This window comes from Phoxinus phoxinus (genome assembly GCF_949152265.1).
Source record: "Phoxinus phoxinus genome assembly, chromosome: 6".
NCBI lineage: Eukaryota > Metazoa > Chordata > Actinopteri > Cypriniformes > Leuciscidae > Phoxinus > Phoxinus phoxinus.
The window spans coordinates 12,926,122-13,070,300 of record NC_136881.1 but is presented as its reverse complement, the minus strand read 5'-3'; the positions used below and the strand labels follow the sequence as shown (position 1 = coordinate 13,070,300).

The following is a 144,179-nucleotide window of genomic DNA, read 5'->3' as shown; positions in this document are numbered from 1 at the left end:
TGAAAAGTTTGGCATGAAGCTTCACACAGACAAACTGGCAGATAAGATCCCTTTGAAATCTGCTTCTGTTCAAAGCTCAGGCTCACAGGCTGCTCTCTCTCTCTCTCTCTCTCTCTCTCTCTCTCTCTCTCTCTCTCTCTCTCTCTCTCTCTCTCTCTCTCTCTCTCTCTCTCTCTCTCTCTCTCTCTCTCTCTCTCACTCACTCACTCACTCACTCACACACACACACACACACACACACACACACACACACACACACACACACACACACACACACACACACACACACTCCCTGACTGAAGTGATTCCTACTCTTACTCACTCATTGCCAAAATAGAAGAACTGCTCCAAATCCACATCCCTTGGTAAAAGAGGATGTAAAAACCGACTGCTAATAAACTAATTGCTATTCATATTATGCCCATTTTGTTTCAGTGCATTGATGAGCTACCACTAATTTAATGAGAAATGTACATAACACAGATATGAGATATACAGACACACATTCTCTGCCCAAGCATTTAAATTATTACGCGGTGTGCGAGCAGACCATCTACGGGACAAGCCGGATTCCACCCTATCTTTATGTACACGATATTAATCTTTTACATTGTAATCCTTTTATTTTTTAAATATTTGGCTAGTAGTTTAGAACACACCTCGTTTTCAGACCAGCACGTCCATGGGCGCACAAATGGGCGCAAGTGCATTTGCTATTTAAAATGTAACAAAAATAAACAGGTATGCTTTATAACAGCTTAATAAATCTAGATCTGATCTGATTTCAACCTCTTATTTTTAGTCTTTTGTCTCAATTTTACCATATTGTTACAGCCACCAGTTCACTTTGCACTGTGCATTGTGGCTGAATTATTATTTTTCACACATTTGCAAAAACTTTCTCTGTGTTGTGGTCATGCTAGTTCATAATACAGGTGCTGGTCATATAGCCTAATTAGAATATCATGAAAAAGTTGATTTAATTCAGTAATTCCATTCAAAAAGTGAAACTTGTTTATTATATATCATTCATTACACACAGACTGATATATTTAAAATGTTTATTTCTTTTAATTTTGATGATTATACTAATGAAAATCTCAGAATCAGTATCTCATAAAATTAGAATATTGCTTAAGACCAACACAAAAAAAAGGATTTTTAGAAATGCTGGCCAACTGAAAATTATGAACATGAAAATTATGAGCATGTACAGCACTCAATACTTAGTTAGGGCTCATTTTGCCTGAATTACTGCAGCAATGCGGCGTGGCATGGAGTCGGTCAGTCTGTGGCACTGCTCAGGTGTTATGAGAGCCCAGGTTGCTCTGATAGTTGCTCTTCTGCATTGTTGGGTCTGGAGTTTCACATCTTCCTCTTCACACCTTATAGATTTTCTATAGGGTTAAGGTCAGGCGAGTTTTCTGGCCAATTAAAAACAGGGATACCATGGTACTTAAACCAGGTACTGGTAGCTTTGCCACTGTGTGCAGGTGCCAAGTCCTGTTGGAAATTAAAATCTGCATCTCCATAAAGTTGGTCAGTAGCAGGAAGCATGAAGTGCTCTAAAACTTCCTGGTAGACGGCTGCGTTGACCTTGGACCTCAGAAAACACAGTGGACCAACACCAGAAGATGACATGGCACCCCAAACCATCACTGACTGTGGAAACTTTACACTGGACTTCAAGCAATGTGGATTCTGTGCCTCTCCTCTCTTCCTCCAGACTCTGGGACCTTGATTTCCAAATGAGATGCAAAATTGGCTCTCATCAGAAAAGAGGACTTTGGTCCACTGTGCTTTATTAATAAATCCAGAGTCAACGCAGCTGTCTACCAGGACATTTTCAGAGCACTTCATGCTTCCTTCATTTTCCAGCAGGATTTGCACCTGCCCACACTGCCAAAAGAACCAAAACCTGGTTAATTTCCATGTTGAAAGAATGTGACCCTCTGTTCTAAACTAAATGTTGGAGAGAGTCCTCACGCTCACTCGGCTCTAATGGTCATGTGAATTTGAGCAAAAATTAGACAAACACATATCTTTCAAAGAAAAAACTTACACTTACAACAGGTGTATCAGTAAAAGATATCAGCCAAAGAAGGAAAAAGGTCTAAATCAGAAGACAGATAGACAAAAGATAAGCATAAACATCAATATGGTATGCACAAGGTGGAAATATTTGATAACTGAGAAAATTCTGAGCAGTGATCCCCAAGGTACTTCTTTTTTATTGGACAGTTAAATGGATTAACCATTAAGCAGACCCCTCTAGTATCATTGTAATTTGAATTAAACTCATGCTGATCCACATCAATAGATGGCAGTGCAGCATATAACCATTGAGGTAATTGTACTTGAAGTGCACAAAGAAGAACAATGCTAATGTCACAGGTCGAGGTGGGCCAAGCCAGACTGCACCCACCCCTGGACCAGGATCACCCTGAGGAGCGCGTCAAAGGAGGAGGCAGGAGGCAGGAATAAAAAGAATGACAGGCTTTATTAAATATAAAAACAATTTGAAAATCCTAATCTAAAATTCCTCTTCCTTCCTCTTCCCAGGAATCCAAGGCAAGTGGGGGGTCAGGCTCACTTCCTTCTGGCGCTGGTGCCAACTCGCAGTGGTAGGTACTGAACAGGTGGGTGTCGCAGGTGAGTAATTGAGTCAAGCTTACTTCCTTCTGGCGCTGGTGCCAACTCACAGTGGTAGATACTGAACAGGTGGGTATCACAGGTGAGTGGGGGGTCAGGCTTACTTCCTTCTGGCACTGGTGCCAACTCCCAGTGGTAGGTACTAAACAGGTGGGTATCGCAGGTAAGTAAATGAGTCAGGCTTACTTCATTCTGGCTCTGGTGCCAACTCGCTGAACAGGTGAGTATCACAGGTGAGTATCGCAGGGGAGTAGGTGGATCAGGGCTCACAGGTGTTGTAAAGGGTGGGCACTTCGCACCATACAGGTGGGTTTCAGGGCTACAGCAGACTCAAGTCGCAAGCGGAGCGGGGCTTTGGCTGGCACAGACAGAATCAACACTTCAAATAGAGGTGAATAGCTCTCACATGGGTGGCAGGAGACAGAGTCAATAGCTGAACAGGGCTTTCACTGGGACAGACAGAATTCAAACTGCAAGCAGAGGTAAACAGTTCTCACGTGTGTTGCAGGGGACAAAGTCACAAGCTGAGCGGGCGTTCACTGGAACAGACGGAGTCAACGCTTCAAATAGAGGTGAACAGCTCTCACGTTGGTGGTAGGAGACAGAGTCATAAGCTGAGCAGGGCTTTCACTGGGGCAGACAGCACACAAACTTCAAGCAGAGGTAAACAGTTCTCACGTGTGTTGCAGGGGACAAAGTCACAAGCTGAGCGACGTTCGCTGGAACAGACGGAATCAACACTTCAAATAGAGGTGAACAGCTCTCACATTGGTGGTAGGAGACAGAGTCATAAGCTGAGCAGGGCTTTCACTGGGGCAGACAGCACACAAACTTCAAGCAGAGGTAAACAGTTCTCACGTGTGTTGCAGGGGACAAAGTCACAAGCTGAGCGACGTTCGCTGGAACAGACGGAATCAACACTTCAAATAGAGGTGAACAGCTCTCACATTGGTGGTAGGAGACAGAGTCATAAGCTGAGCAGGGCTTTCACTGGAGCAGACAGCACACAAACTTCAAGCAGAGGTAAACAGTTCTCACGTGTGTTGCAGGGGACAGAGTCACAAGCTGAGCCGGGCTTTCACTGGGACAGACAGCATACAAACTTCAAGCAGAGGTAACCAGTTCTCACGTGTAGTGTGCACACGGGGGCTTTTCCTTCTGACATCCAACAGGTGACTGCAATCGATCTTGCTAGACTCTTATGATGGACGGTAGACCAGCATAACACATGGGGAGTGCACGGCGATAAAAGGTAAATCTTCCACACACACACGACAGTCCAATTCCAAACATGCAACGTGATGGGAAACGTCAATTTCAGCACTACAAATCCACTCTTCAAGTGCAAAGTAAGGCCAACACTCACCCAGAGGTCTCGATCTGAAGAGCCGATGATAGTCAGAGTTGGGACAGATGCGGTGAATAATTTCCTCACCACTACAAGCGGCTTCACTTCGCTGGTTTCAATGGACGAGGGGGAGGCTAGAGATCGACAAGGAATCAGTCTATTTCACTCAGTGCGATGTATACAACGTGATCCAAGCACTTCAAACCAGTATCCAATTTAGTGTAGAAAACATGCGTTTATGAGATTCAATTTGTCAATCACTCATCTCACTCTTTCCCAGTCCAGACGACGAATTCCACTCTTCAAAACTGCCCTCGGATCCCACAAGCAACACTCCGCTTCTTTCACGATGGTCCTTCAGCTGCAACACTCCACAAACATTTCCCAACAGGAGAGAACCACACCAGATCGCCGGGGGAAGACAAAGAAACAACCACACAACGCGGAGGGAGAACACACAGCCTTCTCTTTCTCTTGTGTTTTATCCTCTCCAAACACTGGCGCCACCTCAATCAGGCACTCAAAGTGAAGTCCCCGCACCTGTTGCCAATCTGCCATTTAGTTGTCATGACGACAGACACACACACAAGCCCGGGGACAGTGTTACACTAAAAGTGTCCCGGCGGGAACACTTCTCTGATGGGATTAGTTCCGGGGATTATTTGTCACCCCGTGACATACCCCCCTGCCAAACCGTTCTAGTCCCGAGAACGGTCTCCAGTCACCCAGTCTCCGTACCTGGCTGGAGGCTGACCCCGATTCTCTCGCTGAGAACGTCGTGGTGGGGAGATGGGTGCTTCAGGTCGTGGTCCTAGGCCTAGGCCCCTCGGGATCACTGCCCATCCTACCAGCGGGGGCATCCAAGGCGTCTCGGCCGGTGGGTCCTCTACCACTGGCTTTGGGTAATTCGGGCAAGGGCGGATCAGGTTACGGTGTAACACCCGTTCGGGGCCCGTCTTCCCTTCGGGCCGTAGGGCATATACAGGTTGGTCCGGATGGGGTTATCGCTGAACGACATATGGCTGGGCCTCCCATCGGTTGCTCAATTTTCCCTTCCCTTGTCGACGATTATCCCGTAGCAGCACCCTCTCCCCGGGCAGTAGCGGGGCTTCTCGGGCCGTCCTATCATACAATCTCTTGTTCTTTACCGCCGCCTGATTAATCCGGCCAGCGACCTGTTCGTATGCGGACTGGAGGCGTCGGTGATGGTTCGCTACCCAGTCGGACAGACTACTTCCCTCTTCTCCCCCAGTGGTTCCCATAAGCATATCCATTGGGAGCCTCACATGTCGGCCGAACATCAGGTAGGTAGGGGCATAACCGGTGGTACTGTGTATGCTATTGTTGTACGCCTGCATCACGGCTGGGAGCCGATCAGCCCAGTGGCCCTGCTGCTCTTCCTCCAAGGTTCCCAACAAGCCCAGCAAGGTTTGATTGAATCGTTCACACCCCCCGTTCCCTTGAGGATGATAAGGGGTCGTATGGGTCTTCTTACATCCGTACAGTTGGCATAATTCATGAATCACCTTTGACTCGAAGTTGGCCCCTTGGTCCGAATGGAGGATTTCAGGGCATCCGAATGGCTGGATCACGTACTTCCAGAGGGCGTTAGCAGTGGTCAGGGCAGTTTGGTCCATAGTGGGGATGGCCCAAGCATGTTTGGTGAACAGATCGGTGACAACGAGAATATTCTGGATCTGGTCCACCGGCCGTCCCAGGGTGAGGAAGTCCATTGCCACCATATGCAGAGGTGCCCTGGCCTGAATCGGGACCAGCGGTGCCCATTTCTCCCTCCTGGACTTGAACAAGGTGCAACGTGGGCATCTCTGAAGGTAAGTCCTGGTGGTACCCTCCATCCCAGGCCAGTAGAAATGTCGTCTCAACAACGCCAATGTCCTCTCCTGCCCTTGATGTCCCATCCTAGCATGGTACGCCTCCAGTAACGCCTGCCAACGACCTGCAGGGACCACGATCTGACAAACCTCCTCTCCTTGGCCGGGGTCCTGGAGCGTCCTACAGAGCACCCCATCCCTCAAGTAAAGCCTTTCCCTCTGTCCCAGCAGGCCTCGCACACTTCGGGTCTGAGTTCGACGTTCCGCCCCCTCGGGCCAGGTCTTCTGTTCCAACCATGTCCGTACCCGCAACACATCTCCATCTTCGCCCTGCCACAGTCTCCATCGTTGTGGGTCCCACCCCCAACACGGAGGGGGGTCCTCAGGCGTCTGCCCTGGGGCCTCTACAACTCCCACCATTAATCCCTCGTCGGACCCCAGTCCTGAGGCCGGTGTATGGCCTGCCGATCCTTCACCCGGTAACCTGGATAGCACGTCAGCGTTGGTGTGCTCTCTCCCTGGCCGGTACTGGATCTGATAGTCAAAGTTGGCCAGTTGCGCCACCCAGCGTTGCTCCACTGCCCCTAGTTTGGCCGTTTGTAGATGCACCAGCGGGTTATTGTCCGTGACAACTCGTACCTTGGCTCCCCACAAGTAATCTTTAAATTTTTCACCCAGCGCCCACTTCATGGCCAGTAGCTCGAGTTTAAAGGAGCTGTAGTTCGAGTCATTCTTCTCTGCGGGGTGTAAGCTCCGGCTTGCATAGGCGATGACTTTCTCCTCTCCTTGTTGTTTCTGCGCCAACACGGCTCCCAACCCCAGTTGACTAGCATCGGTGTACAGGATGAATGGTTGGGTAAAGTCGGCATAGGCCAGTATCGGGGCCTGCAAGAGTTCCTGCTTGAGCTGCTGGAAAGCGGCTTCGCAGGCGGGGTCCCATTGAATGGAAGGGGACCCTCGACCCCGTGCTCGACCCGTGCCTCCCAACAGCTGGTTAATGGGTTTGGCAATTTTGGAGAAGCCCTTAATGAATCGCCTATAGTAGCCCACGAAGCCCAGGAATGACCGAACTTGGCGCACTGTCTGGGGAGCTGTCCACTCTTGCACCGCCCTCACTTTTTCTGGGTCGACGGAGATCCCCGCCGCACTGACCACGTGCCCCAGAAACTTAACCTCCTTTCGGAAGAGCTGACACTTGTCCGGCTGTAACTTCAGCCCATAGCGCTCTAGGGAGCTGAAGACTTTCCCAAGATGTTCCAGATGGGACTTGAAATCGGGAGAGTAAGTGATGATGTCATCCAGATAGACGAGGGTGGTATCCATCACTTGGCTGCCCAAACAACGCTGCATCAGCCGCTGGAATGTGGCTGGAGCGTTGCAGAGGCCGAACGGCATACGGTCCCACTCATAGAGACTGAAAGGGGTGGTAAAGGCCGTCTTCTCCCGGTCACGCTCGTCTATTTGTACCTGCCAATAACCGCTGGCCAAATCGAGGGTGGAGTACCAGGCAGCTTGAGTGAGGCTCGTAAGCGAGTCTTCAACCCGCGGCAACGGGAAAGCATCCTTCTTGGTTACCTGGTTCAACCGGCGGTAATCTACACAAAACCTCCAGGAACCCGTCTTCTTACGGACCAACACTATTGGTGCGGCCCAAGGGCTGCTGCTCTCACGGATAATCCCTCTGTCAAGCATTCCTCGCAACAGGGTACGGACCTCCGTGTACAAGGTCGGGGGTACAGGTCGGTAGCGCTCTCGGCTCGGTGCAGCGTCCCCAGTGGGAATCTGGTGTTTTACCACATCCGTGCGGCCATAGTCCTCTTCGTGAGTAGAGAACAGGTGTTGCCATCCCCTCAAGAATTCTTGCAGTTGTCCCACTTGTTCTTCCTCCAGCCCGTCACCCCGTAAAGACTCTCCCTTCAAGTGAGCAGGCAATCCTCCTTCTATCTCCTCCACTCCTGGACCGGCCCGCGCTAAAGCCACTTCGACCACTGTAGGACTCACCCGCTTAAAGTTGACTTCGCCCTGCTCACGAACCTGCTGCGGTCTTACTGAGGTCACCCGGGCCAAACATTGGTGATGATACAGGTGGACAAGGAAGGGGTTCGTGTTCCTCACCCTTACTGAGACTCGGCCTCCCTGAACAGTTGCCAGTCCTCGAGCTATCTCCACCTTGGGACCCTCTTCGTGGGGCTCCACCATCACCCACTCTTGCGGATGGTAACGTCGAGGGGGCAGCCTGGCCCAGACTACAGCCTCACTTCGAGCTGGGATAGACAGGGCGTAGCGGCAGGCCACTCTTCCCGTGCTCTCCCGGTCATGCTGTTTTTCAGCCAGACATATCCGGCGGCAATCGGCCCTGATACGGTCCCACTCCTGTCCGGCCGGGGTTACAGCTGTTCGCGCCGGTCTACCTCGGAATAGCTCCTCCCAGCAATCCGAGATGACATTCATCCCAATCAGGGCACGATGGGACCCTAGACACGGGTCTCGGACAACTACCACCCCTTTCTGAGGCACTACAACTCCATGGATCTCCAAATCGGTCACAAGGTATCCTACGTATGGTATGTCCAGTCCATTTGCCCCACGCAGCGTCAACCAGGGAGCATCCACAGGCGATCTACCGTTGGTGCCAAACAGCTCATGGGCCAAACTCTCAGAGAATAAGGTCACTTGGGAGCCTGTATCCAAGAGACAATGTATCTCCTGACCATTAACTTGGGCCACCACCACTGGGCAGCGGCCTATCAAGCGACCCTGAGGGGATGTGGAAGAAGAGGGGTCTAATACGGGGGTCCCGACCACTTGACCCACAGTGGCCGGAGACTCTAAAAACCCCCTTGTGATGCCCATCGGGCAGAGCATTGGCGAAAGTAATGCCCCGACTCTCCACAGCCATTACAAATGGGCCGCCCATGTTCGTCCCACTGGAATCGGGAGCCCGCTGGCCGGGGAGGACGGCGTTCGGAAGGGCGATTCCCGTCGGAGTAAGCCCGTTCCCGAGAGTGAAAAGGTGGCTGCAGGCGCTCCCGACGAAGCTCTTCCATGACAGACTTGGACAACTCGGACATTTGTTCCTGAACATCTCGCCTCAGTTCTTCCCGGAGGGCCTGCTTCCAGTCGGGTGCCGCAATGGCCAAGGGGGATTCGACGACATTGGTAGCCAAACAGCTGGGGGTTTCCACATGCTCCGCCTGGTCGCGCTCAAGAGCCAGGGCTTCTTGCCTCAGCTCTTCGAAAGTCATGTCTGGCCCTCTCCGAAGATGCACCCGCAGGCTCTGTCGTACGGGACCCTCTCGCAGCCCCAACAGGAATTGATCTCGCAACAACACCTCTCCTTCCCCCAAGCCATGGTCCGGCCTTCCCGTGAGCCTGGAAAACTGCTCCCGCAGTTGCAAGGCGAATGCCCGAACGGATTGTCGGGGACCCTGGCGAGAATTGAAAAACTTCGTCCTCAGAGCAGCTACCGGAGTGGTATCTCCATACTGCCCCGTAAGAAACTCAAAGATAGCCTGGACCGTCGCACGGTTGGCTTCTGGTGCTGCCTGAACTTCTCTTCTCGCCTCCCCCTCCAGAGAGTTCAAAACGAACTGGACCTTCTGCAGAGCACTCAGACCTTGAAGCCCCGCCAGGTATTCCACCTGGGTCTTCCACAGGGACAGACTTACTTCGGACCCCGGGCCTCCGTACCTCGAGGCCCATGGGGCACCCATGAAAATCGGCATGACAGGTTGCCGATCCCCAGGCTCTTCCTCCTCCGCCATCTCAACCTCTGATCGCTCAACTCAAGGTGAATCCTGCCGACTACGCCAAAATATGTCACAGGTCGAGGTGGGCCAAGCCAGACTGCACCCACCCCTGGACCAGGATCACCCTGAGGAGCGCGTCAAAGGAGGAGGCAGGAGGCAGGAATAAAAAGAATGACAGGCTTTATTAAATATAAAAACAATTTGAAAATCCTAATCTAAAATTCCTCTTCCTTCCTCTTCCCAGGAATCCAAGGCAAGTGGGGGGTCAGGCTCACTTCCTTCTGGCGCTGGTGCCAACTCGCAGTGGTAGGTACTGAACAGGTGGGTGTCGCAGGTGAGTAATTGAGTCAAGCTTACTTCCTTCTGGCGCTGGTGCCAACTCACAGTGGTAGATACTGAACAGGTGGGTATCACAGGTGAGTGGGGGGTCAGGCTTACTTCCTTCTGGCACTGGTGCCAACTCCCAGTGGTAGGTACTAAACAGGTGGGTATCGCAGGTAAGTAAATGAGTCAGGCTTACTTCATTCTGGCTCTGGTGCCAACTCGCTGAACAGGTGAGTATCACAGGTGAGTATCGCAGGGGAGTAGGTGGATCAGGGCTCACAGGAGTTGTAAAGGGTGGGCACTTCGCACCATACAGGTGGGTTTCAGGGCTACAGCAGACTCAAGTCGCAAGCGGAGCGGGGCTTTGGCTGGCACAGACAGAATCAACACTTCAAATAGAGGTGAATAGCTCTCACATGGGTGGCAGGAGACAGAGTCAATAGCTGAACAGGGCTTTCACTGGGACAGACAGAATTCAAACTGCAAGCAGAGGTAAACAGTTCTCACGTGTGTTGCAGGGGACAAAGTCACAAGCTGAGCGGGCGTTCACTGGAACAGACGGAGTCAACGCTTCAAATAGAGGTGAACAGCTCTCACGTTGGTGGTAGGAGACAGAGTCATAAGCTGAGCAGGGCTTTCACTGGGGCAGACAGCACACAAACTTCAAGCAGAGGTAAACAGTTCTCACGTGTGTTGCAGGGGACAAAGTCACAAGCTGAGCGACGTTCGCTGGAACAGACGGAATCAACACTTCAAATAGAGGTGAACAGCTCTCACATTGGTGGTAGGAGACAGAGTCATAAGCTGAGCAGGGCTTTCACTGGGGCAGACAGCACACAAACTTCAAGCAGAGGTAAACAGTTCTCACGTGTGTTGCAGGGGACAAAGTCACAAGCTGAGCGACGTTCGCTGGAACAGACGGAATCAACACTTCAAATAGAGGTGAACAGCTCTCACATTGGTGGTAGGAGACAGAGTCATAAGCTGAGCAGGGCTTTCACTGGAGCAGACAGCACACAAACTTCAAGCAGAGGTAAACAGTTCTCACGTGTGTTGCAGGGGACAGAGTCACAAGCTGAGCCGGGCTTTCACTGGGACAGACAGCATACAAACTTCAAGCAGAGGTAACCAGTTCTCACGTGTAGTGTGCACACGGGGGCTTTTCCTTCTGACATCCAACAGGTGACTGCAATCGATCTTGCTAGACTCTTATGATGGACGGTAGACCAGCATAACACATGGGGAGTGCACGGCGATAAAAGGTAAATCTTCCACACACACACGACAGTCCAATTCCAAACATGCAACGTGATGGGAAACGTCAATTTCAGCACTACAAATCCACTCTTCAAGTGCAAAGTAAGGCCAACACTCACCCAGAGGTCTCGATCTGAAGAGCCGATGATAGTCAGAGTTGGGACAGATGCGGTGAATAATTTCCTCACCACTACAAGCGGCTTCACTTCGCTGGTTTCAATGGACGAGGGGGAGGCTAGAGATCGACAAGGAATCAGTCTATTTCACTCAGTGCGATGTATACAACGTGATCCAAGCACTTCAAACCAGTATCCAATTTAGTGTAGAAAACATGCGTTTATGAGATTCAATTTGTCAATCACTCATCTCACTCTTTCCCAGTCCAGACGACGAATTCCACTCTTCAAAACTGCCCTCGGATCCCACAAGCAACACTCCGCTTCTTTCACGATGGTCCTTCAGCTGCAACACTCCACAAACATTTCCCAACAGGAGAGAACCACACCAGATCGCCGGGGGAAGACAAAGAAACAACCACACAACGCGGAGGGAGAACACACAGCCTTCTCTTTCTCTTGTGTTTTATCCTCTCCAAACACTGGCGCCACCTCAATCAGGCACTCAAAGTGAAGTCCCCGCACCTGTTGCCAATCTGCCATTTAGTTGTCATGACGACAGACACACACACAAGCCCGGGGACAGTGTTACACTAAAAGTGTCCCGGCGGGAACACTTCTCTGATGGGATTAGTTCCGGGGATTATTTGTCACCCCGTGACACTAACGCTTGATAAACAACTATTAAATGCACCTTTCATAACATGATTTATGTGCATTCTGCGAGAAAACAGCACAAACATCAACAACCCAGCAAACATTTTAACGTTTAATGACCGTTGAAAAGACCCTTCGAGGTTGAAAAATAGTTATAAATGAAAGGTAAGCAATCGATTAAGCAATCGATTTTATGAATTCTGTGATGTTTTGTGGTATCAGTTATTTTAACTTTATCTCTTTATTTCTATCCTGAACTGTATGGTACAGTTTATGTTCTTGTTATCGTGAAAATACTAATAGTAAGTTATAATAAATATCGTTTAAGTGTCTGAGCTTAGCCATAGCACTTTTCCGAAAGTCTGCTATACTCTTTTATAAAAACATTGCTTTACTACACACACATTCCTTTTGTACAAGTTATGTTCTAAGCAAACTGCCTAATACAAATGGCTCCTATATTTCTCAACATGTGTTAAACGTAAATGTACATGTAAAGTGGTACTACAGCAAGCCTGAATATGCTAAACCTTGACAGAAAAAGACAGTTCTCTTTTTTTCTCTTTGCCTCTTGGGATGACTTAAATTCCATATGCCCCCTCCTGCATGTCAAAGTCAGGGGTAAATATGTCAGCACCCCGGGTCAGTTAGCAGTTTAATAGCCCGTATTGAAGAGATGGGGAAAGGAGTGTAAATGTCCTTGGCCAGACTGAAGGCTGAGTGTGCGTGTGTACTGGCCTGAGGGGTTAGACTCAGAGGATCAGCCTCAGGGCTTCGCTGTGGGGTACCATCACTATACAGCATTAAGTGCTCAAATATTATCCACAGACACACACAGAACCACCCAAAGTCACAAATGTAGGGGAACATTCTTAGAGTGCCTGTGGCCATTCAGACATTACCACAGAGGTGAAGGACCTGCTTAAATCCAAAGTTAAGGTATGCCTTTGAACAAGACAAGACGTTTACAGATAGTTGACTAGGATCTGGTTCTAAGTATAGGCTTAGAGAAACTAATCTTTTTTTATACTCTGGAAGAAAAGATAAATATTTAAATATTAAACAATTTACAACAGTCAACTGTATTAGTTAACATGACCTAAAAAAGAATAATACTTGTGCAGCGTTTATTAATAATAAGCCCTTTTCTGACAGGACTATTCTAATGACGTTTGAGTTACGGATGTTTTCAATTTCCACTGTAAATGGAATGTAAAATCAAATGCATCAGTTGTTGCCTTGGTAACAACAGTTTACAGATGATATGAGGTGTAAATAGTGACCGCGTTGTGAAGGATGATCAGATATTTATTTAAATTTTATTATGAACTTTATTTTGAACTGATGTGTTAACTTCACTCAAATAGCACGCCTGGCCAGGCAGCTACAGAGAAACTGGCAGCCAGGCAACAGACAAGTGATCAATCCTGAGTGGCAATGTCACTACACACATTCTACCAGCATGGGTCTGGGCCGAGGGCGGTTTGCCTTGTCAAACCAAACTCAAGTGGAAATATAACTGGAACCGTTCCTTAACATTCTAAGAACCATTCAGCCTGACAGTGGAAAAAGTGGCTATACAGTAGATGTCATTACAGATATTATTTACAGATGTTTTTTTTTTTAAATATAAGCACAATGTAAAACATAAATGTACACAAAAAAGTGCATTGTATCAAATGATTAATTTAAATGTTAGTACATAGTTAAAGACTCCTGATATAAAGTGGGACTGAGAACATTAAAAGGGATCTGGCTGCAAGGAAACCTATTTAATAGAACTAGAATAAAAAAAATGATTTAATGTTTTAAAAATTTTGATGAATGCATTTTTTATATTTTACTTTAAAATCCTCAAATGACTTAAGCTGATTCTTTTTGTACCAATATAAAATATGACTTTTCAGTCACAATTGATTAGTGTATCTATATTCTACACTATCGCCTTTTCCTGGTCCTACGTTCTGAATGTGATATCACATGATTTATTGATTTTGATCAATTCACTACTTTTACTTCAGTTAAGACTGTTGACTAAAACACTTGTATTTATTTGTATTTATTTTTTATGTAATTGAAAAAAAAAAATCCAGTATTCAGCATATTCCATGTCATTATTAATTATGTCATGTGGCACAACTGATATTCATCAGGTGCAACCATGTAAATTCTTGATTTAATAGGTCAATAATTAAACTGGACGGACACACACTAAAACCATATCTGCATTTGTGTTCGTAGAAACGACAAGCAAGCGCTACTCTCAAACTCAATTTGTGCACAGCCGGCCTTACTCTCTCAAGTTCTGGAAACAGTCCTCTGAAAAATGCACAGCACACAGTCGAAAAATTTAGTTGTATACTGTTCTGGAACAGTGTTGTAAATAAAACTTAAGCGCTGTTTTCTAATTGCGTCCTCTTTTGGAAGGCCAAACTACTTTGGCTTTCGCAACAAAAAACTCAGCGTCACCATGACATGGCGGCGCCAGCGGCAACAATAACACAGCAAGAATAAAAGTTACGCCTTCTTTCTTTGTGTATACATTTGGGCGGTGTTCTGAAACTCTGCCCCCACAGACTGACATAGATTTGTGGGGGCATGTTTGAACGAATCGCTTTTGGAAGGCGTTGCTTAGCCTTAACTTTTATAAAGAATATCTCTTTAGGTTTCACACTTTGAGCTTTGTAATTCTGCAGATCTTATACATGCACAAACTAACACACTAAAGAAAAAAGAAAACAAGAAATCGCATCATTTGACCCCTTTAATTAAGCCCATTATTTGTTTTGTACATGAATGTCATGGTGCATTAAGCCAGATTTAAAAACAAGTTTTAATATTCTCTTCGTATCTTTCCTCACCACATGGAAAATTATCTATCTGGGTTTGTCCTTGAGTCCTCAGTACGCCGGAACTGGTGAGGTAATGTGTAGATGGAGCTCACGCTGGTTATGGAAATCCCTAATTAAATGTATTTAGCTACGGGCTATGAATGCGAGAGCACATATATTTAATATCTGTCATCACAACCATGATGAGATTTCTTTAGAGATCTCCGCAAGACGAGATGACTGCTCACATTCAGAACACGCTAGGGCAAAGCTGCGCACTGAAACTGTGCTGTTTTAACATATTTACCAGTTTTGCTCAAATCTAACTTACAAAAGGCTATTTGAGGCTTTAAAACTTTTTTTATTTCTCTTCTGGGTTAAGGAGACCAGTAAAGTTCCTTTCTTGAAAAGTGCTGATTTTCCACCCTTGCACAAAACCATGCCAAGAAACGCTGGAGATAAACAACGATAAAGACCATTGTTATTGATCTTTAGCTATAAATACCAAGTGACTTGGCACAATAGTCTTTCTGCTTACTAAAGGCCTCATTAAAACCAGTAGCTCCATGGCTAAGATGAGACAAGCACACTTGCACACACGCCAGGATAAAAAAGAAACTCAAAAGAGATACATGCACAAAAGAAAGACAGGTCATTGCACAGAACAAGTTCGGTTTTCTGGAACTGAACTATAAGTGTGCTGCTACCAAATACGTTTTTAATCTGAAAGTACCCTTCTTAGATGAGTTTCAGTACAAAATTATCTAAGTTAGTCTTAACGTAATCACCAGATAGCACATAAACAGTCCTATATGCTGCCCTTCAATTACCCATGTGCATTATCGATAATCATCAGTCTATAAGCAGAGAAAATGGAATATGTCCACTATTATAATACTGGTCTTGTGTCTTTTTGTGCTACTGCATGACACATTATAATCTTGTAAAATTGGTTAAAAATGAGAGCTATTTCCTTTTCATTATCTCTATTATATATTAATTATTGCCATAATAGAATAACACATCTTTGGAGGGTTTATTGCTTCACTTTTTTAAATCGCAAGGAATTGGACCCTTTACATCAGCTGTTTTGAGAAGGTGCTGTTGCTGTCTATTATAAATAGTATAAGGGCACCACAATGACAGATGATTCTTGGTTAGAGAAGTGGTAAAATAGGACTAAAATTGACCACAATTATGATGTTAGTTCTGTTTTGAAAATAACTTGGTGTTCTGCAGAGGAGGAGGCTTTTTTATTTATTTATTCTTGATCTATATCATGGAAAACAGCTCACGGTGTAATTTAGTCCAAACCATTGTGTATTTGTATTTTTTTTTTTTTTTTTACCATTTTACCATTTCTTGGACGACATTGGAAGACCATATTTTGTAGTGAATAAAGTTTTTTTTTTTTTTTGCAACTGGGGGTTATTACTCTTGCCTCCCTGCAGACCATAAGGGCTTCTGTTCTCCCCTCATATCAGTGTTCAGTTATGCTATAGATTTCATTCCTACAATAAATAAGGAAACACAGCAAGAGCAAAAAATAAATAAAACATCCAAAAACAGTTCTATCATATATGTTCACACTATAGTCAAGAATGTCATTCACTTGTTAGTGATGACATGCTTCAGCAATCACTGTGTAAGGCTGTGAAATATTAGATGACAAAGTACATTTACATGTCTTATTACAGAAATCAATTTGATTTTGTATCACTGGTGATTCATAAACAATGGTCAAAGGGTAAACATTTTTGAGTAACTATCTGTAACAGACATGGTGTCTTTTGTCTATTCAAATATTCCTGTAATATGGATGCTAAATAGTGGACACTATTGTGCTGCAATTTTTTTTTTTTAACTGACCACCAACTGCAACTTTCAGACGCCTTTTTTTTAAAGCCTTTTTTAGCATTTTGTGCCTGCTGTTTAATAATCATTTAAAACTAAACTCTGTCATGGAAATTATGTATAAACCTTAATTAAACAATTTTAAAAAGGAATGTACGCCTGTATGATATTACGCTGTAGACACATTGGACCAGCGGTTTGGGAAATGGATGAATGATTCATGTCCTTTGCCAGTAGCACTGCAATTTAAGCACGCAGTACAGGAGTATCCTTTTCTGACACTGAGGTGAACACTTCCAACACTTTCAACACTCCGAATGAGCCAGCATGACGGACTGGGAAGCGCTAGCCAGGCTCCCAGACTTCGAGCAAACGGAACCAGTGGGACCACAGATGTATCCATGGTGGGACAGCAAGGTGGAGGTCAGGGAACCGACCTAGAAGGCATAGCATCCCGGAGTGAGATCTGAAGTGTGCGGTGCAACACAGAAAAAGTGGGAGGAGCAGTTTGAACTATTAAACGGGAGTGTATACAGCATGTTAAAAATGTTGGGGTCTGTATGATATATTTTTAAAAGAAATTAATTCCGTAAAGACTTCTGTTTCAACTAAATGCTGTTCTCTTGAACTTTCTATTCGAAGAATGCTGAAAACAATTATTACAGTGTCCACAAAAAAAGGAAGCAAAAGCATTTCCAACACTGATAACAAGAAATGTTTCTTGAGCACCAAATCAGCAAATGATAATGACTTCTGTAGGATTATGTGACACTTAAGTTTGGAGAAATGGCTGCTGAATATTCAGCTTTTCTACCAAAGGAATAAATTACCTTTGAATATTTATACAAATATAAAAATATTAGAAACGTCTAAGGTTGTAACCATGTAACCATAGTTCCCTGAGAGAGGAATGAGACGTTACATCAGATGACGAAATGGGTACGTGTTCCGCAGGGCCTGGTGTCTGAGGCACGTGTACCAACTAGCCAATCATGGCGGACGCAGTGATGATGTTGCTGGGTGCTCCCCAGCATATAAAAAGGGCATCTGAAAGCACGTCATTAGCTTCAAATGTCTAGAAGGAAGATGCGCAATGCAGGCACGCTCGAAAAATGTCAAAACAGCATATCGTTCCTCTCTCAGGGAACCAAGTAATTAGAACCTTAAGCCGTGTGTCCACCAAAGCGTTTTTTCACGCGGCTGGCTTTATTTTTCTATTGTTGTCAATGGGAACGCCGCGTTTTTAGAACGCCAGGAGCGTAACGAGGCGCTGAGCGAGTATTTAACGCTCAAGTGCTGAGCGCTCGGCGTTTTTTACAGGTCGCCGAGAGTTGAAGAATGTTCAACTTTAGGTAAAACGCAGCGCTCATCAACTGTCACTTTTTAGCCAACCGTCCAATCACAGTGGAGGAGGGGCGGGACTAATACCACACGGACCAACGGATATTCTGTATCATAGCAACGATGCGTCTCAACTGAAAAAAAAACTGCGCTGCCAAAACGCTCTCAAGCGCCCGCAGCTCGGCGTTTTCAGCAGAGCGCCTAGCGTTTTCAGGTGGCTAAAAACGCTTTGGTGGACACACGGCCTTAGGCACTGAAGCTTAAAAAGTCAGCCAGTGAGAGGAAACACCCTGCACAATGTTGCAGTGGGAAGGAGCGTATAACCTCACTTAATACCCAGATACCTGGGGAAGGTGACAGAAAAGAGAATTATCATCTTAAACATCTGTCTGCTCTACTTCCGAATATATTATCAGGGAGCCAAACACGTTGTGCCAGCTCAACCTGATGCCAGCCATTCCCCCTTTTTAAATTTTATTATTACCGTATTGTTCTGAATATGCTACGAACCTGAATATAAGACGACCCCCATTTTCAAGATGCACCTTTTGGAAAAAGGCCATTTGAAGAATTAATATTTTCTTTTGAAGAAAAGTTCTAACTTAGTATGTTTCACTATGACTGATTTCTCACCTTTTTATGTACCTGTAGCCTACATGTATGTACCTGTACCTTATGTATCTGATCCAGGGGGGTTATGAATGTGTTTTCACATAGCGCTGAAAAAACAGTGTCTCCCTGAAGTCGGAGGGCAAGCACTACATTACGCTGCGTCATTCTTACTCCACATCAAAGCAGCCGCTTCGAGGATATTGACAGGCAAGTACGTCAGTACATAGCCAAAATAAGAAATGATGGGCCTCACTGGTGGGTAAGTTCAGCTCTTTGTCAAATATCCAGTGCCTTTAGCTGGATGACGGCTCTGGTTATGGGCAGCCCCTCATTTCTTTTTTGGCTATACTGACACACTTGCGTGTCAGTTTCTTCGAAGCGGCTACTTTTGGTCTGCGGGAAGCTTTTCTTTGACTGTTACCATTTTTAAGACTCGCCATCTTCTAACGTTACACTCTGACACCGTATTTCTTGGCTGCTTAATGAGAGTTGTTTGATGACTCGTATTGATGTTTGATGACTCGTATTTACACGTTTTTGGTGCTCCCTATTGTTGCGGGTGTATTATTGACATTGACATTATTGACCCGAATATAAGACAAGCCCATTTTTCAGATGCAGAGCTAGGAGGAGAAGTGAGGGGAACTTGCTCACGCTCCTCAAGCAGCTTCGGCTGAGATCCCCCCGGCTGAAAGCTGCGTGCGGCCTCGGCAAGCACAGCTCCAGCCGCGAGGCTGAGCGGCTTGACACTCTTTACTCATGAAGAGCGCCAGACGAGAGCGGAGCTTTCTCAAAGAGAAATCACAATGCATGCATCCATCCCCCTCGAGGGCAGAATGTGTGTGCTTCACTCCTAGACAGATAACACACGTATCGTGACCATCAGCAGGCGTCATGAAACGCGGCCATGTTTCCTTCTCTTTTACAAACTGAAATCTTCACACAGCACTCAGACAAGCGGCTTCCTGAAGACATTGAAACTGATGACGTGTTTTCAGGTGCCTTTTGTATATGCTGGGAAGCACCCTGCGATGTCATCAATGCGTCTGCCATGATTGGCTATCCACCATGATATGGCGTATCCCCATTGCGTTATTTGACTCAGCGTTGAGTTATTTTAAATTGTAATGATATAATAATTTCACATTTACCATTTATTTATCAAATAAATGCAGCCTTGGTGGGCACAAGGTGGCATTTACACTACATCTTGATGCTCAATTCTGATTTGTTGACTATATTTACTTTTTTTTTTTTTTATAACCAGCTTACATCTTCTTTTAAAAGTGTCCCTTATCCAGTATCTGCATTTACACTATATACTTGGCGAAACAACCCAAAGGAGACATACTGACTACAGACCCGGAAAAGCTTAGGCTGAAAAGGAAGCAAAAAAGCAGTGATTTGCAACGGATGGAGACAAATTGATGATACAAGCTTTTGCTTCCCCTTCGCATCAAAGGCTCAACAAGATTTTTTAATGATGTATAACTTGTATTGACAGGGGAATATCCGATCTGTCCACCTACATGGCAGACGCAAATGCACGTATCCGATTTATATCAGATTTATTTCCACATATGAATGAGGCCTAAAACCAATCTAAAAGAGTATCATAATCCATGTGCTTTTTTTCCTGCTTGCACGTTCGTGGGACATATCCAATCTCTGCCACATGGGAGGGACATTTTTTAAAATTGGGTCACTTGAACCATGTAATGTAAATTTGGCCGAGACATACCGACCTCTAGACTTAAAGTTCTCTCCAGCTCTCAGATTCCCATCACTGGTGGGACTGAGAACACTTTACAGTTGTTTACCTTTCATAACCAAAATACTAAAAATATATCTTCCAGACATTTTTAGTCTGTTTTAATAAACATTCCATAGTGAAACATTCCATAGTGAAACGTTTTCTCTTCAAGTGGAAAAAAAAAAAAGATTGTTAAACCAGCTGTTTTATTACTGTCAAATGTATTCTTTTATAAGGTAGAGACTGTGTGTATTTGCACAATACACACTGTATTTCACGTCCCTGCACCCAAGTGTATTTCACTTCCCTGCATCCAGTTCATTACTTAATTAATCATATAATCATGATTCTGTCATTCAAGCAACATAGCGGACCAAGCAACACTCACAAAAATATATATATTTTAATGGTCTCTATAGCTGCATGCTGAAATGTACTCAAGTCAGAAGAAGAAGATCTGAAGGGAAAAACATTAAAGTTGGCTTGAATTTTAGTTACCATTTTACAGAATCATAGTGGTGGTATAATGAACCCAGCAATGTCTTCCTGTGTAACCCCATCAGATGGTGACTGTACCAAGAGAGAAGAAACTGATTAAATAATACAGAAAAAAAATTGCCCCTGTTCTCATAGGACACAAGTTCCATCCAGCTGTTCATGTTAATACTCAACCTCATTATTCAAAAGTGACAGAAAATATGATTTGGATGATATGCATATGATTTAGAGAGATAGCTATCAAAATGGAGGTTGGGGGTAGGAAGCACCTTTGAATACAAATATCAAAGACATGTGCACAGACAGCAACGGAGCAGATGGATCTCGGGTCACCTGAGATCTCTTTGTCTAACGGTGTTAGAAAGAAGCGAGGAGGACTGACACTACGAGGTGAGCTCCATCAGCTGAGGATCACTCTTCAGATAAAGCAAAGCTGCGGCAGATGCAGAATAAAGCTAAGGATTCAGAACAGGTGCTTTCACTTACTCACAGCCTGATTGTCTTAACCCTTTGTCTGGGGCATCATTGATGTCCACTAACAGGTTTGCAGGGCTGACGCAGGCGAGGGCTGCCATGTCACTGAGATGTTCTCAGAAAGAGGGAAGAATAAAATAAATTTACTCACATTCTCAAAATCAAACCATAAAATAGTATAACAGCAAAACTGTCCTATGAGCTAAACTCTGGATGACAGCGGCCCAGGACCGAATGTTGTTTATCCCTGATCTATAAGACATATCTTTAGTGTTTCTAATATATACTCATACTGTTCATATTTTTTTAAAACAATATCTCATATCATAATCTAATATCCATGTGTAAAAAGTCAGTTTCAAGTACAATATTTGCCTCTGAGATAAAGTGAAGTTGAATAACAATCTAAAGTACTTCAAATGTATACTTAAATTCAGAGTTAAATGTATTTCATTACATATTCCACCACTGGTTATTTGGAAAATGAAACTAATAAAATGTATTGTCACATTAACAAATTGTTGCTAGCTGTGTCCCGGGAGTTGTTCAATGGAACGGTCTGGTTTTGTCATCTGGCAACTGGTGACAGCCAACGAGCGGTAGTAACATTTGTACTTTATGTATAAAACTTTATATAAGTTATATATAGTTATAACTGCCTAAAAATGTTCACCATGGTCAATGTATGTACATAATAAATTCTAAAGAGTATAAACCTATGTAAAATTACATACTGGTAACATATAAGGCAACATTTGAACTTTTTTTTTTATTATTTTTTTTTATTATTATTTTTATTATTGTTTTCATTAGATACATTAGATTACTCGATTAAATTGAAACCCAATACTTAAATTTAAAAGTGTAATCTCAATTTCGTCTCCAGCACAATTAATTAATTGTGCCGGAGTGAAGGATCCTTCTGATGTATCCTGCATTCCCGGGAAAAGAAGGACGCATTTGCAGGCCGCATTTTGGCTGGACCCCAAATGGCACACTTCATGTGGACTCATTCGGCATTTCAGCACTCAGAAGTGTGCTCGTGAGCGCCGCCTTTGTGCCCTCGATGCAGGCTTCTTTCGCGAGTTCGGAAACTTTGCAAATACTCTGAATAATTAAGACATGAGTATTTGCATGTTCGAGATGAGATGGGTAAAAATTGTACCCATTCAATATTCTTTGTGTAGACTTATAGGTAAAGTATGAAATGAATACAGCACAAAAACTCTCAGTAGACATCAACAAATCTATAACACAATAGCAGCTTAAGATAATGACTATCTAGAATATACAGCAGGACACACAATAGGCTATTCTTAATCTCTCATCATTCTCTTCTTCATTTCTATTTCCCTTCTCTCTAATTTTCCTCTACCCTGCCTCATCCTCTCTGCTAGCTCGCTGTGGATAGCTGTGTGATGTTGGGCTTCGCTCATCATTGCAGCTCTCATAAAAACTTAGGATCAGCTGCTTTCCAGACAGACTTGGCATACTCTAAATTGTGTTCTTAGATTAGCTAGTATGTTGTTGTAAATATTTGCACATTAATTTCCTGTCTTTCAAAGTCACAGATCTGTTTGCTTGGACTCATGCAAAGCAATGTTACCCAAAGTATGTTTTTCATCAATAAACAGGGCTTGTTAATGGGGTGAAAGTTCAGAATGGTTTTAGGGCTGAGTTGACTATAACAATTTCCCAATTTGGTAACACTTTATAATAACTGCACCCTATTAATCATTAGTTAAAGGGCACCTATTATGACATTTAAAATGTTCCTAATGTTGTTTAGGGAGTCCCCAACAACAGTTTTACATGCATGCAATGACAAAAAACACTTTTGTTGTCGTATAATATGCATTTATTTTTACCTGATTTGCTCACCGACTCCCAAATGATTCGTTCAACGACTCGTTTTTCAAACCCCTCCTTTGCGCGACGCTAATCTGCGTTGATTGGTCAGATGACCCAGCAGTGTTTACAGAGATAATACTTACTGTTTAACACGGAGTTCAATGATGCTTTTATCAATTAAATTGTGTTATAATAATTATTATAGTCCACTGCTTTATAGTTTGTAGTAAAAAACTAAAAATAAGATAAAGAATGTAATGTTATGTTAGCGAGCATAGCCCAGAGTTCATATTGTAAAAGCACAATCAGTCTTTGTTTGCGTTAGCCCGATGCATAAACATAACGTTTTTACAAAAATAAAATAAATAAAATGTAGTTACGTTACTACGAGGTATTACTCTATTCTTTAAGACAACTCCGAAAACAACGACAAACACTTCACATCTCAATACAATTGTCATTGAAGACCTAGAAGCTAAACGGTGCTTACACAACAAACAAAATAATTATTAAGCATGCTACATAAAACATAAAAGCAACAATTATTAATAACACTTACAGGTTGTGATACGGAGGAGGAAGCTGATGCAAATACACTTGGAACTGAACCTTCCTTCAATATCAGCCGACTCGCGAATCCAAGTTTGTGTGCATTTAAGTTGGTAAAGCAATCATCTTCAAAATGGCGCGAGCAAAGCACAAGGCTCGGACTATACTTCTGTGGTATAGTTGTATATATGAATTGTAGCCACTTAGTCTTCAAATGCTCCTCCTTGGGCAGATGAAAAAAGTTTGCTTTTGAGTCGCACTTCAGAACACAGCGTCTCGTCGCCATGATATTTTCCCTGGCCTTGGAGCGCAATAAGTGGGCGTATCGTATTCAAATAACTTGACAAGTTGACGTCATCTAGTCAGAGAAAAAGCTTCTAACGATTCATAAAAATGACTCAGAGTCGACTCTTACTTTTGAAAGACAATAACTTTATATACGGTGCACTTTCATATTTCAAACTTTGCAGGATGTTTTTGTTCACTTAGATCTATGTTACACACTACATGAAAGGTAAATTTCAAAATTCCATAATAGGTGCCCTTTAAGCATTAGTAAACAGTTAGTTCATCATTTATAAAACATTAATATACATTATACATATTTCTTGATTTATAATCATATCTATAATGTGTTCTAATAATAAATTAATAATTTCTAAATGAAGTCCTATATCATTATTTACAAACCAGTTATTTAAGAGTTGTTGATTCATAAGATCACTTAGAAAGTGTAAGTAAATGGAGTAAATTCAGGTATTTATAAAGCATTTAGTAGTGGTCAGTTAACTATTTTTGTGAGCTCATCTAAAGTGAGGACTATTCATGCCTTTTAAAGCATTTACAGAGGAGATTTAAAGGCTCATTTGTCTTTTAAACAGAAAAAGGAAACAAACACATCACAGTGATACTGAACATAGAAATATTAACAGCCTTTAAATCTCCTTTGTAAATGCTTTACAAGGCATAAATAGTCCTCACTTTAGATGAACTCACAAAAATAGTTAACTGACCACTACAAAATGCTTTATAACTGAATTAACCCTGAATTTAATACATAATTTATTACACACTAAGTAACTATTACTATATGAATAATAAGATCTATGAATGTACATCTAAATAGTTTATTAATCATTTACTTGCACTTTCGTGATCTTATGAACCACTGACAACTCTTAAATAACTGGTGTGTAAACAGTGTGATACTTCATTTAGATATATATATGCTTTTAAATCAAGAATAAAGCATTTATGGCTGTATTTATAAACTGCGTAAACAGTTAATTCATCATCTAGCATTAATGTCTATTAATGCTTTATAGATGATGAATTAACTGTTTACTAATGCTTAACTAATGATTAGCGTGCAGTTATTATAAAGTGTTACCCTCAATATTTATCAATCTTCATTTTGAATGTTCAGTTGAAACATAATTTGTAGCACACCTGCCATCCAATAGTTACTTTTGATAAGAAACAAGAACACAGCTATCAAATTCAGGCCATTTTAATCACAAAATTCAAACAATAAATGTTGACGCTCTTTAATGTGGCGTGACAGATCACTGTAGTATAAGTTCAAGCATCAGCGCTGAGCACATCTGAACAAAATCAAACCGAATTTAAAAAAATGGAATCAAATTGATAATAATATAAATGTTAACTAAACTGAAAACAAAACTGAAAGTGAACTTGACCGTCATGATCAAAATCATAAAAGCAGCTTTGATATTTTGATAATGAGTTGTTTTGTGTTTCACAGGGGAAAAAATATTTAAAAAAATTCAAGTGACAGTGATAGTCTTTCAAATTCGGAAGAAAATTATCTGAAAATGTGTGACTCAGTTGAACTGACCAAACTTAGACAAAGGCTTTGAAAAAGAATGGCTTTACCACTTGGTGAAAATTTGATAATAAAAAAAAACACACACACGCTTATTCTTATCGTTCCATAAAATCTCGCATTTCGATTTAAAGGGTTGGTTGATTATGATTTCACTTTTATAACTTTAGTTAGTGTGTAATTTTGCTGTTTATAAATAACATCTGCAAAGTTACAACGCTCAAAGTTCAAAGCAAAGGAAGATATTTGCTATTAAAGAAATAGTTTTTAAAGGACTAACAAACGGCTAGTAGGGACTACACAACATTCCTCCCGGGTTAGTGACATCACCAACCGTATAATTTACATAAACCCTGCCACAAAGTGGCAGAAAGAAACAAAGTTTTGTTACATTACCAGGTTGCTACAATTAACACTTCTGAGGAGAAACTGGTCACAAACTTTTGCATTGAAAAGTTTACCATAGCATTGAATCTTTGAAGAAATTCAAGAGTTGTGTTTGAAGCAGATTACCAAAACAATTGTATCACTATTGAATTATAAACAACTCTGTGTAATGATTAATTAGTTTCATTGATTTTTGTAGCGCACTCTGTTCTGAGACCAAAGTGTATGCAGCCCTGGAGTGTGTGTGCAGGTACCCTCAAAAACTCACTGGGCAGTGGTTATGCTGAATCCAGCACTCCGACCATGTACTTTGTTCCGTACAAACCCATTATTCTTGCACCAACTTTGTGCTGCTGAGGTAACTGTTATCTTTTAAACTGACTTTTGAAACCATGAAAGCAGGAACAACCTTAAAAGAACTGAGAGAGTGTTTTAGATTTAGAGTGCATTTTGTATTAGAGTGAGTTTGGATTTTCTCTCCTTCTCTGTCTTGTTACATTATTTCATTTGGCTGACATTTTTAATCTGTGAAAATCCATTTTAGCTGGTGTTAGCAATTTTTTTTTTAGAAATGCACGGGAGTAAGAACAGTTTCATCCTTTCCCATGCATAATCAACTGGAAGGTGCATGAGGTCAGAAGTACAGCAAAAACTAAGACGGTCACATACACATCCTATCTATAACCATAGTGCCCTGGAGTAATACATGTACTAAAAGTTGACTGAAAAACAGAGATTATCCATGAAAACACAAGGAGAGAAGGGGAAAGCTTAAAAAAGATGCAAATTACAAGTTATGGAATTGTTATGGTGCTTTTGCTCCATTTTTGAAGCTTTAAAGCTTATAATCCAACCTAGGCTCATTGGAAAAACCTTCTCCTACCTACATTTTTGCAGAACTCCTAAAACATACTTATACCTTGCATATAATTGACTGCAAATTAACACTATAGAGGCAGTAAAAAAAATTAAAATAATAATATTCCTTTTTATACAAATTATTATGAGGGCTCCATTATTGATTATCGAATAATAAAATAGTATTTTCATGCGGCTCTGTGCACAACACTGTTATGACCTCAAAACACTTTCAGTGCATGATTTGTAAACTAATACCTTTTGACATTTGCATCACATAAGCTCCATAATGGCTTTTCTGATGTAGTAAACTTGCTCTGTAGCTCACCTGATACTGTACGCTCATGTCCCGTAATGTACATAATATTCAAACGCAATAGATAATTAACCTTTTAGTGAGACTCACCGGACATTTCATTTCTGAACTGCCACGATACGCCATAAAACAGCCAGTGTATAAAATGTTGCCATGATTCCAGTAAATTATGACAGAATTAAAAAAAATTGTAGTTTGCTAAATCATGACTCTAATTGACCATGTGAAATCAAGCGTCTCTACCTTTCTACCTTTTTTCTGCTGTCATGTTAAATATAACAGCTAATTATCTTATATGCACATGTGTCTTCCAGATATGAAATGTTTCTGTCAGACAAATACATGTTTCTGTGACTGTGTCGTGGCAAAATACACAGGGCACTAATAATAGGGTACCATTTCAAGAATGTTCCAGGAGTTTTAATTATGTTTCCAAAATGTTTCCAAATGTCTAAGTTCAAAATTTAAATTAGTAAAATCTAAGTTAAAATCTAGTCTTAAAACCTATTACTAGTCTGGCATTTGACGCTATGTGAGAGTTGTTTTATTGTTGTATTTCTGTGCTGCTGACTGTTTGTATCATTGATATATTAGGACATATGTGTACAGCACTTTGTTGAAAAAAAGTATTTAAAAAAAGTGCTTTATAAATAAACTTTGACTTTGACTTTGACTTTGAAAATGGTCTCTCAACAGTTTGAAGTCATCATAACAATCGGACCTTAAGCATGCACCATATTTAATTTGATTAAAATGAAAACAAGGATAATTCAGCGTTTTGTCAGTTGAACAGTCTATATACCAAGTTACACAACAGTCTTTCATTCACAGATAAATTAAATAAGGTGTCTATCCTGCCTAAGGTCCAATGCATTTTCATGGACTGACCTCTCACAGATTGTGGAATGATGTTTTATTTAAATAATAGATTTGACTCATTTGCTAAAATCCAGGACCAACATGTTCATTTTGGTGGTGCTGCTTGCTAAATCTCCCAATGTGGGCCCAAAATCATAACAGAATTACCTGACAAAGCTAGTTAGCGGTGGCTGGCCAAGCTTTCTTCATTCTGTTCTAATTAGATTTGAGATCAAAACCGTTTCAAATCGATACAAAACAAATCGATACACTGACTGAGCTAAACATGTTGTGAATTACATACTTGAACATAGGTATTGTTTGCTATTAATTGGTTGCTGTAAGAAGTACTTATTAGAACTAGGATTATTTGCCCCAAATTAACAAACTTGCTTAACTAGGATAATTAGGCTTGATCGGAAGCAGAAAACATTTGCACTGCATCGATTTCTTCAGCCATTATGTTGTGTAATGATTGAGCTTGGTTTGTTAATTGTAATGAGCTAGAAAATCTAATGGGAGCCTGTGGGAAAAGTTGCTTGCTTGGATACACATGGATATTGGATGTCTGATGTAGAAATAGTGAAGTTAACGTTGGAGCAAAAATGGTCAATGTCATTAAACTGTAGAAAAAAAGTAAATACTTAAAGCCAAAAAAAACATGCCAAAAATGACTACTGTGTTGACATGTAAACACCCAGATATTCATAAAAACTCATATGCTCACACATAACAGAGAGTAGATGAGTTGAAGTGAGCAAGTACAAAGCTGAAGTATAAATGCTAAAGGCTTGTGTGTCTGACAGTTTCTGGGTAATGCCTGAGCTTCTCAATGCTTGAATGGAATAACTTCATGCGTAGCCTTTAAATTATGTATTTTATTTTACAAACAAACTTGACATGTCGATTTGGAAAGTAAACATTACTGTGTGTAATTTGCAACAAGCCCAGACTTTTAAAAAAAAGTTAGTATTCTCCATTATTTTATGTTGCTTCATATTGTGCACTAAGGTTACTATGGGCAATGTGAAGGTTAAGCATAACTTCTTAATATGGACACCAAAATAAATATGCACAGTTCTGCATGTGCTGTAAAACAGGTCTTAGACTTGATCTCTTTCTTTGTAACAGTCTCTTTACTCTTTATTTCTGTTTTTCTATTTATTTGTTTGTAGATGGCTAAAATAATCAGCACCCCAGACGTGTATGAGGGTGAGTTCATGTTTGTGTGAGTCAGAAAGGATTTCATGGTGGTACACTCCTTGAAGAAGTTTTCAGGAGACCCTGATCTAAACTCATCCTTTTTAGACAGTCTCACATCTTCAATTTCAGACATGTCTAATAACAATAGTTCAGTCTTCCAATTAGTCTTCCCGCACTATAGCGATTCAGGCAGTGTTTTAGCCTTTAGTTAAATATGATGTAATAATTAGTCCACTGGAAGCAAGTTTCAAGAGAACCCAAGTGCAGTTTATTTACAAATCAAAACAAGATCCAACATAAAACAAAAGTATGGCGTGGCATGAAACTTGGACTTGGACTTGGTACAAAACAGGTACATGAAACGAAACCAAATCGTGACATATAATTGTTATTTTTATTTCTTATGCATGATTTTTTATTTCTTATGCATATGTTGTGATTTTATAATTATTTGAATTCATTTTCTATGTAAAGCACTTTGAATTACCATTGTGTATGAAATGTGCTAAATAAACTTGGCTTGTTTGCCTAGTGTAATTTTGTACATTTAGCTATGCACATTAAATAAAATAAAATAAAAATATATGAATGAAAAATTAATAAAATATTTGCAAGAATATGAAACAGCGTTCCAAGTTTCATTCAGAGTTGTAAATGCAGCCAAAATGAATCTCTCATTCAGTATGGACAAAATTATGTATAGTTATTAATAAACTTTCCCATACAAATTAAAGTATTTGTTCAATTGAGTCTACTATTTTGAGTCTATTCTTCTACAATAACTCGGTAACAGGGTTGAAGGGTTAAACTTGAATAATATTTGCACAAAATGGAAATAGGTTAAATGAGATCAAATGTTAAACATTTGTGTAATGTGGATTTTTTTGTGTGCAAAAACGCTTAAAATGTGGGACAAGCCAAAATATATGAAAAGAGTTTGTTTACTATTATATATTATATGAATTCAACAGAATACATATTTGATATATTTTTCATGTTAGGTTACTTTGATGTTGTAGTTTAAGATATCTAATAAACCTGGATATCTAAAAAGATAATTTGTTAATACTAAGAAAGCATGAGTGTGCCATATAGTTGGTAAGTGCCATATAAATATATTTAGATCTGTGTTTTGTGTATATGAGAAAGGGAGAGATGGAAAAACATGAGTGCTCTGACAAGCAGCTCTGTCAAAATGTTATTGAGTGTCCTTCTCAGTGCGTGTCAGCCTTTGACTCTTACATTTGACTCTCTCAGGGCTATTTAGAAATACTCTGATTATTTTTGTATTAATTTGGCAGAATTGTTTTGAAAATACTCTGCCTTGGAGGGTTTTGTAAGGAAATATGAAATGCTATGAGTGTGTTAACAAGGATAAAATTGGTGGCATGACCCATATTTCTGCCAATTTAGGTGTAAGATTACCACAGCGCAGACTTCAAAAGGAAGACCGTCACACCAGTATCTGGAGCCCTGAGCTAGTCAGTTGTTAATACACGTGCGTGTGCTTGACACAATGGACTGCACACACACATGTACCTGAACACACTGTCTACTGCACATCTATCTATCTATCTATCTATCTATCTATCTATCTATCTATCTATCTATCTATCTATCTATCTATCTATCTATCTATCTATCTATCTATCTATCTATCTATCTATTTTATATTGAATTTTCGAATCATTGTCATATTCAACATGCCTATATTGCTTTTTAGAGTTACATATTTTTTATTTATTTATTGAAGTGCTGTGATACTTATAAGGGATATTCAGAGATTGTATTAAGATAGCATAGCTATTTATTACAATGATAAAAGCTTGTTGTTTTAGAGTCTCAGTTAGAGTTACAATGTTTGTACCAGAGATATTGCATCTTGATAAAAATGTGAGTTATTGCTGTCTCAAGACTTTTGCCAGAGGGTCCAGTGCATATGCTTTGCATGTGCATTCATGTGTCTGATGCCTTTAATTGTGGAGATTGTGTCTCTCTCTCTGTTCATGAGCAAATACAGTTAAAGAGGAACAACACCACCACTCTGTGCTCAGAAGACATCACTGCATGCATCCCTTTTATATCAGCAGTTACAACTCTCACCAACATCATTCTTAACAACGTTATTACTCCGTTACCAGCTGTTGTGTCACAATTCACAACAATTCATTTGGATTGGAACAATTTCCCAGTTGCAATCTGCATTACAACTGTAAGTCACATTACGGGTGCTATAATAACAGCAAGTTTGTTGCCACGGGCAGGGATAACATGCTTGAATCTATTTTCCTCTACAGGAGGCTATTTTATTTTATCCTTGTTTTAATTTCTACTCTGGAAGACGTAAGTGGTCATATACAGCACATCAGTGTTGTGGGTAACAGCACAGTGACAATGGGTTTGCTGTCAAAATAAAGCAGAATTGAATGAGAAGATTATAGAGGAGAACACAAAAGCCAGAGGAGGGAGGAAAAGTTTTAATAAACTGTACCCCAGAGGGACACTATATTGTATCTGCTCACAACTACCAGACAAACACATTTGAGCACAAACAGAAAGCAAACAGCAGAAGCTAAATGAGGAGATGAATAGTAAGGAAGAAAGAGAAAAGAAATGGAGCCCTGTGCCTTTTAACAAATGCAGCTCGAGCTGACCACTATATGGCCCACAGCTGCTATAATGATAGCGTACCAAAACACATAGTGCCTAATTTCTTTTTTAAAGCCAAATCTGTCTTGTCACAAGTTAAGGGTTCTGCCATTAGAGGAAGTTGGTGCGCAATTGAATGGCTCCAAAAACATGTGCTCGCTGTTCAGGGGTCTTGTGGGACCCTGTTGGTTGGGTAAAAGGAGAAAGTACACAGATGAAAAGAAACAAGAAGAAAGAGGGCAGAAGAATGAGGACAGAGAGAGACTAGATTGGATGATGTCTGAAGAGAGGAGAAAGTCATTAGAGTTTGACTTGGGTTCTGTAACAATTAACTTTGCCGAAAATAGCGCAGAATGCACGTGCTGTGCATCGCAGTCCACGTTTTTTTGACAGCCCTCATGCCCAGTGGAGAGATAATAAGAGGACTGTTTTCTTTGTGATAACATACAGCAAAACATTTGACAATTATAATCAATTGATATGACCCAGCTTGGCAATTTAAAATATAATGATGGTAATTTGTTTTATATACTATATTGTATCAGGTTCTCAATCCCTGACAAAGCAGAACTGGCAGAAGAGATAATGAAGAGATAATTTGAGTGGGCAATTGATGAGAGCAGCGCTCTTCTTTCTGCCATTGTCAAAAATAAAATAGTACCCTAATCAGTTCATTTCAGTGATCTAAACAATGGTCTTTGCAAATTGAACTATTAATTCCAGGAATATGTTAGCACTTTGCCAATGCATTTACTTAAAGCGAAAATAAATGCTTAAAACTGAATTATTTCCATTTACACTTTAAGGCGTAGCTTCCTTACCTCAAGCAAGCAAGATTTATTTATATAGCACTTTTCCAAACAAATCAATGCAGTTCAAAGTGCTTTACTGGCACAAAAAAAAAAATTAAATAAAAAGAGAGAAGAGATACAAGTACAAGTAATATACTGTACAAGAATAAAAATACAAATGTATAAGGATTATTAAAATAATGAAAACATTAAATAAAAAAAAACATTGTAAAATATTACAGGAATACCAGAATAAAGAGATATGTTTTTAATTTAGCCTTTTACATTTTCAGCACTTCTTACTCCTGGAAGGTTATGGTGTGGAGCGTAGCGGCTTAAAGCAGCATCACCAAATCTGTTTGTTCTACCGTGTGGTACTATTAACAGAAAATAATCCGATGATCTGAGAGTCCTTACAGGTTCATATACTGTAAGCGTTTTTAAAAGATAGGTGTAATGTGTTCTCTCTTTGTCAATATACTCGAGTAGTAGAGTTTTGTGTTAATTGTAGTTGATTAATTGTAGTCTTTGGTAGGCCAGAAAGGAGGGCATTACAATAATCTAGTCTGCTAGTTATAACATAGAAAGAAAAGAAAGAAATTGTCTTATTTTAGCAATGTTCTTTAGATGATAAAATGCTATTTTAGTAATATTTCGTACATGTGCTTTAAAATTAAAATCAGAGTAAAGGACAACGCCTAATTTTTTTGCCACTTTGCTTGGGTTTAATCCCAGGATATTTTATTTAGGGGTACATTTTTCTCGCTTTTGATCCAATTATCAAAACTTCTGTTTTGTCTTTGTTGAGTTTTAAGACATTTTGCGACATCCAGTCTTTTATGTCTTGGATGCTATTTGCAAGTGAATCAATTTGCCCAGTGTCATCAAGGTGCAGGTGTTTTCAGTGCGGGTCTGCAATGGAAGGAGGTGGTAGGGGCCCATGGAAAATTGGAGATAAAAAATAAAAAATGAAGTTAAAAAAAAACAAAACAAATATGCATGTTTTGCAGAATCTTTTTTGAATGTCCATCTCTCCATTTTTTTTCTTCTACATAATGTTCAATATAGTTTGTATACTATTTGTGTAGCAAACTACAAAATACTTATCACCGTCATCTTTATCTTGCTCAGCAGTTATTTTCAATAAAGCTGCTAAGGAATTATTATGAAAAGTGATATAAATGTGAATGTAAATGTTGATCTTGAAAATGTTTCTATATACTTTAATATTACGTAGAAAAAAAAAACATAGTATATAGTTAACTTTTTCACAAAAAAATGTTGCAAGTATTAGCCTATGATAAAAAAAAACAGTAGGAGGCCTAAAGTTACTTATTGACTTTGACCAGTGTTGGCTCTTAAAATGGCACTTCGACAATGAATAAAATAAAAAAAGCTTTGTAGGAACAATATGAAATGAAACTTACCACAAAATAAAAATCATGTAATTTACTCTCCTTCATGTCGCTCCAAACTTGTTCTTGTCCCGGGATAAGAGCTTGACGATTCTGAATACCAACATCCCAAAAAACAAAATGCACATAAGCTTGCGCTTGATGTCATATAAGGAGAAGGCGGCAGGGTCAGAGCCTTATATAGAGATATGGCTCTGGGCATGGAAAACTAAACTGCCATTAAACATCATTGGTTGATTCGCACATATCATCGACTGACTGGGGTATATTTGAATGCGTGTAAGAGAACAAGATTTCAGAACTGATTAGGGAAGTAAAAATAATATTTCATCTGAACAGATTTTTTTGAATGCCATAAATTCTGGAAAGATATGCCGTTTGCAGCCAAATGTTAAAGAGATACAGTAGCTCAGGCAAAAAGGAAAAAATCTGTCATAATTTACTCTAATGTCATTCCAAACCCTTTTGTTGTTCTTCGGAACACAAATTAAGATATTTTTCATAAAATCTGAGCGATTTTTCTCCCTCTATTGACAGCTATGCAACCACTTTGACGCTTCAAAAAGTTCATAAAGAGATTGTAAACTAATCCATGAATTGAGTTAACACAATCACTTTATATGCTGAATAGATTTAAGTTTTTATTCACATAAACATTCATCAACGCACACATCAGTTGTGGTAAACGGAAGCTCAAGCATGCTTGCTTGACAATTGAGAACCAATACGGTTCATTCTCATGTTATGCAGCACATTTGAGCTTCCACAAGAACAAATGAGGTTTGTTCCCGCATGTCAAGCAGGTTCAGCTGAGCTTCTGATCAATGTTTATATGTGAATAAGACCTAAAATACCTGAAAAAGTGAATGAAAGTCGAATATTTTGGACTATACCACTCAATTCATATGGATTAGTTTTACAATCATTTTGAAGCGTCAAAGTGGTAGTTGCGTACAGCTGTCAATGGAGAGTACATCAGACTTGGTAAAACTTTACAATAAGATTTCATTAGTTAAAGCTGCAGTCCGGCACTTTTTTGGGTTTAAAAATATCAAAAAATACATTTTTGAAAAAAAACGTAACCAGACAGTGTTCAAAATGATCTGCTTGCCTTACCTCGATTCAAAACGGTAAGCTTGTAATAATGATTTTAATTCTAGTGGTACTAGTGGATTTCCGCGGGAATTTCGAGCATGTCTTTGCGTCATTACGTCACTTCTGTACACATAGAGAAGGAGTCTCGGCTAGTCGGCTATTATAGCGTGTGTGGATGATGGTGGAGATTTAGCTTAGCACTTGGTATGGTGGATCCCGAAAGTTTAAAGCGACAATCACCAGTGACAACTGGAGATTCACCAGTTGTAAAACCCAAAGACTTCGGACTTCAGAAAAAATATATTTTTCACGTTTTGACGTGATATAAGCAATCGTTAGATTTAATCAGCATGCTATAGCCTACTACAATGCTTCCCCCCACCCCCCGAATTTGGTCAGAACAAAAGTGAATGTTACTTACTTGTTCAGATGACATTTTTCGATGAAAATTCTAATGTTGACACTTTCAAAAAGTATACTCTGAGATTGCTGATGACAGTACAGTATCCACAGCGACGCGGCAGCGACAGGTTCTCCTCAATAGGGATGTTCGCCGGAGTCAAATGTGACGTCACGATATGGGCGTGGTCGCGAACTGGTTGGCAGAAAGAACCAAAACATGTCGCAGTCTCGCAGCAGTCTACCTGTGTTTTGTCAGCATATGCTAATTATTTGTCCGAAGAACCAAAAAATTGATATAAGGTTAAGCTTTTATATAACCAGGGTTCATGTTCTCTGCCTGATCAATATCACCTGAGTGAGAATTGGAGCAAAAGCCCGGACACATGGCCAGATTTGACATTCGGCGACATCTATCTGCATCTCATCGACACGCCATCTATGTTTACCAGAGAGTCGATGAAGGCGTACAAATCTTTAGATGCCTATAAATTAAGTAATAATTACGAATATTACTTGTTGTAAGATAACTGGTAAATATGTTACAACTAGAGTAAAAATACAGGTGTAATTTATCCATGGGCTATATTCAAAATTATCTTACCTCTGATATATAACATTGGTTAACATATACGTAAAATGTATGAATGAAAATACAATAATTTGCCATTAATTTATAAGGGTATGTCAGTGTTATTATACTTCCATTGCTCAGTCACAGCATGCACAAAAAGTTATGTAAACAAACACTTTGACACGTCTTCCGCGGTATTTTGTACAGTTATTCATTCATTAATTAACCCATCAATGCGATAGAACCTACTAGTAACATTTATTTACAAAATTAGTTTTAATTTTTAACGCAAAATGTAGGTAGCAGACGCGATCGTGGTCCGCTGGCTCCCATTGTTTTCCGCTGGGTATAGACGCCTAATTGCAGAAATTCAAAGCTTTCTTTCTTGATTCAGGCTGTTTAGGTACACGATAGAAGCTCTTGGGGTTATTACTCTTATCGAACCTGTTAACACAGCCGATCACAAAGCACTATACAACCATTTTCTTCTGTGTTTGCGCTGCGCTTTAAGCGGTCATTACTTTTCTTCTGCCAACCAGAGCGCGTCGTGACGTCACGGCGAACATCCCTATACATTGTGTTCATCCGCGCTGTTTCATGCCGATTTACTACCCACGCACAGTTAATAATTCCGCGAATAACTGCAATTGCAGATTTCGAACAGAGATGGCGACAAAGAGGAAAAACGACGGACTGCAGCTTTAACTACTTTAGTTAACATGAATATATGAATATATAAGAATGAACGATACTTCTACAGCATTTTAATTTTAAAGGGGTCATGACATGTTTTTTTTTATTTTATTATTATGTTCCCTTAGGTGCAAATATAGTATTACTATAGTTTTTTTTAGAAAAAACTTTTAAAATGTAGTGATTTATGACCTTTTCCCACCCTGTTTCTCATCCTCTGATTCAAACAGTCTGTTTTGGGGGTGTTTCCCCTTTAAGAGTTCAGTGTTAACGCCCACTGTTATGATTGGCTAACGTCAGTGCCTATGCATCAATTATTAACGCCCCCAGCCAGCCCAGAACATTTGCGGATTCGGCGTATTTAAAAAGTAGTTTAAAGTTTTAAACACATTACTTACAGTTTGCGTCGTCGTTGTTGAGCCCAGAATAGTCGGCACTGTTCTATACATCCTTCAAATGTATAGAACAAACGCTTAACTAACACTGCCGTGACTGAGACGTCCGCAAAAAATAAAGTGCATCCATTTTTTCCTGACGTCTGGATCTTTCGCAGCGTATTCAAAGATGTTGTTTGTCCACAGCCAGGAACAGCACATCTGCGGCATCGTAATTTCCCTGTACACAGACCCACTCGCTGTCCGTCGACTGAACACTTGTGAGGCGCGCAGCTCGCGGGCGCGTCTACGGTACGAAATGAGCGTAGTTGCCTTGCGCTTAAAGCGTAGCTGTCTTGTGCATGCATGGAGGCGGTCATATGCAAACGCTGGTACGTCACTTCGTACCGTGACGTCACTTCTTACCATGGATCCAGAACGAGCTGTATTTAGAGCTTGATTAAATAAATGATTCGTTTATAATGGGGAGGACGTCTTAAGCTATGAAACTTGCAGGACGTTTTAATGGTACAAAGACCTCTTATATACCAAAAGATCAAGGCAAATTTGGTTTCTCATGTCATGACCCCTTTAATCAATTTTTAGTGCATAATACATACATTTAATACAACATTTAATCAAAAATTTGAACATTAGTTAATTAACTGTGAACTACCATAAACAATGAAAGACTGTATTTTGATTAACTAAGATTAACAAAGATTAATAAATAGGCTACTGTAACTAATGTATTGCTCATTGTTAGTTCATGTTAATATATTAACTGACAAATGAGACCTTATTGTAAAGTGGAACCAAAATATCTTAATTTGTGTTCATGGATGAACAAAAGTCTTACGGGTTTGGAACTACAAGAAGGTGAGTAAATGATGACAGAATTTTTGGGCGAATCAAGGAATCAAACAGCAGAAGCATGCTAAACATCAATATAAAATCCACTCTATGTGGAATTTAACAGGCTTTTGTCGGTCACTAATATGAGTGGTGTTTTCTCTTTTTTAATTTTTTTTGGATAAAACTCATATGAGTGCATCTTTAATTGCTAAATTCACTCACATTTTGATATGTTGATGTGAGTTATTAACCACCATCTAGTGCTTTTTTTAGGCAGCATTCATTTTTGAACACTGAATAATTATTCATTAATTGAAGACAGCGCCAAGTGACATTAATTCCTAGACTCTTGTCTCTCCCTAATGACTTTTATAAAACCATTGATCTTTTTCAACACAAGTCATTACTGTCTCCATCATTTATTCTGAAGCTGTCCCATTATTGCTGACTTTTTCATGCTGACTTCACTGACCTATAAAATGAGGTATGAGCATTCATGTATATTCGTGCAATCTAACATCCTTTATCCATATGGTGCATGTGCCATATGGTGCAGGTTTGAGTAATTGTTTGTGTGTTGATGATCCTAACAGCTATAAGTGCAAAAGGCTAAACCAACCAAATTTTGCATGAAACCTCAAAGCTGAAAATGAAAATGAGACACTAAAGATGCTTTAATGGTATTAATAGTATTTTTCTCAAAATATTTCTACATCTTTAGTTATTACAAGAAGAAAGAGAAGACCCAATAAAGATCTGCTAACATTAATCCCATGTAAAGTATGGATTAAGTAGATTAAGTTAGAATTGTACTCATTGTCACTGTTGTTTTTGTAAAACTTTTTAAATTATACAGTATATTATAGTATATTTTCTAAATTCCTAAATCGTTTTGTAGTACTTTCAGTTACAGAACAGTTTCACTGCTGAAAATCAACATGTTGTAATTGTCTCTTCTGACAATAATTTGCACAAGATGGCAAAATCTTATACAAAAATGTATAGAACAATAGTAGGTAGGTCCAGGGGTTAGGTTTTATGGTTGCATTTAGGTTTGAATCATACGCTCTACATCTTTGCCATTTCATGTTAGCTGTTAGCTATGTGTGTTTTAGCGTTTTCTGCGCTCCAAAGTGATCCAGATGCCTTGCTCTGGTCGCAGCACCAGTTCACCCATTGGCCGGAGTTCCTCCCTCTTCTGACATGCCACTATGTTAAAGTAGCGCAGAATATAAGCCAGAATAACCTTCTCCTCCATTATAGCAAACCGCTGACCTGAATACACAGATACGAAAAAAAAAAGTTGGCTGCTAGAATAATAAATCAATGAAAAGTATGATGTTTGTGTGTAGGTCTCACCGATGCAGTTGCGAAGACCGGCAGAGAAAGGAAGGTAGGCATAAGGGTGTCGACCGACGCAATTTTCTGGCAGAAAGCGCTCAGGACGGAACTCTTCAGGGTCAGGGAAGACGCGTGGGTCACGGTGAAGGGCGTAAGTAATGACGATGGCATTTGCACCTTTAGGGACTTTATAGCCATCTACAGAAGGCATATGACACACACAAACAAATATCATGTCAGATGTCCATCCTTATAGTTTCTCATAATAGGAAGGAATAGCTCACCAAAAGATTGTCATTATTTAAAATATATATATATAAATAATGACAATATAATTATGATTACATTAATCTTGCTTCAAACACGTATTCTATTATTTCTTCAGTGGAAATAAAAAGATTATGCCCTCATAATCTTTAATCAAAATAACTTTTGTCTACTTCTTGCAATTACATCTCTTTTCTGATGTGTTTACTGGCGCTAGTATGGGACAACCTGTCACTCACATGAGATCACAGCAATATCAAACCACAACAATCCAGTCAATTCCAGGTGGACAAAATAAAGTCCTGCACTACATTTTGTCTTGTTTGAGAAGCCATTTCACTCTGATGTCACAATAAAGAAGAATAGACTATCGCAACATCCGTTTCATGCTGAATTTATTTTATCAACTGATGAATAGACAGAGTAAAATGGACACAAAAAGGAACTAAAAGGTATAAATTAAGGAAATTCCTCATTACTCAATGCATGCATGACTTAAAGAATGAATGAATATGTGAGAAGAGAAGACTAATAAAAGGAACTCACTTATCTTTGTATCCTCGCAGATGGTTCGGGCAAAAAATGGAACAGAGGGGAAGAGACGCAGAGACTCCTTTATCACGCACTCCAGATAACGCAGTTTCTTCAGATCCTCTGTGTTAACAGGCCTCTCAGACTCGCCTGACACACACACACATTGCAGAAATTATTACAGTGAGTTCCAAGCTGTTTCAGGTTATTTTACCTCACAACAATGTTTCAACTATACTAGGTGTTTAACTGCATAATATGAACCACAAGTGGGCTTAACACACCAAAAACCTCAAGTAGTTCTTGTTGGGCCTTTCTTTGAATTTCAGGATGGGAACCCAACAAGTGTATGGCCCAGTTCATGGCAGCCGCTGTAGTGTCATGACCCTGCAAAATGTTGCAAAAATAGTAATTGGAATAAAGCCATCGGGATATAACAGCACTCTAACATTAAGTTATTAACGGTTCCTGCCTCAAACATAAATGTGTCCACTTCCTCCTGGATATCTTTGTGAGTTAACTTTTTCCCATCCTCATCTGTTGTTTTCAACAGCATGTCCAAGAAAGCCCGTCTTTTCTTCATCCCCTGATCTGATTCGCTGTCGGACTCAATGTAGGTGATGTACTCTGCCCTTTCATAAATCACCTGCGTCAAAAAATTTTTAAAACACACAGATGATCAGATTTCAGCCTTGACTAGAATTAATGTGGACGGATATCACATAGACACTCACGCTCTCTGTGAAGGAGTGAAGGATCTTCAGACTACGGTTGTGCTCTCTGCCTTCGCCAAAATAGTTATACACAAAATCAGGCCAGTACCAGGGCATCCTCTGGCGCCTAGTGATGATGTCACTCATTCTGCACCAAAGAGAAAAAAAGGGACTTGCAAGTAATCGACCCTCTTCACATAGACTGTGATGATGTGTTTCCACAATTATCAACATTGCAAATCTATAACCTTTATTCATATTTTCATTTCTGTTAAATTACCTTGGCAGTAAATCACAAAAACGTATTAAAGGTGCACTTGGTAACTTTTTCAGCTTAATAAATCCGTTTAGAAATCATTTGGATGGTTAAATAATCTGTTCTGGTGAGAATGGTTACTTTCCCCGCTCCCCCCAGCGTTCCCAGGCGAAAAACCAGCCTTGCAACATTGGGACTAACGTCCCGGTAAATTGAAAATAGGAAGTCTCGTGAGAAGCGAGAACGAGCGAGAAAGAACGAGAAACACAAACTGCTTTATGATACTGTGTATGATGTATTACCCACCTCGGTAGACATAGCTCCACACGATAAAGTTGGTGCGTCTGGGACTCATTTGTTCACCACACCGGCTCCGACCATAACAAAAGCACATGAGCAGCGGTAGAAAGGGGGAGGAGGGCGCCGGCGCGCCGCAAGTGACTTTACGACAGTGATGTGAAAAATATACGCACCGCAGCTGTAGGGGGAGCTCGTTGAGAAAATCAGCAAAGAGGTGACTAGAGTTACCGAGTGCCGCTTTAACACTGATGCGAGGGTGTTTTTAATATAACGGCTAAGGGAGGGATGGCAAATATCACATCATTCTCTCTTCTGACCAACATAATCAATCTCTCAATATTTTTCACTCTTTTGGAAAATCGTAGAAACACTATCATGGATCTTTCTTTTGATGTTGGAGCAAATGGGAATACAAAAATGTGAAAATGGCCCATGGACTGTTTAGAATAGCATGCTATATATTTAATAATTCAAGCTAGAATTATTTTAAGTATTTTGAAACTTTCAGAGCACTGACTCCAGACTATTTGATAAACACACAGTCGTTGCATGGCCTTTACCCTATTCAAACAAACATGACTAGGAATAAAAGCTAACTCGCCAACCCAGATACAGTAGATACACACAGTCATTTGCACAGTTACAAACCAGTATTGATTTGTACTCAGATGCACAGTCCAATCTGTCTAATATTCACCCTAAATATCTCTGCCATATTAACACTATGTAAAAACAAAACAAAAAAACACTTACCTGTACACACTGCGCACATACTCAGAGTCATAGTTGCTCTGTGCATAGATCTTCTTCCCCATAGCAGTCTCTGAAATGCAAACGAGATCTGTTTTTTGACACTTGCTCCACATCCTCAAAGTACTTTCTATTGTCATCAGCACTAAAAACTAAAACCACTATTAACACACAAAACGTGTTATCAGTCAAAAATGTATAAAGACTATACCCTGACGCATACATTAGACTATCAGTATCTAGGTTAAAGTGTACTCAGAAAATCACACAAACCACAGATGATGTCAAGGGCGCAGAGAGTGATGTGGTTAAAGCAGTTGAAAGGCCCTTTTCCAGCTTGCTTCTCTAGTTTCTCTATGAGCACCTCCGCCTGCTCATTCATCACCTCAAGGAACTCAGTTAGTATGGAGAAATGAAATGTTGGAGTTAGCATCTTACGTCTGCGTCTCCACTTATCCCCAGTACTAGTAGAAAGGAACATAGAAGGGTATTTAAGAAAGATATCCTTCATATCAGTGTGGATATTATTCACATCTACTTTATGGATAATTTGATAATTATTTGCAATGGGATAATACTAATATGTTTATAAGTTAGTATACATTTTACCTGGTGAGTAGTCCTGTTCCCAGCCAGGGGTGCAGAAATTTGTATGCGTAGGCCTTGTCCATGTGAACAGGGTTGTTCAGCACTGTCTGTATACGTGGTAGGATTTGCCAAGAGCAACATATAAAACAGAGAAGTGAGGAGGACTTGTAAAACTGTCTGTGTAATAAATTGAATTTCGCATGAGTGTTACCACTATGGTTATATGATATATTGAATATTCATGATTTGTCTGCAATGAAAACATACTTTGTCAGCAATATATAATTAAGCAACATTCTGAATCTTTTAAATTGATAATTAGGTTTCCTAAAGACGGCATCATAACACTAGTTTCAAAATCTTGTCTTTTTTTTACAAGTGTGAGGCATCCTGTTGCTGATTTGTGTCTTTTGTACACAGTGAAACTTGCACTTTTTTTACCACATTGGACTTTAATACTCCACTGAAAATTATCTTTGAATATTCTCTTCTAATCTTAAACATTGTATGCATTTCTTTGATAACATATATTATCTTTTTAGTTATAGTTATCAACTTTGTTGTGCCGTCAGATAAGTTCCCAAATCAAGGTTCTTTATCTTCAAACATTCGCTAATATTGTGAAATATACTGATTGGACCCTGATAATAACATGTGAGTCTTTCTGTCTACGTGCAAGTGGACAATACAGTACCTCGATAGTCTCAGCATGGTATAAAATGAGAAAAGGGATAGGTCCAATCCATAATTTAAGCAGAGGAGAATTCCGGAATTCATTTGTGTAGCCAACCAACTGACAAAAGAAATCTGAAAGAAAGTTTTCAACCTTTTTATTTGAATGCATTTAAGGGTTACTTTAAGTCAAGTGCAATTGGCGTTGTTGACAGCATGGACATGGACTTTTTATAATAAATGTAATAGAGACTGGGGGTAATAGTCACATTGGTAAGGTGACACAACTATAACTATATATTTCAACTAAGGTTTGTAAATAAAATCATTGCACAATCACTTATGCAAAATATTTACAGAGTAAAAATGTGACGCCAAGTCTCAGGCTTAAAATATGGTGAGGGAAACTCTCATTTTAGGTGGTTTTAACTGTTCATCATTTATTTTACGTTTTCCCTTTTATAGTATTGAGAATCAGATTTACGAACAAGCCTCCAAATAATCTCAGAAAAACATTTTGAGAAAATAAAAGATCTCATTTGTAATTTCAATCAGAAATATTTTTTGAATTGGGAACATGGCTGATTAATTTGCTACAAACACATGACCTGCCAGAGCTGAAAGCGAATGAAGTGGATTTTTTAAATACGATACTCTAGTCTTTCAATTAATATATCATAAAGCTCCATTGATAAGAAGTACACATATTAGGGGGGGAATTTGTCAAGGAGTTATAGCATATTACAGTGCATTAGGTTAGCCATGACTTGACATGTCATATCAATTACCCATTTGATTGGTATCATCCTTTTATAATTTACTTTAAAATATTTGCATGTGTAAATTATATTTGTATTTTCATTGATCAGGTTATAGCAGATTAAAGTATAAGGCGACCTAAAGATGCTGGGGGTTTTGGGAAATGGACCGATATAAAGCTCCTCTTACCTCCCGCGTTCGATTTAAACTGCAGTGCGTTCCCAATGAATGGATATGTGTTTCCAATACTCGGGATGGGCTTCAGCTCTTTCCAGTTGTGCAGGTAGTTTTTCAGCAGCTGGTAAGTGATATATGTCAAGAGAATAACGCATACTGCCGCGGCCACGAACCCAAAGGTATACACACCGACAAACACGACCATCTTGACAGTGAGACGCACGGCCGGCGAGTCGTCTGTCTTTATCAGCTCTCCAGTGAACTTACTGGACTTTGGATCATCCTGACAATAATTCCACAAGCGCTGGTACAACCCACTGAAATAACTAAAGAATGGCAACTGTTCAAAATCAAAATGTACTTTGAAATTACAAAATTAAGTTTGGTGTGTTTATGTTGGGAAATTACCAATGGGAATTATTGGAAGGACTAGGATGTTTGAAGCATTGAAGTGGTTAGAGTGAATTTCGAAGTGTCCCGAAAGAATAATTTGTATAAAGATCTGCCAAAAGAATCAGCCATGATGAATGGCCTAACTGATTTGCACAGAGGCATCTGATGACCAAAATAAATAGCAATTCACAAATGTATAAATCAATCACAATGTACATTTTAACGAATGTACTCAGACCACCTCCCAAGATGCTCTCGGGTTGGTTCAGTCTAGACCGCAATATCTCTAAGACTTTTCCTGTCAGATGTCAAATAGACATTTAGAAAATGTCTTTAAGATGTTTATGATTTAGAATGTATGTAAAACTGCTTTTTTCAAAGATACTGATCAGATGTTTATACACAACAGGTGTTCTCCAAATTAAGAGCTCTTTAGCGGACATCTTAGAGCTATCAGATATATTATCTTTCCAGATAGCACATGTACATCGCAAAGACGTCTATTTGATGTGAGTGTGTTTTCATCTGGTAGATGTATTTTTTTTTTAAACCAACATTTCTTTAACATGCTTATGATTTAGAATGTATGTAAAGCCATAGATTACATATTGTGCCTTTAATAAATTATAAAATGCTTTTGGATCATTGCAAAGACATTAGCCTACTATAAGTAAATATGTAGGCCTACATGGGGTACAGGACTGTGAAATAAAGTGCTAGCTGCTTTTCTGTTCTATCTTGAATAATGTGACGCCTCCATAACCCGTTGTTACTTCAAAGTATGGCAGCAGTGAATCAGTTTTACGCTTACAATTGTCACATACATTTCGTGTTGAGACACAATCGTGAAAATGTTACATTGGTGAAAGTTGTGGCTGTAGCGGGTGTCTGGGTTTAATAGTGCGAATATTGCATTAAAATGTTGCTATAGTTTATCTGCTTGCGTGCATGTAAAGCATAACATGAAGTTTTGCTAGGTTGCTATGACATAGCCTAAGTTTCCTCCGTCATGAAAGCATGACAAAAGAAATGTCTAGGTTGCCAGGATACGGTGATCAGAGTTGCAGTTATTCAGCTCCGCGGGAGAGGGAGGCATTGTGCGCGTGAAAGTCTTGGGTCGTCAGGGACAGACAAAACACTGAAGCTCATTCGAGGGCAGGTTATTGTTTTAAATGTTTTATTGGTGTTAATTTTAACACGTTAATCATAAATATAGACTATATTTTATTTATTATATTATGTTTTTTATATTAGCCTATGCTGTAACGGTTGCCTAATAATCGTATTGTAACTTTGCACTTACCTCTTCCGTTAGACTTAAAATTGAGCGCGTTGCCTAGGAAAGGGTAAGTTGGACTAATCCCGGGGACAGGTTTTAGTTCTCTCCATTTGTGCAAGTAATCTTTAAAAAACTGATATGTTGTGAAAGTCAAAACGAGTAGAAGTAAGACAAAAATTAGAAGTCCGTTTAACAGTTCACTAACTTCCACATGCATTTTGATGTTTTGTAAGATGTGTAGTGCAGTGGTTTCCAGAGCTCATTGCCTGTTAAATGACTACTTGAAAATGTTGTAGGCTACACCCCCCTAAAAACATAGGACGTGCTTAGGTTTTCAAATAGACAAAATGACACTCCTTGTTTATTCTGCACAAGCATGCACAATCTTAATTTATTTAACATTGAATAGAAATGACATAGAAATGACAATGACACACTCTCTCTCTCTCTCTCTCTCTCTCTCTCTCTCTCTCTCTATATATATATATATATATATATATATATATATGAAATGTCAAATGGCATTTTAATGTGCTTATAGAGAAACAGACAAAAATAAAAATCTACCAAGAAATATTCTGTGGAGTAAAGAAATGACCACTGGGTGGCTGTATTGTACCAAAAACAAAAAGCAATTAGTATAGCATTATACTCAAATATGGCCTATACTAAAATACTCAAACATAAGCTGCTTTCTTAGTGACATAATTGGTATTTACATTGTTTAGCATTAACACTTTTAAATACAAACAAAGTGCAACATATTTTTTACTAATTACTCCTTCTCAGATTGAAACAATCAAATAATCAGTACCTGAGGCAACATACCAAATCTACAAAAACATATCCTGCTGTACTGTAACACAGTACTGTAACACTGTAACACTTTAACATTTATACTGTATATTATATAGTTCAACAAATCCTTGAAAGTTATTGCTATAATTTTACATTTTCTTTTTGGATCTGATGGCAGTGGCCAGCAAATGGACAGATTTATTTACAGTTTTATATTCACAAATGCAAGTTTGTGTAAACTGATCTCTTTGGGCATAAGGAAATAGCACCTTAGACATATTGGGCCCACATTAGTTTGGAGTTGTAAATAGATTATGGTATTGAGGTTACAACAGAGGATAAAAAAGGTAGCAATAATTACAATAAATGTATGCGTTTGATTAAAATAATTTGACAGGTCACATTTGGTAGCTTCCTTGCAAAGCCATGTTATGTATTTTCTGCTAGGTGGTATGGTCTGCTGGCTTTGGAAGGAACCATCACTCAATAGTATCTGTGCTGCAAATCTTTTCAACTGTAAATGTGTTAAGAAATATGAAAGTGATGAAACGGAGAATTCAAGTAAGGACTGTAGTACAACTATTGAGGACCTGGCACAAAAAAAAAAAAACATTAGAAAAATAATTTCTAGTTAAGCTTGTTGGTGGAGGCTAATGCTAAACGAAGTTTCTGATGGAAAGCTGGGATACGTTCCCTGTGTAAAGGCCAGTAGAGAACACAGCCAGGTTTAAACATGCCACGACGAAGATGCAGAGAGCGGTTCAGATTGTAATCAGTTACATCTTGCAAGAAAATCAGAATCAAGGAGTCACGATTCTCCTCCATTACCTGGTGAAGTGCATGATGTGCTTTGAATCTGCAGAGAGAGGAGGAGAAAGTGTAAATACTTCTGAACTTTTGAATAAGCTGAAATACCTGTGCATTGCAATAACTTGCTGAAAAGAAAGCTGTGTGTTTGGTGAATATGTGAGGGGTTTTTTCAAGATCAGAATCTATACCTTAAAGAACCGAAACTGGTCAGTGGTTTGTATTTAATTAATGGTGACTAAATATTATTGTTGGTATGCCTTTTTCTATCTATATATATAGAGTAATTTTACTTACTGCCTACACCATGGATCCTTTAAAAGCATTTCTGTGATAACAAAAATTAGCTTCCTGGATTGTCCCATGTTATCAATAATGGTGTCAAGTTGAGAAAAGCCAGGTATTGCATCTCTGTCTTCAAGGAAAAAATTAAAATGTTCGTCCTCTAGGGGGAGCAAGCTTCGTTCCACCCATGGTTTGTCCTTAGCAGTGTGAATGATATAAGCATCATACAGATATCTACCTTCAGCAAGGCTTTCATCCTTCAGCGACCCCAGCATACGGTTTACCATTATGCTCCAAAAGAATTGGATTCTCCATCCTTGGAAGTGCACCAGGAAAGCTGTAAATAACAACATTAACACCCCTGTGCTACTCAAAATGTACAGTGCCTTAAAAGGTGTCATATCCTTGCAGGACAATGGGTCAAAATTCATGACGGAGCGGTTAAAATAGGCATTTGGGGTGTTGCAGATGTAACTTTGAGGAAATCCAGGAACGCTAGCATTGGTGGAGTTTAGCCACTTGGAGAACCACAGGATGCTCTCGCAGGTGCAGTCAAAGGGGTTGCGGTCCATTGAAAGTTCTGTCAGGTTGGACAGGGGCATGCCAAATGTGGCACGTTGGACGGATGTTATAAGGTTCTTTTGAAGATGCAAATACTTTAAAGACTGTAGGTCATCAAAAACAGAGGCATGCAGCTGATTCAAGAGATTACCACGGAGACTTAGCTCGTGTAACTCAGACAAGCCACGCAGAGCATCAAGTGGAATCTCATCTAGGCCATTGTAGTCCAGATCCAGAAGAGTCAGCTTTGTGGCATCCTTGAGGAAAAACACTGGACCACCAGGGTTGGCCGTCTTCCACAACCTAGCCAAGTTGTTGTGCTGCACTTTCAGCACTTTCAGATGATACAGCCCTGTCAGCATGCCAGCATTTATGTTTGCAATATTGTTATTACTGAGATCTAGAACTGTGAGGTTGACTAGTGGCCTGAATGGAGATTGTTCCATATCTAGGGTCCATTTTAGGGCACGACCTAGCTTTAGAGTCCTCAACGTAGGGACGTGGATGAATGATGCATTGGTAAGGGAAATACTTTGCTGGTTTATAGACATGTCAATCTCTTTAATGCTAGTTAGGCCCTCTAACTCATCTCCTTTCAACTGCTGATTAATGAAGTTTCGGCCAAGTAGGAGTGTAGTAAGGTTGCCCAAATTTGAGAAGGCACCAGGCCCCAACTTGTTTAAACCCATGGCTGTAAGATTAAGAGTCTCGAGGAGTGGAGATTCTTGCAGGGAAGCAAAGGTTTTGTTTGTGACTGTCTTCAACCCTGTGATGCTCCAACTTAAATTCAGTGTCTTCAGGTGCAGAAGTCCGGAGAAGATGTGCTCTGTTATCTCTCGGAATGCAGTATTTGCCATACACAGATGCTCCAACTGGACTAAATGGTGGAATGAGAAGTCTTCAATAATTGGTAAGGATGATGTATGACTCTTAATCAGTGCTTTCTGCAGGTTAAGCTGCCTTAGGTTTCCCAGTCCACTGAAGGTGTCTTTAGTAAGGTGTCTAAGGGAGTTATGCTCCAGGGATAAAGATTCCAGTCGTGGAAACCACTGAAAGGCACCATCAGCAATCTTTGACATTGTGTTGTAGCTGAGGTCAAGCACTGTGATGTTAGTCTTGTCTAGACCTTGAAAAGTCATGTTTGAGAGTGTCACCTGGACAGTGTTCTTAAGGGAAAGGTTTTGCAAGGCTGTGCCAGCAAGTTCTTTGCAAAGACTGGTGATAAACTGAGAGCTGAGCCTGCTCTGATCCAGAACCAAGTCGGATATTCTAGCAATAGCCTGGAAACAGCCATTCTCGACCTGAGTTAAAAAAAAACAATTGAAAAAGAAGACAAAGTTTGTTGGAGTGAGAATGGTAGAGCCAAAAGCAGGATCAAGAAACTACACTTTTTAGCATGACATTGAAAAAAAAATAGGGCTGCACTATTAATCGCAAGTAACATGAAATCCAGCTTAAATCGATTTGGCTTATAAGCGATTATTTGTAATGTGCAGCTTGTCAGTGATGGACGGCTATAAGTCACTTATAACGTGTATTTGAAAAAGCAGCATGCGTCATTCCAAACAGGAGAGGCATTTATGAAATTCTTGTCCAACAAAAGACAACAATTAATCAATCAAAGCATTTAAATCTTCTGTTTATTCAATTACAGCGATAGTTTGATGTAGGGGTGGGTGATGTGACAAAAATATCATATCATGTTGTTGTTTTTCAGGAAAATCACGATTCCCGATTTTTTATCAGAAAGTAATTAAACGAACAAATATGAAATTAAAACACTAGACTTCACTGTATAAATTATACATTGATTCTCTACTATTAAAATGCTCAGTCAGTGAGTGATTTTCTTTTTGTGTTTTGTTGTTTTATTAACATTAAAGGGATAGTTCCCCCAAAAATGAAAATTGTCATAATTTACTCTATTTAATTTAGTTATTTTCTAATGTTGAAAATAAAAGTTATTTTGAAGAATGTCGGTAACCAAACAGTTGTTGGTCCCCAGTGTATAGTTTTTTCTCCTATGGAAGTCAATGAGGACCAGCAACTGTTTGGTTACCCACATTCTTTAAAATATCTTCTTTTGGGTTCAGCACAAGAAATAAATTAATACAGGTTTGGAACAACATTAGAGTGAGTAAACAATGACAGAATTTAAATTTTTTGGTGAAGTATCCATTTAAGGACAAGCGGCAGCATGTTTACCATTAGGCTACTGTTGCTTTAAGACCGGCACGCAATGCATCTAATATAGCAGCATAACACACGCACCAGATTTTTTTCTCAAACGTTTGCTTTCACACAATAAACAACTCTGTTTATGTAAACATTGTGTGTATTTGACAGTATTAGTGCGATCCATTCCATTCTGAATAAACAAACAACGCAGTTTACATGCTTTGTCTTTGTTGCATTATTCATTAAGATAATTCTAAACAGATTTCTGTAACGTTAGTTACTCGGAATTGTATTTGAGAACATCAGTTATAATGGCCCACGTATTAACCCTTTGGGGACTAAGCCCTTTTTGGTCCGTTTTCTCTATTTTTACATTTGGGCTTATAAACTATATGTAATGGAGATGGAACACCATGTGTTTGGTATCTATGGATTCAGAAGACCCTAAGCTAACATAAGCATGCATGTAATGTGTTTACAAAGGAAGTATGAGTGAAAAATATGCAATATTCGAGAGAATCTCAAAAAAGAAAATTAGATTTTTGTCATTTATTACTGAAAATCACACCTCACACAACAATAGTGAACAGTTTTTGAACCAAAAAAATATTTGTCAAGCCCTTTGCTTGACAGCCATTTGTAATTGTTCAATCAAATGTGTTAAGAACAATGAAATAAGGAACTTTTTTTACAAACAGTCCCAGGCGTGAAAAAGCGGTCTGCTTCGAACTAAATGAGACCTGCTTGCTCTGAAGAACTGACACACTCACAACCTGGCAGATTTCCTTTCCACTAACTGTTCCAGAGCTTGTTCTGCCGTAAATCTTTTACTGCTTGCCATCATAAAAGTGCTAAAACAATACAATAATAATGCTATTTAAGTTATTCTGTCTCTCTCTTATATAGATCTCTGTGCGCACTGTAATACCCCGCTCCATTCGCTATCTGTCTCATTCTCCGTCCACATGACGCTGTTTATTTGTACATGTTGAAGGCTACAGAGTCCTCTGATTGGCTAGAATACGTCATGGTAACCTTCCTCTGATTGGGTAAAAAAATTTTTTTCCATTGGTGGAATTTGCCTAACAACATCAATTTCATTGGCCTTTTTATGCAGTGGTATTGCGCAACAGCGAAGTGTGTGTATGATACAAACGGGATATCACTGTTTTCAGCGGAATCTGAGGAAGACGGCAAAAAAGACCGCACCTCTCTATCATTAATAGTTTTGAAGATAATTGCACATTTGTAAAAGTATGCCATTTTGGGCGGTACCGCCCAATTCGTCCCCAGAGGGTTAAAAAATAGTCGGGTTTAAATCGGGCTCGGGCTCATAATTACGTGTCGGTCCGGGCCGGGCTCAGACACAACGTGCATGGGCTCGGGTTGGGTCGGGCTTGATTTTTTGGGCCCGATCTAAGCTCTACCCTAAAGATAACTTAGTCCAGTAACCAGGTGTGGTTTGACAGGCTGTTAGTTCCTGTGAGCTTCGGGTGTACGCGCTCAGAAAAGCGCATGTTAGAACAGTGCATCAGCACGTGAATGAAATGTTTAACTGGCAAGGCTTTAAAGCACATGCAAATAATTAACTTTTGTGAAATATTTCGTTTTATCGACACAACATCTCGTTATTACGAGAAAAGATGTCGTTAAAACGACATAACATCTTGTTAACTTATTACCACATAATTGAGTGGAAACAAATAATATGTATGTGGCAGCAATGCGCCACCGTACAAAAGAAACAAAACAAAGAAAAAAAGAATACAATCGGACCTTGGAGTCGAACCCTTGTCACTAAAAGCAGAACGAAACTGCTACCCGTGCACGCAGTCCATGCCCCACTGAAGGTGACAAATTGGCTGGGACAGAGACGTAACTTAAACGGGGGCTAAAATCATACTATAACTATATGCACATGTGATAAAGGGAAAAGGGTGATACACGTGCCCAATGAGGAAATATAAAATATGACATGATAAAAGGCTTTCAGATAGAGCAGCATTTACTACTGATCACGGAACCCAGCTGCACTGACAAAATGTGCAGAAATAATCGCAGCCTATGCCAAATCGCATGCGGTTTCATTTCAATTAATCGTGCAGCCCTAGTTTGTGCACATGCACAGTTTCAGGTACAGTTACAGTTACAGGTTTTTGCATAGTCAAACAACAGTATTTGAATATTTGACTCATGTCATCTTTGTCTTTAGGATCAACTTTAGTCTGACATAAAGTTGTGTATACACGAGTTACGAAGTGGAGTTAACTTACAATCAAAATGTCTAGTTTTATTACACCAACTTTGTAAAAAAAAAAAAAAGGTTTTAGTTTAGCTAAAGTTTAACTTCTAAAAAATGCATATACACATACTAATTATCTGCCTTTTATTTTGAAGGTTAGTTCAAATTGCATTTGTTTTTTAATGTTCTCATGTTACACAAGCACTTGGTAATACTACACTTCATAAGTTAGCATGAGATTTTTACGTCATGTCAGTAATCAGACTCAAAAGTTTTTCAATATTATTTCATCATGAAAACATTACAGCAAAGTCCAGTTGTCTGCGCACCAATAATATGGTCCTAACAGCTTTCCAAAAAGATAAGGGTAGATGCGAGTAAACACACACTGTGCCAAACACGTATGGTGGAGTCTGAAATACTGAAAGGGTTTTTATATATTCTAATGTGCAGTGAAAGTAACCAAACATGTGTCACATTCTGTTCCTCTTACCTTTTTAAATAACCGAGACGAGAGTATCAGAACCCGAAATCCAGAGGAATTACTGAGGAATGAGAAGTCATTCTTTTGAAGTACAGAAAATTCATTTCCAGAAAGAACAAGGGTCACCAGGTTTGGCAGCTGAGGTTGTATGCCCAGTTTAGCAGATTTCAGTTTGTTTCGAGATACATCCAACCATGTCAAACTCTACGGAGGAAATGTTATTGAAATGTATTATCTATAAGACCATAACAGACTGGAAAATGTTACTTCTGGTGAGAGGCCATAGCATGAAATCAGTCATTGGTTTGAGTAAACACCTTAAACATTTGATTGTATTTCATATATTTTCCCTGTGTGGGAAAATGTGTCTTCATAAACATACTGTACCTTTAGAACAGAGAAGGGTTCCCCTTGTAGCTTCAGGCGATTATCAGACAGGTCAAGTTGTGTTAAATGAAAACAGTTTTTCAGGTCTTTCTCGCTCATCAAATGCACTTCATTGTGTTGCACATTAAGAATTTGCAGGTGTGGCAGAGAAAGACAAAGATCCTTTCCAATGGCCGTCAAAGAGTTGTAGCTGGCATCTACATTCACCAGATTCGAGTACAAAAGCAAGGAAGACAGATTTTTTAATCTATTGTGAGACACATCCAATGTGGTGATATTTTTGGGCAAGTTGGTTGGAACTACATCCAGATTCATATGACTACAGTCTGCTTTGGCATTTTCAATCCTACATGTTGGCTTGTGTGGATATGCAGAGCCTGCACAATAGGCATGGAAACAAGTGCAGAACAGTATGAGTTTCATCAGTTCCATATATTGTCCTTCCTTATAGGCTTTTTTCCCCCAAGTCAAACTGAAATAAACATTATATTGTTGACAACAATATTTTATACACAAAGTATATGCTTACCTAAAGACAATACAACAATACAACAATACTAGTTGTAACATGAGGAAGTTGGCACAAGATTTTAACATCAGGTGCATTTATTTATTGTCAGGGTTGGGTCAGGTTGTCACATTGGTAATTATATACATAGGCCTACAGTTTATTTTTTTATTTAATTTTCACATTTTATATTTTATGGTGCCTTTTCCATTTTTGCTTATTCATTAGTATTTTGCTGCTGAACGTAATTCCTACATTGCATATAATACCGTTTAAATACATGCTTTATACTGATAAAATAATATGTAGGCTATTTAAAATATTTATATTTCACAAAAGGCATTGAGAGACGAGAGCAAAATATTGCAACTAGCCCTCGTCTCCACTCTGACCTCTATTAAAGAAACGTTCTACAAAGTTATAACAAAATAATAGTTTAGACTCTTTCCAAAACTGCTAACATGAGGCTGCACGTAAACGTATTATTTTTGTAACAAAGTAGGCTACTGCAATTGAATTTAGCATGCGTGTTCATTTCATGGACTTACTTGAATTGTGACGATCTAATTTCGTTCAGCTCAAATATCTGCATGGTTAAGTGGTTCAAGAGTGAAGCAACTCAAGTCAGTCCTCTTGTATAACTTGTAAAATATAATCTATGCATGGGGAAAATAACCCTCTACAGGGAACAATTCCTGTTTCTTAAGAAGTGAAACAAAGAGAGGGGCGTCCTTTCAAGCGGATATGTGTCCTAGATATCAAATTCCGTCACTCAGATTCGACAGCGATGTCAAGAGATTAATAATAAAATGTAGCCTGATGCCAAATAACATGTTCCTCTCATTATTTAAATGCAGAATCGAATATGTTGCAAATTGCTTTATGACAAATACAATTTTCATCTGTCAGCGAAAAAAATAGCCAACCACAAAAACAACTTCCTCATTGTCATATGTAGGCTATGATACATTTAATATCACTTCTGCTATTTCTGATATAGTTTTCCCCCCTAAATATATTTTATTTGGCTTCCTGAAAATAAAAATAAGAAGTGAGTAGTAGCCTAATCTAAGAGGGATTTTCCCCTCAGAACATCCTCTGCATGCAGACTCTCAAGCTTTTGTGAAAACTTGATAAATAATGAATTGCAATAAGGATTTTTAGTCTAATTAGAATATTTGTTAATTCAAAAAGAAAACATATTTTTGTTTGTTTTTGTTTGTTTGTTTTTTATTCATATAGCCTGTCATTTTAAATGCAACATCGCTTTAGCAGTCATTCATCAGAATGTCCGAATGGGGGCGCCAGATATTTGAAAATGTGACGACGTTGGTCAAGATTCAATAAAACACTTTGTATTAACAATGTTTAATAAATCAGCATTCCATGTAGGCTATGTTTGAATTTGAATAGAAAAATAAATATTAATCTGGCATTTCTAACTATTTGAATGTAGGCTACATATGTAGGCCTAGGCCTATAGGCTATAGTTAAACATGTGAAATGTCTTGCTACTCACATTGAAGGATCTCTGCTCTGGCTGAATTCTGCGGGAAACTGTGTTCACAATCTCTATAATAATTTTAATTCAATGTAATTTTTTTTTTAAATAATTAGAACTGGTCTTTGGTTTCATAAGATGGCAATGGACACCTTGGTGTCAGAGTTCAGGTGTCTTAAGGAATAGTGCATGTGGTTCTTAAGAATTTGGATCCAGATGTGTGCAGTTACCCAGCAACTGCAGCAGGAAGTGGAAGTGCACCTGGAATCTGATGACTCATTGACAAAACAGCAGTTTACCAAGTTTTTATTGGAAAATTATATCAAATAGACTGACTGCAATGCTTTTTAATTTCTGCCACATCAGTATAGCCCTTTCTTTCTCTTTCACCCACACTCCATATATCTCTCCATGCGATAGTGACTGAACAATGCTGGACAGGTTTCATAGTCAGCAATTATTCGGTCCACTCAAGTGATCAATATTCTGTGTGTGTGATGCTGGTAAACCTGTGCATGTTTCGCTGACACAGTTAGTAACATGCAGCTATTCTCACAGATAGTTACTGCAGGCAATCCATCAGTCCAGGCACCCACACAAACTCGGAAGTACACTCAATGATTCTGGAAGAATCAGCGGCAGGTGAACCATTCACAATTTTGCATTATTTATGGAGTGAACATTTGCATATAAATAGATGAAGTGAAAGCTAGTTCGTTACCATGCAGCAACTGTGCAGATCAGAGCTTATCATCTTTGCATTAGATGTATACGACCAAAGCCATTTTTGTATACAGATTTTATTGCATCCATCAAAACCTTTTGGATCATTCTCAAAACATGATCCATCAGGTTTTGCATAGAATATGTCATTAAAGGGTAATTTTTTGTACAATTTCTCTATATGCCGATAATACAATTTGCAACTAAATTTGTTTAAAATAATAATAATTCTGGTCACTTTTGAACCGTTTTGAAATATAGTTTATTTTAGCATTAATTAAAACTTATATCAATTTTATATTACATTAAATGTATACTTTTATATAGTTTGTGTTTGCACAAGTTTTTTCCCCATGGCCTAAATAAAAACCTGCCTTTATACCTGTTCAACTCATGCATAATTGAATTGATACCCTTTGTTTCTCTTCATCTCATTTCAGAGATCAGAACAGAAAGATACGACCTTTGATTGACCTCGAAGTGATGCCAGTTCTGTACACTCTCTGTATATTCTACATCAATATTGTTACGAACTGCTCTGAGACAAGATGGTTGAGATCCAAATCCAGGGAAAGGATCTAACACAGGAAGGCAGTCCAAACAAACAAACAAACAAACAGGGGTCAGAGGCAAAAATCCAAGAGACAATGAAATCAGGCCGAATGCTCGGAAATGCAGCGCAACAACAACATACAAAACTTTGCAGTGAGTGAATGAGTGAACATGGTATAAATACTGTAGGCTGAGTGAGACTAACAGGGTAATGAGACAGGTGAATGCAATCAGTGATGATGAGTCTGGGCAGTGAGTTATGGGAAATGTAGTTTGTGAGGGATTTATAATAGTTTGATGTGGAGTGCCCTCTGGTGGCTCTCAAGGGCACTCCAGCTGGTGACCGTTAAAGGGGTGGTAAAATGCCATTTTCTTAAGATGTCAAATAAATCTCTGATGTCCCCAGAGTGTGTGTGTGTGAAGTTTTAGCACAAAATATATATAAAGCATGTTAAAGTTGTCCATTTTTGAGGGTTTGCAAAAACGCACCGTTTTGTGCCTGGCCCTTTAAATGTAAATGAGCTGCTGCAGAGGGCGGGGTTTCAAGAGCAGCTGCGATTACCTTACGCAGACACACTAAAATGAACTGTTCTGTCTTTAATGTTAAAACGGAGTCAGACAAAGATGGAGAGACTCAAGAAGAAGTGACAACATGTAGAATGCAACAGGATGTCTCTGAAAGGTTAGTTGATGAATGTATGTTGCTGATGTGGAGTTAATTATCTTCAATTAGGATATTCTGTCATGGTAATCTATAAATCGCTCATAGGAACTGTTGTGAGATGCACACAGAGTTTCTATTGCATGTGAAAAGATGAATGCTAACGTTTGAGCTGACTCACAAGTCACAACTTTTCCTCTTCTCAACATGGACATGTTAGTTCCCGGGGGCGGGGTTTATGCGTTTATGTACATTTTAGGTTTGCTGATGTCACTAACCTTGGAGGAATGTCGTGTAGTCCATACCAGCCGTTTGTAGTCCTTTTCTTTAAAAGCAAATATCTTCCTTTGCTTTGAACTTTGAGCGTTGTAACTTTGCATATGTTGTTTGTGCTCAAACAGCAACACACTAACTAAAGTTAGAAAAGTGAAATCATACTTAACCACCCCTTTAAAAATATATCCATACACAACATTATACATACATTATAATTATATATTCATTATATAGTACATCTGTATATACTGGGCACTCAACCTGTACTCTTATACTGTAAATTGGTCTGTATAATGCATATTTAGCATGCCTTTACATCAATCTTTGTATAGGCCAATTTAATGTATACTCTACACCCGGCCGTCTCTGTCTGTGGGAAGTAAATTTAAAATAGAACTACATGCCATGCCACATCTATACATTACCGGTCAACTATATATATTTTTTAAATGTTTTTGAAAGATGTCTCTGCTTGTCAAGGCTGCATTCTTTTTTTTATTATTACAATTTAAAATAATTATTTTCTATTTGAATACATTTTAAGTTTTTAAACATGTAATTTATTCCTGCAAAATGGCCAAGCTGAATTCTCAGCTGTCATTACTCCATTCTTCAGAAATCATATGATGATTTGGTGCTGCTCAATAAACATTTCTTATTATTATCTGTGTTGAAAACAGTTGTGCTGCTCAATATTTTGTAACTGTGATACACAACTGTTTAAAAGTTTTGGTCGTTTTTTTTTTTAATTGTATGGTTTAATAATAAGAACCGTTATTGATAATTGAGCACCAGAAATGTAATAATATTTCACAGTATTACTTAATTTTTTACTTTATTACTGTAAATTTTATCTAATAAACGCAGCCTTGGCAGTCTCCATTTATTTGATGATAAATTCTGATCTTACAAAAACATTAAAAAAGTTATTCCAAACTTTTGACTATGATTTCAAGGCATTGCAAAGTAGCAATGCAAATACCCCTAGCATCCCTCCATCTCTATTGATTCACTCCACCTAGAAAAAGGAAAACGAGTAGAAAATCAAGGTTATGCAATCAAGTTGAGCTGTAATGAGGACTGTATGCTGTCAGCAGTCGTATGTCTCTCAGATTTGATCTGTCTGCATTTATCGGTATAGAGATCTGCACTGTGGCCTTTTAAAGACGGAAGGATATAGGTGACAAATACTCCTACAAGGAGAGAGGCAGAAAAGGGAGGTTTAGAGAAAATTGATGGACAATTAAGTGAGAGAGAAAGGAAACTGAGAGAGCGAGAGCAAACCTTACAGAAATCAGCCGTGCACTAGTCAGCAATGGAGAGGGAGACACAGAGAGCTGTTGTGGGAAAAGAGTACTGTCACATTCACAGGCTGGAATCTACTTATGAAGAAACACATACTTGGATACAGTAGGACATTTCTTGTCTAAGTGCACGTGTAAAAAGTCCACTCATGTGGAATAACCACAGGGGTTGCTGCTGAATCAGAGTATTTTTCAGAGAGAGAGAGAGAGAGAGAGAGAGAGAGAGAGCTAGTGAATGCATAACAGCGTGTTCAAAGTAAACCCTCAATCTGAGCTTCACATACACTCACATAAAATATAAACGCTTTCTGGATTTGGATCGTACTGAAACTCTGGACAAGGTAAGAGCTTATTGAGTTTGTGTGAATGTGTATTACTGTGATCTTGTGGCTATCTATCTTAAAATGAAAAGCTGAGAAGTGTGTGTGTTTACACTTTTCTTAGAATATTACACTGCGGTAACAATCCTTCATTCTCATTTGCTGACAAATAGTGTATAGAGGTCATCTTGTATGTGTTTGTGGGTGTGTAGAGTGTTGCGTGAATGTCATGCTGAAAAATAAATTGCTGTAGGTTACCAGTGGTGGGCAATTTCATTTAAGTCCTACTGGTTAAGCAATAGTGCTGAAAAAGATACAGGACATGTAGACAAGGCACTGTCAATATCTAATAACAGAAAATGTCTCCGCACAGTATCAATCACCTGATAAAATGTTTTTTCAATGGAAGGTCAAGAAGACATTACAATATGGGCCATAAAACCCTCATAGCTTTATGTGGATAATTGGTAGAGTCGGTGCTTTGTGATGACGTGTGTATATGTGTGTGAAAACAATAGCTCATGGTGCTTTTTTCACATCAGGGGCTGCAGTGCAAGCCAATCGCTGACTCAGCCACACACACACACACACACACACACACACACACACACACACACACACACACACACACACACACACACACACACACACACACACACACACACACACATAATGTGCCCCCTGGGGCAGCGGGGCATCAATACTACACCCAGATCAGCAGCATAGCTCAGCATAGAACAGAGCAGAGCAGAAACACAGCCTCAAATACAACACAAAACAGCAAGAGTAACATTAAACTGTAAAGCAGTCAGATATCATTGAAGGCTTTTCCTGAGATGCTCTGACCTACAGTATACAGAAAGACCCTGCTTCATCCTTGCATCTCATTTTACATCTTCTTTTATGTTGGTAAGGTTGACTTTACCTTATTTATGTTAGGGTCCCCGAGCCCCCATGATATGTGTACAAAAAATTGTAAAAAAAAATGTAACTCCTGCTTGCACACATTTTCAAAACTTTGCTTCTTTTTTTTCAAAACTTTACACACAAATCCAATAATTGCACACACAAAATGCATTTGTCTTATTGCAAACACCTTTGCCATAATATTATATTTTTAGATATATCATACAGTTATTCAAAACCTAAAGCTCTTCTTTCATGAGCTCTTATGTACATTTCTGTACACGATTGAAAGTAATTGGCAGAGACATGTTGAAAAATTCACGGTAAACACGAAAGCAAGATTGTAACCAAACTATTTATTTCTTACTGTAAGCATTTGTGGTTGTGAATACAGTATTACACAGTCCTAAAAACCTATAACTTGACCTTTGGCCTATTTATAGGCCTATTCTAAAGCTATGATTGGTGTTTAAGTGTCTGCACATGTGAGGAGTTAGTGCGAGGCTCTGATGAATTAGTGTGGCATTTTGATAGGTTGTGTTTGAAAAAGGAAATCAAGATACTTTTTGTGTGTGTTACATAGAGAATTGTGTGTTGTGGTTTGCAAAAAGTGTTTTAGGAAATTGAAAACTGAGTCGAAGGCTGATCATTAGTGTATGGTTATGCAGATTTGGTGTGTGGTGGTGTTTGAGTGTCAGGTTTCAGAAATTGTGTGACAAGTAAGGATTTTGTGTGTAAGCAGTTGAAAAAAACTGTAGTAGTCATTTTCAAATTAAACAATAACAAAAACAATAATAATAAAAATATATTATAAAAATTATAATATTATTATTATAAAATGTTGTTGTCTTTAATAATTATACATTTTTATTTTTAATAGATAACAAGTTTAAATGTTTAATCAGTTCTCATCAAATTATTAACAATGGGTGTTATTATATTGTTAATATAATTAATGAGTGTTTTTTTTGTTGTTGTTGTTGTTGTTTTTAACTATCAAGTACTAGTCCTAGGAACATGAGAGTTAACATCTTTAGACAATACAGAGAATAATAATAAAGTTGTTGTATTTTTTCCTTTTAGTTTTATTTTCACCTCTCTCATTTTGAGAAGGTCAAACTGTCACATTGTTAATGTGTTTTCTGTTGTTTCTATGGACTTTTAGGTTGTTTTTTCTCATTCAGTGTTTTTCGTCATCTCTGTCGTCATTTTCATTAGTTCATTTTCATCACCTGTCTAGTTAATCAGTTAATCACCCTTCATTGTCTTCACCTGTTGTACCCTCGTCATCCTCTGTATTTAAGTTCCTGTCTTTCTCCCTTCAGTTGTCGGTCAATGTTTGTTTATGTTACGTTGTATGGAGAGTGTTACCCTTGCCTGTACCAGTTTTGTTTAAGTTTTATTATAGTAAAAGTTTGAATTGGAACCTTAGGCCTCTGCCTGTCTTCATCCGCACCATACCCGTGACACAAACACAACAGATGCAATGAAACATGCTCTTTTATTCTGATTAGTTAAAGGAAGTTGCACAGTCTAGTTGACCCTCCCAGGAAATTCCACTTTGTTCGCTGTGGAATGTGTGGGAATTCATTCTTCGATTCATTCATAGCATTTTTGTCGTGCCCGACTGCTGCATCTGTAAAAAAAAAAACATATCCGTCCTCAGTCCCTTTTTGGCTATGATGATTATAGGGTGAATATGATAGTATCATTCTTTTAGTCATGTTACAGAAGATATAGACTTGCTACCAAAGAAGGGAAAGAAAAGATTCCATTCAGCACAGCAGCCCAGGAACCCCTAATCCCGTTCATCAGCGTTGTGTGAAGAAAATCATATATCATGCCGAAAGAAGATTTATAGAGAATGGGAGGTTTTACGTTTTTACATTTGTTAATAAATTCTGTAGTATAATGCCTCTTTTGTTACTCCAGTGGGTTGCCTGAATTGATTGAGCCATAAACAAATTACTAACCAGTGGACAAGTCAATGCAAATGAGTAATGTCTCTGACCAGTGTTGTAGTCGAGTCACCAACTGTCGAGTCCGAGTCGAGTCTCGAGTCCCAGTGTTCGAGTCCGAGTCCAAGTCCGAGTCACCAAAGAAGAGTCCGAGTCGAGTCCAAGTCGAGTCACCATTACCTGAGTTCGAGTCCGAGTCGAGTCTCGAGTCCTGTGTTCGAGTCCGAGTCGAGTACACTGTATTTACTTTTGTAAAAATTTAAATAAGTTTAGAAATTTTCATTGTAAAGGGATTAAACAATGTTGCGGTGTCCAACTGAGTATGTGTGGCTGTGAGGAAAAATCAAGAGAAAAAAGATTGACGATGTAAAGTAATTTAACAGTTAAAGGATTAGTTCACTTTTAAAGTGAAAATTCTGTCATCATATACTCACCCTTAAGTTGTTTCAAACCTGTATTAATTTATTTCCTCTGCTGAACACAAAGGAAGATATTTAGAAGAATGTCAGTAACCAGACAGTTTTTGGTTCCCATTGACTTCCATAGTATATTTTTTTCCTACTATGGAAGTCAATGGGAACCAAAAACTGTCTGGTTACTGACATTCTTCTAAATATCTTCCTTTGTGTTCAGCAGAGGAAAGAAATTCATACAGGTTTGAAACAACTTAAGGGTGAGTATATGATGACAGAATTTTCACTTTAAAAGTGAACTAATCCTTTAACAATAAAACGACAAGCTTCTTCTAGGCTTGTTTTTTTCCTGAATTAATCCGTTTCTCCCGAAATAAATGAAAGTAAGAGGTCGGTGAACTGGGAGAAGAATAAACTTTATGGTTGACTTACTTACACTGTGTATATCTGATATGAATTAAATATGTCGGCAAATATATTTGAAAGGATTGTTTATTGCTACTTCCATAGACACCATTGTAATTTACAAACTATAAATGTATTGTTTTGCTATAAATTGTATGTATTTAAATATCTGAAATCTAAATAAACATAATTGTGTTATGGTATGATAAGCGGGATTAAAAGAGAATTTACAAAAAAATGAGCTCAATGTTAAAATTGACCGGAGTTCTCCTTTAAGCGCTGAGCGCGTCTGTCTTTGGCTCAGCGCCAGCCATAGCACGAAAGCACAGTTTGAATTTGGCAGTTATGTCACGTCACTGTACATTCGCTCCTTAGTGGTCAGCTCAGCTGCTGCAAAGCGTGCCAAAATCGAAATTGCTGATGAGATGTAGAGGAACTTATCTACTGTTAAATGAATAATTTACGAGAATGCAGCGTAAAGTGAGTGACGTCAGTGAGTGTGTTGTCAAGCAAGGAGAGCGAGCGGTAGCAGTGTCTGTGAGGGAAAAAATAGATCACGGCCGGTCTTGGAGCCCGAAACAGATAAAGTGTAACATCTTATATCAAATTTTTATAACCTATTTATTCAGAAACAACGTCATTCATTTGATGAATGCTCAAGCCCGAATTTATATATCCTCGCCTCGAGTCCGAATCCAAGTACGAGTCATCAGTCCGCGAGTCCAAGTCGAGTCACGAGTCCAGAGAACGGAGTCTCGAGTCGGACTCGAGTCCAGAGAATAAGGACTCGAGTCGGACTCGAGTCCGAGTCCAGGACTCGAGTACTCCATCACTGTCTCTGACCTTGTACTGTATCTCCCTCTTGGTGACAATGAATTTGGCATGTTGGTTGTTCCTGGATCAAACTTTCTGTTATAAATATTTAGTTCTTCTGTAGTAAATGCCATATTACCCAGAACTTTTGACTTAAATGCCATAAAGTCTGGTCCAAATTGCAGCTAATTCTGGAAGCACCATGCACTAAGATAGGAAAAGGCCATCTGGTTGACATGTTGTTGCAGGCCATTCGTGGGAATAATTTATACCACAATAATAGAATGTCATGAAAATTATTTTATTTTTAAATAATAACATTATCCCTGGTTATGTAAGCTAATTTCAGAGTAAAAAAAAAGAAAGAAAGCTAATTGCTATTTTATTTCTTGTAATTGCAACTTTATTTCTCGTAATTGTGACTTTACTGTATATCTCACATAATTGACTATAGCTTGAAATCTGACTTTATATCTCCCAGTGTGACTTTATATCTCAGAATGCAACTTTATATCTCTCAGTGTGACTATATCCAACATAATCTCATGGCAATTCGTAACTATTTTACGTTTTGGCGAATTGTTTGCTGATTATGAATTCATACGATCTCATTCGTTTTCATACGATCTGCTTATGCCCCAGTGACAGGTATATTTAAGGGTGGATCTTCTTACCTTTTCTAATATTTGTAAAATGTATACAAAATCATCACCTTGTTAAATATACATTTTCCCATCGGGTTTATCTGTTTCTCATAAATTTGACTTTATCTCAGAATTGCAATTTTATATCTCACAATGTGACATTATGTCTCGCAATTGTGACTTTTTATCCTTATAAATGTAACTTCATTTCTATGACTTACTTTCTTATTTTAAACTTTATCTCAAAATTATCTATAGGCTTCCACACTCAGTTGTACAGAAAACACCAACAATCTAGTGGAAATGTTTAGATGTTTGTGATTTGTATTTCTTCCCATCCAAAATTAATAAATGCAGACTAATGCTCAGAAAACAAACCAAAATATATACAGTTCATCTTGGGAGTATCTAATTATCTTGCTAAAACGTATCTCAAACTAAACTGAATATCTTTAAAAAGATTTATTTCCATTAATCTGGCAAATCCAATGATTTGAGGTTTCATCCTCAAAATCACTTGTTGTATCAGCTTTGTCCCTTTTAAAGACAATTGTTTCCAGGCAGATTAATAAAATAAAATAAAAACTAGTCCTAACCTAAATTTAAAATCTGGTTGGCAGGAATGTTATTCCAGGATTAAGAAGGATGTTGATGTGGGAACACATCCTACTTGGCAAAATCACAGTAAGCTTTTCGTCTCCATCTGTGATTCAAGAGAGATAAGTGACAGACACTCACACAATGCTTTACTACAACAGAAATACTGTGTTTTGTTTGCGTGCATGTGTGTGGGTGTATTTTCATATTGTGGCAAAGCAGTCCAATTGTCGGCTTCATCTCCTTATGCCAGTGTGCCAGTGCCAATCCACAGCATCTGGACTGCTAATGCGAGAGCGGCAAACAGGAACTTAATGCTTCTTTCTATAGGGAATTAATCTAAGTGCAGTTCACTGAAATAACCTGCAGCTCTAAGCGGTGTGCAAATGACCAGACTGAGTGTGTGCCCGTCTCGCTCTGTCTGAGTGTGTAGGTGCTAGCCGTCATAAGTGTGGGAGAGATGGTGATTGCTAAGTGCCGCTGAGAGCCGGCTCTATTATTATGCTCTATTATTCTGCAGAGGTGGCTTTGATGCCTTTTGAGTGAAGCATGGTAAGTGTGTGTGTGTGAACCACACCCTGGCACAGCAGACCATTTATTCCAGACATTTTTACATTAATCACAGACACAAGATAATGTGAATACATACTTTGAGTTACCAAAAACAAACAAACAAAAAAAAAAAACGCATCAAATCACTTAAGCATTTAAACCACTTTATACAATATATGCTTAATTGGTTTTAACATATTGGGGATATTCAGGAAAGTTTAGGAAACAATCAGAGACTTGTTTGTAATAAAAACAAAAATGCTAAATGTTTTCAGCCAATAGTCTAGATTGAGTTTGAGTAATGGTTGGCAAAATTCAGATTCAAAGAATTTAACTATCTATCTATCTATCTATCTATCTATCTATCTATCTATCTATCTATCTATCTATCTATCTATCTATCTATCTATCTATCTATCTATCTATCTATCTATCTAAAAAACCTTTCAAATATGGCTGTCAAACCAACATTAAATGTTCTTTTCTTGTTTAAAATTAGTTAAACATCTTTGAATTTCTACATCTTTACATTTCAATCAAATTGCAATTCTACATCCTGTTTGCTATACCATATTCAAATGTTCAGAATGACATCTCAATTCAGCTCTGAATAATGGACAATCTAGGTTTGATTTAGCCTATGTGAATTTTAAATTACTTTATATTAAAACAATATAAGTCTATATGCCATCATATAAATAGCTATGTAAAGTTTGTGCATGTGTGCAGTGCATTCATGTGTGAAAGTGGGAATCATTTCTCTTCCCCCAAACACTCTCAGCTGTGAAAGTGATGGAGATGTTAAACATGACAGAATCTCACCTCTGTTCCACTCTTCTTACTTCTGCTCTCTCCTCTTATTCTTCCCTCTCAATCTGTATCCTTTCGTGTTCTCGCTCCCATTGCATCCCGCCATAAGAGTGTCTCTTTTAAATAAATAAATAAATAATAAATAGCCTGTGGGTTTGAGAGGGTATAAACAAATAAAAAGGTAATTGGGACCTTTAAATTTGCAATTGCAACTTTATTGCTTTTGAAATAGGATCACTTGTATTTCTCCTATTTCCGGTAATTGACTTTATCTCAAAATTTGATTTTATATTTGTATCTCATAGTTGCAACTTTATTTGTCCATCTTTTTATGTCACAGGTACCTCACAATGTGGCAATGGGATTTGATGTAAAATATTATTTTACAATTATTATTTTTTACTCTAAGGTAGAAGCAGACTTTTATAGGTAACAGTGCAAACATGTCCAAAATTTGACATGCTGCAGTTTTGTATTTAACCTTCTCTTTTTTTCTCCTGAGAAACAAAGAAGAAGGGAGAGGGAAAGAGCGATAATCCACTCCTGTACAGCTAGAGCAAGATCAATGCTGCACAGTTAAATTCAGCTTGAATGCAGAGTCAATAAAGTTCAACCTGATAGAAAGGGGAGGACATAAAGAAATGCAAAGAATAAGAATGAAGACACCAAATTAATCAGCTGAGGACAGAGGTAGTACTCAACCAATATGTGATTTTTTTAATAAACAGTGTCAATATCTGTGATTCTCGACCACAGCCACCATCTTTGAATTGCAGATAGTTTAATGAATAAGCTGCAGTTTTATTTGCATTTATTTTATTTGCACACATTTGCATAAGTTAATTTACATGAGACTAGTCAAAAATATAAAAACGGTTATTTATTACATGGAGCAGGTCACCGCATGAGGAGCACCATTTTGAGATCACATGACCACCTGAATATTTCTATAAACCCCCTGTTATTGGACACTCTTGCTCATGAATCTGAATAGCATTGTTAGCTGAAAACTTTTGCTTTTGGGTCAGTATCTCCGAAATGGCTACCATATTGGTACAAAAGTGCACATGCAGTAAAGATGCAACCATCCTAAGATCAAAGGTGAGCCTAAGTGCTCTTGAATCCATTCATTACTCTTGGAAAAATGACCTCATGCTGGAATGTTTCGGTCCGGAATGCTACGTGGCTAAAGCTAAGCAGACAGAGATAAAAACCACACTATCAAGTGCATGGAATGCAAAGTGAACAGTAGCAGGAGATAAGGGTGTTATTTTTTTCCTGTGTGTTTCATCACGTATGCAGACGCAACAAAGTGGGGTTGTGTGTGTGTGTATGTGTGAACAGAAAGCATGCAAGCCACATTCCGCGGTATTTTTGGAGCTCACATGTAAGATAATTAGAGACTGTGCATCACGTCATGCTGTAAGTGGTGGGCTGTGACATGTGCCAAGCTCTGTGTATGTCATGCATGTGTTTTCACAGTGTAAACTGGGTTGTTTTCAGTGTATACTGTGCTAAATTAGGTAAACTAGGCAACCCAGTACCAATAAGGAGGCACAAATGTTTCTTTAGATAAAGTTCAGCTTATTTAAACTTGTCATTCAGCAGATAAATTAATACAAAATGAATCCTTATGTAAAAAGTCACTAGCATGTTGATTTTGGAAGCTAGTATGCTAGTTTCCCTCTCCAAACCCTTGAACTATCTTAACCTGCAAAACATTTATGGACATTTATCTTCACAAAAAGACCAGGCTGTTTAAAGTTTTACTGGTGAACAGCATGTCTATGTCAGTCAGAGAGCTAGTCAAATGCAGCATTAAGATCGAGTAACACTAAAAGAGAGATACAACCATGATCGCATGATAAGAGCAAATCATTTGTGACTCTAACGAGAGCTGTCTTGGTACTATAATGGTACAGTCTAAATCCGGACTGGAAATCCTCGCATATATAATTTCTTTCTAGAAAGGAACACAGTTGTGAGGATACTGCTTTTTCTAATATCTTTGACAGAAAAGGTAGATTTGAGATCGGCCTGTAATTGACTAATTTTGTATGATCGAGTTGCGTTTTTTAAACAAACGGTTTAATCATAGCCAGCTTAAAGGTTTTTGGTACGTATCCTAGAGACAAAGATGAATTAAGGATATTACAGTAAGAAGAGGATTTATGACATCTGGAAGCATCTCTTTCAGTAGCTTAGGCGGTGTAGGGTCTAACATACAAGTTGTCGATTTAGATGAATTAACGAGTTTGCAAAATTCTTCCTCTCCTATACCAACAAATGAATCCAATATTTCCTCAGGGAGACTAGAATGCTCTCGCTGATGCGACACTGTAGACGATTGCATACTGTAGTTATAATTTTGTCCCTGATATTATCGATCGACTGGGCATCGTTTAGAAAACATTTGTCACTGAAATGCCGAGAACAAACAAACCCAAAACACTCTTTGGTGACATTGTTGATTTCGTGGTCTAAAAACAAAATGACAGCGCTTCCAATGGCTTCCGTTACCCGGACGAAGCACGTTGATGGGCATTGCTCTTGCTCTCGTTCTGGTTGATGTGTGCATGCGCTCTTCCAGGAGAAGTGGCCATACAAGGAATTACACCCTTTATGACGTCATGCTTATGTGATAACTTATAACTTATATGAATCCTGAAGGAGTGTATTTGGCACAGAAATAGTCCATCATACGTCCAACTAATTTTTTTTTTCAATTTTGGCCATGAGAATCCAACTCTTTAACAGTGTAAATAAGTCAGAATGCATGAAATAGCGTTAGACATCCCCTTTAAAGAATATACACTCTCAGATATCTTTAGGGGTATAACAGTGTGTGTGTGTGTGTGTGTGTGTGTGTGTGTGTGTGTGTGTGTGTGTGTGTGTGTGTGTGTGTGTGTGTGTGTGTGTGTGTGTGTGTGTGTGTGTGTGTGTGTGTGTGTCATATAATATAAATGTATAATTATATATTTATAAAAAAAAAATATCTCATTTCAGTTAACCAAGTCTGCTATCTGCTAAGTCTAAACACTTACTCATGGTCACTCTCCTAGATACACACACATGTGCAGTCATATTGTATCGCAAAGGTCAGTTGTGAGTGAAGAGATTATATTTGGATGTCTTTGATCTGCAGTAGTCAGAGGTGTTACTGATGTGAGGTATTTGAGACTCAGTCTCGACAGCAGTATGACAGTACAGTGGGGCATTTGTGACAGAGCTGAAATCTCGCCGTAAATGCACTCTGTTGTTATTGCTCCTTATGAAATTATTATTATAAGGGTTCAATGTTTTCTATAAGGTTAGAATTAAATTCTAAAAACTGACAAGTCCCATGGTATGTGCCATAAAATGCATGTGCAGTTAAGATATTACGATAACATGAAAACCTGACAAAGTTGTCCTCCATCTACTGTCTTTCAGAATCTCACCAGACCATGGCTACATCTATTCTGTGAAAAAAAAATCATGACAGCATGGCATTCTGCCATAAAGCCCCAAGATTTGCCAAGTCCCAATGACTGCCAAAACAGCGCAGGTGCAATTTATTATATTAGACTATATCATATTATTTAATTTAAAATGTTTATGATATTTCTATTTCCAACATTGTAACATCTGTCTAAGAGGGAGATTGACAGCAACCTCCAAGTGTGAGGATCAGAGCCACTGTATATCAACCAGAGAACACAGTACAATTACAATAGTTATAGTGGATAGTGGATATTTGTTTAGTATTATTTATGCAAATACATTTTCCAATAAGATAACATTTTAATAATAAAATAAAAAATGATAATTTTTTTATTGCTTATGCTTTATCACATGTAAGAAGTTAAATGCACTATTTTGCTTGGCAAATAGGTAATGAGCAAATCTGATCATAATGAGAAAAATGACAATGTGATGCAGTGTGTAATACCTTTCAGACTCCTCTCTGTGGCTGTTAAATTATAATTATATACTGCAAAAGATTAAACCATATTGTTCTAAATTCTGTAAGATAAACTATCAAAATTTCACTTAACAGCTGCTCTGAACGCTGTATCCCTATTACTTTCAGTCCTTGTAACGGCAAATATGTGCAGTAGAGTCTTTAGCTAATTAAATTAATGGTTTGTGTAAGTTATTTGTCTGGTTATGCGAGTGCTGCTGTATGACTTGGTGTTTTAAAATGTGGGTCAAAGTGTAGGGGAACCCACCATGCTGCCACTGAATAATATATTACTGTGCGTGAGAGAGAGAGAGAGAGAGAGAGAGAGAGAGAGAGAGAGAGAGAGAGAGAGAGAGAGAGAGAGAGAGAGAGAGAGAGAGAGAGAGAGAAAGAGAGAGAGAGAGAGAGAGAGAGAGAGAGAGAGAGATATTGGTGATGTTCTTATTTTATTTTTATTTTTATTAAAGGAATTGATGTTCTGTTTATTATACATATAAATAAAGTGGGGCACTTTCTATTAATTTGTAATTGGCATTGTTTAAAAAAAAAAGTACACAATATTTTAATAATAAGAAATGTTAAATACAAAAACTTCTTCTTGAACACGCACATACCCCAAATAACAATTTTGACATGCATTGGTTGGCAAACTGGGATAAAGTTATTTTAAATAGAGCAATATTTGATTATATATGTAATCAATAAAATGCATAATCATATTAGATTTACAAAATTAGATTCAATTTATTTTTCCTGGCCTTCTTCCCTTTACTGTCTTTCTTAATAATTATAATTAAAATATAGCTATTATGTCAAAAGATTAATCGCGATTAATCGCATCCAAAATAAAAGTTTGTGTTTACATAATATAGGCTATGTGTACTGTGCATAATTATGTATATAAAAACGCACACAATCATGTATATATTTAAGAAAAATTGGTTAAATTTATATATAACATATTTATATATAATATAAATTATATGAATGTATATACAGTATAAAAATGCAAATATTTCTTAAATATATACATGAATGTGTGTGTATTTATACATAGCCTAATAATTATACACAGTACACACACATTATGCAAACACAAACTTTTATTTTGGATGCGATTAATCACGATTAATCTTTTGACAGCCCTAATAGCTATTAATAAAAATTATTATTATTATTATTACTTCTACAAGCTAACAAGTCTTAAGCATGCATTTACATAACATGTAGCATCATTCCTAATATTTGATGGTGAAATACAATTATAATGTATTGCCCGTCTTAAAATGACTTATACGGTCCCAATTTACCAATCACCAGTTTGCCAGTTGTTGTCAGTGTCAAAGCATTAAAGAAGAAAATATTAATTTGAAAACTATTATATGTTATATCACATGCACCATCATATTTTATTACCTTTGTACAATTTCCATTAGAAGGCTTTGTCACTTTAAAGTGTTTTCCTGGCCTGCACTGCTGTTCAAATGTGGTATCACACACTGCCAGAAATGATGTCAGAACCTGTATTCACCCTGTGGAATCTGGTTCATTGGAATTCCTTGTTAATATCAACTCCACATTCCTGAGGACTATATTGGTGGCAGGTCAAACGGCAGCTATAATAGTCGGAGATGCCTTTCAGTTCTACTCTGTACAAACTTTTCATCAAACTTTAGAGACTGATACAACAGTATAATGCGGTGCTTTTGCCCTTGAGGTGACCTCAGCATCTCACATCACAGTTTGTGCTCCCCTGAGCCCGCGCGCTGATTGAAGTGTTCTGGTTGCCATGACTACCGAGAACCTGTGAGGGACCAATGCGCGGCGCTGCTCTCCATCTCACACATGAGCGCGCGGACTGTGCTATAAAATACTCCTCTTCCCTGAGAAACAAGCGACGATTGGATGATGTCTGGATAAAGTCTCTATTAAGGACTAGCCCCTTACGTTCGTGACGTGCTCATACGCGCTCTCGCGCGCAAGCGTCGCGTCCTTTAGAGTAAGCAAAACGAATGTGATATTGCGTTTCCATCTCCTCCTCCTCCGCCAACACGGATAAGTGTTTCGTCATGTGTAAAGAGACAGTTTTACCGCAATGCTATTCCAATAGCTCTCCAGCTCCGCACTAGAGCCACTGACCCAAGAGGAAAGGGTGGTGCCGCGCAGTGGCATAGTCCATGCGCGTTCACGCGTTTATCTGGAGTCGGCACAGCGGAGAAGAACCGAGCAGAGCAGGTGTGTGCTTTCAGTCTGGGTTCACTCTCTCTCTCTCTCTTTCTCTCTCTCTCGTCTCTGACTTTGATGGACTTACATGCGGCACGTTAGTGTGTAACTGCGGTGGATGACTCCATATGCGTGTTTATTACTCAGGGTAAGAAACGCTTGTTTCACGGATACACACTGACAGAATCACAGTAGCGCATAGAATAAGCACAGTTAGATACACAGAGGTATATTTAAGAAACAACATTTTAGACGCAGAATTAACAGACAAAGTACAGAAACAACATTTTAGAGACTAACGACAAACAGTAGCCTAGGTCAAACAGATACAGATTTTTGAGGCATGGCATTCCAAAGGCAGATATTAGGGATGAGACAGAGCATTTCAGATGATTCAGCTACACATTCCAGCAGCACATCATTCTACCTGGAGATTTCAGAACATTATAGAATATTAAATTGAGACCGGTATAAGAGGCACAGCATGGACCCTTTAACGGAAAAACTATATATTTGCTAAGCTGAACTGTTTATGACCTCAAAACATAATGTACAGCTATCAGATGTTGTAACACTTTCTCATCACCATTTTTTATTCTCTGCTGCTTCTCAGTTTGCAGTACATGGCGTTGGTTACAGTAGCACATGGTGCTGTATTCCAGCCTCCTTTTTAGATGTTTCGCTCTGCGATTCTGATAGTTGACCCAACAAGTCAGAAGTAATAAAATTGTGTCAGTTTTGTCCTAATTCCAGTGCTTTGGCGTGTGAATTGAGTTTGTGCAAAAAGTGAAACTGATTACCCGTAACTCAATCTAGCATGACCTTCCACAACAAAGAGCGCTTGTGTCCCAAAGTCCTACGCCAAGATCCTTTGGCTTAATTGATTAACATAACAATTAAGAGGCTTGTCATTACCAGCTCATTAGTGAGGTCCAGTAAGCGGTGGAGGTAATGACCGATCTGTGTACGGATGATGATGGTCAAGTGTGTGGCTTTGCATTTTATTATCCGGTGATGGGATTATTTTATTTCATAGGAATTTCAGCACTGTGTCCACAATCATCTGATTCAATCAGAATTTTGTGCAATGCAAAAGTCTGTTCACAGCTTGTGTTAGAAAATAGATTTATATATATTCTAATATACAATTATCTACTTTATATATTTTATATACACAGTATACGTGTGTGTGTGTGTGTGTGTGTAATAATATACTTTTATATAATAATAATTCAGTATGTTGTACTTTTATTTATATTTAAATGCAAATATTTACTTTAAAAATATGTAATGTTTTATTATTTTTCTAGAATCCTGTTTCCTTGGGCGTATCTACAAATGGTGTACACTGCTGAGCACTGAAGAACTTAGATTCAATTTCTTGTTTAAATGGTGATGTTTCTATAGTCAAATCTGATGAGCTGACTCTGGCCCGATAGGAAGTTAATGTGTCAAACAGAGAGAATAGAGGAGCTTCTCTTGTGAACTATTTGTGTGATATTGTGTGTAGGATGATGTAATGACAGTTAAGTGAGATAATTTCCTTTTCCTTTCTCTTTATCTCTCGATATCTGTATTACACATTCATTTAAATACTGTTCTTGTGGGAGATTAACTAGCGGGGAAAGGTCACACCAGATCACGCCATTGACCCCACAAGAACACGCCATTGACCCCACACTAAGAGTTACGCAATCAATCAAATGTAAAGGATTTCAATACATTAACTTGATTAACTTATATATAAAGGTGCTTAATTGCAACTCTAATCTAGTTGCTACCTTTTTGAAATATGTAGCACACATGAAACTGAAAGCTTTCAATCACTGCATTACCAGAATTAAGGCAAAAGCAGCTCTGGAGGGAAACCCCTGAGGCAAAATAAACCTCTCTCTGAAGTTACTTAACGTCAATTCCTCATCATTCATATTTAATGCAGGATTTATGGCTCATTCTCAAAGTTTATGACCTCAGTGTGTGCCAAATATAAAACTGCCTTAAATCGGCATTTTCAGTGAGAATATAGTCTGCAGGAATCTGTTGACCAGAACTTCTGGAACACACACACACACACAGACACATGCATATAGTGTCAGTGTCAAAAAGGTGTGAAGTGCTAAAGAAAGCATCTCTGTGAACCCAACGCTGAGTGTTTGCGTGATGAGATCTGCATGCCTGAAGCCAAGGTGCCTGTGTACATTTGTCTAATGTTACTGGGTAGAGATCCCTATAATAGTGCCGGATAAAGTGCAGATTACTTTCTAGGCCCACTGTATCTGTAGGACTGAGAAGCACATTGAGTGGAGGCATGGGAAATGCTCTGATCACTACTTTCAGAGGCTGTGTTTACACTTGGCATTAACATGCGATCGCCATGATCCGATCAAGCAGGTCGGATCATTAGCCAATCAGGACACGGTGCGTTTACATTTGTACATATTAGCCTCTGTATCTGTCTGGATAACCGATCGGATTTCTGTTTCTGCATAATATTTAAATTAGGTCTGTAGCACGACACCAAATTAAAGCAGGGCTATGCAGTTTCGTGGATTTCTTCGCTGTATTCTCGCTTTTTGCTCGCAGGTTTCTCCATAGAGCTCCCCCTACAGCTTCGGAATAGATATTTGACAACACTGTCGAAAAACTTGTTGGCGACTCTCAGATACCAGAGGCTAGTAGATCAACGACATCAAAGCAGACGGGACATTCTTTACAATGCCGTCTTCATTCGGGTTCGAACAGCTTGAGGGAGCGCAATAATGATAGAATTTTAGCAATTTCTTTTTGCCGTAAAGCAATTATTTACATCGCAAGACCTGGGGCCTCATTTATAAAACTGTGCGTTGGATCCTTACTAAAAGTGTACGTGCGCCAAAAAGCCAAAAATGGCGTGCGCAAAAAAATATTCAGACTTATAAAACCGTGCGTACGCCAGAACCTGCGCAGAATTCACTTTATAAATCCCACTCCGCGGAAGATTGTGCGCACGTGCGTCTCCTCCCCGAAATAACCATATATGGACAACGCCTAGTTTTACTATGCATATCCTCATCTGCATATCATTTGCATATGATTATTCATCCATTCAAGACATTAGGAAAATATGAAATAGGTGCCGTCACATTAGCTACATTAATAAAAATAATTTAGTATCCTTGCCTTGGTTTTGAATAAATAAATCAAATAGTGTAAAATACATTTCAGAGAAAGTTTTTCTCAATCTTTTCCACTGACCAAATAGTCTTTTTAATTGATTTGTATTTTTTTAATGGAAACAGATCGACCTTGTTGTGCATTATATTTGCACAATCTGCTATTATCATGATAAGCAAGTATCTCTGTAGTTAAAACATTGAAACACAGCACTTTCAATGTTTTTTTTTTACTTTCAGTAGGCCTAAATGTAGTTTAAGTGTTTAACTCCGTTAATGAGAATGGTATATTTAATCTAAATGTTTATATCAGAAATAAAACATAGTTTAAATCATTGTTTTAAATAAACTGTAGCCTATTTATGATTAGGACTCAATGAAGATTTAGCCTACAGTTTTACTTCATCTGCCGTTAGATATGCGTCAGTTTCACTAAACTGCCCAACGCGCTCGCTGGCGCGGACATTTAAGGTGTGGATATTTGCTTCAAGTGATAGGCTTGGTGAGTGAAATTATATTTGTATTATCTTTCTGTATAGGCCTATGTATCATTTTATTTCGATTTTCTGTCTAAAAGTGACCAAAAAGACATTTAACTCCAGCTCACCATCGGTGTCGCCAAACTGCTCCATCTCCAAAACGTTCGTACGCATGGGTCAGAGTTTGCGTGCAGGTGCGCACATTTTCCCGTCAAGTTTGTTTTTATAAATCACAACTTATGCGTCGGAAGTGGCGTACGCCTCTTTCTGGGCCTGTTTTGTGCGTACGCAACGGTTATAAATGAGGCCCCTGATATCACGCAAAGTTGCAAGTGTGTTTTTTCCGCTCACATGTGATATGGGGGTGTGAAACAACCACCATTCAACCCGAAAAAAGAAATATAACCATTCCAATGACTCCGAAGCTGTTCAGTTAAAGTAACAAACCTGCATAGTTCACCTTTAAGAGTAAAGATGATACAAATTAAGCAATGTCCCAATTGCTTTCACTCAGTTTACTTTCCTGTGCAATCTCCAGTCTTAGATCAAATTAAATTTTTTGAATGAAGGAATACTTCCAGAGTTGATCATAACTAGGTTGATCATGTTAAACAAGTCACATCATCGATCATCAGGGTTTAAGGTTATAGCGTGCAATGACTATATTAAAGGGGTCATGACAATGGTTTTATTTATTTATTTATTATGTTCCCTTAGGTGCAATTATAGTATTACTATAAAAAAAAAAATAAAAAAAATTAAATGTAGTATTTATGAACTTTTCCCACCCTGTTTCTCATCCTCTGATTCAAACAGTCTGTTTTGGGGGTGTTTCCCTTAAGAGTTCAGTGTTAACGCCCACTGTTATGATTGGCTAACGTCAGTGCCTATGCATCAATTATTAACGCCCCCAGCCAGAACATTTGCGGATTCGGCGCAACTGTTTAATAGCGGGTGATGCATGCGAAGCGATGGCTCTTGCAATGATAAAACCTTATATGTTTGAGCCGGAATCAGATGAGGAATCAGAGGAAAATGAACCATCACCACAACAACGAAGACTGGATCAGCCCGTGTCCACATGGAAAGTGAAACTATTTTGAATTAATAAAAAAATTGTAACCCGAGACACTTGAAAACAGATTATTGTTGCATAATTATCCAATAGCTTAATTTGCTAACAGTTTAACATTATTTAACTAATTTCAATGAAATTATAGGGTGTACTACGGACAAAAATGCATGCACAGGCCATATTTGAAGATGCAGCATTGATAAAGGCAACATTTTTAATTTTCTATCACATGTAGGCCTACTAGAAAGGTGACATATTTTCTAGATTCTCTTATACAAATGTGTTTATATTAGCCAGTGGTAAAAAGTAAGTTTGCGTCGTCGTTGTTGAGCCCAGAATAGTCGGCACGGACTTATCTTTGAGCAACAGTTTTCTGGTAAAGCCAGCATCATATTGGGATTTTTTTCTCAAAACAGTCATCCTTAAAATGTATAGAACAAACGCTGAAACTAACACTGCCATGACTGAGACGTCCGCAAAAAATAAAGTGCATCCATTTTTCCCTGACGACTGGATCTTTCGGCAGCGTATTCAAAGATGTTGTTTGTCCACAGCCAGGAACAGCACATCTGCGGCATCGTAATTTCCCTGTACACAGACCCACTCGCTGTCCGTCGACTGAACACTTGTGAGGCGCGCGGCACGCGGAGCGACAATGATACGAAATGAGCGTAGTTGTCTTGCGCTTTAAGCGTAGTTGTCTTGTGCCGGAGGCGGTCGTATGCAAACGCGGGTACGTCACTTCGCACCGTGACGTCACTTCTTACCATGGATCCAGAACGAGCTGTATTTAGAGCTTGATTAAATAAATGATTCGTTTATAATGGGGAGGACGTCTTAAGCTATGAAACTTGCAGGACGTTTTAATGGTACAAAGACTTCTTATATACCAAAAGATAAAGGCAAATTTGGTTTCTCATGTCATGACCCCTTTAACAGAAATGGGAGATTGATAAACATGCTGAAACAATAAAAACATTCAACATGTAAAACATTATAAAATAAAAAGTTTATGCCCATTATTCCTCTGGCAAAGCAGCGCACACTCTTCATTACTATCTCATGACTGATCACAGCTGTGTTGGTGCACAATTAAAATGAAAAATGACACACACAGTATCATGTAGGCTTAGTCTAAATAAACTGTTTTTAATATTGACGTTTATTTTAAGGTTCAGATAAGTTTCATTTATTGTCTACACTGCGTTGGGAACTTAATTTTCTGACAGCCACGTGGGGAGACCGAGCAGGGATTTATATGACGTCCACTGGATTTCGTTTACATTACACTGAGATCCGATCACAATGCGTCCTCGTCAACCTCTGGACCAGGACACGCTGATCGGATAACATTCCCATCAGAAACGCGTTTACACTTGTCTTTTCAATGTGTATGTATGTGGACAACATCCGGATATATGCTTTCTCATGCAATCTTTTCGAATGCATTTTACATGAGCCATATTTATTTATCTGGCAGAAAACTTCTATTTAAGATAGATTTAATTAATTTAAATCAAATTTCATTTAATACATTTAATACATTTTTATTTGTAATTGTATTATTTTAATTAAGCAGTGCCGTATCGACCCACAGATACTGTATATTATTGTTTACTTAACAGCAATGCTTTTTATAACTTCTCACTTGCTGTGTCAGGAATGTTTAGCTCATATTCATTGTTATAATGGATTGAGTGTTGAGATGGGTCAACAGAGGTAATGTCTATCTATTCCCTCCACTGTTTCAATACACATTTGTTAGTGTATAGTGGATGTGTTTGTATATTAGCATTTGCAGTAGTGGATAAGTGGAAGCACTTACATGGTTAAGTGGGACTCCTTTGTGAGAACAGGGATTCAGTTAAATTAATTGTATACTTTTTAATTGACACTATACACATTTAGCCTGATATTTGAATTTTAAGAACTTTTTGCTGGCCATAAAACACAAGTTCAATAATGGTTTTGCAGTGGTCCTTTTATTCAGCATTTCGCTGCGTATTGCTTATGAGTTGGCAATATTTTTCTTTGGAGATAAAAGAAAAATTCCACTTGATTTCTGTGTTCTTTAAACCATCAGTACTTAAATGTTTTTTAAGGACTTAATGATTCAAATCTAGTTTCATAAATAAAAATGATGGCATCAAGCTTTAACATTATTTTTCTTGGTTATAATTGGAATCCATTTATTTTTAACCTATATGCGTCAAGTTTCCTTTACTTTGGTAAATTGATTAGCTTAGTTTTTTTTAGGTTTATGCTGTGTCATTGTATAATGTTTTCTGGTGAACTGATGAAGTAAATTAAATAACATAAATAAGTGGCTTTCCTCAGCTTTCCTCTTAGCCGTTGCTGTCTTTTATAATCTCTCCTAAAACAGTTCTCATTTGTATGTCCTAACTGTAGCTTTATCAGGCTACTGGAACATTTACTCACCATTACATCATTGTTGTGCATTGTATCAGTTTGCAGCTTGTTGCGATAGCACAGTCATGCCTGGCATGTACAGGACCTGTGATCGCGTCCTTATTCAACCGGCACTGACCGGCCAGCAGGCCGTTGTATCAGAGGCCGTGTCATGCATCACTTCAGACTAAACTCACACCAACCCACTTACAGATGTCTAATTCTCTACACCTCACATTGATTGATCATATAAGGACATTAAAAATAGTTTTGGAATTTCACTGAACATTGTATTAATATAGTTGTGCCGTGAACATGGAAAACACAGCTAATGAGGGCAACAGAACTAAAATCATTCTCCTACATTGTTTGAACTGATTAATCGTGGATATGATCACTTCACATGCGTAGCCTACTTAATACATCTAATTATTGAATCTTATGAGATATTTTACATAACCTAAAATGACAGTTTAGTACCACAACGTCAGACCTTAGCATAAAGAGCACTTCAACTTTTATATAGCTGTTGAACTTGTATTACTTAGTGTTTTGTTGTGTGTACAGTATGACACTATGCATATAGTATTGACCACAGTTAATGGAAAGATGACATACAAAGAATTTCGAGTCTTTGAGAATGATATAAAATACAGTCACCTGTCAGCAATAAAAAGATGATGTAATGTAAAAAATAAAACTTGTACGATTACATGAGAGCAAACTGAGAAACGACTTATGAGACTAGACCTGACAAAGACTGAACTAAACACAGGGCTATATACACAGGAAACACTAGGGACTGAACAATGATTAACAAGACACAGGTGTAACACATAAGGGCTAATCGAACACTATGGCAACAGATGAACGAAGACATTAAACTGAATAAAACAGTGCAAATCCAACTCAAAGTCGACTAAAACAGGCAAAACCGTCACATCAAAATATCTGTAATGACAAAAACATTGTTACCATCATTTTTTACATTGAAAATTTGGTAACAGCTGTCAGTTTTTATTTAAAGGTTTTTATTTAATTTATTTTTTACATGGTACACAGATATATTTGTCAGTTGCTTTAACTTCGTTGTACAGCTGCTTACAGTCACAGTAAAAACAGCAATGCACACAAATTCACACATATCAGCCTGAGTTCTTAATCAGCATTTTGATGTGGTGATGTAGGCTATGTGTCTCTTAAATGCTAGGTCAGTAGATTAGGCATGCATATTTCTCAAACTGCCTTGTTGCACGTTAGAATCTCTCTTTGGGACCATAATTTAGATGTGAAGCAAAATCGCTTGACACTTTAAGGTGCTTTATGGCTTGTTAAATTTCCCTGAAGTCATTGAGCCGCTTACGGTGGATGTGAAGATGTTGGGTCACTGATTCAGACATGACAGGTGGAGCCATGCAGACCTTAGAGGGGAACTTTCTAGCCACTATAGAAGCATGTCCAACTACCAAAATAGACCTATCTGATCTCTCCCTTTTTCTCTCTAACCCCACCTATCTTTCGCTGTCTAACTCTCCTGTCTCCCCGGAGTGGTGCTCTGCTCTGGATGGTAAGACTTGAGAATGATAGCCTGAATACAGAAGAAGAAAAAACTAAGTAAAATAAAGAATCAAAGCGGTTCAAGACAAGCTGAAAAATGCCATGCTGACATTTCCCTGACTTTGGAATGAGAGCGAGAGTGGAATTTATATGAAGGTAGGATCATGCTTGTTCTTTGTCTCTGTCTCTTTCTTTCCGCACATCTCTTGCTTTCTCTGATTGTTGTGCTAATCACGCATCTTAGTGAAATGGCATTGTCTCTTCATGTGTCTGACTTCATGTCTATTATGACACAAAAAAAACTGACCGATCAAAGCCATCAGTAGAGCGGATAGTACAGTATATGGTGGTGTTGAGAATAGATCCGTTTAATATTATCTCAGAATCAAGGAAAGAGATGTTTTCTGCTCTTAAACCTTGTGAGGTGATTTGATATCTACACATACTAAGCATGCCTCCTCTTAAGATACCTTGTTTTATCCCAATTCTAAGGGAGATTCTAAGACAATCCAGTAATGCTGATTAGGCATATATAAAACATATATTTCTGTTGTGTATATTATGTTGCAATCTGGTGTGTGTTCTCATATTATTGTAATTTATTATAATAATATTAATCCAAATAGTTTTAACGTTTACTGCACTTAAGCGGCTAATGAATCGGATGTCTCGCACATTCACGGGAAATGACTTACTTCCGTGTTGGAAAAATAAGGTGGAGACTAGTATTGTGTTGTTATCTTATTGAACTTTTTTGTGGAGTCTTCTATATGGAACACTATTTGAGTTGCTGCCTATGTAAAGCATTCTAACTTGGACACTTATGAGTTTCCATTACACTTGGATGCTATTAGAAGGTAGCTGCCAATGTAGGCAGCGAGAAACTCAATAGATTTTGAATGGCTTGGATATTGAAATGTAATGATCTTTACACTTTCACTGAGTCATTGAAGTCAGAATTAAAGAGCAAGTACACTTTTTTATGGAAAATGTTCAGAGATATGACTGGTGAGTAGGTCAGCACAATGCAAGTCATATTGCTGCAAAAGCTGCAGTAAGTCTCCCAGGGAGTATATGCAGCAATTCAGTCTGTGCCACTGAATGGAAGAGGAAGGCTACACGCTCATAGCAACTGAACTGGTTCAGGGTGCTTGCCTTCAAATACAGTTATATTCACATACAGTTATTAATAATAGCTATTAATAATTCACATACAGTTATACAAAAATATTTCCAACCAAAGTTGCAAATGTAACGTATGTGCACAATTGGAATATTGCTTAAAACATTTTCATCCCATGTGTTAAAGAGAACAAAATCATCACTTACTGGGAAATTGGTGCTAAATGCATAAAAATGGAAGTCGCTTCAATCGGGGAAGCCACTGTAGCTCTTCTTCTGTACATCCTCAATGATTTGCGCCTCAGAGTGGGCAGATGAAATGTAATAAACACTGTCATGTTATCTTGCATTCGGAGGCATGATGCCTGGTTTTATGGGAGGTAATTACCCAACCATTTTGATGACAGACTTTGGCTCAGGTATTTCAGAATGACCAAACCAGCATTTTAGATAGCCTATGTGTGTGCAATAAAATTGGTTCACTGGTTAGTCCAGTTATCCAATCACATCCTATGTTGAGGCTAAATCTTTTTTTTTTGCACATCAAGGGATTTATTTGGTAAATGTGTTTCTATTGTAGTTTTTGTGCATATCTTCCTATCGGAAAATATCAGTCTCAAGTCTCAACAGTGTGCATACGCTTTTTATGCACATTTTTATTTTATTTTAGAATTGTGTGAATGGAAACGTATTGTGACAAACTCTTTAACACCACAATGACTATTTTAAAGGAACATGAAGTGCATCTATAGTTTTGTATCATATTTCTTTCTTTCTTTCTTTCTTTCTTTCTTTCTTTCTTTCTTTCTTTCTTTCTTTCTTTCTTTCTTTCTTTCTTTCTTTCTTTCTTTCTTTCTTTCTTTCTTTCTTTCTTTCTTTCTTTCTTTCTTTCTTTCTTTCTTTCTTTCTTTCTTTCTTTCTTTCTGTAGATGACAGAATAAAGCCAGCGTCAAAACAAGCTTGTGGTTCCAGCCCAACACGTTCCTAGAAATAGAACATAAAAAGCCAGGCTGCATTTTAGACCAGAGACGTCAAATGAAACCAAAATACTTTTAAAATAAATCTTCTTTTTTTAAGCAGCCCATATGTGAAAATTCTTTCATTTTATGAGATATACTATACTTGTTTGTGTGCACTGTTAATTGTTTAGATATAGCATTTAATTCCATAATTTATTATTATTATTTTTTGTTTTTATTTTGGCCTTTATTCGTTAAATGTGAGGAGAACAAATACCTGCATGGATCAGTCCGTTCTTACATTGTCACGTTCAATTTAACACAACAATTTATGCAAGCATGTTTTACAAATGTTTTCCATTGGGAGCACAGAATGCTAGGATGAAGGCTGTCTGTGATTTGTCTTACTTCTGTGTGCATGTATGTGTGTGTGTCTTTAGTTAGTCTGTGGTGTTTTGGAATGTCACCTTGACCTCATCACCCTTAAAGTACATAGAAAGTGAGATCTCTGTATTACACACACACACACACACAAACATACAAACACACCTGCACCCAACACTAATACTACATCTCGCTCTCTCCCAGTAACAGGTAGAATTATCTGCAATTTTAAATGATTTGTCTGTTAAGTACAGTATCAGATCTAAAACAACAACAACTTGGTAACACACACCAGCACATTATTTGACATTCTCTGTGTTTGTGTATTAGAGATACAGTAAATGGGAAGAGCGAGAGGATGTATGTACCGGCTCTTTGTGTATTCTCCCTCTCTTCCTCATTCCTCTGTTTGTGTGTGATTAGTTTAAGCTCACTAGCTCTCACCACAACAAAGGCCTCAAAAGGGAACACAGTGAGTTTGAGTTTCAGTGGTCTGGGAATACTTGGAAACCTGGCCAAACAGGACATACACACACACACACACGCTCAAAAACACACACTGTTCAAAAGTAATGGTACTGTAGTTCAGTATAAAAAAAGATTGTAATACTTTTATTCTCAAGAATTCAGTAGATTAATACAAAGAGAATAAGGATTTTTACAGTAGCCTATACATTGTTATAAAAATGCTGTTCTTTTGAACGTTCGATTGATCAAAGAATTCTGAAATTGTAATTGTATGCATTTTAGAACGATTTTCGAGGGATTTTGTGACACTTAATAATGTAATGTAATGAAAGTAATGGCTGCTGAAAATTCAGCTTTGCCATCATGAGAATAAAGTAGTCTACATTTTCAAATATATTAAAATAGATTTTAGAGACTTCTTAAAAAAACAAAACAAAACAAACCATAAAAAAATCTTACCAACCCAAAACTTTTGAAGTTAAAAATGATCAGTTGAACCAAGCGTATGCCCTCCAAACACCTGTAGAAATGTATTTTTGTAGATGATTGAGTTGAGCATGCTTTTCAGACAGGATAGAGGTGCAGGGCTTTATATTTAGACTCATAGTATCAGTGCTATTTGGACTGGAGTGGCTGGGTGACGTTATTCACAGACTTAAGTATGATGGATGGATTGCAGGTGATTCTGTTCAAGCTTCCTCTGTCCACTCGTCATTTACTATGATCGAAGTTAAGCATGTGATGTGGCCTGTGCCGTCCAGTGACTGTTAGGACTTTCCCATCTGAAGTAAGTTTTTCAAAGGAGTGTTGGTGTACATAATACATAGATGAGAAGACAACAAAATATTTCACACCTTTGTGTTTTGCCAGTGTGTGTGTGTGTGTGTGTGCGTGCGTGGTCCAGGTATTTCCTATGTTGTGAAACCTGACATTTTTGATGCTGTTTCAAAATGTCTGTCCCCATGAGGAAACAATTTATATACCACAAAACCCATACTGTGCATGAATGTATTAGAGATATTGTTCATGTTCCTTTCATGAGCCAAACTTTTATTGTCTATCATGGTGCACACAAACCACAGCAATTAGTCCAATTAGCACTGAGCCCTAATGAAGTTTACGCTGTGGTGTGTATGTGTGTGGGGAGCTGGTCTTTGTTAATATCGTGCACTGAAGGAACTCATTCATCTTACATAATACTGCATGCCACAGGCTCTCTCAGAATTTCTAATTTCTCTGTCCTTGCGGTTTCTTTTAATCGCCCTTCTCTCCCTCTCTCTCTCTCTCTCCCTGTTTTCATCCTATTCAGATTCTGCTCAAATATATTAATTATTTTTCCTCTAACACATAATACAATTGTGCAAATTTTTCATTTTACCTAATTAGATTGTCCAAACCTTAGGGCTATTCTTTGTTTATTTGTCTCCTGTTTTTCTGACATGTTGGCCCCAAGCTCCCTAATCTCCCTTTTCTTCAAATCATCACTTTTTTTTTTTTTTTTTTACCCTTGGCATGAATATTGTGTCAGCTCTGTGAGGAGTAACAGGTTATCATGATGAATTTGTCATCAGGCCCTGCATGCTCTGAGGAGATGCTGCATTACATAATCGAATCACCCTACAGTTCAGTGGCTTCAGTGGCTTGCCATGTGTTGTGCATGTTAGAGTATGGAGTACAAAGATGAAACACTGAGCAGATACATTCTATTCTATTCTATTCTATTCTCTAACAGATTTCAGATCTAAAATCTGATTGGGTGAGTAACATTCGAGTCAACCAAAGACATACATTATGTTAATTTGACCATTTTTAACATACATGTAAAGTGGCCTTTACACCCATTTTGCTTTTGTAATCTAACACATTTAAGAGTGAAACAGGATATTCCATATCATAAAATATAGGACATAACTTGAATTGATACATTTAGCATTGAATGGATTTTGAAAAGTGTGTGCTTTACATTCTAGAATGGAATTGGTTACGCCAGGCTAAAAGGATAATTCAGCTTTCAATTTAAAAAAGTTTAACTATTATATTTTGATGAAATGCTACAAAGACTAACAGTTTTTGTCCATTTGGAACATTGTGCACTGATGAGAATATGGACATTGTTCACAATAAGACCAGTGATATGCATTTAGAAAGTCAATAAACATTTTGTTTTCATATTAACTTTTAGAAATTCGGGTTTGCGCCGAGCCTAATAGTAACTTCTTTTTAGTCATAAATAGAATTTAGATCACAACTTTGAATGGTTATTCTATTCCTATACAGTTTAACACAGCAGCAGCGACTGAAGTATATCATTATATCATTATTTTAGATTTAATTTCTCTGAAAACACTTTTTGGACCAGCAGTGTTTCATTTGCCTTTATGGTCTTGTTTTGTTTTGGAGATCATAAGGGTAAAGTTCCAGGGAAACAGAAGTGCCTTGTTGCAGTTAACTAGAATATATGTGGTCAGTTGGGAAACCAAGAGAGCAATCTAGACCCAGCAACAGCAGCTGGTATTTAACCACCCAGAGTCTCTCAAACTCCTTTTTGCAACTCCTGACATGACGCTTTTAAGATAGAAGGCTTTGAAAATATCCCACAAAAAAATGTACCGAGCAAATATCTTGGCACTGTTTCAAAAGCTTGTTCCGAGACAAAACAAACTGGATTCTTCCTTATTTGGATGGATCTTGTGTTTGGAGGGAATTGAGACTTGTGCCTGCATTCAGATTTAGATTGACATCTGGCTTGAAAATCTGAAGGAAGGATAACGTTGCTGCCCTCAGAATTGAACTGAATTTGTGTTTAAGTGGTATGTGTTTGCTGGTCACCACCAAAATTGACTTGATGTGAAAATAAATGTAATGTAACTCACGTCACATCCAGAAATAGCTGCCTGTTCCAAGCTGTACAGATAGGTGAGTCTGATAGTTAAAGCGGTTTATCTACTGCTCTTTTCTTGTACAGCTTTAAATAGGGGTGTATGCGCTCACACACACACACACACACACACTTACTTATGCACACGCACACACACATACTCTTAAGTGGTGACAGTCTGTGAGTGTGTCCGCCAAAGTGGCCCTGACATGTCATGACCTTTTCCCCTTAGACCAAAGAGTCACCTTATCTCCGTCACATATTTTTGAAAGGTCTTCCCTTTACATGCAAGTGTATTGCAAAAAGTATTTACTTTATCTGTATTTTGTATTGTTTTCCAGTAGAAATTAGAATTACGTAGAATAAAATAGAAAAGTAGATATTCTGGGCCTAAATCAAACATTTTGGATGCTCTTGGTCGAAAAACAAAACTGAAAATGTTTTTTTAATATTTTTTTTATTTTAAATTAGCTTTTTTAAATAATTGTATTAATATTGTAGACTTTTAAATTAAATTCAATCATTTTAATGATCATGAATCGAAAAAAGCCAATACTTTTATTAAAAGTAACAAACTAAAATGATAAAGAAAATATATTCATATTTAATATAATAGGCTATATTATTCTTTATTCAGTTCTATGCGACAGATTTAACAGATTTTTTTTTTACCAATTATCTAAATAATGTATAGTTCTACAAAGCTATTATTATCAGAGCATGTGAGCAGAGCAGCGGGGAGCGGATCAGTGAACAAGAGCGTCATTTTACCAGCGTTACCACACCATGATGTTATAGCACAGTTATTGCAAACAGAAACAAGTATACTACTACACGGCACATTATTTGAGCGGACTTTGCTTAGTGACTTTGTTTTTGTCTGTGTGTGTGGTTTTCTGATTCCTTGAGAATATGAGTATAACACATGGGCTGATATGTTTTATGAAGGTTTATTTCTGCATGGCATGCAAAGTCTCTTTGTGGTTGTGGCTTTCACCAGTGTAGGGTTTTCTATGTCTGTCACCGTAGCAGGAATCTGGATCATGTTCCAATCATATCGGTTAAAATAATATGAGGCAGCACCGAACCGAATTAAACTTGACTGGTGTAGCTCTGTTTTATTTCACAGTGTTATTGCTTTCTGAGTTCCTCATGTAACCATACTGCCCTGTGTCACACAGTTAACCACATGATACAATAAAGATAATTTACTGCATTCTACCGTAAACCACATTGCGCTTTATAAAGAAAATAAATAATAAATCACACTAGTACATTTCATTTGTACAGAGAGTCTGGCCGCTCTCCATTGACAAGCGTTAACTTCATTGAAGGCGGGTACTCTGTTGAAGTTTAAAACTATTGGATCTGCCATAACCAATCGCTAACGTTTGGTCGCGAGTTTCGTGACGTATGTCAACTCAAACTAGCGCACGACCTCAACGTCATCGTTCTCAACCACTCCCTCTGTTCGCTGATTGGACCGGTAAAAAAATTATCGGAGAAAACCCAAGAATATACCGCAAGCCCAGGCGTAGTACTGAAGGAAAATTAAAATTGAGCGGAAGTACGTTGGAGGGCGGAGCCAAGATAAGAATTCCCAGCACACGACAATATTATGGGCACATTGTTAATTTCCTGCCTCTAAACCTTTATGAAACAATACATAGTGCCCGTTGCATTCATTGTTTGATCACCTGTACTGTAGCTTCTCCATAATTCTGTGAAGGATATTATTCATTTTATATATATATATATAAATGAATAATACGGATGTATATATATATTTATATATATATATATAGGCCTATAATCATTCTTATATAGGCCTAAATCATATGCTGATTTTGTGCTCAAGAAACATTTCTTATTAGCAATGTTTAAAACAGTTGTGGTTTTTAGAAAGCTTTTGTAACATTTTATAATGTATTTACTGCCACTGAATGTCCTTGCTTAATAAGAGTATTAATTTCTTTAAAAAAAAAATATATATATATATACAGACCTCAAAAGTGTTTCATAAGGAGACAGTAAAAAATAATAAAAATAGCAAAATGTGTCTCAAATTCGCTCCGTATAGGTAAAGTGTATGTAAGAAAAACCTACAGATTCTCATCCCATTCTTGCTTCATTTAGCACTTAGCATTATGTTATTAGCATTTATCATTGGTTTGTAAAAAAACATGCTTTCGCATAAACTCAGTTGAAAAATCTGGTTTAGTTCAAAACATTAGCATGGTTTATATGTTGTGTGCCAGACGCTTCACTGCACTAATAGGAAGTGGAATGTGGTTTGTGGCGTTACGGTCGAAGCCACTAATGAATCAGCATCTCTGACTGAGGGAGGCAGGCAGGGAGTCTGTGGTTTGGGCAGGAGCGTAAAGGATCTACAAAGACCTTTTAGACACACACATTAGTTTGGGCATCCAATAGTACAATAATGACAACTTTTGTATAACTTTAGAAACCCACATTGCCTCCACATCTCTCTCTAATGGCACAAACACACACGCACAACTGCAGAACAACCTCTTATAGCTTCCTCCTCTCACTCCCACTAGCTTTAGATAGAACAGCTAATCTGACTGAACATCAACATTCATTTTGTTGTTCCAGCTCATGCTTGATGTTGTCCTCCCCTGTTTTGTAGATTCTGTCATCAAGTTATGCTGAGTTGATTTATTTAGCTGACTAAAATTCTCTGGCACTTTAAATCTGTCATGGTGGTTTAAAAATATTCCAAATCAAATTCTTTGGCGGTCGATGGTGGCCTATTCAGAGCGATTTTATTTATGCTTACAAGACACACACACACACACACACATTCACTCGTAGACACTGCAGATTCGTAATATATCACCGTTCTACATTTGACTCAACGGCTGTTATATATATATATGGGATAAAAAATGACCTTATTACACAGACATGCTCTCTGCCACCAGTTCTGTCATATTAATATGATTAAGTACATAACAGTCCCGAAGCTGTTTCTGTTAAGAATTACAGGAAATTAACAGATGATCATAAATACTTACAAACGCTGCCAGATATTCTTAAATAACAATCATTTTAAATGCATGTTGAATGCAAAATGAAGGTTTAAAAAAAAAAACACTAGGACATTTTTTTACACAGAGAGCTACAAGAAGTTAATTATTTTCATTTTTGAATAAACTATCTCTTAATGGAGAGATTGATGAATGTATGCAAATGTATAAATAGCAAATAAATCTGTAGTGCTGTCAGATGTGAAATATTTTCTATCATGTGGCGCATATTGATGTTCTCATGGTTGTCGGAACCACTCTGAATCAGCTGTCAGATCAGTTTACTGGAGCCACAAACACGCTTTTGAGAAGCATGAAAGGACTTTATGATGGATTTCACAATTTGAGATTGTGTTTTCTAACTCGTCATATTGCTTCCTATACTTTACTTTTTCACAAAATGAGAAAGATCCCTAGAGAACTGAAGAGGTCTCGACAATACTGCTTTATCTGACACTTTAGAATTGGACTTAAAAATATATACACCATTGTTCAAAAGTTTGAATTTGTAGGATTGTATTTATTTATTTATTTAAATTAATTAATTATTTTATTCAGCAAGAATGCATAACATTGGTCAACAAAATTTGTAATGTTACAAAAAAATTATATTTAAAATAATTGCAGTTTTTTTTACTTTCTATTTATCAAAGAATCATATAAAAATGTATCACGGCTTTCACAAAATTATTACAATTATTAGCACAACTCTTTTCAACATGGTTAATAAGAAGAACCATTATTAATAATTGAGTACCAAGACAGAGAAAAAAGGTGTAAAAATTGTACCTTTAGGGGTACAACAGCTTGTCACTGGGGCAGTACCCTTAAAAGGACATCTTTGCTCATTTTTTTTTTACCACAAAAAGGTTCATTGTAGTACCTTAAGGTATGTATACATGTATTTGTACTCTAAAGTAATATGCACCTTTTAGGAGTAAAACAAGGTGCAAAGATGTCCTTTTAAGGGTACTGCCTCAGTGACAAGCTGTTGTACCCCTGAAGGTAAACGTTTTAGTACTCAATTATTAATAATGGTTCTTCTTATTAAGCATGTTGAAAAGAGTTGTGCTAATAGTTGTAATAATTTTGTGGAAGACGTGATACATTTTTATAGGATTCTTTGAGGTAAAATTTTTTGGTGCTCAATTATCAATTATTATGCTTTGCTTAACAAATCGCTTAAATCCCATGATCCTTTAAAAATAGTTATAAAATGCTGATTTGGTAATCAATTATCCTCATGAGGATAACTGAGCACCAATTCAGCATTTTAGAACTATTTTTAAAGGATCATTGGATATAAGCGATTTGTTAAGCGAAGCGTTGAAAAATCTTACTGACCCCAAACTGTTGAACAGTAGTGTATATTTCATCAAATGCCTGTGTGTGTAGACAGCTGTTGTGACGCCTCCAGTCTGCCCATTGAAACACTATCCATGTACTGTCCTGTCACTGTATGCTGATCTATAGTGCCGACATTCCAGAGGCAATGTGAGTGTGTGGATGAGAGAATTTAAGAGGCCACAAATAAGTGTGTTACCAATAACCAATGGTGAATGGTGAAAGCCTGTATGTATGCTAGGAAATGGCAAAGGGTAACAGTATTAGCATCTAAGTCATGTCAAGAAATCTGCAAACAAACACTCAAAGCTACTGATGAAAATCTTTACTGTGCTGAGCTATTTGTTCCACAAATCTATCTGAAAACACAAATGTCTACCATCTGAGCCTTGTCAAACAATGGAGAATTACAGTAGTCATGGGTAAGTGCACAACCGTGGCAGCTTGTCCATTACATAACGGAAATGCCAGCTTAATTGCCCTTTAACACAAGCTGCAGATGGCATTGAATGTTTGTCACACTCAAGTACACCCAGAGGGCTTTGCACTAATATTGCCAGTAACTAATCAGGTGGTCTAAGCTGCAGCTGTGGATCAGAATAAAACATTTTGAGGTGGGATGGACAGGACTTACCCATAGGGAATAGTTTTGTGTAAAGGTTGGAATTATAAGACAGGTGCATGCTGGGAAGGAGTTGAAAAATAAGGAAAATTAATGTTTTTGGTCAGAGTGCAACATGTTTGTCAGTTTATTTGGTGATGATTTAGAATCAATTTCTGTTTTCTGAAATGTGAAAACCAATCTCATGAGAAAATTTTATATTTTGGTGAATTGGTGGTGAATTTGTATGAATTTGTACAATATGAGGCGTAAATAATAAACTAAGCATGAAAATCCACCCCAAAAACTAAAGCTTCAGTGCGGTAAAGCATTAAAACATTCAAATGTAACTCACCAAAACATAAAATAGTAAAAAAATAAATCCATGAGAGTGTTTTGGAAATAACACTTGGTAGTAAAATAGTAAACTGGTCTTGATAGATGATCTTTAAATAGCCTGGGTTTTGCTTTCTTTTCATGATGACCCAGAGACTCATTCTTTTTAAAGATGTTACAGACTATTATAAGTGCTTTTAGTGTCTTTATTTTAGGCCCAACAAGTAGGGAAGAAACTTCACACCATTAGCCGGTTCCCGCAGCATGTTATGAAAATCTTTCTAGGGGGTTATTTTACTTTCTGCTTTAGTTTCAAGATATAGGGGACAATAAAAACGGACATATAGCCACTAAAGCTAATGCCATAGTTTCAGTTACTGAGACTCAAATAGTGTTGACCGCGTTTTCACTCTCTGGGTGTTACACGTCTTTCTTGGTAAGTTATAAATCTGTCAGTGGCAAAGGGATATCCGACAACTGCATCTTATTTCTATGTCCAAATGCTCTCTCGCATATGCTCTCTCTATCTCTCTTTAATCCATTATGTCTGCTCCCATTTAGCCTCAGTGAACGAGAGACACATTATCAGTTATTGTAAGGAGTGTGTTTGGAAATCCTCGACTCTTAAGTGGAGTGACATTATCATTACCCCGACATAATTTCTATCTGCTACTGTCTGCATTATCATGTTCCCAGCTAACAGGGAACGTTCTCAGAATTTTGGATAACGTTCTGGCAAGGTTCTTTCAGTTATGAAGAAACGTTTTTTCGAGTATGTTCTTTCAAAGTTATTTTGTATTTTATAATGTATACTGTTATTTTAGAAACATTAGCACAAAATTCATAAATCATAATTTTACCATTCATGGAACATTTTTTTTCCTGAAATGTTTTAGTTGGTTGTTCATCTAATGTTTTTTTTAATTTTATACTTGTTTCTTTTGTATGTTCATTTAAAATTTTGAAATATTTCCAAAACTTTTGCAAAATTATATATTTGCTTAACCAAGAAAAAAAAACATTTTAAAACAATTTAATAAAAACTATGTGTTAAAGATACAATATGTTAGAATTTTGTAGCAAAAAATCTAAAACCACTTGCACAGTATTATAAATTTATTTCATTTGTGTACATCCATTATCCTAAATGTTTCCAAGAATTTGTAAATTCAGAGGAATTCACAATTTTTAAAAGTCCCCTCCCTGTTCACTTGTCGCCTGTCAATGACATAATATCCGCGTTATCCATGGTTTCCACTTGTACTGCCATAGTAACCATGGCGACAGATGTGGACAACTGTGTAGTGTGTAATGTCTAGCGGCACGCTGTTGTTGTTTCGTTCCAACATTATTGATCATGGCAAGCAGACTTTGGGACAAAAGGAGAACTAAAACAAGGATCAATATCAGCGTGGCGTTTTCGAGATGCCGAGAGCTCCACGTCCGCGACTAACTTGGACTTGACGCCAGTCTTGCATGTACTGTACTTTATTAGACAGGTGAGCAAATTTACATAAAACAAATCAATGTTATATAGCTCAACATGGTAAAATGTTAGAATATGATCAGTATGTTATTCTAATCTAGCTTACTGTTAGTCTCATACAGACAAACCAACACATAGAATAACATTATAACTTTCAACACACTCAAATGCTGTTTAGTATGATAGTGTGGCCAACTGAAACAGCGCTGCGTTACCTCAGAAGTTTAATTCGTCTAATAAACTGACCTGTGTGAGTACTGTAATTCAGCACTTGCGGGTAGTTTGGTAGAATGAAATGTCCTTATTCCTTGATATCCGTGGGACTCGCGTGTGGCGCTGATATCTGTCTCTCATTAGTAATCGCGCCCTGCTTCATACCACAGTCATGTTAAAAAACATGAATGTTTTCACTCATCCATAAACTTTATTAGATCCATCAGCATGACAGCAAGTCCCATCATTCCGCTTATTCACTGCGTCATCAACCTACGCCTTTGTTACTGTAAGAGGTTAGCGACCAAGCGGCGAAAAAAACAAACATATTTTAGCTTTAAATATTCAGAGAACATTGAAACATAACGTTGTTCTTCATAACATTCTTAAGGGCCGTCCAGAATGTGCTTTTCCATTCCACTGTGCTACTTTTCCAATGTTTTTCTATGTAAACACATGCTATATACGGACGTGTTTGATATTGTGCCTCGTGTCTAGTGTTTTGTACGTTTTGTTGTAAAATTCGGCACACAAGATAAAAGAAGTTCAACTTTAAACAAAATGAATCTCTAGTCCTTGCATTTTTCCCCCATTCCACTGACGCATGTTTAACTGCAAAAATACATTCTGTGTGAACTGGCCCTTATAACCTATTTTTTTGTTAGCTTACATGTCTATTGGGCAACATTATTTAGTATTCATATGAGACAGATGCAAATGCTATGATTATCCCACCACACACATTCCACTCCTCATATTTGCAAATACTGATAGTGATTAGAGAGAGTGAAATATGTGTGAAGCACCCTATAAAATTAACACATAGCAGGCACACCAAGTGCATTCCTGGTGTCCAGACTGTCTGGTGTCAGTCAGAGCATTACTATGTGCACACACACCGACGCCACCATTTCTAGCTGTTGTCTGTCATGGATCCATATTAAAGTCTGTGTCTCCATTTGATACACAATGAACCTGTTTAAAGCAGAATATCTTCTATATCTGCCACACAATATAAGTTTAAATATAACTTGTGCTAGTCATAGAACAGCTTAGGTAAAAAGACAGTCGCCAAACAGTTTAGGCACTTCACAACGCGGTATTGGGCATTAAACAACATAGATCATTTAGCTAATAATTAAGCATGCTAATTCATATATATATATATACTTTAACATCTATTTATGTTGATATAGAAAAATTGATTTTGAGATTAAAAATAGCTTGATGTTTTACAGGTGAAAGTGTCCTTTTTCAGAACACAGATCAGTGGAGATCATCATCATGAATACAGGTAAGTCCGTTATTAAAATACATGTGTCATTTCTTTGCCATTAGCCCACCATTAGTGTGCATTTGTAATCAGATTTTATGTAAAAATGTCATGACGTGGTAGGCTAATAAGATATTGTGTCAAGAAAGAGATCTGAGAGAGTTGCAGTAAGTGCTTCTGGTTCATACATCACACTTTAAATAAAAGGTCAAGCCAAGCACATTGCATTGTGGGATATGCTGTAATATATCACACAGTAAGCTCTGTTGTATCTGTTCATTTGGACCAGATTCTGACTAATAATATTACTGCATTACTTTGTTACTTATCAGATGTGTTCACATCACACCTGATTAGGAAACGGCTTGAAGCAGCGCTGTGCCGACCGATTCAGCCCGATCTCATGAAAGTGCGTATCTATACGACGAATGTTATTTCTCGTGCCATTTATACGGCACAAATAGTTTTTGCGTGCATATGCTACGCAGTTTTCGCATGCATGATACGCACTTTATGGCGTGTAATATGCACGCCCCTAATCCTACCCAAGGGGTCTCAGTGCGTAGCATATGCACGCAAAAACAATTTTTGGCGTATAATTGGTGCGAGAAATAACATTTGTGGTATAGATATGCTACGCACTTTCATGAGATCGTGTTGACCGATTGGTGTATGACATCAACATTCTTTGAGAGCTATTAGAGAGCAGACGGCTCAGTATGCTTTCAAATCGCTTTTGCGGTACTTTGATGTCATACACCAATCCGTCTGCAACGAACCTATAATAATCTGTCAGCTTTCATGCAATGCTTTGCAAATCAGTTACTTCACAAGTTGTATGCTGTTCTGTAAATAACTAACAGTAGGCTACCATTCAAATGTTTGGGGTTTGTACGATTTTTTCTTTTTTTATAAAGCATACAGTAAAACACAAATTTTATGAAATATTACTGTAATGTCTTTACTCTCACTTTTGATCTATTTAATTCATCCTTGCTGAAAAAAAGTACTAATTTCTTTTTTTTTTTAAATCTAACTGACCCCAACCCTTTGAACGGTAGATCATTTTATTTACTTTTTCTCTCTTTTTTTGCATTATATTTTGGTGCAATAATGTTACATTTAAAATGCATGTGCTTTGCTTTCTGTTTGTTTTGCATGTATGCGTGTGTGCGTGCGTGCGTGCGTGCGTGCGTGCGTGTAAACAAACATACTCCAGATAGCGGAGGACGTGCTCATAAAAGAGCATCCCTGTTGCTCACTCTCTGGCCTGTGAAGAGGGTCCAGAGCTCACCCAATCTGTACGCTGCTGCAGGTATCAGTAATGGAGCAGGACTTTCTAACAGACACAGATCTTTAAAATCGAGTTTTTTAGAATGTCTTTTCGCATATCAGTGTTCCATCTGTATAAGTACTGTAATTTAGATGAGTTTTCTCCCCAGTGTTCTGTTTGTGTGTGCGTCTGCAAGGATGCTTGTTTTGCGTGTGTTTGCAACATCTGTTTTGTTCCATATTTGTCTTGCTAAGCTTGAAGATAACAGAGGCTTTCGATTTAGCCTTTTATATATATTGTCAATATGATACAATTTTAAAGGAACAGTTCACTCACATAACATTATTTTATCACAATATCTTTCCATATTCCTCGAATATATTCACAGCAGAGTTACAATAACAGAAAACAATGGCCTGTGCGAGATAATTAACATCTTTAAATTAAGCCTTTCAATTTAACATGTTAATTTAGGGTCATTTTAACACAATAAAAAGGTTAAAATTAACTTTGCCTTAACCCATGTGTAAATGTCCGTAATATTACATTTTCTTACCATCAGAGCAATTCATAAAGTTAATTTGATGGAACTTTCTAGTTGATTGACAGCCCTACATTAAATTAAAAGGTTTTGAGACAATTATAATATACCATTGAAAGAAACAAAAGAAAAAGAGACTACTGGACACATTTTCTCTGAACAAAGAGTGTGCTATTACAGTTTTACAATTGAGCGTAACCTAATCTGGCTTTTTTAATTTAAAAATAATGCTCAGTTTGTAGTCAGATGTACTATGTGGTAAATATTGTAGACACTGTACAGGTTTTAATTAAATCAATAAAACCATTTACCCTTTCAAAAACACTCTCTATTACACTAAACTGATCTCATGTCAAACAATTGCTGCCATTTTTCTGTGCTAATAGTTAAGGATCAAGGCAATTTTGTTGTAACTTTCTGTTGCTTGAGTTAGTTTGCTGAAAAAGTGACATGATGTCAAGACCTTCCATGGATATGACAACACATTTTTTTAATTTTGAAAAGCTGCTTAATGTTGAATTGTTTGAGGCACATAGGCTACTGGATTATCAGATGTCAGTTTGAATAGCAAAATGGAGACCATACCCTTCACTTTCACGTAACAGTCCATACATTACTGGACCCTCTGTCATCCTCATAGCATCATCATGTATATTTTGCAATATGAAAAGTTCCAAACTTTGTGTGGTCTTACTAGCTCTCTCTGTGTTAAGTAGCAGCGTCTGCTCTTTAATCTTCTCTCCTCTGTAATTCTGCATCTCTATTTCCATCCCCATATTGTGTCTGTCCTCCAGTTAGATGCTTTCAGGCATCAAGGACCTCATTTTTGAGGGGGCACCAGTAGGACTGGCTCACATTTTGCAATAAGCAAGATAGGACATAATCCCCTCACCCCCCACCCCCTATATATATATATATATATTATGTTACTCCTATATTTTGAATATTTTCAATTAGGTTATGTATAGCCAGAAGCCACGGCCATTCTGGTGGGCATCGGCGCGCGCGAGGCGCTCTGATTGGTTTGCGCGTCTCGCCCGCTTCGCCATAGGTTTGTGCAGTTATCGCAGCACAGCCAATGAGCGTGCTAGTCAGCTTTGCTCTATGCTTGCTGTGCAGCTGCACTAAAATAAGGCTTCAGTATTCTCGAGAAAAGGAGTTTTCCCATAAGCGTATAGCTACGCAATACGAGAGACCTTCTCGAAAGGGAAATAATATTGTCGCATGGAATCAATGTTGATGCAGTTGAAATTCTACAGCAGAGCGAAGACATCTCCGATCATTATCTAGTCTTCATTTAGCCAAGGCTGCAAAGTTGACTCCGTGTTACAAATATGTTAGACCTATCACTTCTGCCACTAAAGATTGCTTTATTAATAATCTTCCTGATCAGTTTCATCATCTCAGCATCCCAGATAGCATAGAAGAATTCGATATTGTGACAGAAACTTGAAAGCGCAAATGAAAGAAAGGTATTTCGCATCTCATGGAAAGAGAGCACGATTGCATACAGAGAGACCATAAAAGCTGCTAGATCTGCCTATTTTTAAACGCTATTAGAAGAAAATAAACAAAACCCTAGGTATTTATTTGAAACAGTGGCTAAACTAACAAAAAATAAAGCTTCAAGCGCAAACATTTCCAAGCATCACAGCAGTAATGACTTTATGAACTTCTTTACTTACAATATTATATATATATATATATATATATATATATATATATATATATATATACATACACATACACATACACATACATAGATACATAACCTAATTGTTCAAAATATAGGAGTAACATAATACTTTTTATTTTTTTAAACTGGGCAATTTGTCATTTTATCAATGTTTCATCAAAAGTAAATACATTTTTGTTGCAAAATCCAAATTCAAATGCTCACTTATGTACCGTAGTTGTTACAATTTTATTTGTTTACAATTTTATGTTTATATTAATTATTAATGCATATTTTTTCCCCATAGGTAGTGATTCCCAGTCATCAGATTCAGGCAAGTGTTTGCTGGATTTGTACGTGTGTGTGTGTGTGTGTGTGTGTGTGTGTGTGTGTGTGTGTGTGTGTGTGTGTGTGTGTGTGTGTGTGTGTGTGTGTGTGTGTGTGTGTGTGTGTGTGTGTGTGTGTGTGTGTGTGTGTGTGTGTGTGTGTGTGTGTGTGTGTGCATATATATATATAATATCTTTGTGTGTAGATGCCTGGCGTTCACGCAGTGTGTCTGAGGGGTTGAGGAACGGAGACGCCAGCAGCTCGTCCTTGACTGCTAAAGGCTTCCGCAGCGTTAGACCCAACCTACAGGAAAAGAGATCTCCTACACCGGTACTTATTTATTTATTTATAATGCAATTTGGGCTGTTAATGCATTCTTGCTTGATCATACTGCTGTTATATATTTTTTATTGTACTTTATGAATGTTTAGATTAATATTGGTCTGGTCATGGTTTCCAAAATGGAAAATGGAGGTGTTTAGACAAGGGTTCATGTCGTGTTTTCTTGACCCCTTAAGCAGTCAAACTGAAATTTCTCTATTTATTCTATTTAAAATTCACTCTATTTGAACTGATTTTATATATTTGAATTGACCTTTTTTCTGTCAGGTCCCCTTGCCGCCCCCTAGGAGAGAGAGCTATCACATGACCCCTAACCCCCCATCTTATAGTTCCCTCGCAATACTGTCAGACACCTTCCTCTCTCCCCCACAGAATGATGATGTCATTCCCTCAGGCTCTTACACTATCCAATCTAGCGCCACCTCCTCATTTTCAAACTCTAAGACCACCCGAACCTACACGAGCACCTCTGGAGCCCCCCTCGAGGAGCCCCCCTTGTCCCAACAGGCTAATGCTAACAGTTTTATCACTCGGGTTCTTGGGAGCAAATTGTCCTCTTCGAAATTCACCACTGACCATCTAAATGCAGCACCTAACAAGATGAATATGATTAAAACTGACCCTAAGTCTAAAACTAAGCGGAAAGGTACATCTGCTCCCCCACCTCAAGACCCCACTGCCACTTCTGATATGCATGTAGCCTCTCTCTCCATCCAGTTAGCTCCCCGCAGTCCAGAGCCCCAAGCAGAGACCCAATCAGGGCCTGAGACTGAATCCAGGACTAACGCATTGGACCCCGCTGACCCCATGCGAGCCCCTGTCGTACCACCAAGACCAGCCGGCAATTTGGTGGTATTACTGTCATTCATTTACAGTGATAATGTACACTTACTGTGCCAGTCAAAAGTTTGTAATAATTTATATTTGTTTATGTTTTTGAAAGAAGGCCTTTACGCTATCCAAAGCTGCATTTATTTGATTAAAAAATATAGTAAAACAGTAATGTTGTGAAATATTATTACAATTTAAAAGAAACATAAAAAAATAGCTTCATTATTCCAAACTTTTGACCAGTAGTGTATCTCTTACTCTTAAACTAACTGTGTAAACAGCACCCATTGACCCTCATCTGTTGGGATAGAGTGAACAAACACAGACGGCATGATGAAAGAGCGTGTGTTTCTGCTAATTACTCATTTTGTTTTATCTTTCCAGCCAACCTTTTATTTCTTCCCACAGATTTGACCTGTTCTTCTTCACTCAACATGGTTAATTTGCTTCAATCACTTCTTGCTCACTGGCTTTGTTTTGTCTTCACGTTAATTTCTTGTCTCCCTTCCCTTTTATTCCCACCCACCTCCATCAGCGTGAGTTTTCCCCTGTAAGAGGGGGCACTGGAATGCTCTCTTCTGGACCCCCTTCCCCAGACCCGTCAGCTCGACGGTCACCGTATAGCCGGGCGAGTCAGGATTCCCCCGACTTCCTGTCGGGGCTGCCCAAAGCCCACTCGCCAACACCCTACACCCCTCTGGAACGTTCTGGGCTAATGTCGGCCTCACCTGCTGCGTCGCCGGTAACCGTGTCTGCGCTGAGTCATTATTCATCATCCACGGTCGGGCTCGAGGAGCTGCAGATCTGCGGCATGGACTCCTCCCCCGCGGCCACACCTACCCCTTCCCCCACTCTCAGCCACGCCTCCAATGCCCCTGACGAGCTTCCTACCGCCCCGTCAGCTGCCACAGGCACTAACGTAACTATCACGCTCGACTGGCGCACCTCACCTCAGTCTGCTGTCACGTTTGTTTGAATCTACTCGTGTTTGTATGTCCTCGCTAGTCTGTCAGCGCTATTGTATGTTTAACTTTGACATGCTTTATGTGTCAGCTTACAGCAGGTGGCTGTCTTGGTTTTCACTCTGTTCTATGTATTCAGTTTTTCATTGTATGCTATGTATGTCGTTCGTTTCCCATTTAAAGTCAACATGCATGCGTAATGTGACATGTTTTAAATTGAAACAGACTGTAAAAACTGTAGGATGGATTATATCCATTGAGAATTGAAAAATGAGAGCTTATGGTAGAATGGAGCCAGACATAAATGCGAGTTTGTGGTTGAGAAAGAAATGTTTTATTAATATGATCAAAAACCTATTACTGCTGTACTATTTACTATTTTTTATAAACTAAGCACACTACCTATCAAACTACCTAATCACTTGGAGTCAAGAATATTTTTGTTGTTTTTTCTCATTTGCATTTATTTAATGTGAAAAATTACAATATCAAATATTACATATGTATTAAAGATTACAAACTTTTTTCTTTGGTGTAATGTGCACTGATTAATTGTCCAGGAATGTGTATTAAAGGAGAACTTTAAAAAAATCGGTGTTGCCTACACTGTGTTATCCTATTTTTAAAATTTGCACCCTATTGACTTGAATGGGGCAAGTTTTAAACCTGCTTTTATCCTCTTAACATCCTTGATGTGTCATACAAGTGCCCAGCCATGTTGAGTGATTCCTTCAGAGTGAACACGAGTGAATCTGACTGCAGTAGATGTGAAAGATATGAATAAAAATGATGTTAATTCAGCCAGCGCAAATACCTGTATTTAGTTCCTGTTTTCGGTGGAAGTCCAAAGTAGTCAATTGTCGAGTTCACGCGCGTGATCATAGTAACTAAACCTATGCGCGTGAACTCGACAATCGACTACTTTGGACTTCGACCGAAAACAGGAACTAAATACAGGTATTTGCGCTGGCTGATATAACATCATTTTTATTCATATCTTTCACATCTACTGCAGTCAGATTCACCGTGTTCACTCTGAAGGAATCCAGCAACATGACTGGGCACTTGTAATGACACATCAAGGATGATAAGACTAAGAACTGGTTAAGTTTAAAACTTGCCCCATTCAAGTCAATAGGGTGTAAATTTTAAAAAGAGGATAACACAGTGTAGGCAACACCGATTTTTGTCGTTGTTCTCTGTATTGACAGCACTCCAAATTTACTAAAAATTGAGCTCAATGTTAAAATTGACCGGAGTTCTCCTTTAAAGGGATAGTTCACTTTAAAATCTAAATTCTGTCATCATATACTCACCCTCAAGTTGTTTTAAACCTGTATGAATTTCTTTCTTCTGCTGAACACAAAGGAAGATATTTTGAAGAATGTCAGTAACCAAACAGTTAACTGGTCCCACTGACTTCCATAGTAGGAAAAAAAAATACTATGGCAGTCAATGAGACCAGTTAACTGTTTGGTTACCGACATTCTTCAAAATATCTTCCTTTGTGTTCAGCAGAAGAAAGAAATGCATACAGGTTTGAAACAACCTGAGGTTGAGTATATGATGACAGCATTTTCATTTTAAAGTGAACTATCCCTTTAAGAAAGGAGAAATTAAAATTTCATGTTGACTTTAAGGTTCCTATGATAACCTCTGATTCTTCATTTGACCTTTCATGACGTTTGTTTGATTAACATAATTCTCGTCTTTATATTGTCACCGTTTACTGAAGACTCGAACATCAATGGATTATGATTGTATAAAGGAGCTATATTCCAGAGTATTTAACACTCTTCCTCACATAAATTGTCCTGCACTCATAATCTACAAAAGGTTATTGTAATGTATGCTTGTTGTCATGTGGTCTAACAGTTTTTCAATTACCTCTATATTTGTCATACATCATTTCTCTCATTTTACTACAGAAGCACCAACATCTAATCACAACCTTTGTCTTTTTTGTAACAGCATTTTCCCCATTAATGGCATCTCTCAGATTCATTTGTTATACAATATCTGTAATATTTTAACATTTGTCTTTTGATGTGTACTCTAATGTCTTGCCTTTCTCATTTGTCTAACTTCTTATTGTCTCATAGCTTTCACCCACTCATACTTGTTTCACTTAAAGTGACTCTATAAATGACATTACCCACAGTTCCATCTCTTATGTTCCCCGCAGGGTCAGATGGCAGTGAATGGAAGATTTCAGTCTCAGAGACCCTTCTCTCCGCCTGTGTACCCCCCTCCACCCCCAACCCTCAGTCCAGGCCTGGTAAAGAACCAGCAGGGCCGTTGTTCAGGTGAGTGTGCCTCTGGCTAGTATTGCAGGGCAGAGATTTGTCTATCGGCATAATGTTGCTTATTTAGGCAAGAACCTTCCACTTAGACTGGAATAGGATGTCTGAAGCACATGTAAAACAAGTTTTTGTATGTGATGTAAAAAAAAAAAACACATAAAAAGAGAGAGTATCTGCATCAAACAAAATCTGAATTTAAAAGCAACTGTCTGAAACTACATAGTCTAGCAGGTACTACTTTTTGTTTGAAACTTACTTTGTGGCCATTAAAAAGTATGTTGCATATAGAGGTCTGCTACCCGACCCGAGCCCGACGGGTCCCGAAAAATGTGCGGGTTTCGGGTCGGGTTCGGGTTAATGTTTAATGAACAGCCTCGGTTTCGAGTCGAGTTTGGGTTTAACTAAGAAAAACTAAATAGGGTAGCTATATATAGTTCGCGTGCCGTGTGCTTTGTTGTGGTGACCGGCACGCGAGAGAGAGAAAGTACATACGTGCGCAGCCGCAGATGTGCAATATGTGCAAACACACAGACACACAGGCTCTCTCTCTCAAATATAATGATAATGATATATATATATATATATATATATATATATAAATATATATTTTTTTAATTATTTGTTTTATTTTATCATATCATTTATATCACAAAACTGTTTTGCGGATATGCTACCGCTCTCGCACGCTATTTCAGTCACAATACAGACAGGCAGCAAATGACAACAAGCAAACCATGAGTCTGATAAAGCAAAAAATTACTGAGGGAAAACTTATGACAGTTCCAAATGATGCAGGAAAAGCTGCAATCTGGAAGCATTCCACGTAATTGGTAAGTTTTTTTCTCTTACTGCTGTGCTGATAGGGCCGCTGCACCGACATGTATTTGTTTAATATGTCAAGCAATCATTAAATACAACAGCATATTGCAAAAATGATATTTGCTGTGAGAAACAGAATGGACCTCGGGTTCGGGCTTAATATGTAAATGTAATTGTCGGGTCGGGTCGGGTCGGGTTAAATGATCGCGGGTACGGGCCGGGTTCGGGCTTCAGTTTAAAGCCTGTGCAGACCTCATAGTTGCATATAGTATGAATGCGGGTGGTAGCTTGGATGTACTCCGTTTGCCATGTTGTCACTGATATGTGACCAACCGGCAACAGTTGCATCGCTTCCCTGCCATAGTGCATTAGTGCCTGCCCACAAGTATTTTTTATTGATAAAAAATTTATTCTTTTTTTTTTTCAATTAATTTCATTCAAAATTAATTCATTTTCCTATAAGGATTTTTAAAAAGGCTTATTAAAGTGTTAGAAGATGTCAGAGTTTGGGTAGGTGGAAGTAGCGAGGAGTCAAGTGCAGAGAAATAAGCCTTTTATTAATCAAAAATTAAAACTAAAACAAAAACGACCCAGAGGGGGAAACCAAGACAGACTTGACTTGGAAACAGGATCTAGGCAGGACAGAAGGGGTAACATGGTCGATGACGAAACAGCACAGGACCTCAAACACAGGGAGAATAAATAGGGAGAACAAACAAAGGAGGTAACAAGGGAGTCAAGGTGGGGCAAATGAATCAATCGGGTAACAAGATGGGAGGGGCTAGACAATCAACAGGAGAGCACATGGCACAATAAAACAAAATCACAAGCAATGTGCTCAAACAAAACGAGACATGAACACAGCCATTGAGAACACTTTTAAGCCACGTGTTCACACAAACCATGACAAGAAAGCACACAGCTAGTGTGTGCTACACAGCACAAGACATTAACAAGACATGAAATCACATGAAACAAGGCACACAGACAAGACAAAACCGGAGTGTCAAGGCTCTGTCACGAAACCAAGAAATAGACAGAAGTGACAGAACCCTGACAGAAGATATAAACCAAGCCAACCAGCTATGAGGTGAATCACAACATTACATACTTTTATTTGACGTAAAAAAGTATAAGGTACACTGTGTAGTAAACGGCTTTAGTGTGGGAAAGAACTACTATTCCATGACGCAATGCGAATGACATAGTAAAATAAAAAACAACAGATAAATATAGAACTATTAATTTAAAGTTGTTGATAATATTATATACAAACAAATATTAAGTTTGCATATAGATATATATATACAATAAATTTATATATAGTGTATACAAATGTATTTTGACAGCATAGCGAGACTAACTCGATTACATAATTTGTGGTTCTTCATGAGAGAGGACATTCCCTGCAAGCTCCTTTGCTATTTGCTCATTATGACTCTATGATTATTGTAATTTTCCATATGGAGAAAATCAATGGAGTTTTTAATTTCAGAATCTATTGCACTCTATACACAACTCCTCTCCTGTAGCTTCATATGATAGTAAAGTGACCACTGAATGTCGGCAGAAGCAGTAGGTCATCTGGGTACTTTTTACCTACTATTTTTCAAGTATACATTTTTTACCCGAATCCTATGTAGTATCTTTTAAGCTTACTCAATTGTCTTTTTGTCCTTTTATTGATTGATTCCTAGTTTTGGCATTCTAAAATAATGGATTTGTAATGCAGTTCTTGTTAGTGGATGCCGGTTTTGGCAGTTAACGGTGCTATCCAGTCCTCAGGATATGATGCATTTGCATCCATTAGACCAGACCGGAGCAATCAATACCTGAACAAAGGGAAACTGAGGAGAGGAAAGCTCTGACTCTTTGGAGGGGATTTGCTTAGGATGGCAAATTCATACAATTGTTGTAGTAGTTTAAAGAAAGATGCTGACAAAAAGTTTGCTGTAGTATTCCTCATGTCATTTCCTTTTTGCTACTGCAAACCTGCATAGATGTGAAGGAATAAATGTAGCTGTCTCATTTATGCTGTATCATACACATTTCATAGTTCAGGGTGCTTAGTCAGAGTAAGAGCTTGTGCCATGTCAGTGTTCCTGCTCAATTAGATTAGATTTGACTGGGACTGTCAAGCTCAGACACGCCATTTAGTTTCTATTCCCAATTTCTGTCACTGCAGTGTTTTTTTGGGCGGACACTGTGTGATATTTGCCATGATTTTGCCATCTGAGACACATTTGTGGGGAATATTCTAGATTTATTTTGCCGAAGGCAGTCTTTGTTTGCTTAGTGTGATATGCTCATGGACAACCAATTAATTGCCTTTACGATTAATTGCCTCCGACAAAGTCCTGACAGTAACAAATTTTGAATCCTGCACTGTGACCGTATCTATGGAAGCAGTCTAATGAAGAGCCAATAGCAGCATTGCAATCAATGATGTGTGTGAGAGAGAGTGACAGAGAGGGAGAGAGAGACGTTCCGTTAAAAAGGTTGATACTAGTTTGTTGCACTGTCTGCATTTGCTGCTACCCAGGATCTCACTGGGGTCATATACAATTTGACAAGAAACAATTGTCAATAACAGACAAAAATTGCAGTACTAAGCTGTATCCGAACTCTCTCTCTCTCTCTCTCTCTCTCTCTCTCTCTCTCTCTCTCTCTCTCTCTCTCTCTCTCTCTCTCTCTCTCTCTCTCTCTCTCAGAGGGTTCAGAGACGGTGAAGAGAGAGACCATCGTCTCTGGTCAGACAGTGGTCAGTAGCTCTGTGCCCATCGCTCGTTTCTCGGAGGAAGAGAAGAGGGTGTCTGTGATAAAAGCGCCCCATTACGAAGGCATTGGACCAGTGGATGAGTCAGGCATTCCCATCGCCATCCGTACGGTGAGTGATATCCAGGCATTTTTAAGGGAACTGACAAAAAAGACAATGGTAATTAATTGGTTAATTGAGTCACCTCACTTGTTCTGTCTGTTCACTTAAGCCTTGTTCAGACTGTCAGTTCAAATATGATTTTTGTGCATATCCGATTGGAATCCGATCATTTTGAGCTACATTCATGTGTGGTTTGAAATCCTATTCAAATCGCATTTCAGTAAATCCATTTCAGTCTGACCACTAATCAAATTTTGCTTCATGTCAATTTCTCACGTCACGTAAAATGTAAACATATCAGACGTTGTTACAGTATAGGAAACACGCTGAAAGTCACTATAAAACAAGGTTGTGTTGTTGAGCCGGTCAAGCAGAAATTACATTTCAATTAAGACATGTTTTGAGACCGGCAGAGACGACAGCACAGAATAAAGCTGTGCATACCAGCCTCCTATGTTTCTGCCGCTGCCTCTGAAGATGTACAGTAGTAGTCCAGTGCGGCGGCTACATATTGTCATGTTGTATATAAGACAACATCTGGATTGCAAAACCCTCCACATTGCTGTTGTTGTTTTTGCCTTATGCCTACCAATGCAACATCATTCCCATAGAAACCAATGCAGATATTTTGGTAAACGAAAAACAAATCAGATCTGAACAGTTGCGAGACACAGTGTGGACAGTCAATCATTTATATAAGATTCCAATCAGATACACAAATAATCGGATTTTAACTGACAGGGGGAACATAGCCTTAATCTGTGTATAAATAGCCCTCAGTTTTAGTTGATATTTGTCCGTTCTCGTCTATGTTATGTTGGTTGCTGTTCTCTTACGTTTCTCTGATTCGCTTGTGCTCCTGCGTGTTTGTTTATTTGATTATATTGTAAATAAATGTGACTTCTGCAAGTAGATCCATAATGTTCATAATGAACTGCAGCATGTGATATGATCAGGACTCTCTTGAGGAGCGAGTCATTGAACCATTTATTGAACCAATTCATTCAAAACACTGATTCGTTCAAGAGAGAAGCAACTGTTGCTCAGAGATGCGAGTCTGTTTTGAATTTGTGTGGTACTATTTTTGTTGGCAAGATATACAAAGTACAGTAACTGCCAATATTTTCTAAAAATATAAGTTACTCCATAATAAATGTGTTTATTGAACTGTTTATATAAATTTAGTGTTATGAAGCAGGTTTTTGATCCAGTTTAGAGTACACGGCGATACACTTTCCACCAATAATCAACAGAATGTGCTTGTCACGGTTGTGGTTGGTTAGTACAAAAACTGAGATTTACGTTATCTTTTTATAATTATTTGTTGCAATATCACAGCGCATCTGGTTAGTAACAGAACAAAAACAAACACTCATCCTCTTTTTCAAGTCGCATGAAACGGAAGTTGGAATAGTCTTTTCTTCCCTTTTGTAACATATATCCCAGTGAAACGTCTTCTTGAACAAGGCAAAATGTACAGTAGGACGGGACCTGATTTTGTCCGTCAGGAATTGATAGGATCATTGGATCATTGCCGTTTGCTGTTGCTATATTCTTATGTGAGTAGGTTGTCTCTACCATGCCAGTAAACATCATCAGAGAAGAATAAAATAAGAATTGTCCATTTTGATTTCATGGAGACTTTAAACAGTATGACATCTGTTGACTGTCACTGATCAGTTTAAAACAACGCTTAGCTGTTAATGATCTTATTTGAGGGCATTTTTCTTGATTTGTGTCCGAGTTGTTTTGACATTTGATCCTCTTATTGTGGTTAGAGGAATGCTTTTGAGCTCTCAGCAGTTCAGACTGTCTGTGAATGTGTGTGTTTGTGAGCAGAAGAGAACATTCCTGGCTCTTTGCTGGCAAGTTACTATGATACTCCCTGTCTGTTTCTCTCTCTGTGCTCTGGTGATTTTGTTGGTTGTCAGGTAATGACAAATGCTGTTAGCTTTTTGTGCGCTTAACCAACAAACTGACAAGGCTGCTCGTTTCTGTGTGTGTATGTGTGTGCTTCTGTTTAGACTGTGGACAGACCCAAGGACTGGTACAAGACCATGTTCAAACAGATTCACATGGTTCATAAAGCAGGTGTGTATGATGGAGTGAGTGGGAGGATAATAGAACATATACTGGAGTATTCATTTAAACTGACAAACAGATACTGTATTTTTAGACTTTTTTTTTTTTTTTGCTTAACTGTGTAATTCTGTTTTAACAGACGATGACTATGCAGACACATATAATGCAACATATACTGTCATAAACAATGGTAAGATCTGAAATCTGAATGTAAACTTCCATATTCCATCTGCTTGCTTAAAATTTAACAATATGTAATAGTGTGATAAGTCTGAATCATATGTCTGTGTTTCTACGTTGCATATAAGAATTGTTTCTTTAGTTTTTTAGTGTATTAAATTGTACAATATAACTATTTAGATGTAAAAAAAATTACTATATGCATATACAGTACATATCTACCACATTAACAAAAATGGACATTCAATTTGAGTTACAATCGTGTTAAAAATAGAATAAAGAGTTGACATCTAGAAAGTGTCAAATTACTGTATTATTTGTCTTAAATTGTGAACAATAAATATATTATTTTATAATATTATATATTTCGTTTTTATTTTAAACCTAAAAAGCTATTTTGTGATATTTGCTATTTTTTAAACCCCTTTTTATTTTTTTATCATTTCTCATATAACATACACTACCTTTTAAAAGTTTGAGGTCAGGAAGATTTGTTTTTTGAAATAAATTATTACTTTTAATCAGCCAAGAATGCATTGATCAAAATTGTCAGTAAAAACGTTTCAAATGTTGCAAAATATCTTTTTAATAAACACAGTTCTTTTGAACTTTCAATTCATCAAAGAATCCTGAAAAAAAATGTATTACAGATTCCACAAAATATTAAGCAGCACAACTTTTTTCAACATTGATAATAAGTAATGTTTCTTGAGCACCAAATCATATGAATATCAAATCAATTAAAATGATTTCTTCAGGATCATGTGACTGGAGATTGGAGTAATGGCTGCTGAAAATTCAGCTTTACCATGACAGGAAAAAAAAAAAAAAAGTAATATAATACAAATAGAAAAGAGGTATTTTGAGTCATATTTCACAATACTACTGTTTTTACTGTAATTTTGATCATGTAACTTGCATTGGCATAAGAGACTTCTTTTAAAAGCATATGCCCCCAAACTTTTGAATAGTACTAGTGTACGTTCCTATATTTTATGTTTTGCTCTAATGTAGCCACTATATATTAGTTTGATTGATCTTTCATATTACTGTGATATTCGTGCCTCTTTCTTAGACAACTACCCTCCTGTCCATGCACACCCACCCCCTCGAACACACACGTACCGGCCTCTCTCTAGAAATACCTCAGACACGCCAGACGGTGCCACACACCGGGAGCTCTCACAGTCACCTGTGCCCCCGCCACCCCCTCCCATGCCTTCACTCCTTCAACTCCGCTCGCGGGACATGGACAGAGAGAGAGAGTTTTCACACGACCCGTAAGACACCCAAACTCATGCAATGAGCTCCGTTTCAAAGGTGCCCGACCACTCTGATCGGTTCTTATTGTCATTGCTATCTGCAGAAATGAATGGGGTCCTCCAGATCGTAAAGTGGACACGCGTAAATATCGGGCGGAACCACGGAGCATCTTTGAGTATGAGCCTGGAAAATCCTCCATCCTCGAGCAAGAAAGGCCTGTGAGTGATCATACTTATTTAAATCATTGTATTAAATGATTGTTGTTCATTCATTTAATTTAAACGGGCATAAAAATCCCCACATAACATGGACACATGGTTTCAAAGGTCTAAAGGAAATTCTGTTCTTGGGTTCTCCTTCATTTTAGAGTAATTCAGTCCTGTTAATCACAAAATCAAATATACAGGGTCAGTCCCCTACATGGATCAGGCCTTGTCCTGGATTAAATTGCTCTGTCAGCAGAGACTTGCCATTTAAAAAATCTTGTTTAGCTCTGCGTAAAGCTACATTTATGTCCCAGAAACTGTAGAAAGTTTTAAAGAAGATTAATATTTTGACATTATTTATTTACTCACCATGTCATTCCAGACCTGTATGACTTTCTTTTTTCTGTGGAACACAAACACGCACATTCAAATGTGACATTTAAAGATGCGTCCCACCAGGTTTTATGGGGATATCACTAGGTCTCACATGTTTGTTATTGATGTCATATTTCAGTGAATAACGGAAAAAAATTGTGGTCTGTTCCTCAAAGTTATCATAAACTCAGACTGAAATATAGTGTGTAAAATTAACATCCTAAATATTTTTCTACATTTTGTTTGAAATAAATTAAATTAATATTTAGATTGAAGTATATGGGAGTGAACTAATCATTTGGGACAATTTAGTTTTCAGTTAACTTTTCCTTTAATTTCTGTATGTTTATTTTTTTTTAAAATAATTTTACAATTTTATAAAATAATTTTTTATAAAATAATTGTATTTCCTATTCTTTGCCAAAATATAATTTTTAAATATAATTTTAAATATATTAAAACGTATACCAGATATTTAAAATTGTAATAAAATGTATATATATTTCTTTCTTTCTTTCTTTCTTTCTTTCTTTCTTTCTTTTTCTCAAATAAATGCAGCCTTGGTGAGCATAAATAACTTATTTCAAAAACGTTTTAAAAAAATCACCAAGCAAAAATCTCAATTTCATTTTGTGTTCGTATGTGCTTGAATTCACCTTTTTAAAGTTGTCGCTCACAGGCTGTTTAGTACAATGTCAAACTGCAGTTTTCCAGCAAGATGATTGGACATGTGTTAAGGCTGGGTTTTCATGGATTATTTGACCAAGTAATAGACCATCAGCCATGTGTTTGCTTATCATGAGCAATGGGGTGCTGTAGCAAGCTTTCTTTTGCTTTGTGTATTAGTTCATGTAGTAGGTAAAATATTGGTAAAGGTTTGCACTAAAAGCAATCAATTGGAGCTATAGTGCTGTGGTTAACATTAAGTCGTGGTATTCATGCGAACGATGCAGATTTGAATTTTGCCAGCAGTACATGATGTCCCAACTCCATTCTTCCCTTAATAATGTCTCTTTCTTTCTACTGTATTTGTCAAAAAAAAAAAAGCACAAACAAAATGGCTCAGTTGAGGATTTTCCTCAGTTGTTTTATGTCTCCTGTGAGAGCAGTTGAACTTTTGATTTGCATTGCAGATGTAAAAAGCTGGAAGGGTGTCAGACAAAGCTGCGCAGTTGTAGCCAGCGACTCGGTTCACAGGGAACAATGAGATAGAAATGTCAGGAGGTTGAATCACAGCACTGCCCTCAGCACAAATGCTGTGGATGTGGCAGTGGGAGATGTCCCAGGTGGCAAAATGAGTGGGCAGCTTTCTCAACATGTTCTGACATAGCTCGAGGATGAGAGAAAAAGACTTTAGAGAGAGACGAAAGGAAAAAGCATGATGTCTCCCCCTCCTGGACAGAACTGAGAGGCACAATTCCAACCGATAATGAAAAGTCTGTCATCATTTACTCACCCTAATGTCGTTCCAAATGACTTACTTTCTTTTGTGGAATGTTGACAACAAAACACTTTCGGTTCCCATTGACTTCCGTTGCCGTTGTCCATACAGTGGAAGTCGATGGGAACCAAAACTGTTTGGTTATCAACATTCATCAAAATATATGATTTTGTGTTGCACAGAAGAAAGTAAGTCATACAGGTTTGGAATGACATGAGGGTGAGTAAATGATGACATAATTTCCTCTTTTGTGGTGGACTATACCTTTACGTCCTAAGTATTGTTATGATTTGATGTTGCATATTTTGTGTGTGAAAGAAAATGTGTTGATGAACCCACAACATCATCCTCTTCTGTTCTTTACCCACCATGCCCTTGCAGCATATTTTGGTCCTAACGCTGATTGCATCTCTCTTTTCCTCTCATTGTTTTCCTCTCTGTTTACCTCTATTCTTCCACGTTGCTTCGTGCTCCAGACGTTTGATTTAAACCCAGATGACATAGATTTAGAGAACGAGCCTTGGTTTAAATTCTTTTCCGAGTTGGAGTTTGGACGGCCGGTAAGTTGAATGAGGGTGCGGCAGGTTGGCATGCTGTAGGCTTTAATCCGGCACAAATGCTGTTGTGTCATGACAAGCGTCTGTGTGTATATGTGTGTGTGTGTGATGTAGTTAAAGTTCTGACTTGTGGCTTTAAAAACACTTATTTGACCAAGGAATCTGTTTGCACACTGAAAACAGTAAAATGGCATTTAACATCACCACGATAACAATTAGCACAATAACATGCTAGAGGCAGCAGGTCAGACGTCATACGTCTGATGTTAAACCACAAGGCTAGTGTCCCAAGATAAGTAAATAATCACTCTCTGTTCTCACAACACTCACCAAAAGAGCAACATTGTCTGTACTTCTGCTCTATTTATGGGGTACAGTGTTTCTTTAAGAGGAATTTGATTCGTTTTTAATCACTTTTAACTTTTAGTGTGAAACACTGTGTTTTTGCTTTGGCTCTGTTTGCTGTATCACACACCTGCTCTTATTAAACAGCTTACAGCTCTTATAGCTGCAGAACCTGCGCAGAAAACACTCTTGGCATGTCTAACTTTTTTTCATGAGAAAGATGAACAGATGTTGGAAAATACAGTGGCCCTAAAAAAGGATTTGGACACTTAATCCACATATAAACTTTGCACTTTTCAAGCTGAACAATATCACATCAAGAAGTTATAAATGCTAAAACAATAGATAAATTGTAAAAAAAAAAAAAAAAAAAAAAAAAAAAGTATTAAGACACTCAAAACATGGCGTTCTCTAATATACTTGAGCATGCACTATTACTAGGATGTAACCAAATTAACTTTTTATATATATATATAATGGTAGTGCACATTCACTAGTTGAAAATGCTATTACAAAAATAATGTCATTATTATATTTGATCTAATGCAATGAAATGTATTAGAAACATTTTACAAACATTTGTAATATGTGGCTCAAGTGTCCATATATTTTGGAGTCCACTGTATGTTCATAAATGAGATATTATGCGCAGTTCCTCCAGCTTCTAGAACACACTTTCTGGCTTGTTTACTGGTTGAGTTTGCTGCCACCATGTGTAAACAAGCAAAATATGTGTGAAGCCTTTCGTAGTTTCATTGTTGCGTGTATTATATGTACACACAATCGTCAGTGTGTGTAAGGTACTGTAGGTGAAGCATGTGTGGGCTTTGTAGTCGACTTTCGACACTAGTATTGTTTAAAACACTAGTATTCACCCTTTGTTTGTTTTGTTATCTCTGTTTCTCCATGTCCTAACGTTCTCACTCTCTCCACATGTGTCTTTTCCCCATGATGCACCTGCTTCTCCACCTCATCTTCACCTCTGTGCTGTTCGTTCGTTCGTTCGTTCGGGTGGCGGGGTATCCAGCCTCCTAAAAAGAGGTTGGATTATAATCCTGACTACTCCACACATGCTGTGGCACAGGTAAATCTACCCTCCTGTCCATCCATCCATCCATCCTTCCTTTGCTTGTTTCTTTGCACGTCCTACAATTTGCAGTTCTGCTTTCCACTTTGTCATCTATCTATATCTTCATCTTTCTCATTCCCTTTCACTTTTCCTCCTGCCCCATCATTTATTTTCCAGGTGGCAAATGAAAATCAGTTTGACCCACATATGTGAATTTCTAATGTAAACTATACAAATAATACAAATGTAAAATTAAATGTGAAATAATTAGTTAACATGATAAAGATCACTTTAATTGAGGCATTCTCAGATTTAAACACTACTAAAAAATATGAGAAAATATGCCGAAAATTGAACACTCACATATGCATTTTGTGGTTTAAAATGCTTTTTTATAACTTTTTTTTAATTAGAATGTCCTTTTGTATTATTTAGTTACTTGCTGTTAGGTTTACTTCCTCTTCCCCCAGTTTTAAGTTTTTAGTCTTAAAGGGATAGTTCACCCAAAAAGAAGATATTTAGAAAAATGTTGGTAACCAAACAGTTTTGGTGATGATTGACAGCGATTGTATGAACAATAGTTCTCGAAGTATCTTAATTTATATTCCACAGAAGTAAATCACAGGTTTAGACCAACATGAGGGTGAGTAAATGATGACAGAATTTTCTTTTTTGGGTGAACTTTTTTTATCCCCATCATTTCTTTGGAAATGCGGGCAGTCTTCTTATAGAATTTCCTCTGATGAATGAATGTGTTCATGTGCACGAGAGAATGTTTGTGTTGTAAGGTTTGTTCTTTCTTTCTTTCAAAATATGTTGTTTGAGAAGAGTCACATGCTCAAAAGTAATACTGAAATGCACGATGTTGGCTTTTTATTTATTTTCCTATTTGGCTTTGGATCAGCATTGGTGTATTAAAAAAGCTGTTGTTAATTGCTTTCCTTTCTTTTCTCTGATCCAAGTCGCATGGATAAGCCAGAATGAACAGCAGAGACTGCTGTATTGTGCTCAGATTTGTTGTAATTCACCCCAGGCTGTGTCAAAGGAAAGGAGGCGTGGCGATCTTGGATAACATAATAGACTGGGCTTCTTGTGACCTAGTGACACGTGCAGCCTCTCTGGATCTGTACTGCTTTGTTTGCTGGCTTTTGTTGGGCTCTTGTTTCTGTGGGGCCCTGTCCCCTTTTTTATTCTTACAGGAGGGTCACAGTTCACTTTCACAGTCCTTCAAGGTGGGATAGAGAGATGTGGAACCCTTGTCAGTCTTCGTTTTCTTTGCGCATGCGGGGGGAAGGTTGTGAGCGAGGCACAGGACGGGTGCGTTACACTTCTTTGTTCCCATGGATCTCACTCTTCCCTTTTATTGTCTGCTCTCTTTCAGTCATCCCTCTATCTCTCGCCTTCCGAACAGCCTGATGGGCCTTCAAGGTAAGCTCCCCTTTCATTCATATATCTTTTTTTCTCACTCAGGTTCTTTCATTTCGCAGAGAGATGCTTATTGGATATCCATTGGAGGAAAGAAACTGAGCACCCTCTGTCTAATTTTATTTGTTCACCATGTTTAAAAAGCTCTGCCACTCTTTATTTGAGTCACTTAGTGTGTACACTATATATGAATGTGACATACAATAATGGTGTGTGCATTGGAGTATTAAGCGTTCTTTTTACCTCCTACTGCTCTCAGATCATCTCTAGCTCAGTGACACATGCTGTTGTTCATATGGCATCTATAAAGTACATGATAGGAGAACCCTTTCTTTGAACTGTTTAATGCATAGAAAACCTTGTAATCAGACTGTCATCGTCAATATTTGTACTATAGTATGTTGTCCTCTTGCTGACTAATTCTGGGGGGTGTTTACATTTTTCAAAATAGCATAAACAGGTCATTTGTTTGGTTTATGCACTGTTTTTACAGAATCATTAAAATTACACTTATTCCCTTAATTATTATTTTTTTAGGCATAAGAATAAACTGTCTCTGTAATCTTGTTTACATATAATATATAAAAAGTTTAGTGTCATTTTTTATCTTTAAATTTTAGTTCTGCAAGTGACTACAGGAAAAGGCGAAAGTCAGAACCATCTGTCACTCAAGCCAACACAGGAAGTGAGCGGAATGCCAGTCAAGTATCTTCCCGCCCTCTGGATTCCCATAAAGCACAGACATTGAAGAAGCCCACCATACGTTCCTCCCCCTCCTCACCATCCAGAGCCAAAGGTAATTTCCGACTCACATGCGAATAGAACTACACATGCGAATAGAAGGTGTTAGACTGATCGAATCTTGTTGATCATGCATCAATGCCTTAAGCCCAAAGTATACTTCAGCCGTCTACGTTCTGCGACGGTCCGCGCACTGTCCATGTGACATAATTATCATCATCAGGAGGGTCTGTGGATGTCTGCGCACACTGTCCTAATTTATGTGACCGTGCAGATAGTGTGTGTACAACAGCACATATGCAAGTGACTTGAGCACTTGAAAACAAAGTCCACTAGATAGTGCGCACGCGCCATAGTGTCTTTCCGCACACATGGTCAAAGGAGTCTACTTTGAAAGGCTTGTGCTCTCGACTGTGCACGAGACAGAGCGGAACGCTGAAAATGAATTATACCCGGGCCTTCATGGGATATTAAATTAATGCAACATTTTGTTCGGCAGAATAACTGTGATGGATTTGTTCTATTACAATTTTTTTTGGTTGAATAATTTATAAAAAAAATTCTTTGATTTATGTCAAAAATCCAAAAATATTAATTTCTTTTGTTCTGTTATTAGATGGTCACATTTGTGGTTAGATAGACCTAGTCTGTAAAATGTTTCAATCTTTGTAGAAGATCATGATTACGTGAGACTGCATGTTGTCCTCTTTCTCATATAACTACTGTATACTGACACTTTCTCACTGATACCACTGATAAACCTCTCGCTTTATCAATCTCTGTCTGCTGAGCTAACTAACCAGCTTTCCTGTCTCCTCTTTGTCATGCTGCGTTGGATGTTATTTTAATTCACAGCTGGAGACGCTAGTGAGTCACTCTCTTCCTGTATGAGCTCTCCAGGTATGGAGCATCCTTCCTCTCATCTCTCCTCAGACTCCCTCACTATCTCCACACCAACCTGGCGTGGCTCCAAGCGCTCCATCTGTTTCAAGAACGGTTGGCAGACAGGCCGACATGAAGCTACAGAGACTTGGAGTAGCGTTGATGATGAATCTGCCATGACCCCTACATCACCACGGCTCAAATCACGCAGCTGTGATGACTTGTTGTCTGATGGACATGGTGCTAGTAATGACGGGAGAACATCCACTTCTGTGACTACCACTCGCTCGGAAAGTGCTGGTTCGTTGCTCGATGAAGACGCTCCACAGAAGCCTCAAGTAAAAAGTCTTACCTCGTCTCCCAGGGGGCGCCGACATCACCGGCGTAAGATGGCACATGATGCTCCAGGTTTCCTTCAGCTCTACAAGAAGATGCACCACATAGACCGTGAGCAACTGTTGCCGTCAGAGGTGATTCGTTCTGTACGGGCACGAATCCTCGAGTTGGAACGACTACAGCAACAACAGAGGCACAACCTCCACGGTTGGGCACCTTTTGGTCATGAGGTGCCACAACACATGGTCCCAAACCGTATATCGGAATATGAACAGCTGATCCAGAAATCAAAGTCCATGCCAGACCTTGGTGACGAAAATGCCCCTTCGGGCACCACCACACCAGGGTCCTCGAGGGCCAGCAGCTGTCCCAAACGACGCTTTTCTGTTGAATCACTTTTGGAGGAGGATGATCCTCCAGTAAAGGCTCGAAGTCCCCCTGAGGGACAGCCAAGACCTGGACCAGAAAGCAATAGCCTAGTGCCAATTCATGAGAAGAACCAGAGGCAGCATCAAGACTACTCGGACAGTGAACAGGACGCCTGTGCCTCCGAAATGAGTGACATCCACATAGAAGGGTCTTCACTGTGTAGCGAGAGCGACCTGGATCATTGTTCGCTCACCTCATCGGAGAGCTTCTATGGTTCTGGGCAACATCACCATCATGGACACCATCACCATGGACACCATCACCACCGCCACCATCACCTGCACCAAAGTGTGGGTCAGAGTCAAGGTTACCAACACCGCCACCTCATCAGCTCCTGTAAGGGTCGCTGTCCGGCATCCTATACACGTTTCACCACCATGCTAAAACATGAGCGACAACAGGAAAGGGCTCGGCAGGAATCCCACCCTGATGTTACATCTCCACAAGCCCAACAGTCACCCAGTGACTCAGGCCTTTCTAAACTGGCCTTCCTGGTCAGCCCTGTGCCTTTCCGCCGGAAACGAGGCTCCCCGCCGACCCAACGGCGACATTGCAGAAGCGGACGACCGAAATCCAAAACTGCGATTTATGAGGCCTTAGATGCTGCTTTGCAGGACATTTATGACCACATAAGAGCGGAAAAGGGACAAGGACCAGCAAGGATGCCAGATGATAGTATATTACGGCGATTATTGGAAGAGTTGCTACCAGACGTGCCCAAGCGTAGCTCCTCTTTGCGGACCCAAAGAGGGTCCGCCTCACCCTCCTCACCCCACGTCCACCAGCCTTACCATGGAGACCACCAATGTGCCTCCTACCAGCAGCAACACCATGCAGACGCCTCCAACAACAACCAGCATAATGTTAATGCTAATGTGCACTGCTACTCAGGTGCAGCTAGCTCTTTATCCTTAGTTTTTATCCTTCCGTATCATTATTGCAGAATCCTCACGCCATTACCTCAGATGTTACCAACCGAAAACATGCAAACGCTTTCACTTCTTTTCTACATAATCAGCATGCTTCTTCAGCATGGCACCTAGTCTCTGACGTGAATGTATTGGGTAACTCGGTGCCAGTGATTTACTTTTAAGAGGAGGGACATTCTCATTCTAAAACATATTTGATTAGACAATAGTCAATATTTTGTACTTTTAGTACATTAGCTAATAGTTAGCGTTAATGCTAACACAAAAACTTCAATTATGAATGCATGGAGAATTTAACAGTGTTGTTTTTCTTTAAGCCTGTCTCATCCCTGCAGTTTATATTGTTTATGTGCAATGATACAAGTGGAAAAGAAGTATTAGCAATTCATGGTGCAATTCATGTATGGCTAATCTATGCATGGTGTGTTTACTGAGCTTAATTTTATGATTTGATTTTGTGCCCTTGCCCGTCACCGTTTTGTTTTTGTTTTTATTTGCTGATGTATGGAATACTGTTGTTAAGCCGCTTTTTGTTTCCTATTTTATGCACTTTCTATTTTAAGTTTTGGTTAAATACAGTGTTCTGTGATGATTGTAGGATTTAGGCCCTTTTTATGTCAAGCGCATGCCATTTTATGTCATATTGTGCTGCTCCAGATCATCCCTTAATTTTTGTTTGACCCCAAATGTGAAATAAATACTTGTACATTTTTAAATTGTCTCATTTTCCTTTTGACAGCACTAGAATGCATGTGGTGCCACCATGGACACTACACAAGTGTGTTTTCTTTCTGCTGACCGTTTCTCTGTGCTTCCACAGATCAGGGCTCTGATACAGGACGTCTCACACCACAAAGCAGAAGACCCACTCCAGAAAGAGAGGTAGAAATGTTGCTATCCCTCATATCTATTTTTACATGAACTAGTTTTTATTTAATTAGAACCATGATTTGAAACCTGCAGGGAAAACATAATCTATTAAATAGTAAATGTATGGTGATGAATCCTGAATCCTTATTGTGCTATGCCATACATCCAATGACCTTTATTTTAGTTAAGGTCTCAGAAAATATGGTTTAGGCGTACATGTGTTGGATAGCTGATGGTCTTTTTGCTTGCCTCGTAGGTCTCCTCTAAGCAGATGACCTATCTTATATTGTCTTCTCTCCTCCATCAGAAACAGTCTGCCAGGGCTATTTATGATTTTAAAGCTCAGTCTGCCAAGTGAGTATATATATAAAACTCTGAGACTATAACATCACAACATCTCACTGAATTTGAATCTGCCAAATTGACTGTGCCAGCTTTTTTGTGAAAATTAATTTAATTTTACTACCGCCATTCAAAACTTGTTCTGCATTTTGGTCTGCATTTTGTTATGCTGCATTTTTTTTGCTCTCTGGCTTCCGTATACTAAAGTAAAATTAGTCTCTGCATCGCAATTGAGCTCTGAGCTGTCAGTCATCGCATGAAAGTGTCAGCTTGCATTAAAATCCATGCTAATAAAACCATTAGAGAATTTCAAGGCCCATGAATTTCAGCCTGAAGGTTGCATGTCACCAAAATACATTGTATAACAAAAAAGATAAGTACCACACAGCTTATATATATATATAATTGTACTAAATATGCATGTCCGATGCACCTGCCAGTGATCACCCAGGGGTATTTGTCATTTTGTACCACAGAAAAGGTTTAGTTATTTGTTGTATCAGTAAGTAGAGATTTAACTGACTGATACAGAAGGTAGATTCAGTGTCAAATATGTATGTATAAATATATTATCCTTACTATGTAAGTAATGCATATTTTGCATGCACATGTGTGTGCATTTATAGGGAACTTTCCTTTAAGAAAGGTGATGCAGTCAACATCATCAGACAGATCGACAGTAACTGGTATGAGGGGGAAAACAGAGGTCGGATTGGGATTTTCCCCATCTCTTATGTTGAGGTCAGTGTCTATATAACAGTGTCTATGAGTTAAACTAAACCCTGACACACACTTAATCATATTCTCTCTTGCTTTTTATCTTTTATTCTCTCCTTCAGAAGGTGGCATCTCCAGAGCGGAGGCAGCCTGTCAGACCTCCTCCTCCAGCTCAGGTTCGAGATATGGGAGAGGCCATAGCACGATACAACTTCAATGCTGACACTAATGTAGAGCTTTCTCTTAGAAAGGCAAGTGTAAACACCTATAACACACCCTACCATCTCTCACGCTTTTAAATATTACTACTAAAATATTAAATATTAAATAACACTTACTAACTCACCCTAGCCTTAATTTTAAGCATGCATTTTTGCTGTTGTAGGGGGAGCGAGTGATCCTCCTAAGGAAGGTGGATCAGAATTGGTACGAGGGAAAGATTCCTGGCTCAAACAAACAGGGCATTTTCCCTATGTCCTATGTCGATGTGATCAAGGGCTCTCCTTCCAAGAGCCCCAGTCACCAAGGAGACACACACACACATAGGGCACAGAAGGTAAGTCCTGGACCAGTTTTGGACCATCACACCAACAAAGTCTGACCTTATTTAAGCCAATAAGTTCATAAACCAGTCTTTCTGATTTCTTTGTTCCTTGCTCAAGCACGATACAGAATCCCATTTGCTGTGGCTTGATTCTGCCACTAGGACACACCTTCAAACGGTCACTAGCGAATGGCTGTCCCTCACATTGGGTGTGTCCACCACTTCCTGTGGCAGTCCAGTGCTACCCACCCCTCCTCCCTTACCCAGCCACCTACAATACATAGGCCTCCAATCCCCTGCTCCACTGGTGCAAAGGGTTACCCCACCACAAAACCTTTCCTCCCCTTTTTTCAGCCATGGACCAATCACTTCAGAGTCCTCAAATGTTTCCCATGAACTTCTCTACAGAGATAAACCGACAGACATAGATGTAAAAGAAACTTTCAGTTTACCCATGAAATGGATCACAGACTCTAATCAACAGCTGTTAAGAACTGAACGAAAGGAGCATGATGGCAAAAAGCTCTTAGAAGATATGTATGTAAAGGAGCACAGCTTGAAACAAAACTATGACCCATCTAGGCCAATAAGCGAACCTGATCCATATGGTGAGCTTATGTCGACGTTTCTAAAAAATCAACTCCATAATGAACTTCAATGCAGATTGGCCAATCGATCGAAAAACATAGCTATTCAAGATGTCTTACCTGATAGGCCAATGTCCATCAGTTCAAGCCACAAATCAGAAAATAAACTTGGTCAACATCATGATATATGTGAGAAAAAGGCTGAGGAGCTGCTGGCGGTCATTTTGAATGAGAAAACCGAGTTTTACAGTCCAGTAGCTGCGCTAAAATGGGAGGAGCTTCCGGAGTTGTACATACAGGAAGAGGATGATGAAACAATCAGCAGATCAGCCTTGGAGGCTGTTTCAAAAAGAGAGGTGCAACATGCAGTGTGACAGAAGCATGATAGTCTGGTTGTGTGCCGAGAGTAAAAAACTTTACCAATTCTATTTTTGTCAATTCTGAAAAAAAAATCGTATTATTTGCATGTTCTTTGACTAAATTAAAGGGGCCATATCCAACATGTTTGTAAAAAAATCATTATTAATAATTCTCCGAAGTCCATATGTATAGTGTTTTTCAGTGTTTCTTAAACAGACTGGTTTTGCATCTGAACCTTAATAGCCTCTTCACACCAAAAATCATAACTATAAAGATAGCTATAACGTTAACTAGCATCCACACACCCGCACGATAACTTTCTGTTTCAGTATTATAATTGTGCGCTGTAGTTATTGTTGTCTGCCACTTTAAATGCTCAAATATTTTAAAGTGAAGTGGATTCTGATTGGCTGAATCAGTAAAAAAAAAACATTCTGAAAGTTGTGGTGTGGACTTCCCTTTTCTCATAGAATTAGAATTATTATAGTTGTTGTTAAAGATTTATGAAGATATGTCCAGTTTTCTGAGTGGTATCATCAGATTCACCAATCCTGCATTATCCTTATTACTTCGCCATTACTGGACGTGCTAAACTTCTGGTTACTGAATAGGCGTATAGATAAGTAAACATTGAAGGTTATATGGTATACTTTAATTCTATTTTAAAAGATCAAGGATCGTCCTGTTTTCCATGATATGGCCCCTTATTGTCTTTGTCACACTAGTTGTGTGTGAAATTTTGACAGTCAGGCTTACAGTTGTAAAAAGTAGTTCACTTCAGTAGTTTCAGCTTTATCCTTCTCTTTGCCAGGATGACTCCTCCTCCGTCACTCCATCTCTCCCCTTCTCCTCCTCCCCCACCCCTGATTCATCCCTTACTCTGTCCTCCACTAGCTTTTCTCCTCCACACATTGAATCATCTGCCTCTGGTGTTTACTGTTCTCCGCCGTCTTCTTCCAAACCTTCTCAATGTTCTATTTCTTCTCCTCTTCCTTTGGTGCCCTATTCCTCCTCTATCATCCAAACCTCAGTTGTTTCTTCCCCTTCAGACTCTCCTCTCCCTCCCTCTCTCTCCACTCCTCCTTCTCCTCCTCTGTCTCCTCCAAACTCCCCAATCCCTCTTCCTCCTCCTCCTTCAGCGACTCTCCATATTTATCCGTCTTCGGCCTCTTCTTTGCCTTCTAATTATCAATACATTTCATCTCCTTCTCCTCCTCCGCAACCACTTCTTTCTTCTGTTGTTCCTCAGCTATCCACTCCTATTTTCTCAAATATCCCCTCCTCCCACTCTCCTTCTCCTCCCTCCTCTCCTCATTTCTCGCCAATCCCGCCATCTCCTCCTTCATCTCCTATTCCTTCTTTCCATCCACCTCTTTATTACTCTTGCCAGCCTCTTCTGCCAACTATTCCAGCCTCGCCACCCTCCACTCCTTCTCCTCCTCCATCTTCTTCAGACCGCATCCCATCTCCTGAAATTCCACCTTCTCCTCCCAGTTCTCCTACACTCCTTACCTCACATCCTCCCTCCTCTGCACCTGTAGTCTCCACTCAGCCCACACCATCCATCCCCCCATCCTCTACATCTGTTTCTCCTCTCTCCCCACGTTCACAGCCTCGGTCTCCTAAGATTAAGGTAAAAAGAATGTACAAAACAGTGGATTCAGGGGTGACGTGTGGTGCATGCACGTGTGTATTGATGTGCGACATGTAGAATTTTGTTTGACATTAAGCAAACATTAATAGTCATTTAATTTGTGGATATGAACCCCGAACCTTCAGAAAAAAACATAAAGGCTATGTAAATATGTGAGCAATAGAAACATTAATTTAATACAAATGACAAGACTTTACGGTGGTCTTTTCTTCCCTATTGTAGTATATCTAAGTGAAATGGCTTCTCAAACCAGAAAAAAATTATGACGGGACTTGATTTTTTCCATCAGAAACTTGTAGGATCGTTTTTGTTCACTCTTGTTGTGATCTCATGTGAGTGACAGGTTGTCCAGCCCATCAGAGAAGAGATGTTGTTGTGAGAGGGAGGGGAAGTTATTTTGATTTAAAACTATGAGGTAATTAAAAATAAATAAATATAGATGTGCACGGATAAATCATTTATAACAAATACCGCAATATTCCATAAAAAAATACGAGTTGTCAATTTTGATTTCATGTTGACTTAGAAGATGGTTAGAAGAAGTAATGTCTTAAAGGGCTAGTTCACCCCAACATTTTTATTTTTGTCATTATGTATACATTGTTCCAAACCTGCAATAGAAATATCACAAGCTGCTCTTGCCACACAGTTAATTGAGACCAGGACCAAGCAAGACATATGGACCACTTTTGTGCCTTTATGCTGTTTTCTGTAGGTATTTAAAATATATCACTATACCGGTTATCAACTGTTTTTAGAGACTTGATTTTTAAGTGGATTTTTTATTTTATTTTTTTTTATTGACCGATATTGGATATTTAATTGTGCATGCCCCTATTTTAACATTTATATTACAAATGAATAATCTTATATTAAATTAATTAATAAAATCTCAAAATGAACATCCATTGTAATGGCTAAATTCAGCATTTAAATGTATTGTCTTAGTGTTTCTTTTTTATTTAAACAAAATAGTATATCATTTGAATATCATCATTTTGTCAATAATCAGCCATGACGTGAAAATAATTATCAATGTCAGCCAGATTTTTTATATACCTGTCCTTATGTTTAGCTTAACAGCCAGTAGTTACCAAGACCTGTTTTTATTGCAAGAGCTGCATAAAACTTCTTTAAAAAATTTAATAAAACGTTCTACATCAGAAAATAACTCATGGGTTTTTATGACATGGGGTCCAATCCATTCTTTCTCTATTTTTTGTGTTTTAATTGGTTTTTTTTGGTTGAGTGATCGACAAACAGAATGATCTGTCCATATATTCCTCATTCTGTTATTTTAAATACGGTGTCTAATGTCTATAGAGCAAGTGAGACCGGTGTGTTTTTGCATGTCTGTGTCTCTTACTTGCCCAGAATTGGACTGTACTTATCAAATCCCTAATAATTCAAGATTTTGGAATCACTACTAAAACTGAAATGGAATTAACACAGCATTATTTGTAACCTCATTCATGGTCTTTGTATGAGAATGCTGATCTCTGATTGGTTGCCTTGCATTTGATTCTTGCAGACAGTTTATAGGCAGGAAGTGGTGGTTGAGGGTAAACCACCACGTAGCCCCATTTCCACCAGGAGGCGCTGTTTATCTCCCTGTTTATCACCCAGTAGAGCACGAAGGGTAGGATGGAGTGTGCTGTGACACTAGCACCAGTGCAGACTGGGAAATGAAGTCCTTTCTAATCTCTTTTATAGTCCTCTGGTCGCATCATGGGTGGATTTCCTCTTTGTGTAATGTATTGTAACAACAGGTTCTGTGATGACGATGAAGACTCATAGAGTGACATCATGTGCCTGGATTTGGCATGATATTCTGACGCGTTAAAGTGTTACATGCACACTATAGTGACCCTTTCCACTCTTTTTCTCTGTCTCTCAGAAAACGATGCAGGATTCCCAGAATGCAGGCGGCGACCCGTAAGTACATTTTACAGTTTTTGACACTGTCTGTGTTTTGTTTATTCACTGTCCAACCGTAAACAGCACATTTTAAAAACATTATTTTAATGTTGCTCAAGCTTCCAAGCTGTCTACAACTATGTGCCTCGTAATGAGGATGAGCTGGAGCTGAAGGAGGGGGACATTGTTGATGTCATAGAGAAATGTGACGATGGCTGGTTTGTGGGTATGTCTTTTATAAAGCTACTACAGCACCTATGCCAATGGTATATCATTTTCATTAATAGGACTTGCTTGGATGCTTTTCTGTTGAACTTTATATTCATAAAAGAATCCCGGAAAAAATTATCAAGGTTTTCACAAAAAAATATTAAGCCACACAACTGTTTTTAGCTTTGCTATCACAGTAATGAATACTTTTTACAATATATTCAGACAGTTGTTATAATATTTCACAATATTACTGTTTTTACTGTTTTTTTTATCAAATAAATGCAACCTCGGTGAGCATGTAAGAGTTATTTTTAAAAACATCTTATTGACACCAAAATTTTGATCTGTAGTTGATGTACTAAAGGGTTTTATGTGCTAAAGAGTGGCTGGCTGTACTTATTACAGGGTTCGTACAAGGTGCTTAAAGTACTTGAAGTACTTGAATTTGACTTTTTGAAATTGAAGTCCTGGAGAACCCTTGAAAACAAACATTTTAATGAAGATGTACTTGAAAAGACCTTGAATTATTGAAAGACAATCAATGGGAACACTGCAGCACATCTTATACATAGATATAGAGGCATTTTGCATGCCTATGAGCGTGATATTGCTCATTTAAATATCCCAGTAGCTTTTATTCTTCAAGTCAATCATTATATTCATGGGACAAAAATCAGTCCTTGGAAAAAAAAAGTAATGCTTGAAAAGTCCTTGAAAATCCTGAAATTAGATTGTACAGTATCTGTACGAACCCTGTTATTTCAGAGCTAGTGTTATTGCTAAATAAACTAATGAATTATTTGAGTTGAAGATATTTTATTTTAACTGCACCGCTAGGTATGTAAGATATCAATTACGTTGGCCAGTTGTCAGTTAGTAATACAATCATTATACAAAAATGATTTGACCAAATAATGTGATTGACCAATCAGAATCAAGAATTCCAGAGTAAATGTAATTATGAAAACAAGTTTAATGATATGTTTTGACTATTTGTAATCATGTTGGTTAAAACTGTTCATGAAAGTTATTGTATTGTATTGCTGATAATCGTCTTTTTTGTCTTTGTTTTCAGGTACCTCTCGTAGAACCAGGTTATTCGGAACGTTCCCAGGAAACTATGTTAAAACGCTTTAACAAAGAGGAAACAATGGCACAAATACAGCCACTCCAGTGCCTACTGTGTAGGGCCAATGAGGCACCTCACCTTTGAGAAAGTGTGTGTGTCTTTATGTGTGAGTGTGTTCACAAACACAACATTTTTAGCTCTGCCATTTCTGCACAGACAAACCACTGAAATTAATTTCACTTTGAGCACTTTTTGTGCCATCTCACAATCTCCTCACTGTTCCTTTGTCTGCTATTTTGCTATTTTGACACTTTGTTATTTTCCAGGATGTGGTAAAGTTAGTACGGTGAGGATTCAGGTAGCATGGTTCTGAGTGAGACAGTGAGTCAGTAGAACAGTGTAAATGGTACTGAGGAGAAACCTCAGGCATCAGTGTTAAACTGAGTGTGTGTATATCTGTGTGTAGTGTAATAAACAGTGCACGGTTAATAGCAATATAGACCACTGGTTATAGATGAGGATGTATAGTTTCATTAAAATGAGCTACAGGTGATGTCATGGACAATTATAAAATTGTTCATTCCCCTTGTGTGGCCAAAATAAGGAAGTGATAGAAACAGATGTGTTTTTAACCATTCATTGTATAGTTGACTATGGGGTGAATTCACTTTTTCCAAGTCTTCTCAATGGCAAAAAAAATGTCCCAATCATCCTGAATTCACCCCTACTTTTGCCATACAGAATTACAAAATAACTAATGATAATGGAGAAATGTTGCTAATGTTTAAGTGGCAATCATTCATATAGGATAATGTTTGTAAAATGATCAGTGCATTGTGGGTATTTGTATAAGTTGTCTTTAAAAAGAAAGTGCATTGACATTCTTGAAAGGTAAGATGCTTTTATGGAATTTGGTAACAAATATTTGATTATTGAACATGTTTTCTAATGTTTACTTGAGAATTTTTTGAACGGACTGAGTTTTAGAATTGTAAACCAGGTGTCGGTGAACCACCTGACTTTCATACAGTAAAAAACAAACATGTAAATCAAGATTAAATCATTGCTGGTTTTAGTAATGAATGGCAACAATGTTACAATAACAAGTAGAGGCTGTTATAATGTAATTTTTTTTTTTTCATTTGTTAACCTAAATTAATTTATCTAAAAGGTCATTTCTCAATTTTCACTTTTTAGAAAGTTTGATCTCTGGTATAAAACTTAAATTATGTAATTTATCTGCCACATTTCTCATGAGATTCACTCATATAGAGATTGCATCATATAACGCAATAGAGAGAGTTGTTGGTCTTTGATGAATGTTGTTCACGTTTCGTTTTTGAATGATTTGTATATCAGTATTTTCTGCACTAAGTGTATCACTTGTGTTCTCATGTGAAAACATAGCTTGTGTTGCATCGGCTTTTACAAGTACGTATATTCAGTATATGGAAAAGTGTGTCTATGAATTTCACAGACAGCAGAGCAATCTTAAAGCACCTTAAACATGTATTAGTTCTATTATTCATGTTTTCTTTAAAGTTGAAGTGCGTAATAATGTTAATAATTAAATATTGTCTCCTTGCATTGCATAATAAGCAGGGATAACTATAATTAAACCATCCATAGGTTGATTCATCCAAGTGTAAACTGTGGCACTGGAGCACAACCAATAGTTTGAGTTCGGGGCGGAGTTATCTGTTTAGCTGTCCAATGGCTGATGGGAAGGGAAGAAATGACGCACTTCACCTTTATATATTTTAATCCCACTGTTTGTATTTTCCAGATTCACAGCGGTGTATGCTGATACTTTATATGTCCTTTTGTATTGTACTGTACATGAGTTTCACTTCCATTATAAAGCCCTTCCTTTCTCACTTTTGGTTTCTTTCATCTGTTTTTTTTTTTTAGTCATTTATACTTCATCCCATGTGCCAAATTTATTCTACACACCCAACTTCTGTGGTGCAAAAAAAACGAAAGAAAATGTATGCAAAAAAGAAATAAGCAAAGAACATTTTTGGGACTAATAAAGGACTTTCTTCAGCGCAGGATGGATACTAACTGATGCACACTGTAGTCAGTCACTGTTTGCCTTTGCTACAGCCACAAACTCTCCTCTACTAAAGACATGGATTTTTTTGGAGGATATTGTTTTGCCTTTTTCTTTATAGGCATATAGTGTTAACACTATATAACATATGGTGTTATTTGATTTGTGTGTGTGTGTGTGCTTGATAAACCGGTGAGCTTAAGAGGATCTTTAACCTGCTCACTTTCAAATAAAGCTTTCTCTCTCCTTCTTTATTATTTTCTTTCTCTATCTCTCTCCCTCTGTCTCTGCACTTTGGTTTTGTTCTATATCCAATAAAAATTCTGCTCAGTTATTTAAGATTATGTTTATCCACTGCCCCCAGTTCAGATATAACAATGGGATTGTAATTTCTGTATTCGTTTCAAGTATTTTGCAACCTTTTTATATTTCTCTTTTCACAGCTGAAAGTGCATCAAATCAAACAACAAAGCAAAACAACAAAGATAACATGTAAACTTGTCAAGAAAGGAATTTCACCTTATACTGTATAAGAAGTGATATATATGATAAAATAGTATACTAACCTTTCAAAGGTGTGGGTGCAGTACGATTTTTATATTTTTGGAAAGAAGTCCCTTCTCACCAAGGCTTCATTTATTTGATCAAAATACAGTAAAAAACATCAATATTGTCAAGTATTATTATAAAATAAGCTTTTCCTATTAATACTATATTTTTTAACATTTAATGTATTACTTTAGCTGAATATTCATCATCCATTACTCCAGTCTTCAGTGTCACATGATCCTTCAGAAATCATTTTAATGTGCTGATTTGATGCTCAAGAAAAATGTTTTATTATTCTTATCAATGTTGAAAGCTGTTGTGCAGATTCTTTCCTTTTTCAGGATTCTTTAAAAAAGTTGAATATTTTAAAGAATAGCTTCATTTGAAATAGATATCTGTTTTAAAGAACATCATAAATGTCTTTGCTGAGGCTTTTGGTCAATTTAAAGCATCCTTGCTAACACACACAAAACAAATTTGAATTGTAGTGTATATTTTTAATGTAAAGACATTCATGCATTTATAAGTGTCCAAATAACTTTGTTTACCTGATACTTCAAGAATATTGTAAATTATTACAGTACAAAGCCTGTCGTGGATAGTGGATCTCCCCCAAAAAATTTTTATTACAATGATGTCCACACAAACACACACACACACACACAAAACATTACTAAAACATAACACACAGGTCAAGGCTTTAGTGAGAGAGAAATATGAGTATCTGACTTATTATCATTGACTTTTATTTTGTTTGGCCATGTCCCCAAAAACCTTTTATGGAATAAATCAGTTAGGCCCGTTGAAGTCCAATTTCTGTCAATGTCTTTGGGGTTACATTGTTACTCTGTTGTTAAAGCAATGGAAGGAAACAGAAGAGTTTACATATGGATCCATGTCCACTGCCTTATGTTTATTATTACTATATCAACAAAGTAGAAGTAAAATCAGGCCACATGAAAGGAGAAGATGTAAAAATGAGAGAAACTGAACAGGGCTCTTCTTAACATGTGAGATACAGCGAAATCCAGATTGGTAATAAAAGAATGTGCCTGTGAGACCTCACAAGCCTCCACTTCATACACTCACCAAATAAGGGCAGAAGCAGTGAGCCCTGTCTCCAGGCCCATATACAAGCACCCGGCCGCCATGAGGACCAGAGAGTCCTGCCTCTATCTCTGTTTAATGCATGACAGTGTGGTCAATGTTTCTGTGGAGCTCTGATCTAAGATCAGTCTCCCTTACCAGAAATATGGTAGAAGATTCTTATATAGCAGAACAGGGAAACTTGAACTATTGCTTAATCCTCCTAGGTTGGACAAAAATTAGCACACCTTGGCTATTTTTGGTTATTTTATTTATTTATTATATAATACATGTATTTATATAATTTATTTTAATTGTTAAATTGCCAAGGAATTATATTTTTTTTATGGATTAACTTGATTTCACCTACAGTAGTAGAACATGTTCCTGGAACAACATTCCAATCAACCAATCAGATTTGAGTGACAAGTTAATGTCAAGTTGATGTCAAGTTTAGGCTTACAACAGGGTTTAGGGGCTTCTCATTCTTATTCACCTCTCAGTCATTTCCCTCTGATTTTAGGAACAAGTTATGGGTGGAGGAAGGTTTAGGGATATAGGGTTAGGACTATGTTTTTGGACAGGAATGTTGTTCCAGGATCAACAAACTACAGTATGTTGATCCAGGAACACTTGGCAAAATCATGGAGACCCTTTTTTATGACTTCTTATTGAATAAAGTCCCTTTTTTAGGATCAGACTGCAACAAGTAAATCACTTAGATTGAGGAAACCATTTGTATGAAATTATCACAAATTTTGTATGAATTTTTATTTTTAAATTACAGAACACCCTCGCGTTGTCCAAAATATTTTCTTTCTTACAATGTAAACAAATTATATAACAAGCATCCAGGCTAATATGTAAGCTAACCAGCAATCAACAAATAAATAAATCAATCAATCAATCAATTCAAGGTCAAAACAAATATATGCATCTATTTCCTCAAACAAATGAAGACCATTTTGGATATTGTCATTGTGACAAATTAAATGAAAAAATGAAAATTCTGTCACAATTTACTCACCTTCGAGTTGTTCCAAACGAACACAAAGGAAGATATTTTTAAGAATGTCGGTAACCAAACAGTTGATGGGCCTCATTGACTTCCATGGTATTTTTCTTTTCCATACTATGGAAGTCAATGGGGCCCATCAACTGTTTGGTTGCTGACATTTTTCAAAATGATTTTGTAGCAATTCAGACAGGTTTGTAACAACTTGAGGGAGAGTAAATGATGACAGAGTTTTCTTTTTTTGGATAAACTATCCCAATCCCACTGGAAAAAAATTATCATATGAAAACAAATGTGTAAACATGGCTTGGCATACCTAACATTACTGTATTGTTCTGATATAGAATTGATGTGGTCAAGATTAGTTGTGATAAGACAGATTAAGATGTAAATGGATATAGAGAGAGTGGCACAGAAATGTAGAAAGTTTAATGAGAACTTAGTGGCAGGGAGCAGAGGGAGATGAGATGGAAACAGTGATGAATAGAGAGATAGAGAGGGAAGAGCATTATTTTAAAAAAAAAGTGAGAGAGAAAGATAGAAAGAGAGAGATAGCCCTCACTCTGGAGGAGTGGTCTTCCCTCTGCTCAAAAGGATTTAGAGCTGAACACACCATCACACTCGACACACACACACCTGTGGATATGCCGTTCACTGTTGTGCTGGATGGACCCGCACCGTGGGGCTTTCGACTTATTGGAGGACAAGACTTCAGCCAACCATTCACCGTCGCCAAAGTGAGTGTGTGTGTGTGTGTGTGTGTGTGTGTGTGTGTGTGTGTGTGTGTGTGTGTGTGTGTGTGTGTGTGTGTGTGTGTGTGTGTGTGTGTGTGTGTGTGTGTGTGTGTGTGTGTGTGTGTGTGTGTGTGTGTGTGTGTGTGTGTGTGTGTGTGTGTGTGTGTGTGTGTGTGTGTGTGTGTGTGCGCGCATTTACCTGTTTAGGATTTTGTTATAATTCAGTGAAAAACAGAAGGTTATTGTTTGTTATGAAGAACTTTTTCATGTTCAAAAGGGCAGCTGACTGATTTATAGAAATAGCGTCTTACATCACCCATAAAGACCTAGAAAATACACTTAATCTGACGGCAGACTTGACTGCTGAATCACTGCTCTGTTTTGGGAAGTGTGTGTTCATATGCCCTATAAAAATTATGTTTCTCATTTATTCATTCCCACATATTCTATAATAATAATTACAACAAAAATAGCAATAATTATTATTATTATTGTTGTACATACATGATGTAACAATACATATATCAAATATAATATAAAACTATTTAATCCAATTTAGAACATTATAATATTATAATATAAATATCAAATTTTAAATGTTTAAAATATATTTTTATTTATATCGCTAAATAAGAAAAGGACCCTTCACAATGCATGATAATAAAGTGAATAGTGAATAGAGAAGGAATAGTAAAATACATGAAATACAAGGATGAGTAAAAGAAAAGAAATATGACTTATTGTATAAAACAAAATCTGGCATGACTCGAGGATTGCAGCATTAGATGCCTTATAAAGAGAATGTTTTATGGGGAAGAACAATGGCTGTCCTCCTGCTCTATTTATGTTGCACTCTGTGTGCATGTGTGTAGCTATGAATCATTCATGCTGGACTAACATTTGGATCCTCGCACCTGTTGTGGCAGTGGATTTGTGTATTCTACATCTAAACAAATGTCAGAGAGAGTCAAAAAGAAAAAAGAGAGATAGGAGCACATGCTGTATTTATTCAAACAGCTCTGTGATTTCGACCCTTAAGGGATAGATCGTCCAAAAATAAAGTCATCATGTCATTCCAAACCTGTGTGATTTTCTGTGTCTTCCATGGAACTCAAAAGGTGACTTTTCGTGGAATATCCTGGCTGGTCTTATCCAAACGGGACTGGGGCTTTTGTGTTCCAAGAAAGAAAGAAAGTCATGCAGGTTTGGAACAACATAAGCAATAATGATTGTAGTTTAATATATGTGTGAACTCACTTTAAGGATAAGTCTTTCAAAACAGCGGCTTAAAATTCACATGATGCGATACAAACTGAATCTTCACACAATGATCAACTTCTTCTTCATCCTTTCCAAAAAATGAAATCCTTTCCATCCTTTCGTTTCAATAACTTTTGGCATGTTTAAAAGGTTACAACCTATTACATGAACGTATTGAAATACACAATGAAGTTATTGTGCTGATCTGTTTGCACAGAGGTGTTATGCTTTTGTTCTCGGTGCAGCTCTGGTTTTGGATTTCTACTTGGCTTTAATGAGATTTCACACTTGGAACATTCTCTGCTCACTCTGCGGGTTCAGCACGACACTGTTACCTAATCTTAACATCGCGCAGCCATTTTTGGTCAATCCCCCTGCTCTCTCTCTAGGCCTTGGGAATTTTTTTTTTTTTTTTTACTAACAGCTGGACTGTAACCTGGACTTTATTAATCAATGTTTTACCAGCAGCAGGTTGTTGGAATGTGCTCAAAATGTAAGAGTCAGAGTTGTTGGCCTTCACACTGTGTGGAACTGATGCAGGAGAGGGATATTACGTTTAAAACTGATTTAGTCTATTTGCATTTTTTTTGCTTTTTATTTAGATAGGATAGCTGGTCTGCATTATTGAAAGTACATCTGGGATGAGTGTATAACCATAAGAAACACGTTGAGTTCTTGATCCTTCTTTCTGCTTGCTGATAAAGAACTTATTTAGGAGTCAGGACCTGATCCAAAGCCAAACCAGAGCAGTTCCACAGAAAAGCGCACTACATCCAGAATGCCTTGATGTACGACTTATATGATGGATGCAACTTTACATTTGGTTCTTATACCAGTATACATGCCATTCTGCTCATGTAATGCGAGTCAAATAATGCAATGCATGTGTAGTTCAATATAATTCATCTCTAGAGCTTCAGCAGGACTGCAGAACTGCTCTGGAGACTGTTATTTCCTCCAGCATGTTTACTAGAGTAGTTTACACGGGTACATACCAATGATGACAAGGACTTACATATAAACACACACCTAAGTACATAATATGTATTTTTGTGTTGAGTATCATATTTGGTACATCAGGCTTCTAATGGCTCATTAATAGGCTATAAAATAAATGGCGCCCATGCTTAAGGAGGGAAAAAAGCAAACTGAGCAAAACTATGCGATTTGGTGCAGTTGCTGATATTTATATAAAATTTAAGATAAAATCCTGAGAGTCTGCAATGTAAAACAATGAGATCTTGATAATAATATAGCAGACTACTTAACTCTGTATCTCCCAATAATATGTTTTAGTAAGATGATATTTAAATGCTTAGTTTTAGGATTTAAAGCTCTGTAGTTTTTATTGTGGGGGCAAAAGATAAAATGCAATGCAATAAAATGATTAAACGTCTGGATAATCAAGTAAACCTAAGTGGCTTTGGTCCAGTAAGAGTTCATCTTGAAATGTTACTAACAAATGGTTACACTTTATTTTAAGGTGACGTTGTTACAGTGTAATTACACAAAATAGGTACTGAGTAATATTAATGAACTACATATACTTATAGGGTTAAGGTCAGGGTTAAGATTTGGTTTAGGTTTAGTTGCTTGTAATTATGCATCATTTACTTTTATTAGTATAGTAAGTGCATATAACATCACGTCACCTTAAAATAAAATGTTAGTTATTCTTACGTTTACTTTATAAAAACAAGTAAAGATTTCACAGCAAGAAGACGTGTGCAACCTCAAGGTTGACATTTTTTAAATTATACTGAAAAAGTATTTACCATAAATCTGAGATCAGAATGTACTGTAGTATCATTTACGACAGGTATTTCAGCAAAGTTTTGATCATATTGATCATTTAGAGGCTTTAGAAAACTGTTTGTCATTTGATAACAGTGTGCTTTATAGGGTTAATAAACAGTGAATTCGTTATTGTTATTATTAGTAGTAGTAAAATACAAAACAAATTATATGAACCATATGAACCAATGTTCCAGCTTTGCCATTTGCTAAAACTAATTAGCTTCTGCTGATGTTGTACTCTTCTGTGTTTTCAGATATCACCAGGAAGTAAAGCTTCCAGTGTCAACCTTTCTCCTGGAGACATCATTTTAGCGATAGATGGAGTTTCTACTGAAAAAATGATGCACTCTGAGGCTCAGAATCTAATCAAGGATGCCACCTATCAGCTCACACTTACTGTTGAGAGGTCAGATGTCAACTACAGGTCCATTGAATGTGCTTGAGTACAACTTGACTAACTGCTGCACACTGCATCAACATTGTCCTTTACATGTAACAACACCAATACCACGTGGCACAAGCTGGTCCAGCAGCCAATGAGATTGCTTGCTCAACATTTAAATAGTCTCGTCCAGTGTTTGCTATATGCTAGTCCTGCAGAGTGCTATCAGAGTTCCTCTAAACCCTCCACCGCCCCCAGCTCCACCTGTCTAGATCTGCATATGGGTTTTATGTATATTTATTTATGCAGCAGCACCATATCTTACATGCTCACAGCAGAGTGTCTGTGTAGCTCATCCATATGATAATATACAGCAGTAGATCTAGTCCGCCAAAGCCATATATTAACAATTTGTATTAACATGCCAAAACTACTTCAAGAGTTATCATGATTAAAATGTATTCAAATAAGAAAAACAAGAAATACTTAAAAATGTGATCCCATTATTGTTTTGCAGACCAGAGACTAAGTTGTGGTCACCAAATATCACTGAAGGCAACAAAACCAATCCATTTAAAATGAGTCTAGAGGCCGAGAGACAAGTATGTGTCTTCATAGCTTACATATGATGTATATCTGCACAGTCTTATATTTGATGCTTATAATTTTGGCTGACAGGAGTACAGACCAATAGGAGCAGGCCATAATCGAAGGGCTTCACCCTTTGTGGCTGCAGCCAACATCGATGAATCGCATCAGGTGGTGAGCCCAACCTACAACTCCCCTATCGGCCTTTACTCTTCAGGCAATATCCAGGATGCCTTACAAGGACAACTCAAGGGCCTCATCCATAACAAACCAGACAGGTGAATGTTACAGTCCTTCATACCTGTCTAACTACTTAATCTAGTAGAGTAAAACATGGTTATGGCTCTTATCATTATTTGAAATATAACGCCCAGCTAACAGGGAATGTCCTCGGAACATTCTGGCAAGGTTCTCTCAAAGTTATTACAAACATTCTTCCAGTAAACATTAATATAATTATTGTTCATTATTGTTGTCTTTAAAAATGTTAGCACAGAACGTTTACATCGTTCATGGAATGTTTTTGTTTTTTTTCTGTTACAATGTTCAGAGAACATTCCAATAATGTTAGCAAAATTATAAAATGTAATTGTAAATGTGTTCCCTTTAAAAAAAAAGAAAAAATGTTTTTTAAAAACAGGCCGTTTTGAACATTCATGGAACATTAAGAAACAACATTTTCATAACTTAATGGGAACGCTAGCAGAACGTTTTTAGTAAATATTTTTGTTAGCGGGGTAGTTTGATTCTATGAAGGGGAATACAGTGAAATGATGTGTGTCTAGTCCCAGGAAGCTTAGCAATATAGAGGATTCAGATGTATATCGGATGCTGCTGAGAAATCAAGACGAGGACGAACCCCATGAACCGCGACAGTCTGGATCCTTTAAAGCCTTACAGAGCTTCATCAACAGTGAGGGTATGACACATGTACACACACAAAACCTCAACAGTAATGGACAAAGAGACACATTTTTTTTATAATTGTTTAAATATAACAATATAAGCCATGTAAATATTGGATTGTTTGCTAAAAAAAAAAAAAAAAAAGATTTCTGACATAGGCTATTTTAGATCATAGAGGCATAAATAGCTATTATGTTTAGTTACATGCTGTTCTGAATAGATGTAATATAGGCCTACATGTCAGTGGCCGATTTAGATGTGCCCGCACACAAAAAGCAAACAAACAAACAAAAAAACAGAGTGCGCAAACCGATTAACAATCACTGGAAGCAGTATCGGCCAATACCAATCACTGAAATAAATAAATAATTAGGCTTCAAACAGACCCAGGTATTCTTAACAACAATGTTCTATATATTACGTATTAAAATTAAGAGATGAGAAAGTATCATAAGTTGACAACTTTTGGCAAACAACATGCAACATTTTCCATTGCCTCTCTTAGAGGTGACTAGGAACATTTGTGAAATCAATAATTTAAAATGAGAAAAACAGAACAAGTCTACCAACAAAAAGATATCAAATAAAACAAAACTGCATTGTTGTCACTGTATAAATTAGAAATAGATTAACCCTAAATATACTAGAGAGCAGTGTGTCATTTTCTCTTGTTGTTTGTACATTAATGACACAGACAGCAGCAGGAATATTAGGCTGTTGTCACTTTAAAGGGTAACTAAACCCTAAAACAACTTTTTTTTAGTTAATGATCTGTAAGACTGAGGCTTTATTAATGCTTTTCATTGATTCAAGTCAATTTGTTGACATTTGGGTATAAAGTGTTTTAATTCTACAATATATGGTGTAAAAACGTCTGAGTGCTGCCCTCTTCAGGTTGAACGGTGGCTACTGCAGTTGAATTTTCCTATTGGATGTTGTGGTACTGCGTGATGTAAGCAGATACTAGCTCACCACGCCTACAGAGAGACGTGTCTCAGGTGCACGTGTCTTGAGTTACCCTTTGAGACCTAATGCATGTATCCAATATACTGAAACACATGCAACTTCTGTAAACAAATAATATAATCAGATTGCAATGTTTAGGGTACAAATAAACAGTACTTTCGAAATCGAGATTGTATTTATTTAACATAGACGGTATACTGGAATTCAGATCTTTTTGATCTTTGACAGGTACACGTCCATCAGTGACAAGGAAAGTCTGTGCCCCCACGACCAGGCCTTCTGCTCCTGCGGGGAACTTGCACAAGTTACCAATGTGTGATAAGTGTGGGAACGGCATAGTGTAAGTCAGTTCACCGGAGCCATTGCATTGTCAAAACACTGTTGCATTTAAATGCAACATTCTTGGTATACGAGCCACCAAGTGTTTCTTCTATAGTTGCACTGAAAATTCAGTACGACATTAAAATTCATGTTATGGCTGATATTGATAATGGTATGTATCATAAATGTACTCTATACCTTTCAAAAGTTCGGGATCAGGATCAGTAAGAATTTTTAAAAGTGAATACTTTTATTCAGCAATTAGTAATGCATAAAAGTGACAATAAAGACAAGTTACTAAATATTTAATATTATAAATACTGTTCTTTTGAATTTCATCGAAGAATCCTGAGAAAAAATATTAATATTAAAACATAGCAGCATAACTGTTTTTAACATTGTACACTCAACAGTGTAATGACTACTGAAAATGTACCTTTGCAATCACAGGAATAAATGACATTTTAAAATATATTAAAATAAATCAGTTAAACCAATATTATTTCACACTATTAGCCTAGTTTGTACTGTATTTTTTTATCAATCGTCTTTCATAAACAAAAACATCTTAACAATCCCAAACTTGTGAACGGTCAGATATTTGAAGATGCATGAGATGCATTTCATGTTAACATTCTTGTCTCTCTCTCTCTCTCTCTCTCTCTCTCTCTGATCGGCTCTGTTTTCTCAGTGGGACGGTTGTGAAGGTTCAGGATAAGCTTCGTCACCCGGACTGTTTTGTGTGTACAGAATGTGAGGAAAACCTAAAGCAGAAAGGATACTACTTCATAGATGATGAGCTGTACTGTGAAACCCACGCTCATGCCCGGGCAAAACCTCCTGAGAGTCCAGACCTCTGACCTTCTCACTCTTCTGATTACACGAGGGCACTAACTCAACTACTCAGTGCATGAACATCTTGTTTTAACCACAAAAAAATGTATGCCACAAATAATCATGATGGACACAGGTTTATGGTCGTGTCGTGTGCTGAGAGATGCAGTATTTTGCACTTACTTTGTAGGAACATGTGTGTTGCCTGAAGTTTATGAATAAAGCATTTTGTTTTGTGAGAATCATAATTCTCTTATCTGTGTTTAAGCAGGACAGGGGAGAGCTTTCCTGACGCATGAAACATAATGTCCATCAAGACTCACAACAAGTGGTTTTGTGTATTTACATTATTGCCATGTTTCATTTGTTTGCAGGTCAGAATAATTTCAAAATGAGTGATGAATTTTGCTTTTGAGATTTTACTGTCATTTACCTTATTGTTATTGTGTTTTCTGCATCACATTTAATGTATTTTCATCTCAAGCACGCCCTTCACTGACACTGTTGTCTCTTAAAGGTGACTTTTGATTCAACTTTATTAGTGGCAAAATTGTTCCGTTTAGTGGAAATAAAACAACTGATATAAATACAATTTTATTAAAAGTCTGGTTCTGGCACAAGGGTAAGACAATAAAATATACACCTAGAAGTCAATCGAAAAGTAGGCTAGCTAAAATAAATGTTATGGTAAAATCTTTACAAAACTGTTTTAAATATAAAACTATTTGTTTTAATGAAGTAAAAATATTTATATACTGGCCTACAGATTTTTATTTTATTTTATATTGTCAGATGAATAGGCTAATGTAAAAAGGAATAATAAAACAATTTAACCCTCTGGTTCTCTTTGCGTGTCGGTCAAAAATGACTGCATTTATTTTTCTATTTTCAATTAAATTAATGTATTTTAGTTCAGTAATGTTTTTATTTAACATTTTGTATTTTTGTGGATTTTATGGTAGGCTAGTAAGGATACTAAATTATATTTACGCTGTATTATAATCCATCTATTTACTTTTTGAGCATAGACCTGAACATTTTATTTTCAACTTAAACTAAGAGCACATACTTAAGTTTGATCTCTTTTCAAAGACGACACTTGGCAGATTATTGCTGAAGTGTAAAACGTTTTAAAATGGAAACTTAAAAAAAGTTACAGAATTTTACATTTGTTGTTATGAAAAATGTGCAAAAATAGGCTACTATTTTCATTTTTTTTTATACGAAATATATATTTTCAAAAACACGTTTTACTCTAAAACTGTAAGAAAATCAAAGTCATAAATCTAAACAAGTTGTGTTCAAAATCTGAACCTGATACCTAAAAAAATTAGCTTTCAGTAAGATTTTGTTTGGCCGCAGTACCAAAAGTTTTCACTAGATGGATTTCGTCTCCTATACATTTCCAATGCGGCAATAAGTGTGTCATTATTTTTTGTGTGTGTTGTGTTCACAGCAAGTGCCAGAACCTTTACCAGGTTTTGTACCATTCCGATGAAGAAGAGAGAGAAAAAAGAAGAAGAAAAAAAACCCTTACCTTTTAATGTTTTATTGTGGCGGAAACAAGCTTGCATGTTCAAATCGATCGATCGTCAAAAACATTACCCTTTATGTAGTAAAAAAAACAAAACAGGATTCAACACACGCGGTTAATGTGATTACATTTATTCGTCACATGTGATCGATTGAGAAGAATTACTTTGTTTAAAATACGAAATACAGGAGAGATCTGGGTGAGGGGAAACCGAGGCGAGTGACGCGATCGTAACTGTTACCACACTAGAGAGACTAGCATCGCCTTGGTTACCAGTCCAGATACACTCATCAAACTACTAAATGTGACTCGAAGCAAGAAGAAGTTAATCAAATAAGCAGTCCTCTTCGCGGTATGTACTTTTTCATCCACAAAACATGCGTAGGCCTAGAGAATGTCCTATAATGGTACCATGTAGCCTAAGGCTATAATGTAACGTTATAGGCTAACGTTAACATTAAATGAAACAAAATAGGGCCTGTTATTTAGGCTAATCAATTAGCCTACTCTTTCCCTGTTAATTTTAAAGTAAAATTTCCCGTTTTTAGTAATTTAAGTGACATTAGAATATTAAAACATGTTAGGCCTATTGTAATTAATATATTTGAACTCGTTTTAATGTAAAAAGAAGTTTACCATTGAAATTAGCATGAAAGTGGCCTACAGTAGGCTATGTTCTGTGCACTTGTGCACTACTACTGACAAGTGCAACAACATTGTATGAAAGCTGTGTTGACGCCACTAAACTTGTTATAGCCTACATTTCTAAAATAGTAATTCATTGCATTGGGTTGCTACATTAGCCTGCATTTAAGATAACTAGATTATCCTTTTCAGGAATCACACACAAACCAAAAGAAGTTGCTTAGTGTTGTATAGCAACTACTAACTGGCATCAGTGAACAGGTTGAAGGAGAAAGCGAAAAGCTTTATAGTCCACATAAAGAAAACGCAGAAGACATCATGGAGAAGTGCAGATTTTCTGACGGTTTCCCATGTGGGTTAAATTCTGACCCTGCCATGCAAGCAGGTGAAGGTGGAGACCGTCCCAAATCAACAGACCTTAAAGACACTGTGCGGAAACTAAGCAATGCAATGGTGCCTCTTGAGGAGGACAGCTTAGTACTGAAAGAAAATAAAGCCATGAAACCTGAATCAGGCTGTAATGATTACAGTCTTGCAGCTAAGCCACCTCGTAAATGTCCATTTGAGGTTTATTTAGAAAAGTGCACACAATTAGAGAAGGAAAACCTAGAGGTTAAGAAGAAGCTTAAAAAGACAGAGAAGTATTCCAAGGAATGCAAAACAGAGCTGCAGATATTTGTGAATAGGTTTAAAGAGTTTAAGGACATAAACAAAGACCTGGATTCGAAGAACACGCACCTTCTCATTAAAAACCAGCAAATGAGGCAAAGAATTACAGAGGTCTTAAAGCAGAACAAACCTCAGTCCAAAGATCTAGTGAGAGTCACCAAATGCTGTGAACACCACTGTCAGGAGACAGTAGTTTTACTCCAAGAGGGGGTAAAGAACTTGACAGAACCAGTCGAAACTCAAAGAATGAAACGGGATTCAGAAATCAAGATTGTAACTCGGCTACAACAGGAAAACCAGACTCTAAGAGAGAAACTAGACCGCAACAATCATGTCATAAAAGATGCTGAAAGTAGAGCCGAGAGAGTTGAGCAGGAGCTGTATGAGCTTGAGTGTTGTTTGCTCACTGTACAGACTGAGAGGAATCTACTGAGACAGGAAGTGAAGAGGCTGCATAAGGAATATATCAGCCTTACTAACAGCATCTCACTGCAGCTGAAAGGAAACAACAACGCTGCTGATCTCAGGGGGTTTTCAGGGAAACCCACAGAGAGCAATGCTTTACAGTCACCAGGACAACATCCACCAGTTCAGGTTATGAAAAGCCATTTTAACATTTGATCCTTAAAACGTAGGCTACTAGTATCTACTAGTACATTTTACTACTACATAGTGGGTACTA

The 144,179-nt window shown here is 38.0% G+C and overlaps 4 protein-coding genes and 1 long non-coding RNA gene across 21 annotated transcripts; 2 read left to right on the top strand and 3 right to left on the bottom strand.

The window, feature by feature from the left end:
• Nucleotides 1–37,725: 37,725 nt before the first annotated feature.
• Nucleotides 37,726–44,619, bottom strand: cyp4v2a (cytochrome P450, family 4, subfamily V, member 2a). Its single transcript, XM_079615125.1, has 11 exons — nucleotides 44,378–44,619; nucleotides 43,452–43,564; nucleotides 42,779–42,864; nucleotides 42,443–42,633; nucleotides 42,173–42,242; nucleotides 40,885–41,011; nucleotides 40,623–40,796; nucleotides 40,435–40,537; nucleotides 40,166–40,300; nucleotides 39,371–39,550; nucleotides 37,726–39,286 (listed from the first exon to the last, which is right to left on the bottom strand). Exons 1-11 carry the CDS (start codon nucleotides 44,568–44,570, stop codon nucleotides 39,123–39,125), a joined length of 1,536 nt encoding a protein of 511 aa, XP_079471251.1. The 5' UTR covers nucleotides 44,571–44,619; the 3' UTR covers nucleotides 37,726–39,122.
• A 1,999-nt stretch (nucleotides 44,620–46,618) lies between these two features.
• On the bottom strand, nucleotides 46,619–55,015 carry tlr3 (toll-like receptor 3). 2 transcript variants are annotated; one of them, XM_079616088.1, is made up of 5 exons: nucleotides 54,836–55,015; nucleotides 53,780–53,976; nucleotides 53,402–53,596; nucleotides 47,940–49,789; nucleotides 46,619–47,691 (listed from the first exon to the last, which is right to left on the bottom strand). In XM_079616088.1, the coding sequence occupies exons 2-5, from the start codon at nucleotides 53,876–53,878 to the stop codon at nucleotides 47,463–47,465; spliced, it is 2,373 nt and encodes a 790-aa protein (XP_079472214.1). In that variant the 5' UTR covers nucleotides 53,879–53,976; nucleotides 54,836–55,015; the 3' UTR covers nucleotides 46,619–47,462. The 2 variants fall into 2 exon arrangements, with proteins under 2 accessions (XP_079472214.1, XP_079472213.1); XM_079616087.1 differs by having other exon boundaries at nucleotides 53,780–54,251; nucleotides 54,836–54,991.
• A 4,554-nt stretch (nucleotides 55,016–59,569) lies between these two features.
• On the top strand, nucleotides 59,570–129,419 carry sorbs2a (sorbin and SH3 domain containing 2a). Of its 16 annotated transcripts, none has more exons than XM_079615896.1 (26): nucleotides 59,570–59,645; nucleotides 95,640–95,695; nucleotides 99,471–99,497; nucleotides 99,696–99,820; nucleotides 100,100–100,684; nucleotides 101,199–101,582; nucleotides 103,811–103,931; nucleotides 107,459–107,634; nucleotides 109,650–109,716; nucleotides 109,847–109,897; nucleotides 110,963–111,167; nucleotides 111,254–111,368; nucleotides 113,649–113,732; nucleotides 115,102–115,158; nucleotides 116,525–116,571; nucleotides 117,189–117,364; nucleotides 120,706–120,767; nucleotides 121,012–121,109; nucleotides 121,724–121,838; nucleotides 121,937–122,065; nucleotides 122,200–122,370; nucleotides 122,477–123,301; nucleotides 124,117–124,938; nucleotides 126,857–126,894; nucleotides 126,996–127,102; nucleotides 128,165–129,419. In XM_079615896.1, the coding sequence occupies exons 2-26, from the start codon at nucleotides 95,686–95,688 to the stop codon at nucleotides 128,224–128,226; spliced, it is 4,659 nt and encodes a 1,552-aa protein (XP_079472022.1). In that variant the 5' UTR covers nucleotides 59,570–59,645; nucleotides 95,640–95,685; the 3' UTR covers nucleotides 128,227–129,419. The 16 variants fall into 16 exon arrangements, with proteins under 16 accessions (XP_079472022.1, XP_079472019.1, XP_079472025.1 ...); XM_079615893.1 differs by lacking the exons at nucleotides 59,570–59,645; nucleotides 122,477–123,301; nucleotides 124,117–124,938 and adding exons at nucleotides 72,186–72,900; nucleotides 96,894–96,989; nucleotides 118,165–119,847; XM_079615886.1 differs by lacking the exon at nucleotides 59,570–59,645 and adding an exon at nucleotides 72,204–72,900.
• LOC307000356 lies at nucleotides 62,006–83,019 on the bottom strand. Its single transcript, XR_013798019.1, has 3 exons — nucleotides 82,890–83,019; nucleotides 66,735–66,838; nucleotides 62,006–62,166 (listed from the first exon to the last, which is right to left on the bottom strand). It is a non-coding gene; the product is annotated as an uncharacterized lncRNA (long non-coding RNA).
• Nucleotides 129,420–133,433: 4,014 nt separating the features above from the next.
• pdlim3a (PDZ and LIM domain 3a) lies at nucleotides 133,434–141,487 on the top strand. The gene is made up of 7 exons (XM_079615304.1): nucleotides 133,434–133,598; nucleotides 136,907–137,058; nucleotides 137,552–137,636; nucleotides 137,713–137,900; nucleotides 138,408–138,541; nucleotides 139,723–139,834; nucleotides 140,507–141,487. Exons 1-7 carry the CDS (start codon nucleotides 133,506–133,508, stop codon nucleotides 140,673–140,675), a joined length of 933 nt encoding a protein of 310 aa, XP_079471430.1. The 5' UTR covers nucleotides 133,434–133,505; the 3' UTR covers nucleotides 140,676–141,487.
• The last annotated feature ends 2,692 nt before the right edge of the window (nucleotides 141,488–144,179 follow it).

What these genes read in the sequence shown, in the direction of transcription:
- cyp4v2a (XM_079615125.1), bottom strand. Translation starts at nt 44,570, where the DNA reads ATGGTCGTGTTTGTCGGTGTGTATACCTTTGGGTTCGTGGCCGCGGCA. An exon ending in ACCATGCTGAGACTATCGAG is followed by an intron (nt 42,865 to 43,451) that starts GTACTGTATTGT and finishes CCACGTATACAG; the next exon opens with ACAGTGCTGAACAACCCTGT. An exon ending in TTCACTCCTTCACAGAGAGC is followed by an intron (nt 40,797 to 40,884) that starts GTGAGTGTCTAT and finishes TTTTTGACGCAG; the next exon opens with GTGATTTATGAAAGGGCAGA.
- tlr3 (XM_079616087.1), bottom strand. Translation starts at nt 54,879, where the DNA reads ATGCAGATATTTGAGCTGAACGAAATTAGATCGTCACAATTCAA. An exon ending in ATTAGATCGTCACAATTCAA is followed by an intron (nt 54,252 to 54,835) that starts GTAAGTCCATGA and finishes TGTTTATTTCAG; the next exon opens with TTTGACTTGGGGGAAAAAAG. An exon ending in AACCCTTCTCTGTTCTAAAG is followed by an intron (nt 53,597 to 53,779) that starts GTACAGTATGTT and finishes TTTCCTCCGTAG; the next exon opens with AGTTTGACATGGTTGGATGT.
- sorbs2a (XM_079615893.1), top strand. An exon ending in TTCCCAGTCATCAGATTCAG is followed by an intron (nt 99,498 to 99,695) that starts GCAAGTGTTTGC and finishes CTTTGTGTGTAG; the next exon opens with ATGCCTGGCGTTCACGCAGT. An exon ending in CTCACCATCCAGAGCCAAAG is followed by an intron (nt 117,365 to 118,164) that starts GTAATTTCCGAC and finishes TTTAATTCACAG; the next exon opens with CTGGAGACGCTAGTGAGTCA.
- pdlim3a (XM_079615304.1), top strand. Translation starts at nt 133,506, where the DNA reads ATGCCGTTCACTGTTGTGCTGGATGGACCCGCACCGTGGGGCTTTCGA. An exon ending in CTCACACTTACTGTTGAGAG is followed by an intron (nt 137,059 to 137,551) that starts GTCAGATGTCAA and finishes ATTGTTTTGCAG; the next exon opens with ACCAGAGACTAAGTTGTGGT. An exon ending in ATCCATAACAAACCAGACAG is followed by an intron (nt 137,901 to 138,407) that starts GTGAATGTTACA and finishes ATGTGTGTCTAG; the next exon opens with TCCCAGGAAGCTTAGCAATA.